The 142535-nt window shown below is 39.6% G+C and overlaps 9 protein-coding genes and 1 long non-coding RNA gene across 22 annotated transcripts; 3 read left to right on the forward strand and 7 right to left on the reverse strand.

Annotated features, from left to right (window-relative positions):
- Positions 1-11103: 11103 nt before the first annotated feature.
- On the reverse strand, positions 11104-12964 carry LOC113025876 (uncharacterized). The gene is made up of 4 exons (XR_003272840.2): positions 12765-12964; positions 12605-12670; positions 12422-12498; positions 11104-12292 (listed from the first exon to the last, which is right to left on the reverse strand). It is a non-coding gene; the product is annotated as an uncharacterized LOC113025876 (long non-coding RNA).
- Positions 12965-23039: 10075 nt separating this feature from the next.
- pnpla7a (patatin-like phospholipase domain containing 7a) lies at positions 23040-46220 on the reverse strand. Of its 5 annotated transcripts, none has more exons than XM_026174086.2 (36): positions 46066-46219; positions 45600-45651; positions 45407-45481; positions 45083-45170; positions 44845-44927; positions 44317-44417; positions 44072-44212; positions 43828-43987; positions 42502-42582; positions 41837-41965; positions 41601-41681; positions 41349-41475; positions 41189-41254; positions 41006-41082; positions 40721-40876; positions 40485-40562; positions 39804-40009; positions 39552-39683; positions 39239-39362; positions 37924-38037; positions 37640-37706; positions 37112-37261; positions 36685-36748; positions 36261-36429; positions 35283-35465; positions 34984-35102; positions 34679-34835; positions 32382-32498; positions 32235-32304; positions 31920-32036; positions 31615-31763; positions 31342-31494; positions 30803-30922; positions 27859-27943; positions 27283-27395; positions 23040-26773 (listed from the first exon to the last, which is right to left on the reverse strand). In XM_026174086.2, the coding sequence occupies exons 1-36, from the start codon at positions 46074-46076 to the stop codon at positions 26768-26770; spliced, it is 3921 nt and encodes a 1306-aa protein (XP_026029871.1). In that variant the 5' UTR covers positions 46077-46219; the 3' UTR covers positions 23040-26767. The 5 variants fall into 5 exon arrangements, 4 of the variants coding, with proteins under 4 accessions (XP_026029871.1, XP_026029870.1, XP_026029872.1 ...); XM_026174085.2 differs by having other exon boundaries at positions 27283-27398; XM_026174087.2 differs by having other exon boundaries at positions 27283-27398; positions 45036-45099; positions 46066-46121.
- A 1469-nt stretch (positions 46221-47689) lies between these two features.
- clic3 (chloride intracellular channel 3) lies at positions 47690-52112 on the reverse strand. Of its 3 annotated transcripts, none has more exons than XM_026174091.2 (7): positions 51973-52112; positions 51724-51832; positions 51173-51282; positions 49228-49353; positions 48994-49100; positions 48727-48902; positions 47690-48560 (listed from the first exon to the last, which is right to left on the reverse strand). In XM_026174091.2, exons 2-7 carry the CDS (start codon positions 51757-51759, stop codon positions 48396-48398), a joined length of 720 nt encoding a protein of 239 aa, XP_026029876.1. In that variant the 5' UTR covers positions 51760-51832; positions 51973-52112; the 3' UTR covers positions 47690-48395. The 3 variants fall into 3 exon arrangements, with proteins under 3 accessions (XP_026029876.1, XP_026029877.1, XP_080160498.1); XM_026174092.2 differs by having other exon boundaries at positions 51724-51835; positions 51973-52110; XM_080304372.1 differs by lacking the exon at positions 51973-52112 and adding an exon at positions 51912-51927 and having other exon boundaries at positions 51724-51835.
- Positions 52113-55811: 3699 nt separating this feature from the next.
- Positions 55812-61742, forward strand: fut7 (fucosyltransferase 7 (alpha (1,3) fucosyltransferase)). The gene is made up of 3 exons (XM_026174096.2): positions 55812-56139; positions 57410-57496; positions 59971-61742. The coding sequence occupies exons 2-3, from the start codon at positions 57494-57496 to the stop codon at positions 61030-61032; spliced, it is 1065 nt and encodes a 354-aa protein (XP_026029881.2). The 5' UTR covers positions 55812-56139; positions 57410-57493; the 3' UTR covers positions 61033-61742.
- A 354-nt stretch (positions 61743-62096) lies between these two features.
- pou5f3 (POU domain, class 5, transcription factor 3) lies at positions 62097-65508 on the reverse strand. Of its 4 annotated transcripts, none has more exons than XM_026174095.2 (5): positions 64460-65508; positions 64225-64336; positions 63918-64051; positions 63577-63741; positions 62097-63495 (listed from the first exon to the last, which is right to left on the reverse strand). In XM_026174095.2, the coding sequence occupies exons 1-5, from the start codon at positions 65189-65191 to the stop codon at positions 63256-63258; spliced, it is 1383 nt and encodes a 460-aa protein (XP_026029880.1). In that variant the 5' UTR covers positions 65192-65508; the 3' UTR covers positions 62097-63255. The 4 variants fall into 4 exon arrangements, with proteins under 4 accessions (XP_026029880.1, XP_080160499.1, XP_026029878.1 ...); XM_080304373.1 differs by having other exon boundaries at positions 63918-64048; positions 64460-65507; XM_026174093.2 differs by having other exon boundaries at positions 64225-64339; positions 64460-65507.
- Positions 65509-71417: 5909 nt separating this feature from the next.
- npdc1a (neural proliferation, differentiation and control, 1a) lies at positions 71418-93685 on the reverse strand. Its single transcript, XM_026174097.2, has 8 exons — positions 93307-93685; positions 74585-74701; positions 74070-74285; positions 73570-73636; positions 73061-73142; positions 72836-72915; positions 72597-72696; positions 71418-72494 (listed from the first exon to the last, which is right to left on the reverse strand). Exons 1-8 carry the CDS (start codon positions 93416-93418, stop codon positions 72423-72425), a joined length of 846 nt encoding a protein of 281 aa, XP_026029882.1. The 5' UTR covers positions 93419-93685; the 3' UTR covers positions 71418-72422.
- Positions 93686-97104: 3419 nt separating this feature from the next.
- LOC113025882 (ER degradation-enhancing alpha-mannosidase-like protein 3) lies at positions 97105-111065 on the reverse strand. Of its 3 annotated transcripts, none has more exons than XM_026174099.2 (21): positions 110926-111065; positions 109881-110332; positions 109729-109774; positions 109027-109127; positions 106310-106349; positions 106104-106216; positions 105766-105919; positions 105479-105613; positions 105262-105367; positions 105048-105145; positions 104812-104937; positions 104634-104717; positions 104451-104534; positions 104139-104263; positions 103830-103995; positions 102073-102230; positions 101864-101981; positions 100870-101043; positions 100459-100624; positions 100152-100343; positions 97105-99052 (listed from the first exon to the last, which is right to left on the reverse strand). In XM_026174099.2, exons 2-21 carry the CDS (start codon positions 110045-110047, stop codon positions 98832-98834), a joined length of 2574 nt encoding a protein of 857 aa, XP_026029884.1. In that variant the 5' UTR covers positions 110048-110332; positions 110926-111065; the 3' UTR covers positions 97105-98831. The 3 variants fall into 3 exon arrangements, with proteins under 3 accessions (XP_026029884.1, XP_026029883.1, XP_080160500.1); XM_026174098.2 differs by lacking the exon at positions 110926-111065 and adding an exon at positions 110460-110732; XM_080304374.1 differs by lacking the exons at positions 109027-109127; positions 109729-109774; positions 109881-110332; positions 110926-111065 and adding an exon at positions 107561-107872.
- A 1175-nt stretch (positions 111066-112240) lies between these two features.
- Positions 112241-120686, forward strand: anxa3b (annexin A3b). Its single transcript, XM_026174107.2, has 14 exons — positions 112241-112398; positions 112758-112797; positions 112885-112932; positions 113026-113113; positions 113911-114005; positions 114129-114242; positions 115550-115640; positions 115768-115847; positions 116177-116233; positions 116590-116683; positions 119066-119161; positions 119262-119320; positions 120097-120219; positions 120354-120686. The coding sequence occupies exons 2-14, from the start codon at positions 112786-112788 to the stop codon at positions 120411-120413; spliced, it is 1017 nt and encodes a 338-aa protein (XP_026029892.1). The 5' UTR covers positions 112241-112398; positions 112758-112785; the 3' UTR covers positions 120414-120686.
- Positions 120687-120689: 3 nt separating this feature from the next.
- rcl1 (RNA terminal phosphate cyclase-like 1) lies at positions 120690-131369 on the reverse strand. 2 transcript variants are annotated; one of them, XM_080304377.1, is made up of 9 exons: positions 131300-131369; positions 130017-130088; positions 129134-129309; positions 128377-128451; positions 128138-128262; positions 127503-127628; positions 127225-127381; positions 121808-121911; positions 120690-120858 (listed from the first exon to the last, which is right to left on the reverse strand). In XM_080304377.1, the coding sequence occupies exons 3-9, from the start codon at positions 129206-129208 to the stop codon at positions 120705-120707; spliced, it is 816 nt and encodes a 271-aa protein (XP_080160503.1). In that variant the 5' UTR covers positions 129209-129309; positions 130017-130088; positions 131300-131369; the 3' UTR covers positions 120690-120704. The 2 variants fall into 2 exon arrangements, with proteins under 2 accessions (XP_080160503.1, XP_026029890.1); XM_026174105.2 differs by lacking the exon at positions 131300-131369 and adding an exon at positions 130458-130718.
- ak3 (adenylate kinase 3) lies at positions 131358-138521 on the forward strand. The gene is made up of 5 exons (XM_026174111.2): positions 131358-131699; positions 133157-133276; positions 133502-133674; positions 136442-136560; positions 137134-138521. The coding sequence occupies exons 1-5, from the start codon at positions 131552-131554 to the stop codon at positions 137243-137245; spliced, it is 672 nt and encodes a 223-aa protein (XP_026029896.1). The 5' UTR covers positions 131358-131551; the 3' UTR covers positions 137246-138521.
- Positions 138522-142535: the final 4014 nt, after the last annotated feature.

Genomic DNA, 142535 nt, shown 5'->3' on the forward strand with positions numbered 1-142535 from the left:
ACATGAAATACATGTCATGAGCACTATACCAAACATCAATTTGCTCTCAAAAATCGCCTCAGTTCTCTGAGGGACAGATTACACAAGCGGACTGCACCATTTTAAAAACTCCTTTGACGTTACGGTCCATGATTATGTCATTGTCCAACATAATCCTTTCAGATTTATCAGCTGCACATTCATTGAACAAATCTCCTGGTCAATCACATCCCTAATGCGTTATGTCACAAAGAAAAGGCTGATGATGTTTGACTATCAGAGTCTCAGACTAGCCCATCTGCCACCATCTCTGTTTTTTTTATTCCATGTTCTTTAATATAGCAAAACGTTTAAGCAAGTATTATTATTGAGTGGCAGGAGGATCCCACAGTCACCCCCTCCCACCCCATTCTCCCGACTGATGCTTGATGTCACATTGCCTGTAAGAGCTTTCGTTTCTCTAAAAAAAAAAAAGGCTCAGCACTGCATGAATTACAGTCTATCAGTGCTTTAAAGGTTTCTTTTAAAAAGCTCATTGTTTTGAGGTTCTTCTCCACATGGACCGCTTTCCTGCATGAAGTCAAAGATGGTTCAGAAATGACTTGGAGAAAAACAGAAACCAGAAAGCTTCCAGTACCAAACTTGCCAATTTCACACAGAACTGGTTTTATTAAACTGCAGAATCTTTGTTAACTAAGTTATTTACCCTGTTTTTTTAAATTTGCTGGCAGAGGTCACAAATTATTATTTAATTTATTAATAAAAACTAATGACAGTGTGAACATGCCTTGATTTTTAAACTAACTAGATAGTACTGGTAAGTCCCTGTGAATGCAAAGCACTGGATTTAGGTTAAAAATATTTTGGGGTGTTTTTGCATCGCAGGTACAGCAGTAAAATATCAGACTAATTAACTAATGAATTATCAATAAATTAGTAATAAAATGAGGTTCATGCACTGTACATTGTGGACAAGAGATATTTTATTTTGTATTCTTATGGTCACAGTTATAATCAGAACTATCATTGATCAATCATTTAGCATTGTCGAATCAGTTGACAGAATAATCTTTGAATTATATCTATGTTAATCCGAGCAAATATTAATGTATACAGATTATCATCACTTTAATCAGTCTATTGTTGTTCTGTATCATTCTTTCTATCTGCTTAAGCTGTTGCACATCCTTGTATCCACTCGAACTTGTGGGTCCAGCAGGGCCTTGGTCCATCCACTTGCACATATTCAGGCGCATAACAACATGCACATAGTTATGTAAAACACGCACGTTCACACACACACTTATTAAGGACAGGGAGGTCGTCTCAGGACAGTCTCTCTGATAGATACACTATCACAAAACTGCACAACATAATACACACTTGTTTGTCTCTAAAGTAGCAGTTGATGTCTATATAAGGAGAACTTTTTGAGTGTGGGGAACTGTTAAAAACAAATGTTGGATTTGAAAGTGTAGCTCTAACAGCTCCTAGTAATACACCTCTCTCTTCTCCTGGGAACCAGTGAACACCTCACCTCCCCTACAGTAGGGTCCTGCTCGCCTAATCCCACAATAATGATGCAGTCAGCCTGGCGGATGCACCTCTGTGTCCACGGGGTCAGTGTGTAGTCAGTCTGGTAAAGAACTATGCGATGGATGTCTTCTTGTTGGCCCAGCCAGCTGGACAGACGGTACTCATGAACACTAAAGAGGAAAGGAGTCCATTAATGACAGGCAGCATTGCTTTGCTGGCAGCATCCAAGACATCCATTTTCCTCTTGTGCCAATAGAGCAAATTTTAGCAGAATTTAATGAGCGTGAAAGACAAAGCACAAAGAAAATAAAAACCAACAGAAAGCAGTAAGACACTGAAAAATACTCATTTTATTTGAGGTTTGAATAAGAGAAGATTGAACCAGCAAAATTGCATAAAATGTTTGAATATGGCACAAAACATACCTGAGTCATTCCTACTATTCGGTGCCATTTCAGTGTGATCACTCTTCATCAAAAAATACAAAATTTTGAATTATTTTAACATTTCATCTAAAAGAGGGATTTTCAACCTATAAGAAAAATGTATTGGTCCAGCTAAGGATATTATATTATAATATTTTTTAAAATCAAAGTCTTTACCCATGACGTGCCAAATGTCCACCCTGTTACAGGACATTCAATTTTCTATTAATAACTGTTTTGAATACACAGTTATAGTAATATTTACATTTTCTAAAAGCTACAATGTCCCTTTTTAAAATCTGCAAGGAAATTTCATGTTACAGTGCATAGCAATAACAGGGGTGACGGTAACAGGGGGGAGATTTTATGCTAAACTTAGCCATTACTACTAGTATGATGAACAACAAGCTAGTACATGGTGACCACTAAGAACCCTTTTTAACATGTTTATTAGCCATATTATAAAAATTACAAAAAAAAAATTGTTTCCACTATTAATAAGCGTAACAGGTTGGACGTGTTATGCTTTGCCACATTACAAAATCTTGCTAAAACATTGAAAAAAGGGTTGATTAAAGAGTGGTACTTACTCGTCTTCTTCTTGAAAGTTTTCCCTCCAAAATATGTTACATCCGGGAATGTCATGTGACTAAAAGAATAATCAGGTGATGTGTTCTATGGAATTCTTATCAGAGTAACAGGGGTGACAGTTGATTCAGGGACACAACATTTTTTAAAGATTTTAAGTATTAAACATGCATTAATAATAAAAAAGAACATTTGATGAGGAACATTAGAAATAAGCCAATCCAGAAATGATGAAAAATTTTGATTTTTTTTTTTTTTTTTTAAGTTATATTTGTAACTGAAGTCGAGCAAGCATGACTGGGGACATAGTACTTTAGTGACTTGTGCTAAAATAAAAGTAATTTACTTTTAATGTATTTATCCTGTGTATATATCAATGTGTTCTATGGTAGAGGGGGGTTAAACATACAAGAAAATGGTTTAGAAATAAGCATTAGACAAGTTTTACACTAAATATACCATATTATGTCATTAGGACTCAAATGGCACCGAATAGTAAGAATGACCCACCTGTCAAGTGCAGCAGCTCCAAGACGCTGTTTGATAATACCACTTGTCAGTAGAAGAGTAGGACCTTTATGTGAGAGATGATAGATTACACCCATGAATGTCTACTTCAAGGAGGTGTTACGTCCAGGTTACAGACAGCTGAAAGTGATTTGATTGTTCAGGTGCATCTCAGATCTTTTAAAGTCAAACATCCACCACATTGTGAAGCATTGGTGAAAGGATTTTATGTGATACATTATAATAAAGCAAGGAAAGGTACTACACTGAAAACACTCATTTAAACCTTCTAACTGTTTGTAATCTCTAAAGTCCTCCTCCTTATATGGTCAATCCCTAAAGCCCTTAATGCTCATTAAAGTGAAAATCTAATTCCTTAATTTGGTGTTAATTTGTCTGTACTGTCTTATTTAACCAAACTCAAATGAGCATCTGTCCTGAAGGCTCAGTTCCAGTTCAAATTAGGGTGCAAACAGGAATCCATAATACTTAAGGAGAGAGTATTTCCGTCATGGATAGGGCTGCCACAAACGATTATTTTGATAGTCGAGTAGTCACCGATTATTTATGCGATTAGTCGACTAATCAGATCATCATCCACTGGACGTAAAACTACAGCTTATTGCACCAGCAGCATCTGCTCTTATATAACTATCATTAGCTTACAGCTTTAAGCTTTTAAGGTGCTAACTAAAAATAAAGACAAGATGATAGTTTATTAAATTTTAATGAAATTTGCAGATTGTTTCGGTGAAGTTTAATAAACTCCTTGCTATCTAAAATATAACAGGACAACGGAGTATATTTTCCAGCATCTCACACTTCTGATAATCAGCTGTCTGCTTGACGTTTATTCAGCTGTGTAAAAACTATCCGGTTGTTCAGTCTGATGTCACTAGCCGTGTCTGGGTCTAAACTCCGCTGCAGGTCCATATATCAAACGATCACTATGGCATTACTGAGAGTTGAAAAACTGTCTAAAGTCTTTCATCTTTAATAAAATGATCAGCGTTCTGCTCTACCAGGTGTAACAATTGAGTTTAACATCCAGGCATCCATGAAAACGGAATTTATGACATTTAACGGAGTTAGAAGTTAGCAGGGAGTTAGCTCGCTAGCTTCTATCTAAATACAATATAGCATGTCCTGACTGCGGGGTTTTGGAAACAAATTCAAACGTACAGCTCTGCTATCACTTCCAGCATAAATGAAGACAGAAAACTAAACAGCAGTGACGTTTGTAGGGTTACTGAAGTTGGGCTAGCTGGTATATAATGATTTGCTACGTGACCGCTAGCGACATAGCTATGTTAGCATAATATAAACAAGCTAACTTTTTTTCCACTCGATAAAAGTTTATGTGAGTGTTCTCGGTGGTCAGAAACAAATGTAATCGCATGGCAGGATGCTGTAAAAGGACCAAACTTCAGCCAGGAGAACAACTGAGATAATCCATCCACAATACGAGGTTAGTCATTCATATACTGCTTCATGGGCTGGGCTGTAGTTACATCCTAAGGTTTTAAAAACTGAGCTTAAATAAATGATTAGTGGTAATAAAAGCCGAGGGAGGTCAACAGGGATCACTGACTGTTTTAGGAGCTTTTTGAGATTAAATAGAAGAAAATACATAACATTAAACATGTTAACAACACAAAAGCCATATTAAACGCAGACTACTTTAGGCCCGGAAGTAGGATTCGTCGCGTCATCACTGAACAACCGGATAACTTTAATCTCAGACAAACTGATTTACTCAGGAACAAATAAAATACAAAAAAAAAAAAGCCAAACAATAACATTTTTAATTTATCTAAGTGACTCATATATTTAACCTGAGTAGCGAAAGACGGCGGTGGGTTTGAAAACAATTTGCCGGGAGTCCGGTGTTCTCACCGCGCTAGTGACCTAGCCCCCGGCTAGCTATCGAGCTAGTGGGTAACAGACGTCTCCAAAAACATCGGAGCGCTTTTGAAAATATGTGGTGTCCTGATAAACTGATCCGATATTTGAGGTTTACACAGCTACATTCTCGCCTGAAAATATATTAAACGTTTATTTTGTGACCCAGAAAGAATAATAAGAGTAATATTAAAACTAACTAGCTGCCGCCATTGTTGGAAACTAAGCTGGGCCGCGCTATGAATTCTGGGACACAGCTGCTTCTTCTTCTTCTTCTTCTTCTTCTTCGGGGTTTAACAGCAGCTGGCATCCTTGTACATGCAGTGCTGCCATCTTCTGTTTCAGTCCGTTATTACACTCTTAAATCCTGCTACTTATTCCTGCGTCTTTTGGGATCTTACAAAGCTTCAAACGACGCGTCGACTATTAAATCAGTCGTCGACGATTTTGATAGTCGACGTAATCGTGACTAGTCGACAAATCGTGCCAGCCCTAGTCATGGAAGACAGACAGCACATCTAATCCTGTCTCCATGCCTTGATAAGAAGTTTTGGAAAATGATAACAGAGTAGAGCTCTTATGTTTAACTCTCATGCCCTCCTCTTCTTTTTAGTCAGAATTTTGAAATCCGACGTCATCCATACTCTGTTGATGCATTTTACAGCTTTTCGACACCTTCGTGGACAAAAATGCACACATATAAAATCTGCCATAAAATCCTTATACAACAATTTTTTCTGCTTTTTTTTTTTTATAAACACACACACACACACACACACGCACAGACTGCTCAGAGACACACTTTCATCCACATCCACCCCACCCTCTGAAGTGTGGATGGAGTGCCCCCCATAGCCAGCAGTCAACCTCTGCCCAGACCACCAGCCAATCCCGAGACCAGGTAGGATGTACGATGGGGGGGTGGGCGGTGCTCATCGACGCCTCCTCCCACAACACCTCCAGTGTCTAAGGTGCATGTAAGGTCAACGCACCAAAGACCAGCACCCATCATTTCTACCGAAAAGGGTAGTCCAGCTGTTCCACTCAGGCTTCTTGGTTAAAAAAAAAAGAGAATCAAAGTAATCATGTGTGTATGTGTGTGTGTGTGTGTGTAAAGGCATGGGTCTGCGTGGCATTGTTGCAGTCTCTCATCCTCATTTTTCCAACCATGTTTCATGACATCACATACAGAGGGTTTATAGTGTACAACATACATATTACAGTGGCACATCATATATGACTAAATGCATTTTACTTTAAGATTTTCAAGAAAAGCTCACTTACAAGTACGTAATTCAAGTTAATTAATTTTGAGTCTTGCTAGTCCACAGACCTACTGATGCAGTAAGTGTGTGTGTGTGTGTGTGTGTGTGTGTGTGTGTGGGGGGGGGGGGGGGGGGGGCTAAGAATAACCTCTACCCTTCTACCCTTCATCTAAAACTGACGTCAACACGGCCATACTAAATTTGTCTCACAATCTTATTGCCACTATTACAGAAGCTCCAATGACAGCTTTTCTCCTCCAGGTAACAGTAACCATAGCATCCATTAACCCAGGTATTATTAGAAGCATTGTGACAGGAACCAGTCACGCCAGCCAACAGGGAGGTGGGTGAGTGAAACCAAGTGACTTTGCTTTACACAGGTTGAAAATACCATTTTAGAGTTTAATATGAGAAAAACTTAGCTGTCCTGTTAAAATATTTAGAAGATACTTTAGAATCAGATTTGATCAATATCATCATGTTTGTATAGAAATTGGCCATAAACTCATTCTGAATATTTTCCATTTAATTGCATTTATCTCTTTATTATATTGTTTTGATTTTATACTCTTTTTAATTTTCAGACCCAACACTTTTGAGTATTACACGTTAAAATGTTTTACAACAAAGTAAACGCAGTTGAGTTATTCATGTTCTTTAGGCTTTGTTACTAAGCACAATCAATAGGAAATGCATGCTACATACACCATGTTACCATAAATATTCACTCAACCATCTGAATAATTAAGCTCAGGTGTTCCAATCACTTCCATGGACACAAATGTATAAAAATCAAACACCTATCCATGCAAACTGCTTCTACAAACATCTGTGAAAGAATGGGTATCTCTCAGGAGCTCATTGAATTCCAGCATGTTACAGTGATAGGATGCCACTTATGTTAGTTCAGTCATGAAATTTCCTCACTACCAAATATTGCACAGACAAATATTAGTGTTATTATACAAAGTGGAAGTGACTGGGAAGAACAGCAACTCGAACTGCCACGAAAACCACAAAACAGGGTCAGTGGATGTTGAGGTGTATAGTATGCAGAGGTTGCCAAATTTCTGCAAAGTCAGTTGCTACAGGCCTTCAAATTTCATGTGGCCTTCAGATTATCTCAAGAACAGTGCATAGCAAACTTCATGCAATGAGTTTCCAAGGCCGAGCAACTGCATCTAAGCATTACATCACCAAGCACGATGTAACGGATTGCCAACACTGGACTGTAGAGCAGTGGAGGGATGGAGGGAAGGGGGATTATAGCGAGGGATTGTTTTTCAGGAGTTGGACTCGGCCTTAATTCCAGTGAAAGGAACTCTTAATGCTTCAGCATGCTGAAGCATTTTGGACATTTTGCCCTCCACTGTCTGTATAGTGAAATACTTCATGCTCCCAACTTTGTGGCAATAGTTTGGGGATTGCCACTTCCTGTTCAAGCATGAAAGCTCACAAAGTAAGGTCACAAACACATGGATGAGCGAGTTTGGTGTGAAAGAACTTGAGTGGCTTACACAGAGTCCTGACCTCAACCTGACAGAACACCTAATTAGAGGAGAGACTGTGAGCCAGGTCACCTTACAAATCTGCTTCTGGAAGAATGTCCAAAAATTCCCATAAACACACTCCTAGACCTTGTGGAAAGCCTTCCCAGACAATTTGAAGCTGTTATAGATGCAAAGTGTGTACTGACATTTTAATAAACACTATGGATTCAGATTGGGATGTCACTCAACTTCCTGCATGTGAACACTATATTTTGCCAATGCAGTGTATAAACTCAACTGATAGGTTAATTTGTGTCAAAATAAAAACAAGTGTTCAAAGCGCTAAAATTGCAAGGATTAAAAATATAATTGGATAATTTCAGCAAGCTGTGTGTGTTGCATGCAAAAATTCAAACATAGCTCAAAACTGAATAAAACTTTATATATAAAAGCAAAAAACAAGAAACTCGAAGGGAGGTATTTTACTTGCAAAATTGGATCCCGTCAAATGGATCACAACACATGCAAAAACATCTAGTTATTAAGCAGGAAAACAACCCTAGACATACAAGGAATCTAGAGGGTTAGAGAATGAATGGCTTTACTGTCCATCTCAGTCACCTGATCCTATCCTAACGGAACTGCATACCACCTGCTAAAGACTAGACTGAAAACAGAGACCCCACAGCAACAAGAGCTGAAGGTGGCTGGGAGAAGATAATGGGGAAGGATAAAAAGGATCTGGTGGCATTAATGACTCAAAGACTTTAGGCACTCATTAACTGCAAATGACATTCTAAAACATCTACATAGATCTTGCTTTATTGATGTAAAACTAGACATACTGACCCTCTGGTGTGGCACATTTATGTAGCGTCAACCGCTTTAGCCATCTCCACATTATGTGTTTCAATATATTCAGGTTAATGTAAACTATCCTAATACTTAAAGGACTGGTAAATGAATTGATATACTGGATAACTCAACAGGGAATGAATATCTAATTTCCTTTTAATCAGATTAAAGGCCACTAAACAAAATGAGAAATGATTTAACTACTGTAGTGCGCACACCCACACTCCTCTGGCAGCCTGGCAAATGAATTTAGTGCATGCTTTTGACTAAATGCACTTGGAATTGTCCCAAAAAGAGCCCGAGACAAAGAGCATGAAGAAGATAAAATTATCTGGATTGTTTTTTATGCATATTCTATTTCAGCTGCCTTTTGACTACATTTTTTGTTCTTTTTCCCCCCTTTGTTTAAATATATCCCAAGATGTACTGGTCTTAGTCTGTATTTACTGAAAGTAGAAAGTAGAACATACAGGAAATTCAGTCTCGTCAGCCATATGCAGTATACTGACAGCTAATAGGCAGTTCCATTTGTGATATTAACATTGTAATTTTTTTTTATATCTAACCTTTTAACAGGTTCTTATATGAAAACAAACAGCTAGTGTTGTTTGATACAACATGGATATTAATAGTCTTCCATCAACTCTTCCCCAGTTGTCTTCCCTCTGGCTGTCACCGTGCTTACCACTCCAATCAGGTCACCACGTCCGTACTCCCCTATCAACTCTTTCTTGCCATCCTCCTTCATGATTACTGAGCGCAGTCGACCACTCAGCACTATGAAAGTGCTGTCTGATTTCTCTCCCTGCCTGCAAAAAGAAAAGAAAATACAGATAACTTCAGTCTACTGCAAATTTGCAAACAACTCAATCACATTTCCAAATTCAGCTTCCCCTCCCTCGATTAGTATTTATTAACCTGTCCCACATGAACCAAGTAATGCCTGCAGTGTTACGAGTTGATTTCACACATGAGACACAAGGTCAGCAGAGGAATGCCTGTAAACAGCCCTGCCAGCTTCGACAGCCATCCAGTCAAGAGCAAAGTCTATTTGCCTGACAAAAGATGACATCCTCTTCACCACAGCATGAGCAACATTCAGCACCACTTTGGGCTCCACTCGCATTATCCTAAGGAATAAAGAAGAATCCACAAAATGACAAAGTAGAAGTAGCCATCTTTGTTTTCCCCTCCAACTCTACAGTGCTGAACATCACAGCAGTGTGAGGATGTGTGTCCAGGTCACTCACTCATAAAAATGTGTTTTGGAAATAGAGAGGAAGCTGCAATCTCACTGAGCTCAAAGGAGTCGAGCACTTTTGTACATAAACACCGAAGCGAGAGGAATTACTCACCACGGACATCGGGAGAAGTCACAGCACACGAGCAGGGAGCGAGCACACGAAGAATGATTATTGTGACAGATGATTATTTGCATCTTTTGTCAATAAACACACTTTATTCTACACAGGAAGTCCTGCTTTCATGCTCGGACTGGAATCAAAGGCAGTGAACGGGGAGTGTTTCTTCTGTGGGAAAAAAGGACATTATGCAGACTCATGCCCAGCTCGGCCAAAATAGCAGGCCCGTCGGTAAACGTAGGGATGCAGTTACCTTTGGTTAAACACACACATCCCACAGATAGATTGGTCCAAGAGTTGTATTGCGGGTTGGAGCTTGTGGTGCCATAAGAACTGTTTGCACTCAGCCACTCCCAGTGTCTCGCCATCCACTCCATCTGAACCAATCACAGTTCCTGATTTGTCCTCTGTGTCGTTGTATTTAGCAAGGACTGAGCTCTCTCCCTTCCTCCACATGGATCCTACGATTATAGAATAGACCTGCTTTCTGGCGCGCCTCTCACCACCAGTCACCTGTATAGTCTTTCCAAGCCAGAACAGGAGGCCATTGATTGATACATAACCAGTTCACTAGCTGCCAGAATAATCCGCCCCTCCAAGTCCCCACTTGGAATCTCTCTGTCCATGGATTGACTTTTGGGGGTTAAACAAAATCACTGTTACGAACAAGTACCCCCTGCCGTTGCTTTCTTCTGCCTTTGAACTGTTACAAGGGGCCACCATTTTTACTAAGCTTGAATTAAGAAATGCTTTTCATTTGGTCAGGATCAGGGAGGGAGATGAGTGTAAGACAGCATTAAATATGCACCTGGGACATTTTGAGTACCTGGTCATGCCTTTTGGCCTCACCAATGGTCCCACAGTTTTTCAGGCCCTAGTGAATGACGTGTTGAGAGATTTCATTAATCACTGTGTTTTTGTGTACCTGGATGACATTTTGATCTTTTGAAGTCCTTGGCAGACCACGAGGGACACGTCTGCCAGGTACTACAACAGTTGTTGGAGAACTGACTTTTTCGTCAAAGGAGAGAAATGTGAGTTCCACCTACAGTCGGTCGCTTTTCTTTTTCTTATTGTCGATCAAGGATAGCTGCGGGTGAACCTGGCAAAAATCAAGGCAGTGGTGGAATGGCTAGAGCCCAGGACCCGTAAACAGCTACAGAGGTTTTGGGGATTTGCTCATTTTTACATCCGCTTCATCCATGATTTCAGTTGCGTTGCTCTCCTCTTGACATGCTTATCCTCTCCCAAGGTCTCTTTCCAGTGGTCTCCAGTGGCGCAACAAGCATTCACCCAGCTCAAGCAGAAATTTGCCTCTACGCCCATCCTGATTCAACCAGACCTCTCTGAACTGTTCATAGTTGAAGTGGACGCTTCGGATTCAGGAGTTGGAGCTCTGTTGTCACAGCATTCCAGGGGTAAGCTTCATCCATGTGCTTTTTTGTCCTGTCGTCTCTCACAGGCTGAGCGGAATTACGATGTGGAGGACCGGGAGTTGCTGGCCATAAAGCTTGCATTGGAGGAATGGAGGCATCTGGATGGACCACAAAAACCTTGAGTACTTGCAAGCAACCAAATGCCTCAACTCCCGTCAGGCAACGCGGGCTCTGTCCTTTACTCAGTTCAACCTAACCATTCCTTACAGACCCAGCTCCCAAATGTGAAGCCACATGTGCCTTCCTCATCAGGTGAGACCTTGGAGAAGACTATCCTGCACGCGGCCTGCATTTTTGGGGCTCTTACATGGGAGACAGAGACCCTGAACAGAAACACTCAGCAGGACATCGCACGATATTGCAAAGTCTGTTCTGGTGGCCATCTCTTGCTTTGGATGTCCAGGATTTTGTTTGCCCTACCTGTGCACGGAATAAGACGTCCAACTCTTTGCCTGCTGGGTTTCTCAGGCCCCTACCTATCCCGAGGAGGCTCTGGTCGCACATCGCCCTGGAATTCATAACTGGACTGTAATCATTTTCAGGTAACACCACCATACTCACCGGTTTTCCAAGGCTGCACATTTTGTTGCTCTGCCCAAATTGCCCACCACTTTAGAGACGGTGAGACTGCTTACGGATCATGTGCTGCTCCGCCTTCATGGCATACCTCAAGACACTGTGTCCGATCAGGGTCCACAGTTCAAGTCACTTAACACTTAACATGTCACAAAAAGAAATTTAAACGGATCAGAACACTGACACCAGCTGAATTTTCTCCAATTAACCCCTCACCTGCAGCTGGATGAGTCCCAGCAGGTCTTTCTTAGCAGCTTGGAGGATTGCACTGCTTGTACCAAGATAGGTAGCATCAGCGTGCCCTCCACTGTCTGTATAGTGAAATACTTCAGATGGTGTGTGTTGCATTGTCACACTCTTCTTCAGACTAGACTACAAAGACAGGCACAGGAGAGAAACTACTATGGAGGAAGTAGGTAAGATGCAGCAGATACTGTGCTATTGTGTTACATTTACACACAAGACCTGTCACCACGCTTCAATGTAAAAAGCAGACCTTACTTTGTGAGTGATAGGACTTGACGGAGCCTCCTCAATGGTAACTCGAGCTCGTTCGCAGGCCATGCTCAGGTCATTACCTGTAACTCAGAAAACAAAGGATTAGGATAACGAGTACATCTGTGCAGGAAATTAATACAGCCATGTGGCATTTGATGATCGCTTATGTCCAAGGCAGTGACCCACCTGTGCATTCAGTGGGCATAGAGGTGGATCGCAGCTTCCTGGTTGAATGGCTGTCCTTTACACCATCTGCAAAAGTCAAGTGCCAGCACTGGATCAGTTTCAGTACAAGACAAAGCTGAAATTGAACGGCATGTAGTGCATGTTTGTGTGTGTGCTTGACCCGTCTCTGCAGTGTTTTCAGTGGTTCCGGCAAGTAACTCGTCCTGGAAGTGGAGAATAATCTTTCAGTGATGAGTCAAATATGGACGGGATAGGTAATCTTCAAGGGTTTGCTGGCAATTACAACTGTGTAGCAGATATCAAGTTAAAATAATTTTAAATAATTTCTTTTAAAATATGCAACAGAGCTCTGTACAGATGAAGTATATTCCTCATCAACAGTTTACAGTCACCAATAATGTCACTACCACACATTCAACAATATTTTACTTTATGAATTAATCTGTTTAAGGCTAGTTTGAAATATAGAATAACTAAAATCTAAAGATTTTTAAAGTACATTGAAATATGGACTTTTTAAAAAATAAATTTCCTATCTCTAAATCAAAGATTAGATTTAATAATCATAAATCCAGAGGTAAGTCAGATATATATGTTACTGCTCCCTGTTTCTGTTGAAATGTTATTTTATGCATTTTCTATGATCTATGATGGACCAGGTTATATTGCTGTGCTTAATGTTGTGTGAAATTAGCCTGTGCGTGTGTGTGTGTGTGTGCGTGTGTGTGTTCTATGCCTGTTGATACACAAGCACATAACAAATCGAGTGACACAGTCATCGTGACCATGTGTATGCACATAAATACTGTAGGTGTGCACTAATTAAATCTCCTCCTACTGGATTGAAGAGCTCCGTTGTTAGGCCCAGATAGTTATGCAAAGCCAAAAAGGTGACTCTTTGGAGGTGCACCATAATTATCTGAAACAGGGGGGGGAAAACACACACACAAAAAACTCTGGCAGAATATACTAAATATCATGTTGTAGCTACATCCAAATTAGATGTTTAATTGGAGAAAAAACAAACACTACATCATGCAATCTGTTACCTGAATGACGCGTACAAGTGTCTCAGGACGACACAGTTTTATATGGAGCTGGATAACCCTGGCAAAATCGAAGATAAGAATCAGAGAAATCTCATCCACATCTTTCACAGCTATCTATTTGGAACTGTCCTCTAAGTAATAAATTGGGCTAAGGATACTTTCCCCAAGGTTTATTACGTGACCTGTACGTGTACCTGTGCTTGCAGCATTTTAATGTGGCCTAAATAACTGTCAACACTTCAAAGCTCTATAACACAAGTGTGATAGTGTTTAAACGGTTTCTATGCAATGGCAACAAAGTAACAAGATATGAAAAAGTTATTCTATTGTAATAACTGATTTTTCTATACATTACATACGTGGTTTGAGTTCATTACTGCACAATCAGTTCCAAACAACATCAACCTGAGTGTGTGAAAAGGATGACAATGATGTATTTTAAGAAGAGAAAAACAAAGTTGAAAAGATGCAGCTTTAAATAAACAAATTACAGCAAATACAAAGTACATTAATTTTGTTTCAGGGGCATGAAGGTAATGAATAAACAAATCACACTGACACAGACACTTCAGAAGGCAAATGAGGACATAACCTAGAGAGAAAAAACAGGAGCTCACAGTGATAGTGTCCAGAATACTGAGCAGGCTGTGGACGCTGTCTCCGGGGAGGACATCCTTCACCACTGATTCTGTGCCATCCTGCAATACAGAAAAGAAGAATACAGGACATGATGCCAACAAAATAATATTAATAAGGTAAAAATATTTCACACTGTCTAAACAAATCTGCAGACATCTAGTTGGATGAAAGCAGGAATTTAAGCAAGCCAACAACATATTGGGATGCCACTGACTTGTTGTGATGGCAAAAAATGAAGTAGTTACTAATTATTCTACTGCCCTCTTGTGTTCATACTTTATCATTAGACGTAAACACGGAAACTGGAAAATAGAAAAGAAGACTGAAAATGAATGTAAATTAAATTAGGTACAGTTTTCAGTTGACCTCGCATTACACTTATTAAATGACCAGTGGACACAGCTGTTGACATGGAAATACAATATAAAGCAATTAAGTTTCAAGATTAGCTTGAAGAGAGAGTCAGATGCAGATCATCATGTCATTTACATACAGTCCCGATCAAAAGTTTAAGACCACTTGAAAAATGGCAACAAAAAAATATATATATCATGTATTGCATGGTTGGATCTTAACAAGGTTCCAAGCAGAGCTTCAACATGCAACAAGAAGAAATGGGAGTGAGACAAATCATTTTTTACAGCATGTAATTTATTGAAAACAACGTTTAAACTGAAACAGGCTGTTTTACAGCTGATCAAAAGTTTAGGACCACACCTTCAAAAAAAACCCTGTAAACCCCACCAAAACAGAAATCAAAGTTCCAAACATGAACTCAGTAATGAGTAGCTCCAAGTAGTAGAGTAGCACATTATTGTTGATCTCTTCAAAATGTTGTTGCAGCATGCTTGATTCAAGCATTTCCATGAGGTGAGTGGGAACATTTCTCCAAGTGGTGAAGACGGATGCACAAAGGGCACCTACTGTCTGAAACTGTTGTCCATTTTTATAAGCTTCCCTTGCCATCCATCCCCAAAGGTTCTTAATTGGGTTTAGATCAGGGGAACACAGAGGATGATCCAAAAGAGTGATGTTATTCTCCTGGAAGAAGTCCCTTGTCTGTGGGCATTATGTACTGAAAAACCCAGTCCTTACCAGACAGACGAGGTCCCTCAGTCTTGAGGGATGCTCTCTGCAACATCTGGACATTGCAAGCAGCCATTTGATGCCCCTGCACCTCCTGAGCTCCACTGAAGGAAACAGCACCTCAGACCATTATAGCGCCCCCTGCATCTCAGGTGGGATCTGTCATGACAGTAATGCTGAAAACCATCAGGACCATCAAGGTTAAATTTTATCTCATCAGAGAATAAAACTTTCTTCCACCTTTCCATGTCCCATGTTTGGTGCTCTGTTGAAAAGTCCAAACAGTTAGTTCTGTGGTTCAAGGAGATGAGACCTTTGAAGACGGGTTTTGTTTTTGAAGCCCTTCAGTCTCAGATGCTGCTAATGGTTATGGGGCTGCAGTCAGCACCAGTCACGGCATTCATTTGGGCCAAGGATTGTCCAGTGTCTTGACGGACACCCAATTGGATCCTCCAGCTGAGTGCTGGTGAAAGTTTTGGGGGTCTTCCACTTGACTTTTTTTGTTCTATAACCCTCAGGAACATTTAAGAAATTTCAAATGACTGCCTGACTGTGTCCCACCTCAGCAGTGATGGCGTGCTGTGAGAGACTCATTTCTTCTTGCTGCATGTTAAAGCTGTACTTCGAACTTTGTTAAGATCCAACCATGCAAAATATGATTTTTTTTGCCATTTTTTCAAGTGATCTTAAACGTCTGAAAAGCCTTAGTTTTTTTTAAAGAGACTCCCTTCAGGGATCTTGCAGGCTCTGGGGTCAAAATTACTTTTGAGATTATATATTTGATATTAAACATTAGCAATAAATTAAATACTGTGCATCTTTAACACAAAAATGCCTTTAACATGTTAAGTGCACTCAATTAATTCTTTCCAAATGTTAATTCATGACATCACAGTTTATTTATGACATAATAATTTATTGCATTAAGGTGTACATAGTTTGGATAGTATTTACTCGTACTATCATTGTCTACCATTAAAATTTACTTGGTGATGTGTGACAAGCAGAGGTGGCAAAAGTAAAGACATTCTGTACTTAAGTAGAAGTACAGATACTAGTGTTAAAAAAGCAGAGGTACTGATTCAACTTCTTTACTCAACTAAGTGAAAAAGTACTTGTTACCTAAACATGAGTCTAACTACTGTTTGTGTGTGTGTGTATGTCTCGACCTCAAAATGCACTCGGCCTCACCCCGCCTGTTGACGCTTCTGACCTTTTTCCAGACAGAAGCTCTCTGTGATAGGTGTAATAGTCTTAACTAAGAACATGTGTAATCTACTGAATAAATGCTTTGATGAAATGATAATTAATGTAATGGTAATGATGATGGTTATGAATAGTAGCAGTAAAATATTTCCCTGATCTCCACATACTCAACGAAAGTAAAAAGTAGTTTTCTACCAGCTATTTGGTGCAAAGCTAACTGAAGCTTGTGCTATATTAATGTAATAATTAAATATTACTAGTACATGGGAGTACAAACTTTCATTTTTAATCGTAATTAATGTACTCAGCTTGAATCAGTTAAGCAGAACATGAGCAGAGAAAAAGAAACAATTTTTTTTAAAGTAGCTCTATTTCCTGTTGCCTACATTATAGTGGGTGAGTTTGCCTCTAAACAGAAAATGAGTACAGTCAGGGGTTAAAGCTGAATTAGCAGATCAAGTCAATTTATTTTATTAGCACACTTAAAAAGAACAGAGGTTGACCAAAGTGAATTCAACAAGATGTAAGCAGATATTTTTACCTGTTGTCCTGGCTGATTTCCAGCCAGGACAACAGGACTGGTATAAAGTTGGTATGAAGCTGGAATTCAGTGAATGAATCTAATATCATCAGCTTAACTTCATATTAATATCTGCTACACAGATGTGACTAAACTCTGACCATGAGCACCGCAAACTGTGCACCAGTCACACACAGTTTAAATCCACAGTACAGCAAACTAACCTGTTTATGCTGCACTAAACTCCATATTATTTTTATGTAACTTTTAAATTACACAGTCAACCTCAGTTTGTTTAGCAGCATGTTTCACAATATGAAAAAACATAATGCCACATGTACAGACCCAACATGTGAATTTTAAACATGAGTTCTCCAACGAGAAGACGCTATGGCACACGTTTTTGCCTCTTTCATTTATTTTTATGCCAGGTCCCCTGGTGATTGTAACACAAACAGGTTTGCCTTTCACGTGTTACTGTTTAGGCTCAAATCAGTTTGATGTTTGAAGGGCTGCACTGACCTGAAATAATAACATTCCTCAAATGTTAAGCCAAATGTAACAAGCCCGTTTTGAAAATGCAATTAGAAGGTACAGATATTTGTTCAAAATAGAGGGAGTAAAAGTAAAAACTTCTGGTGAACAGTGTGAGAAATATGCATAAAAAAAGAAAAGAAAGAAAGAAAGAAATTAGGAACCTTGCGCCTGCTGGCAATTTTCCATGAAGATGATTTGAAATTTCTAATTTTCTTTCTCTTTCTTCTCAGATATTAAGCTTCTGGATTCATTACCGATGGTTTGTCTAGCGGGCGCTCTTATGTGCAGCCACACAGTGGCACTGCTCTTCCAAATGACACATTACTCACCACTGACAGTGCCAGTTGTGGCCCCTGTGCATAGCTGCAGTGAATCTGAACAGCAATGGCACGATACAGGTCCCACACAATGGTAATTTAATTAAGGTTAAAGAACACTTTTTATGACTTTTTTCTGTCTCAGTTTCTCAGTGTGAACATACAGTATGGGTTACGCAAACACGCATCTCAATTTTAAAATCTCCGCCACTTTATTAGGTATGACTGTGTCCACTGTACAGTAAGAAGCTATTTGCAGCCATCTCAGGTACACTACACTTGTGGCCTATTAAACAACTTTTTAAGCTTATTGTATTTCAAATTTGTCATTAAAATACTTTTTAAAAATATGATTGTTCTCTACAGAAATTGTCTCATGCAGTCCAAGTGAAATCTGAAGATGGTCAGAAGCCACCAGAGCAGGGTGCAGAACAATTTTGCCGTACATGAATTTAACTACAATTTTCAGTCAATGTGTAACTGTTTAAACCGTCCATAAAATTACTACTGTTAATGGTGTCAAAAGCAAAAGGCAGACCTATCTACATCGCCTCCTCATTCACAAGACAGAGCCACAGAGGACGGAGATGGACACCAGATGCCTGAGGGGGTCAGTCATTACAAAGGTTTCCAAAGAGGTTATGACGGGTATGCCACTGTGGTACATGGATTGATTTTAGGAATAACCACTTCCTATTTCAAAAAAATGATTGAAGCAAAAACTTAATATAAATTAGCACTTTATACACGCTATTATTAAACAATACAATCTGTACAATCGGTCAGTACCTGAGTGACTTAAAGCTGTCAGATTATACTGGAGCATCAGCAGTCTTTCACATGATTATTCTAGGGATATGATTGGCTGATTCTCCAAACGTGCACACTATGCAAATCGTACTGGGAGCCACCAACACACAGAAGCTTGTTGAGCTAATGATGTGCTCAAAAAGAGATCAAGGGTGACCTCTACTGTTTAAATTCAAGATGATGCATGATGAATATGTATTTTCAGCTCAAGACGCTATCCTGTCTTCTTTCTCCAACCCCTCCCTCGCAATCAAAGCAACCATAGCGCATGCAGCAAAGTTCTTAGTCTCAGGGGCATCTTTACACAGCCTGCACCTGGGGTCCTACCTGGTGTGATAGACCCCAACCTCTATGGATCTTGTGCTTAGTGCTTGTTCCTGTGCTGCCATGATTAGTGCCTCTGTGCTGTCTTTCAGTCCAGCTTTGTCCAGCCACTGGTAGGATTTCTGGATGTCAGCCACTTCCTCTGCCGGTGGTACATACCGTGCAGGGGCCTATCGTTCCATGATGGTTCCCCCCGTTCCTCCTCATTCCTTGGTTTTTGCTGCCTGAGGTATTCGCTGAGCACGTGGTCAGTTGGGGCCATCTTATTGATGTATTCGTGGATGTTTTTTGTCTCATCGTGGACTGTGGTGCTGACACTCACCAGTCCCAGTCCTCCTTCCTTCCGTTTAGCGTACAGCCTCAGGGTGCTGGACTTGGGGTGAAACCCTCCATGCATGGTCAGGAGCTTCCTTGTCTTGATGTCAGTGGCTTCTACCGCCTCCTTTGGCCAGCTTATTAACCTTATCACCAGCAGGGCATAGGTGTTGATAACCCGGATCTTGTTCTTACCGTTCAGCTGACTCCTCAGGACTTGCCTCACACTCTGCAGGTGGTTGCAGCTTTCCTAGCAGCCTCTTCATGATTCCCATTTGCCTGTGTGACATATATATATATATATATATATGTGTGTGTATATATATATATATATATGTGTATATATATATATACACATATATATATATATATATACACACACATATATATATATATATATATGTGTGTGTATATATATATATATATATATATATATATACACACACATATATATATATATATATATGTGTGTGTATATATATATATATATATATATATATATATATATATCACATATATATATATATATATGTGTATATATATATATATGTGTATATATATATATATGTGTATATATATATATGTATATGTATATATATATATGTGTGTATATATATATATGTATATATACACACATATATATATATATATATATATGTGTGTGTATATATATATATATATATGTGTATATATATATATGTATATGTATATATATATATGTGTATATATATATATGTATATATATGTGTATATATATATAGGAACAGTTTAAAGACTTTTTTATCTCGGTCTTGGTCTTGGCTTGACTTTGTCTTGGTTTAGGCGGTCTTGACTACAAGTCTACTCTAGTGTTGCAAAGTTATTGGTGCAAACCATCAGTCTGGGCATTCAGCCCAGCTTCCCAGTGATGTGATTTCATTGCAGAACTTTAGTATGAAATGTTAAGCTTCCTGAGCAACAAGGCACAACCTTTGGTGAGTGTGTGCCCTTGAAATAGAGAGTGGCTATTGCACCGTGTAAACTTGCTACTGGCTCAGAATGCGAGAGTACTGGACATCTTTGTGGAGTAAGCATCACAACTGTGTGTCTGTGTGTGCAAGAGTTTTGTGCTGCAACTGAGACGTTGTTGGCACCAGAGCAAATCTGTTTTCCTGATGAGGGGAGGTTCAGGGAAATGCCTGCCTACATCGAGAACAGGTGGGGGCGCCCGTACTGTTTGAGCGCTATTGATGGCTCCCACCTATCCATCATAGCACCACAACACTATCATACTATTTCAACCGTAAAGGCTGGCTCGCACTACATAATCATTTAGGGTATTGTTGATGGAAAAGGTCGGTACTGGAACATGTTTGCTGGATTGCCACAGAGCTTGCATGACGCTCAGGTTCAGAGACTGTCCACACTGTGGGAGTTAGCCAGCTGGGAAAACCGCCTACCAGCTCACATGAGAAGCTTCAGTGAATACTGCTTATTACATCCTTGAAGACTCAGTTTATCCCTTGAAGGGCTGGCTCGTAAAACCTTTTCAAACACCTGACAGCAGAACAACAGCTTTTCAACCAATAAGTTTTTTAATTGTTTTGTAATCGGTCGAGCAGCCAATTCCAGTTTCCAACAATGGAAACTGAAATTGGCTGGGCCGCGCTATGAATTCTGGGATAGGTTGAGCCACAAAGGATACACCCGACCCATCCTTCAAATCTGGGGAAAAAGAGGACGCATTTGTCGGCCGCATTTAGAGGAGTCTTCAAATTTGGGCTGCCTTCGTTGCATCGCTGTGACGTAATCGCCTACTAATGCGGCTTCAGGAAGATGCAGCCTCTGAATTTGGACACAGCTAATGAGTTATTAGAAATGTCCTTGCTTGTTCAAAGTTAAGTCGCTCCCAGTGAAATACGTACCATTTCCAGACTTTTCGGTTGGACCCACTCTGGTCGTTCCAGTCTTTGATGACCTGATAATTACTCTTTATTTTTTACGTTTTTGTCTGCATTGTTTTAACGTCCGGAGTCTATATTCTTCTCCCAGGTATGTTAGCTGGTGTACATTGTATGTAAATGTAATGCCTACCACAGACCCTACATCCAACATAAAATATATGTTGTATGTGTTGTACAATGTATGCATCAATTTCTGCAGCTTTCTTCAACTCAACTGGCGTGTAAGGTCCCAGTCCTTTCAATTTTACTAAAAGTTACCTTACGGTCAGATTGGACGGCTAGTTGCAAGTACTTTGCCCTTCATCCATGTGTTTATGAGTTTTCTTATGACTCCAAGACAACATAAATGCATATAATCTAAGGGAAACAATGTAACCCTTTTCACTATACCACCCAAAGGAGACGATATTTGATTCAAGTGGTGGTCTTCATCAGTCATTAAGTGACAATTAGCATCGGTTCTTAACTTTGCATTAACTTTTCATCCTTCCACTCACCACCTTGAACACATTTATTACAACCAGAATAACCATTATGAGCCTTTGTGTTTTTAATGAAAGCTTTTGCAGGTGCATCACACACAAATGGACATACTTTGAGTGTCAGCCATTGCAAATAAGTGTCATTCTTCAAAATGTGAATAAATGGGCCTTAAAACTGATCAAAACTTTTTGGCTTTCTAAGACAATGCTGAAGTCTACCGCTTTTGAAAAGGGGGAGTCCATCTATATTAAACTGCAGTGTTATTTAATTAAGCAGTCAAGAATAAAGATAGCCATGACACCAAACCTATCGCCAAGCCAAAATGATGGTAATCCCCACCATCCACTATCATATCTCTGTGGGGTTCGAGCGTCAGGAGCAGCGCTCGTCACAGTTCTCTCCCTCATGCACAAGATCACACAAAGAGTTCTGCCTGGTGTCTAATGCTTTTTGCCGTTGTAGTAGAATTGTCTCTGATTGTTCCAGCGAGTTTTGTGCTAGACAGACCCATCAAGTGTTAGTTCTCTCCACAAGAATGCATTGCCAATGTCAGAGGAGAATGGCCAGACTGATTCCAGCTGATAGGAAAGCAAGACTGAAAATAACCACTCATTACAAACGAGGTATGTGCAAGAGCATCTCTGAAGGCACAACACATTGATCTCCCCCAGTGTAACTTTTGTTACATAAGAACAGGTCACTGAGGCTACAACTCACAAGGGTTTACCAAAACTGGAAAAGTGTAATCTTGTTTGATTAGTTTCAAGGATGATTCGTCCTGCTCTCCATCAGCAGGTGAGTGGTGATTAAAATAATCCTATTCATGCCAAGGGGAAATTGAGAGACAATGCTTAGACTGTTAAATAATTGAAAGTATGATCTCTCATATTAATTATAACAGTTATTAATGTTCTGGTTACTTATAGGATATTATAGCCATTTCTGAAACACATTTGTGGTGTTCCTAATATTTTGCCTCACCTGGAAGGCATGGAGAAATCCTTTTCACCAAGAACCAAGTGCCTTAAAACATTATTCATAAGATATGCCCTTTTAGTAACAAAGCCCTTGATGGTTTCATTTTTAGTTACTTTCTCTGCAGCCCAAAAAAAATTCAATTTCTTTTACAATAAACTGTAATAGAGACAATTGGAGAGAAGGAAAACCAAACAAAAAAAAAAAAAAAAAAAAAAAAAACCACAAACACACATAATACAGTGTTTAATTAGTAAAACAGCTTATCAGAACACACATTTGGGCAGTAATTGTACATTACAGGCTTAACAGTAGGCTTCTTCAGTCTACATCATTAGTATGGGAATGGGTGTCAAATAAGGGCACAAGTGGTCATTCCCACCCCCCCCAACATGGGTCATCGAAGGTTGCATTAAATTCATGGCACAGTACCACACATTACATCAGCACTTCATCAATGAGACGTTCACTCTGCCAAACAAGATTGATTCCCTGTGCAGAGGGTTAGGTACAAAGAATATCAGAGCGAACTCCATCACCTCATTGGTAAACAGCAAACGTTTTCTTGTCTCGAGCTGTTGTACAGACCACATTTAACCAAACATCATATGAGAGCCCATAGTGTTTATCACAAGGTTTCTCTCACCGTGTACACATAATGTAAGGCTGCAGGCAGTGTAGCATCAGAGTTTATAAGGAAATGAAAGACGAAGAAAGCAAAGCTGCATTGGTAAAGTTCTGATTAGATTTACGCCCAAGGGGGCCGCCGTTAGATATTGTTATATTGATGTAGGGTGCAGCTAATAAACAATGGGTCAATTTTAAGTAAAGAGATTCTTAAGATGGGTTTGTGGTAGTGTAGAAAGTCTTTTACGTTCAGAAAAGGTATCACTGAAAGGGCTTGTTTTCACCCCAACTTTAAACCATCACACAATCTATGTTTGTATCTGCTGCAAACAAAAGCAAGAAGAGAAAACAGCCTTGGTCGAGTTCTGGTAATACTGAAAATGCTCCCGAAACAATTAGAAGTTCAACAACAGCAATTTGATAATCATTCACCTCGTATAATGTCTTAATAAAAATAAAATTTAGCAAAAAAAAAAAAAAAAAAAGTTAATGTAAGAATCTTTGGATTGTTGAGTGTTAGCCACAAAAAAGGAAATTTAGTTTCAAGTAATACATGAATAAATACAGGATATAATCGTCAGCACTAGTTACCTCCACCACAGACATAACGCTTTTGTTGTAGTTTCTTATATTAGCAGGATTACACAAAAAGAAAAAACATGAAGTCAGATTTTTCTGAGACTTTGAGAAGTAGAAAACGAGCAAAGGAAGAATTTATTACATTTTGTTGGACATCAGGATTGAGCGGTGGAGCTTCCCCTTTAAAACAGCCAATTGAAAATTAGCTTAGTCACCTGTTAGTCATTTGTTAAACTAAGCTGAGCTGTCTACACTGGCAGTCTATCACATGTTGTTTCACAGCTGTATTATATTTATTGTGCTAATAAATATACTTTGTACAGCATATGATGTGTACATGAAGTTATATTTTTGTAAAGCTGCATGTTAAGGCTATGGTGCAGCTACAGCACAGACTTAACACAGGACTTCAAATCAAACTTTAGGATTCCATGTAAAGAACACCATCTTTTTGTCATTTCATCTTTTACATAGCCGTATTTTCCGCACTATAAGGCGCACCTAAAATCCTTTAATTTTCTCAAAAACCGACAGTGCGCCTTATAATCCGATGCGCCGTATGTATGAATTCTGGTTGTGCTTACTGACCTCGAACCAATTTTATGTGGAACACGGCGCTCAAAAATCTTTCCAAAAATGTTTTAGTACGACTTTAGTAAGCTATGAAGCCACACCACTTGATGGTAGTATTACGGCTACCGTAGTCAGGAGCCAAAACTCTGTTCGCTTCAGGTCCCAAAATCAAACGAACACTGCGGCATCATTGAGAGTTCAAAACTGTCTAAATTCTTTCATCTTTTAAAAAAAAAAATAATAATAATAATAATAATAATCAGCGTTGCTACTTTACCAGGTATAACGATTAATTTTAGCATCCAGGCATCCATGAAAACAGAATTTATTAAATTTAACTGAGTTAGAAGTTAGCAGGAAGTTAGCTCGCTAGTTTCCACCTAAACATGATGTAGGCTACCATGTTCTGACTGAGAGATTTCTGAAAAAACTAAAACGTACAGCTCTGCCATCACTTCCAACATAAATGAAGACAGAAAACTAAAAAGCAGTGACGTTTGTAGGGTTACTGAATCGGCCTACTTGGTATAATGATTTGCTACATGATTGCTAGCGACACAGCTATGTTAGCATAACATAAACACAGTGAAGCTGGAGGATGAACGCTAACTTTTTTCCCCACTCGAGTAACATGTAAGGTTAACGTGAGGGTTCCCGATGGTTAGCGACAAATGAAATCGCATGGCAGGATGCTGTAAATGGACCAAACTTCAGTCAGGAGAACAACTGAGATAATCCATCCACAATACGAGGTTAGTCTGCAACAACATGGGAATAGAGCAGCTGCAAGTGAAGTCGGTATGCCTTATGTATGAAAACAGACCCATTCATCGACAGTGTGCCTTATAATCCAGTGCGCCTTATGGTCTGAAAAATACAGTACTCCTTTACTATTAAATAACATGAATTTGAGCATGGTGGTTTTTGAAAAATGTTTTATTGGAGTATTAGTCTTGGCGAAGATCCTTCCTCTGAGTCATCTTTTTGTTACTATGTAGATTAAATTAGCAGTGTATTAATTTAATTGTGTCATACAAGTACGCATGTTAATCAAAGCTATGTACTTAACCGATTGTGCATTGAATTGCATTTTTGGAATGACTGAACAACTCTTAATAGAGAAGGCCAACATAATTGGCACATATATAAAATATGTATATATTCTTTAAATATATATTTTGACTACATTGAAAAAATCTGTATGCACAGATAACTTGTTTTTAATTAAAAAAAATAATAATTTACCCTAGCTCTAAGAACAAAACAAAAACACAAACAAGCAAAACAAAAACAACCTACACTTGGTCAAGCACATATTTCAGTGGATAAACTATGTAGAGACAAGTTGAGCTACAGATTTCATCAGTCTCCATCAGACTCAAAGCAGATTTTTTTTTTTTTTTTGGGGGGGGGGGGGGGCTCTCACCAGAAAAGGGGGAAAACTAGTTTTTTGAAGTGGATTGCAACCACTGAAAATATTTTAAGCTCCAATCCAACATGGCCAGAACAAAGTTTCAAACTCAAAGGCTGGACATGTTGGCATTTCACTGTCTAACAGTCCAGATAACTGCTACTTAAAATACCTTTTGATATAATTCAGCTTGTTAAAAAAAAAAAAAAAACAAAAAAAAAAAACAAAAAAAACAAAAAAAAACACACAAGTCAAACAATGCAGGTATGTTAAACAGTGTAGTGGAAATGAAAGTGAGATGACTGCATGAAGGGTGACTAAAGAGGTTAGAAGTTTGTGCTTCGCTTATTCTGCAGTGTTTGAGAAATTGCTTGTCAACCCTATGTTGCTAGCTCATTTTTTTCCCTGTATCGATAACGAGAGGCGTTGGCAGAAATGAAAGACACACACACACACACACACACAGACAAAATGACAAGTTTTGCAGGTAGAGTCTGGTCTTTCACACTGGAGGGTAAAATGTAGCAAAGACAGAATGCTTCCATTGTGCTAACCTGTTTAAGCAACTTTTATTACTCCACCATTCACAAAAATAGACTACTTGGAATTTACTTGCTGGTTTGACATCGCTTCCAGTGAACTGTTAGGGATATCCGGAAACTGATGGTGGCAGCTGATGGGCGGGGTAATGGAGCATGTCGATCTCCCATCCAGTTCTACATCCTGAGAATCAGGTTGAGGCGTGCATAGTCATCCCCATTTTTCTTTGTTAAATCTAAAAATGAATGTTTAAATTGTCAGACAGCCATAAAATAAATAAATACAAAACACAACCTGAATTGTATTGTTGCAGGTATACAATGTTCTCAAGCCCCAACTTCTAAATGATATCAATTTAGTTGGACTAGGTGCCCCTGCAATGGCTTCCAATTAATTTCAAAATTTTAATGATATTAATCACTTTTAAAGCATGAACTGGCCAGACTCCAGTATGAACCTCAATCTGACTTTGAATAGTAGCCAGCAGGATGGTCTGATTTCCCAAGAAGTGATTTATGAAAATCCTTTTACCGAGAGGACTGATCAAGTGTGTTGTCATTGTAAGCCAGACAAACCTTTGCAATAATGGAAATTTGTGTTGCAAAACAATACAATTAATTATAATGGAACCTGAAAAGCCTGTTTTAGACATGAGTAAAAAACAAATTCCTCACTGTGGTTGCTTGCTCTTCTTCTCTTTAAAGAGAGCCCACAGTTTCTAATCTTACTACCACAAGTTCGCACCGTGTCAGCCGTCTCCTCCCCTTCGGTGTGCTCTCCATAGCGACTATACGTCTCCATGTCAGAGAGAGCACTCTCCAGTGCATCCTCTTCATAGTCAGTGTGGTAGTCGGATTCTTCTGATGCAAGGAAAGAGTGGGGGACAGGAAGCACACTGTGGGTGAATAAACTGGAATATTTGGAGTGTAGAATGGTGACAAATACACGTGGGTGTGCAGGTGCATAAGTCAGAACATTAGAAATGTCATACAGGGTGGACTTTGATGAGTGATGGATGACAAATTCATTATAAATAGAGAGAACAGGAATAAGAACAAGTTTGTAAATGCTTAGTTACTAAATTGCACAATAAAAACACGTTCCTTTTCCGTCAGCAGGTTTTACACTGAGGCTAACAAGTCAGTCTCCTGACTTGTTAGAATTCTGACCTAATAAAATATGACCTTTTGTTTGTGGGGTTGATTTGTTTTTCATTAGGTCAAGAATGACAAACACAAACATGGAGACATGAGCGTACTTAAAAAGTACTTTGAGTGTGGCTGAAAGCTGCAGTGTTGGAGTGTGTGTCAGTAGTTTTACCATCCACAAGAGGAGGTTTGACGGGCTCAATGCGGGACACAATTTCTGCCAGGTCAGTGAAGGAAGCATTGGGACATGTCACCACCTTTTAAAAAAAAAAAAAAAAAAAAAAACAAAAGAGCCACAGTCAGTTACAGGGACTACTGAGGAGGCATTATGGAATTTTGTCTTTGAATACGCTTCCAAACTGTGTGCCAAGAAACACTATAATGGAGTTGTCCTCCTCTAGATTGCTGTAATTTCCAACACACAGCAAAGTATAATGGAAACTAACTGCATGAAAAAAAAATCTGCTGCAGACTTTTGTGCAATTTCAGCTTTTCAGTGAAGCACATCTGGTTTTGCCTTTTTTAAAAGCTCGGCTAGTCCCAAAACCTTGGTTATGTTTTTAAGTCTTGATCTGCATTTTGTGCATCCATACAAATAAATAGTATCAAATGTATCACAGAAGGAGAAGCATTGCATCCCCTGGTTGTTGTACTCTCCAGTAGCATCTGAAAATAGAAATGCATTCATTAACTGTGTGGGACGCCTATTGTTTAAAAGAATGAGAACAGAAGTCATTTAGTCTTAAACATTACGGCCTCAGATCTGCAATCATAAAAGTGGCTCCATCCTGTTTTCAGCAATTGTTCTGTTGCCTGTTATCAGGGAGGGGGAGGTTGCCAGTGTGAGTCCTGCTGTTTTACCCTTCATCCTTGTGTTGTTGTTCAAACTGGGAGTAAATAACTTCTTCATCATTCTCGTCATCTTTTGGTTAGGAGCTTTGTCTTTCTGTGACATTGCTTGGAACAAATCTGGTGCACAAAAATCTATTTTTGTGTACATTAAAAGCAAATTCATAGTTTTGTTATTACTTTATCAGAAAAAAAAAAAAAAGAGCTTAAGGTCTAAAGTGGTGCACTGTTAACAGCAAGTCATATAGCACAACCAATAAAATGTGAGAAAATGATCCCAAAATAATTAACCAACCAACTGGTCAATTCAATGTGAAAGGACTGCAAGTGGGGTGTTAAGCTCACTTTAAGATACCATTTATTTATTAAACTCTGGATGCAAGGAACATGGATTTTGAAGATAATTAGTCAGACTCGTAAGATTACTCAAGACCATAAACTACAGCAGAGAAGTGTTCTCCTCCTCGAGCTTCCCTTTTGTAGGAAATAGCTTTTATACCCTCTCATCATTTCCTGACACATTTTGTTAACAGCTGTATTCTTATAAAGGGATTTGTAATAGGACTGCTTACAAGTCCATTTGTTGCATTTACATTGGATTCAGAGGAGTGAGATTTGAATATGGCTACTTACTAGTATTTCATTTTTAATTTGCATCTCAAAATCTGGCTGCTAAAAGCTAGAGAACAAAAGTTTTCAATGTCATTACAACCCTAAAGCAAATCATTTTAAAACAACTTGATTAAGTTTAATATACTATATTGTATTGCATCACCATATTTTTGTGGTTTTACATCAAAGAAAAGTCTATACTCTGCTGTTGATTTTTATTGAACTCTTTCATGTTCTAGTCCTTTTAAAAAGTTTTTAATGACATATTTTTAGCGACTGATGCTGGGGACTGTGTTGTTCTTGTGCTTTTAGATTTGACAGCTGCGTTTGATACCGTGGATCATGCCATTTTATTCTCTTGTTTGGAGCACTGGGTGGGCATTAGGGGCACAGCACTGAAGTGGTTCAGGTCCTACTTGACGGGGCGAACTTTTTGTGTCAGCCTTGGTGACTATGTGTCGTCCTCCGCTCCCCTCTTGTGTGGTGTCCCACAGGGCTCAGTTCTAGGCCCCCTCCTCTTCTCTTTATATCTGCTTCCTCTTGGTTCTGTACTGAGAAAGCACGGCATTCCTTTCCACTTTTATGCTGATGACTGTCAGATCTATGTCCCTCTAAAGAAAAAAGGCAGATACCTTACACAGCCATTACTTCAGTGTCTCGATGACATTAAGGCTTGGATGTCTGTTAACTTTTTAAAATTCAATGATAAAAAGACAGAGGTGATGGTTTTTGGTAGCTCCACTGAGACCCCCAATGTGTATGTAGATTCCCTGGCACAGTATGTTAAGCCAACTGTCACAAACCTGGGGGTCAAAGTGGACTGTAATCTGAAGTTTGATAATCAAATTAAGGCAGTAGTAAAATCTAGCTTCTTTCACCTCAGGCAGCTGGCAAAAATAAAGCCAATTCTTTCACGGCAGCACTTTGAGACAGTGATCCACGCCTTTGTTAGCACTCGGCTGGATTACCGTAATGCACTTTATATTGGGGTCAGTGCATTATATATTAGTCATCTACAGAGGGTGCAAAATGCCGCAGCTCGTCTTTTAACAGGCACTCGAAAGTTTGAGCACATTTCCCCCGTTTTAGCTTCACTTCACTGGCTGCCCATTTCTTTTAGGATTAATTTTAAAAATTCTTTTATTTACTTTTAAAGCTCTCCATGGCCTAGCTCCATCTTATCTCTCCGAGCTGCTACAGCCTTATACACCCACCCGCTCTCTCAGGTCAGCTGATCAGCTGCTCCTGAAGATACCCAGGACTGGGCGTAAACTTAGAGGAGATCGTGCTTTTGCTGTAGCAGCTCCCAAACTGTGGAACGAGCTTCTTTAAGAGATTAGACAGGCCAGTTCTTTATCTTTTTTTAAGTCACTCTTGAAAACCCACCTCTTTACCCTGGCCTTTGACACCACGTGAGATGTTGGTTTTTTATTTTAGTTGTTTTTAGGTGATTCGATGCAGTTTTAACATAGGGCTGTCTTAATTTTATGTTTTATGTGTTTTATTTATTTATTTTGCTGTTTTTTGTTATTCTATTGTTTTATATATTTTCTGTACAGCACTTTCTTCCTGTGCTGGGTATTTTAAACTGCTTTATAAATAAAATTGGATTGGATAGTGTATGTCCATGTGTTGTTCACTGCCAACATCCTTACATTGCTTCTGCTTTGCGTGTTGTGGAACTCTTCTTGATGTCTGTCTTTCAGCATTTTTTCCACCACACCACTGCGACGCCACACATCAAACACAGTCTTGCCATGCTGGTACCCCACCTCCTAAAAATCACACAAACATATTCACATATCAGTACCATTTTCTATTTGCCAAAAAAGTTATTTTTAAAAGTTGGTCTAGTGCAGGGGTAGGCAACTCCAGGCCTCGAGTGCCGGTGTCCTGGAGGTTTTTGATGTGTCCATGACCCATCACAGCTGATTTAAAGGGCTAAATGACTCCTCAGCATTTCTTGAAGTTCTCCAGAGGCCTGGTAATGAACTAATCACTTGATTCAGGTGTGTTAACCCAGGGTGCAAACTAAAACCTGCAGGACACCGGCACTCGAGGCCTGGAGTTGCCTACCCCTGGTCTAGTGTTTCAGATAATGAAAAACTTTTGTCTTACAACATCTGAAAGTTTCAATACTTGTTCATGATCAGGGGTAAAAGAGTTCAGGTGAAAACAAATTTCTGAAACTTACAGCAATTTCATCAAACTTGCCAAACTCTAGTGTACGGTATCTGTCGATTGGAGGTCTGATATACTCGCAGTAATCGCTGCTCTTCACAGACTCCAACTGTCTCACACAGCACACATAGGCCAGCCGAGTCTGAATCTCTGCCATGTTTAGCACCTGTGGAAATTAACTTATAAATCACTGAAATGATTTCCAAAAATATCCTTATTTTTATTGATAGAATTAAAAACATTGCTGCACAGCATGGTGTGTCTTTACTCTTAATCAATCCATCACCTTAACTTTCTCAGCAAGGGGGTTAAGGCGTTTCCATAGCAGCCACCAGCCTGAGAGTGAGTCGCCGTAATTAGTGAGATTTGTTTCATCCCGGCTGCCCACATCAATAGCTATTACCACTTTGGCCCCCATGGAGCGCGCAACATCAGCTGGGAGAATCAGGGGAAGAAGACATCAAGACAAACAGCATACAGTACTGGTAAAATTAAAAATATATTGCTATAAGCAAACAGCTGAGCAACTACATCAAAGTACGGCTACTTTTGATACTTAATAAGGGAAGGTACAAACTGAATGTAACAAACCAGGCAGGTTGTTGATATAGCCTCCATCCATCAGCAGGTGTCCATCTTTCGGGTCACACAGAGGAGGGAGATATCCCGATAGAGACATGCTAGCACGGACATACCGCCATAGAGAACCTCAAATAACAAACAAGCAACTTAAACTTACTTAAAAGGCATAAAGCCTAACTGCAAGCAACCAATATGAATCAACCGAAAATTAATCAGACTATTAAAAAGAGTCAGTTCATCTATGACCACAAAAAAACAATTCAGAAAACTCAATGAAGACCAGAATGATTCTTTCAAAATAAATAAACTGAACACTGTATTTACCATCAGTGTGTACTCTCATGGCAGAGGCAGTGATGTCAGTTGTGATATTGAAATATGGGATCCAAAGGTCCTACATGACACAGAATTTACACTGGCCTCAGATCAGTATTCCAACAGCTGGGTCACACCTACTGTCATTTAGCTCACCTCAATCTGTTTGCTTTTGAAGACGTTGTTTATGCCAGAGTTGAAGGAAGCACCAGAAAACATGGATGTGATTGGATATGTCAAATCCAAGACCTTCCTAAATACTGAAGTCATTTCCTACAGGAAAAGCCAAAAGAGTCAAATTAAAACGAGGTTCAAATAAATGTTTCCCACCTCTAAGCCACTCAAGATCTTTTTGCTTAAGTGCAAAGCAGAATTAATCCCTAAAAGTTGAACTTCATTTTAATACAATTCTCACCTTATACCCAGGACTGCGCAAAAAACAAAAAAAAAAAAACAAAACAACACACACTTTGTCATATTTTGTCTGACAAGTGTACATTTCTCAATCATTTGAACAATATTGACTATACAGTTTTGCCATATCATAGCATCCAAAATACCGGTATCAATACCGGTAACAAGCCCTGCTAGTTGTCAATACTGTGTCACGAGTATTACACTATAAAGCTACTTCTGGCATTTTGCCTCAATGCCTTCAAAATACTGCAAAACTAATTTTGACGCCACACCCCACACCCTTGGCCAATTTGTTCACTCCAGCTTGTAAGCTAAAATGCTCATCTGTAACATTACCTGCATGTTTAACTTTCATGTGTTCTAGCTAAGATTTAAGATATAACACATCAACACTGTCAACTTGTGAGGTGGGGCTAACTTTTAGAGCAGAAAACCCAGGACAGTGATGTCAAATTCACTTTGATCTTAGCAGGTTGGACCAGTGAAACATGATAAATGTGTTAAGTTAAAGAAAAAGTTACGATAGTTCATTACACAGGCAGTCCAGGACACAGGCAATAGTTGAAAAATTTACTTTCCTGTCATTTAACTGTTTACCTGTTAGTTAATTACTTTGATGGATGGGTAGTCTTTACCAATAGGAAAACTTATGAAATTATAGTGGACTGATTCTGGCCCCCGGGACTTATGTTTAGACATCCCCATCTAGGGTTAAAGGGTTACCTAACATGGCACAGTTTCAGAGTACTCCCTTTCCTTGTTGATCACTGTGATAACTTTTTACATTATTGTGTCTTTTCCACATGCAGTAAGTGAACATAAGAATGACCGGAGCTTGCAAACACAGATCGATGCATACTAAATAGGGATACAGCTGAAGTGTTACATCTAAGGCTACGTCCACACTAGCCCGAATAGATTCAGAAAACGCTCCGCGTCCACATTAGCGTTTTCAGTCGTTTTCACAGAGTTCTGCGTCCACATTGAAACGGCCGAAAACGCAAGAAGACGCAAGAAGATTCAGCCTGCCTCATTTCTGTCTGCCATTTATTTACTTTCCGGCTCTTTGAAACGTCATGGCAAAATGTCGAGGAAAAGCACAGTTTTTTTGTTTGTTTGTTTTTTTTAAATGGACTAACAATGAGGTGGAGTTGTTGCTGCGAGTAACACAAAAGTACAAAGTTGCAAAAGCAAGTGAGAATTAAAGAATTTGAAGAAAAGCGATCTGAAGCAAACAAACTGATATTAATCTTTAATAGGGCTGTCAAAATTAAGCGCAAACAAAACAATTGCTGTATAATGCCCTCCGCTATCTTTGTTTAATTGGTCACATGACTAACATGCATTATCGTTTTTGAAAGTCTCCATTTTCGCTGTCCACACTGCGACGCATAAGAACAGTCTTCAAATGTATGAGTTTTCGAGAGCGTTTTGAAAACGCTGCATTTACTTTCGGTGCCGTCTCAGTGTGGACGGGAGGCCAAAACGGAGGGAAAACGATGCGTGGATGTAGGCCAAGTCATTCTAAGGCAGAGAGCTACTCAATGGCAGGAACAGGACTTGTACGTGATATGAAATGGTGGTTAATGTGCTCAGCATGGTTTATCAAATTAAAAGCAGAACTGAGATCTAAACTGGATTAGACTTAAATCATTTCAGGAAGAAAGTCTCACATCCATGTATAACTAACCCAGTTTAAAGCAAGTTTAAAACATACTCTAGATTGCTATCATTAAAAGTTTGACACTGATCAAATTCAAGACTTCTCTGCTCAATGTCATTCCAGGAAACCACACCTCCATTTTATTATTTATTTTTTAAGCAACATTAGAAGGGGGAAAGAAAAAAAAACGAAAACCCAAAACAATTATACTGTGGTTGAACTTGGAGTTCTGGTAACTGCCTCAGAAGTGACTTTTAAAGAAAGAATGGGACAATGTCTGAATAGTTTATGGAAAACAAAGCAAAGCAGATGTCAGTGCATTCAGAAAGATTTAGATCTGAAATACTACAGCAATTGCCACTTTGACGCTTACCATAGCCCATTCTCTAGCTCTTATCCTCAAGCGACTGTGGCTACGGTCCTCTGCATATAGAGCGCCCATCAGGGAGCCAATTGATGTTCCGCCAATTAGGTCTACGGGGATGCCAGCTTCGCATAGTGCACGCATTATACCCACTTGAGAACAACCCCTGGTTAGAAGGGTGGGGGAACAAACATGGAAAGTGAAAAATTTTACAAAGAAAAGACTGACATAAATAACCAGCATCATTAGGAGCTGATGTTGTATAATGTCGTCTTTAAAATTATGATGAGAAACAAGCATGTGACAAACATTACCTGGCCCCTCCTCCTCCCAGGACAAGAGCAATAGCATTGCCTGTAAGAACACGAGCCAGGCGGGAAAAGTCAGAATGGCGATCTGCTGGTTTCTCAAACACACGCTGATACAGCTCCAACTGCAAAAAAAGCAAAGTACTGCTAAAAGAAGATGATGAAACAAGTGGGATAAGAATGAATGTACTGATGTTGAAAGACAGGAAATAAGGAAAACTACAAAATGCGAAGCTGAGGGTGGATCTGAAGGGGGGGGGGCTTTTAGACACACAGCACATTCTGGCCATGTCTTCCATTCTCACCAGTTTGGGCTGGCTTCGTTTGGAGAAGACCCTTCGGGGACAGGCAAGATGGAGGTGTCTGGAAATCCAGCTTCGCATGTTGAGCCAGTCTACGGTTCCTTTGGGTGCAGGACCATCTTCTCTGTGCAACAGCACAAGCTGCTTCTGCGCACGCACTGCACTTCCTTCCAACATACGCTCCAACTACAGAGAAAGCAGCACAGATATTTTAGAACATTTTATGAACTATAGGAATTGAGTCCCTGGGGGAGAGAAGAGAAGAGAAAAAAAAAAATAATAATTACTTTTCTTAATCATATCTGAAAAAAATACAATGTTCTGTTATCTTTAAAAACTGGAGTGAAAAATAAGCAGAAAAAAAAAGTTCCACTAAATATGTATTTTAAATAAATAATGTTCTGGTTCAGGCATTCTTGTGTGACCAACAGGCCCTGCATCTTTTTAAGGTATAGCGTGTCTGTAACATATACACCACCTTTCATGTGTGCCCTGAAAGATAAAATAAAAGATGGAGATACAATTATACAGGGACAGATTACACAAGCAGACTACACAATTTATTTAAAAAAAAAAAAAAAAAAAAAAAAAAAAAAGGGCAGCTCATTGCTTTTGAGATTATTCTCAACATGAACTGTTTACCTGCATGAAGTCAAAGATTTGTCCAAGTCATTTCTGAACAAAACAGAAACCAGAAAGCTTCCAGTATCAAACTTGCCAATTTCATACAAAACTGTTTTTAATGAACTGCAGAATCTTTGTTAACTCAGTTATTTACCCTGCAGGTGCATCTCACCACACTGCCGCTTTCAGGTATTTTTCTGATTTGCTGGCAGAGGTGACAAGAAGCCACATTCACAATAATTTGTGAATGTGGCTTCACAGTAATTTGGGAGTGTCTTTGCATGATTTGAAAGTGTAGCTCTAACAGCTCCTAGTAATACACCTCTCTCTTCTCCTGGGAACCAGTGAACACCTCACCTCCCCTACAGTAGGGTCCTGCTCGCCTAATCCCACAATAATGATGCAGTCAGCCTGACGGATGCACCTCTGTGTCCACGGGGTCAGTGTGTAGTCAGTCTGGTAAAGAACTATGCGATGGATGTCTTCTTGTTGGCCCAGCCAGCTGGACAGACGGTACTCATGGACACTAAAGAGGAAAGGAGTCCATTAATGACAGGCAGCATTGCTTTGCTGGCAGCATCCAAGACATGCATTTTCCTCTTGTGCCAATAGAGCAAATTTTAGCAGAATTTAATGAGCGTGAAAGACAAAGCACAAAGAAAATAAAAACCAACAGAAAGCAGTAAGACACTGAAAAATACTCATTTTATTTGAGGTTTGAATAAGAGAAGATTGGACCTGCAAAATTGCATAAAATGTTTGAATATGGCCTAAAACATACCTGTCAAGTGCAGCAGCTCCAAGACGCTGTTTGATAATACCACTTGTCAGTAGAAGAGTAGGACCTTTATGTGAGAGATGATAGATTACACCCATGAATGTCTACTTCAAGGAGGTGTTACGTCCAGGTTAAAGACAGCTGAAAGTGATTTGATTTTGGTTCAATTACAGTTCAAATTAGGATGCAAATAGGAATCCAGAATTCTTAAAGGGAGAGCATTTCCATCATGGCAGCCCCTCTAATCATGCCTCCATGTCCTCGATAAGAAGTTTTGGAAAATGACAACAGACTGGGTGAAGAGCAGCAGTAGGCTGGTCATATGTTTAAAATAAACAATCATCCATGACCTGAAGCGTTTTCTGTGTCGAAAACAGCAGTGAATGATTATAAGCCAAATTTGAGCTTCCATATCTCTTTCCATTCTTACCTATTGCAAGGAGTGCATGCTGCAGCTCTAGAGTAAAGGCAGTAAGAGGCACCTCTTCTGATACTGGCAGGACTGCCACAGTGGAGAGGTTGGAGGCTTGGTTTCCTGCATCCCACTTACTTCCTGGTGTGTGCAGGGCCAAACTGCGAGCTGGAGATGTGTTACAGATTTGCAAATGGTGAAAAACAGATTTAATACCAGAAATGATGGGAGAACCTAACCAATTAAAACATGTGTAGACCATGCATATGTTCAATCCAAAGTTTGTTTGTTTCCCAGCCCCTACATAAAGGACTTTCTGAGAAGTTTTTAGCAAGAGCCAAAGAAAAATTACAAACCTTATTAATTACAAACAGTATCAAAACATTTTCAGTTTATTATAATTAAACACAAGATATTTGTTTATCCATTAACAAACAGATGTGCCACACAATCACTCCCTTTATGGTACGTCAACAAAAACTGCCAGTATGTCTGAGCCAGGAAAGAGCCTGCAAAATAGGCAGCATAGCACACAGATGTACACACCTGTCAGAGGACCATTGACCTGCTGCAGTATCTTCTGTCCGAGTAAGTGGATCAGCCTGGTGACAACCTGAGATGCACATTTTATAATCAGCAACATGTTAATTTTTATTAGTTTGATTAAATGTATTAATTATCTGTATTATTTTCATGATTACTTCAAGTCTTTTTTTGTTTAAAGGAAAGGGACGGGTGAGGCAATAGCACTTGTTCTCTCCAGTAAAAAGGATTACTTTAACAGAATTGTTTTCAAATGAGATGAATTTAACACATTAGATTAGGCCTACCTGAGGAAATTTCCTCTTGATAGAGCAAAGTGCACCTTCTGGTAGCTTGGCCAGCTCAGAGTCTCGTACAGCGTGTACTGTGGTCGCTCTGTTCTGACGGGTCAAGGTCTCTACCTGCGCACAGACAAGTCATTAATTACACAAAATCCAAACAAAGCCTATCCAGGAATGCAAGTAAATAACTAATTGGACATCTTAATAAATAATTATATCAACATTTTTGTTATAATTTTATAAATAATAGTACAGAATTTATACCTGGAATTTGCCATTTCTGTATCAATTATTTCATTTAGGGCAGGCACTGTATATTCTGAACAGACATTGATTGTCTCCTTCGATTAAAAATAAATAAACAAATAAATAAGAATACATCCGAAGCTAAAAGGCTAAAATTAACCTCTACCCCTCATCTAAAACTGACATCTGAGCCATGCTAAATTTGTCTCACAATCACTATCACAGAAGCTCCAATGACAGCGTCTCTCCTCCAGGTAACAGTAACCATAGGATCCATTAACCCAGGTATTATTAGAAGTATTGAACCAGTCACACCAGCTGACAGAGAGGTGGATGAGTTAAACCAAGTGACTTTGCTTTACACAGGCTGAAAATACCATATAGAGTTTAATTTGAGAAAAACTTGGCAGAACTATTAAAATATTTAGAAGATATCTTAGAATCAGATTTGATCATTGTCATCAAATCATGTTTGTATAAAAATGTATCCCAAAGTCATGCTGCCCCCCCCCATTTTCCCTTTGATTGTAATATGAAGTGCAGTAATTTCACACAATCCATTTATTACGACCCAAATCTTTTGACCAGTATTGAAGGTTAACAACACCCACACTCCTCTGGTAGTCTGGCAAATGAATTTGGTGCATGCTTTTGTCTAAATGCACTTTAGCTGTCCCAAAAAGAGCCCGAGACAAAGAGCATGAAAAAGATATAATTATCTGGATTTTTTTTTTTTATGCATATTCTATTTCAGCTGCCTTTTGGCTACATTTTTTGTTCTTTTTTCCCCCCTTTGTTTAAATATATCCCAAGATGTACTGGTCTTAGTCTGTATTTACTGAAAGTAGAACATACAGGAAATCCAGTCTCATCAGCCATATGCAGTATACTGACAGCTAATAGGCAGTTCCATTTGTGATATTAACATTGTTAACTTTTTTTTTTTTATATCTAACCTTTTAACAGGTTCTTATATGAAAACAAACAGCTAGTGTTGTTTGATACAACATGGATATTAATAGTCTTCCATCAACTCTTCCCCAGCTGTCTTCCCTCTGGCTGTCACCGTGCTTACCACTCCAATCAGGTCACCACGTCCGTACTCCCCTATCAACTCTTTCTTGCCATCCTCCTTCATGATTACTGAGCGCAGTCGACCACTCAGCACTATGAAAGTGCTGTCTGATTTCTCTCCCTGCCTGCAAAAAGAAAAGAAAATACAGATAACTTCAGTCTACTGCAAATTTGCAAACAACTCAATCACATTTCCAAATTCAGCTTCCCCTCCCTCGATTAGTATTTATTAACTTGTCCCACATGAACCAAGTAATGCCTGCAGTGTTACGAGTTGATTTCACACATGAGACACAAGGTCAGCAGAGGAATACCTGTAAACAGCCCTGCCAGCTTCGACAGCCATCCAGTCAAGAGCAAAGTCTATTTGCCTGACAAAAGATGACATCCTCTTCACCACAGCATGAGCAACATTCAGCACCACTTTGGGCTCCACTCGCATTATCCTAAAGAATAAAGAAGAATCCACAAAATGACAAAGTAGAAGTAGCCATCTTTGTTTTCCCCTCCAACTCTACAGTGCTGAACATCACAACAGTGTGAGGATGTGTGTCCAGGTCACTCACTCATAAAAATGTGTTTTGGAAATAGAGAGGAAGCTGCAATCTCGCTGAGCTCGAACTGTAAATATGAGGGGCTCTCCGGTCAGAACAGCAAGGTGACCAACAAGCTCTCCGGGATGCGTTACAAACAGGCGCAATTCTTCTTCACGGTCAATCATCCGCTGGTAAACATGGAGGAGGCCAGAAATCACGAAGTGGATGCTCACCTCCTAAAACACCAAGAGGGAACGATTGAGAGAAAATGCTCAGATTTAACAGTCCGACTCTGAATGCTGTTAACAATCAGGTGGTGAAATACTGAATTCATGATTTTTAAGATGAGTAATACCTGTGTTGAAATTCAAATTCTACTGTTGAAAGCATTACAGGCAAGTCATTCCCAGTCATCCCTTAGATTTTTAAATGACTGATTAGTTTGTTTACTTTATAAGCTTAACCTGTTTCCCCTCTTGCGTATGACTCAGGATAGCCTTTAACCATATGATAGTATAAGGGGGCCGCATTCTAATTCTTCCCACAAGCAAGTTCACATGGACACAACTTTACATGCACACTAGTTTCCCAAGTCGACCCTCTGCAATGCATGGACACTGTCCAGTGGAGACATAAATTAATCAAGAGCTGAAATGAAGTAAAATATTAAACAGAATGAAAAGTAGCTAGGTTCTAAGTTGTTGTTCCAACCTGATCTCCCTGACGAGCTACCACAGAGCCAGCTTTGACATGGTGGACGGTTACTCTGCCTTCAAGCAGACTAGGGTCCTGCAATAGAAAAAGACACTCTAAATATCCACTTATGATGACAAGACTGTGGATTTAACATTTTCCCACTTAACATGCCACAAAAATAAATTTAAAAGGGTGCATTGAAAGGATCAGAACACTGACACCAGCTGAATTTTCTCCAATTAACCCCTCACCTGCAGCTGGATGAGTCCCAGCAGGTCTTTCTTAGCAGCTTGGAGGATTGCACTGCTTTTACCAAGATAGGTAGCATCAGCGTGCCCTCCACTGTCTGTATAGTGAAATACTTCAGATGGTGTGTGTTGCATTGTCACACTCTTCTTCAGACTAGACTACAAAGACAGGCACAGGAGAGAAACTACTATAGAGGAAGTAGGTAAGATGCAGCAGATACTGTGCTATTGTGTTACATTTACACACAAGACCTGTCACCACGCTTCAATGTAAAAAGCAGACCTTACTTTGTGAGTGATAGGACTTGACGGAGCCTCCTCAATGGTAACTCGAGCTCGTTCGCAGGCCATGCTCAGGTCATTACCTGTAACTCAGAAAACAAAGGATTAGGATAACGAGTACATCTGTGCAGGAAATTAATACAGCCATGTGGCATTTGATGATCGCTTACGTCCAAGGCAGTGACCCACCTGTGCATTCAGTGGGCATAGAGGTGGATCGCAGCTTCCTGGTTGAATGGCTGTCCTTTACACCATCTGCAAAAGTCAAGTGCCAGCACTGGATCAGTTTCAGTACAAGACAAAGCTGAAATTGAACGGCATGTAGTGCATGTTTGTGTGTGTGCTTGACCCGTCTCTGCAGTGTTTTCAGTGGTTCCGGCAGGTAATTCGTCCTGGAAGTGGAGACGTCGAGTCTTTCCAGTATTTGCTTCTGCCATCACATTGTTTATATTGGTCAAGGGCACTGCTTGACTCTCCTGTCAGTCAAGGAAAAAAGTAAATAAATAATAATAATTGCATCATAACTTGTGTGACACAGTCATCGTGACCATGTGTATGCACATAAATACTATAGGTGTCCTATAACAAATTCTGCTCCTACCAGATTGAAGAGCTCAGTTGTTAGGCCCAGATAGTTATGCAAAGCCAAAAAGGTGACTCTTTGGAGGCGCACCATAATTATCTGAAGAAGAAAAAAAAAGAAAAAAAAAAAGAAAGAAAGAAAAACCCTAGCTACAACATGATATGTAGTATATTCTGCTAATTGTTGCATGTTGTAGCTCCAAATTAGCTGTTTAATTGGAGAAAAAACAAACACTACATAATGCAATCTGTTACCTGAATGACGCGTACAAGTGTCTCAGGGTACTTCTTAAACACTGACTCAAAGGCTGAAGCAGGTAAGCGTAAGATGGTGGAGCGAGTTGCAGCTCGTGCCGACACAGTTTTATATGGAGCTGGATAACCCTGGCAAAATCGAAGATAAGAATCAGAAATCTCATCCACATCTTTCACAGCTAAGTAATAAATTGGGTTAAGGATACTTTCCCCAAGGTTTATTACGTGACCTGTACGTGTACCTGTGCTTGCAGCATTTTAATGTGGCCTAAATAACTGTCAACACTTCAAAGCTCTATAACACAAGTGTGATAGTGTTTAAACGGTTTCTATGCAATGGCAACAAAGTAACAAGATATGAAAAAGTTATTCTATTGTAATAACTGATTTTTCTATACATTACATACGTGGTTTGAGTTCATTACTGCACAATCAGTTCCAAACAACATCAATCTGAGTGTGTGAAAAGGATGACAATGATGTATTTTAAGAAGAGAAAAACAAAGTTGAAAAGATGCAGCTTTAAATAAACAAATTACAGCAAATACAAAGTACATTAATTTTGTTTCAGGGGCATGAAGGTAATGAATAAACAAATCACACTGACACAGACACTTCAGAAGGCAAATGAGGACATAACCTAGAGAGAAAAAACAGGAGCTCACAGTGATAGTGTCCAGAATACTGAGCAGGCTGTGGACGCTGTCTCCGGGGAGGACATCCTTCACCACTGATTCTGTGCCATCCTGCAATACAAAAAAGAAGAATACAGGACATGATGCCAACAAAATAATATTAATAAGGTAAAAATATTTCACACTGTCTAAACAAATCTGCAGACATCTAGTTGGATGAAAGTAGGACTTCAGCTAAGTGGACATGATTAAAATTTAAGCAAGCCAACAACATATTGGGATGCCACTGACTTGTTGTGATGGCAAAAATAAAGTAGTTACTATTTATTCTACTGTCCTCTGGTGTTCATGCTTTATCATTAGACGTAAAACTGGAAAACAGAAAAGGCGCTGAAAATGAATGTAAATTAAATTAGGTACAGTTTGGAGCCAACCTTGCATCACACTTTTTAAAATGAACTTTAATAATGACCAGTGGGCACAGTTGTTAAAATTGCAATACAACTTTTGAATTTACCATTTTCTATATAAATTGATGTAATGTCACAGGTCAGTAGGGTTGGGCCATATCATACTATTCACGGTAATACCAGTATAATGTTAGGCAATGATAAGAAAATGAAATATCGGGTTGGAATATGGGTAAACACGCATGTGCAGTGCCTTTGTTTTCATACGCACATGGCGGCGACGGAAAATGAGAACGGCAAAAGCAGATTGTTGAATGAAACAGATGAACCAGAATTGTTTTGTAAAACTGGTACAACCTCAATGATGTGGAACTGGTTTGGGCTTTCATCTGTCAGATACACACCAAAGCACATTTTTTGGTAGAGCATGCAAGCAGGCCATCGTTATTACCAAACCGATTTTAGGTGGTACACCGCACTCAAAAAGCTGTCAAAAGTGCTTTAGTTCGACTTTGCTAAGCTACGAAGCCGCACCACTTGATGGATTGTCGGAGCATTATGTCTACCGTAGTCGGGAGCCTCGCGGAGTAATACGTACTGTGCTTCAACATAATATTACCGCATTGTGTGTGTGTGTGTATATATAAAACCTTTTTTAGTTTTGTGGATATTATACATGGTTATGCTGAGGATATGTCAGCCAATTTGTACTGGAAATGCCTTTTGGTTAAACTGTCAGCAAGGAATTTGCACTTTTAAATGTTTATTTAAAACATGCCATATACAGGCCATATTGCCCTGCCCTACAGGTCAGTAAGAATTAAAAAAAACAAAACACAATATTACTTGCATAAAAAGAAAGAGGCAATAGAATTTCAAAGGTAATTAAGTTTCAAAATTAGCCTAAAGAGAGAGTCAAATGGAAGACAACAAATCATTCACATACATTCTCTTGTATGCACAACTCAAGTCTTCCATCCTGGACCACGTAGATGCTGTCATCATCATCTCCTGGTTTGAACAGGCTTTCACCCTCCTGTAGCTCAATAAACACCATATGTCGACACAGCTCCAGAAACAGAGGCTTCTCAAAATGGCCCAAGACCCTACAAGTTGAAGAACAAAAGCAATTTAAAAAAAAAAAGAAAAAAAAAAGAAAACCCACACACAGACAAAATTGACTTGCCTACCTGACATTTTTCAGCATATACAGGACCTCAGAAGGCAGATTCGAGCTCTGCACTTCAAACTCTGTTAGATCAGCTTCCAGCAGGGAGGGAGGGGGTTCCTTGGGCTGCAGGGTGGGAGGGTCTCTCCGGATCCTCAGAATTCTGTCAGGAGGAAAAACAAACAAACATGTACTTTAAAAATAAAACACTAATTTCACAAAAAGCCTTGAGTACATAGTATTTAAAAATGTGTTCTTTCGTCATACTTGCGGGCTATGTTTAGAACTTTGGTTCTTTTTCGTATGCGCTGTGGTTGCTTTGATGGCGAGGGATGGGATGGAGAAGGAAGCGAGGAGAGTGTCTTAACCTACAAAACAATATTCAAATATATTTTGTTTATTGCGCGCAGAAAAAGAATTTTATCCAAAGTTGTACTTCTACTTAAGAAATATTAAAACTGATTTTTTTTTTTTTTAAACTGCTGTATTAAACATAGAAAGGCTGTTTGTCATTTATCATCAAGCCAAACTACTGAAGGCATTTTCAGTCATTGTGTATTAGGGTGAAACTATAGTCTTAGTAGTGTTGCCTATGAAATTAATAGGAAACTACAACTAGATGTTAACATCAAGTATTTCTGGACATCAACTGTTGGCATAAAAGCATTAAAAGCAAAATTAACTAGTTTTTATAGAGCAGATAACAATCTACTAGACTATACTAGTAGACTATACCAAGAGAGTGTGTATGAGCCATCAACAGAACTGAGAAGGGAAAAAAAAGAAAAAGACAACCTTTCGCATGATCTTCCTTCCATAGAAAAGCACTTTATCTCGTTTCCTGAATCGATAGTGAGGTACACCCGGTTGTTGATTACCTTGTCGGAAAATCAAAAAATATAATTCAGATAAACAACAAATGTCATTCTGCAGCAAGACTAAAAAAAAATATATATATATAGATATATATCTATATCGCTATCTACCTATCATAGAATAAATATGAAGTTCAGCAAGAGGTCAGATGACTCACGGGCATGTTTGAATCTCCTGTAAAGGAAGAGCACCACAATTCCAATCAGCACAACTGCAACCATAGCTCCAATCAATACACCTGTAAGCTAGAAGACAAACAAGACTGATGAGGCAATAATATGATCACATGACAGCACAGTTACATAGAGTACAGCACGTTTGTAAAATTGTTTTTAGTCCAACTTTGCATCACAATTAAATTACCCGTATAACTCTAAGCAAAACGAGCTCTATTGAGTGGAAAACCGCCCGATTTGATAACACTGTATCCAGGGCCCTCATTTCTTGTACAAAACACAGGCACTCAATTTCCATTTCATACCATGCTGGTCTGCATCCTCTCCTCCAAAAACTGTGGCAGCCGTGCACGGAAATCAGTTCTGCTCATCGTTACCACCTAAATATAACACAACAGATTCAAGTAATACATGTTCAACACTGGTAGCTCCCAACTAACTCACTTTTCTCCTTTCAAACCAAGTTAGGAATAATTTTAAATGGAATTATGCGCTTACTGAACTGGCCATTTTGCACAGGTCTCCATCATCCTTTCCATGACACTCTAACCTATAAGACAAAAATCTCTATTAACGCTGAGTCTGCAGCCCAAAAATCACATGCCATCGAGGGGAACCAAAAGTTGCTGAGGAAAAGGCAACAATTAAGAAGGGGAACACGGATTTGTATGTTAGCAGCCACTCTCGCCATGTAGCGTCGTGTCGCCTTCTTAATTCATCTTAATAAAATTACCAGAACACGAATAGGTGTTATAATTAGACAGCAACAAAGTAACTTTCGATAGACGTCAAGCTTTAGACGATTTACTGAATACGTCTGAATGGAGTAGCTAACGTTAGCTAAAATAACATTCGCTAGCAGCTGTCCAGCTGACTGAGAGTAGCTGCTTCACAAGTTATCTTGAAGAACTAAGATAGTCAAACTCTGTGAAGTTGACAGGGTGTAAAAAACCACGAGGCTTACTTTTCGAGCATCCTGGGGTGCCGTTTTCAAGCTGATAACATAGCTAAACAGAAGCTAGAATAAAGTTAGCGAGAAGCTAACAAAGTTTTATGCTGTCAGTTGCTTAGCTCCGCCCTTATCCGCTGTTACCTTGGTAGCGCTCAGATCATTTATCCAATCAGAAACGGACTAGGCACATCCTCGTCTTCCTGTTTTTAACAAAGCATCTTTGAAGGCTACAAACATCCGAGAGGAAGTGGAGTTTGTTTATTTCTCGACCAGTCTCTTGTAGTGCTTAATATTTCTATAGCATTTTCGAGTTACCTTTGCCTATTTCAGACGTTTAATATTTATATTTGTCACACTTACTTCACATGATCAAATACATTTTAATATTGGACAATGATAACATGTGTAAATACAAAATATGAAAGCTGAATGAGCTTTAACTAGCCACACCCAGTCCTGATTTAACCTAGAACCTCTTTGTGAACTAGCCTAAAAGATCTCAAAATACAACATATCACGAGCTAAAGAAACTTAAGAAAAGATGAGAAACAATGTCATTGATATCTGTCCGTTTGGAAAGGGTTACGACGCCATTTCTCTAAGCTCAAAGACTTAGAAATGGCAGGTGAACCATGGTGAACCATTATCCACAAATAGAGAAAACCTGGAACAGTAGGGTTTATGCAACCATACCAAAAAACCTCCAAGAGCACATTGACGAATCATTCAGAAGGTCACAGAAGGACCCAGAACAAGTTCTAAAGAACTGTAGGCCTCACTTGCCTCAAGTAAAGTGAGAGTTCATTATTATTCAACAATTTAAAAAAGAGAGAGTGGGCAAAAATGGCATCCATGGGAAAAATCCAATGGCAAAAACCAATGCTAACCAAAAGGAACACAGAGGCTCATCTAAAATTTGTCAATAAAACATCCCTGAAAGTTTGGGGAAAGTACTCTGTGGACTGACAAGACAAAAGTCAATCTTTGTGGAAGACTTGGGGCCTGTTAAATCCCACATAAAACAAACACAGCATTTGATAAAAGGAACATCATACCAACATTCAAACATGGTGGTAGTGTGATGGTCTGGGGCTACTTTGCTGCTTCAAGACCTGCATGACTGCATGACTTGCCATTAATTCCTCTCTCTAACAGAAAACCCTGAAGGAAAATCTCCACCCATCAGTTTATTCCCTGAATCTCAAGAGCAGTTGGGCAATACAGAGGGACAATGATCAGAAACACACCAGAAGTCCACCTCTGTATTGTTCAAAAAACAAAACAAAAAGAAGGTTTTGGAGTTACTTATAGCCAAAGCCCGGACTTAAACCAGGTTGAGATGCTTTGGCATGACCGTAATCAGGCTGTTCAAGTTCAAAAACTCTCATTATGGCTGAAGTAAAACAATTCTGCCAAGCAGAGATGATCATTCCTCCACAGTGATGTTAAAGACGCATTGCCAGTTATTGTAAACACTTCACTGCAGTTCTTGCTGTCAAGGCTGGCACGAACAGGCATTAAGTTTAGGGGGCAATTACTTTTGTATATAGGGTCAGGTAGATTTGGAAAGTGAATTTTACTGCTATATTGCATGAAATACTGCTTCCATAGAAATAAATACATCAAGAGTCATATAGACATGTAATCAATAATTTTATTACCATAATTCATTTGCTATTAACAAAACTGATTAAGTTTCATCCAATGTTTTGGATTCCATGATGATGAAAAATCTGCATTCACCATACAACTTTAATATAAAAACGATTACTCATGACAACTTTAAAGCAAAAATTTAGTAGCTAATAAATTCATATACAAACATTCATGTACCAACATTAGCCACTTTTTCATATTTAACCTTTAATGTATGTCCATAATGTCCATATAAATAGATATACTCTTTCCTTCACCCTCCATTTATGCATTTAAATTAAACCATTCTCATACGGTCACTGCTAATATGCAGTCACTATATAAAAATATGTAAAGAGGAGTTATGTACAGTCATTCATCTTTTTATGTGTATGCTAAAATAATGTGTAGTTTAAAATCTGATTTGAATTAAGTGCACTTAACATTACGTTCAGACACAAAACACGCACGTACACGGCATTTACAAAAACACTCGAGAAACACTAGAGGGAGCCAAAGTCATGGTAACAACTATACTTTTTATAGAAAGTAAATGATTAAACTGCCATTTTTTTATTGTCCACACAGATGTAATTTAAACAGATATAGAACTTAATTTTCAACATGGTATATCTGAGTCATCTGCATTTTATCTCTTTCTGTTTTTACTTTCTTTAATTTCATGAATGCTGTTTAGGTTCACTCCTCTATTTGCTTAGGTACTGGGCGACAGAATGGTAGGCGAGGAGAATCTCTGAGTCATTTGGGCAGGTGTGGCGAAACTCGTCCCGTTTGTAGGCATTCTCTAGGTAACGTGTCAGACCTTTGAGCTCTGCAGGGATGGCAAAGTCACGGTACTCCTTGATCACCACCTGAGGGAAGAGCAATTTTTACAAATAAGTCCAGGAATGACTCATTACATTTCTCAAATCATCTCTACTATTCAGATAACAGTGAATATTTCTCTCTTCTTCAGGATTAAAAAACAAAACAAAACGAAAGGTTTGTATACACATAGGATTGCTGAATTCTGTTCACCTTGACAATGTTGAGTTTGGGAAGCAAGTTGCAATCTGCCAAGGTAAGGCTGTCACCATCCAGGAAGAGACGTGAAGACACAGTAAGATCTGGGTTTTTGGCCAGCTCGTGAGGGAGAGGAGTTTCTAGATACATGTTCAGCTTCACCAGAGTGGAAAGAAATTTCTTCTCGAGCACTGAAAGAAGTTGCAGGCTTTCTGTTAACCCATGGTGGCTCTTTCCATCATATATATAGCATAAGTGACTTGAAAGTTTCAAAATTCTTACTGTCATTTAAACCAGGATTGGGATTCTTGATATAGCCTGAGAATTTTCGGAAGATGTCTTCTCCAACACTGTTGGACTCTTTGTAACGACAGCACAATTTTGGGTGCCTGTTGTTAATCAAATAAAACATTTTGTTAATGTTTGGTGTTGCAGTGATGGGTTAGATATGCAATGTGTTTCAAGGACTGAAAAGACTGTGGTTCATATGTTTGAAGCAAGATGCACTTTGCTCACTGTGGAGGGGCTAAGGTCTCCTCCAGGAACTCCTCAATCTTATTAGTGTCCGTTTTGACTTCATCATTGTAGATGAGAAAGGGAGGCTGAGAGCCTGGAGCCAAATCCTTCAGTACATCCGGAGCCCTGCAACAGATCAGTGAAGGCTTATTTTGGCACACTTGATCAGAAAGTTAAAATGTTTAACTTCCCAGCCTAAACCAAGAAAATGCTATGGAAAAGCATGCTAGGATCACTTTCTAATGATGTGTTTTGACACTTCAGTATATATAAATAAAGCCATGCTATGATGACCATTGATGATTAGAGTAATTTCTGGCTTTTTTTTTTTTCAAAGTAGCTGCATAGGTAGAGACCACCCTCGCTGACTTCTGATGCATGCCCAGTGGTTTTTGTTCTATAAGTAGGCCTGAAATATGACAAAAATTGTTCTATTCAGAAAAGAGCTTCAAGGATTACTCCTAATTAAATTTTAAAGGGGTAAAGACTTAATATCCGCTGCGGTTTGTTCTCACTACCAAATGTGTTTTATGGCTATGAATTAGTTTACGAGTGCAAGTGTTCTTCTAGAATCAGGCACATTTACCAGTCTAAATTTGGTTTGTAGTGATTCCTACTGAGTGAAAAATAGACTGACATGATAAGTTTAACAAAAAAAATACAAACACGGGTTTGAAACCATTGAGCTGCTTTTGTTTTGTGCTATAGATTAACAGGGCTTCATTATTTCCCCCTTTTGCAAAACATGAAGAAGCAATGACTGCTGGAGTACAAGCAACCATCTTAACACCTTCTTACAGAATTTTTGAGACACCGGAATGAAAGCTTCCTATTTTTATATGATCTAAATAGTGTATTTTATATACTTAACTTTCATGTTGTTTATGTTAAGTGCAGCATATTTTGCTCCTTGCCCCCTCCCTTTCCGCTGCCTGTTCATCAGAAGGACAGCTTTAAATTTGATGTCAAACCTTTGTGTGGGGGGTTTATTCTTTTATTGTTGGTTTTGGTGTTTCTTACGCCTGATTCTCACTCATACATTGTAAATATCATTCAGCTTCCCGTGTGTGTGTTTGTTTTCTTAAACCTGCAATATCTGATTTTACTGACACTTGGGGGCAGTGTCAACAAGTGAACACAACATTTGTGTTTTTGCCTTTTTAAAAATGGAATGGAAACTGATTTGTTTTAGATATAAACCTGATTATTTTGAGCTTGTTTGCTTTAATTTTGTGTCACTTTTGAGTCAGTTACAACTGTTTGCTGACCATTTGTTTTTCTCACTAGTGTTTCTCAAACCTTTTCTTTTTTTCTTTTTTTTTTTGTTATTGTTTTGAATCTCGTGGAGGTTTTGTGTTTCTTTGCAGGTGTGTAAAATATTTGTTTGCGTCATCTTGTTATCTGTCTTCACAAATATCTCTTTGTACTCGTTTTCAGCATCTTATCATTCGTAACCTATTGCGGTCATTTGTGTGACTGCTTCAGAATCTCAGCCCTTTGGCCTACACCAGGCAGCAGTCTTTTCTGTTCAGTAATCTACCATTTCACATAATAAATTTTTTACCAGTTTTTACCAATTTTTTACCAAAAACTGAATCCTGTATGAATGTAAATAATTTGCCTGCCTATATGTTTTATTGCTGTGGCTGTTTCTTGCATAGCATTTAGTGTCCCTGTAACCTTTCCTGAACTCAGTGGGGTTGGTGGAGGGTGAGGTGTTGGCAGGTTTTCATTGTTGGGTGGCTTTTATAATGTAAATCAGACTTTCCTCCCATTTCTTTTACAAATGCAACTCTCTGTCCTTGAATGCAACTTGTGAAAAACAATGTAAATAGTAGTTTTGTTGAGACTACATCAAAAAAGCAGTATGAAGCCAGTCTCCTTTGTGCCCAGCTCTTAAAGATTCTACAAGACTTTTTGAAAAACGAATAAAATGTGCTCTCACCTCTTCATGTCTACAGTGGTCAGGGTAAAGTTGGCCCCTTTTAACCAAAGAATCATGAAGAGTCTCTGACAGAAAGGGCAGTTCCCCACACTCTCAGCATCATAACTGGCCTGACAGACAGAAACAAAGACACTTTGCAGTCACAGCAGATGAGTATAAAACAAGCTTTTATGATCATAAAATTGCACAATTGTACGTGGGTTCTAGTATCAGGATCTAACAAAACCATGAGCACCTACACAGGTATTCTCGTTAAGCCTGCTCTGCTCTGGCAGTTTAAGCTAACTGCAAAGGAATTTCACACCCAGATTAAAAAGCCTATTATTGTAATACTGGTTTGTATCTCTGCCATATCCTGCATTGTATGCTTTACTACAGTTTAAATACACTGAAATACTGTAGTTTGCTAAAGTTAAAAGCTTTTTTTTGACACATTTCTGTCACTTTAGATGTAAACAAACAGGAAAATGTCACCTTGTGTTACCAAGTAGCTGGGAATGGGAAGGGTTTTTGCTTAGACTGTAACACGTCAAGATTGTTGTATGTCTTACCTTTACAAAGAGTTCAATCTTTGGCTCCTCGGCCATCTTACTTTCTCTCCGTCTTTCCACTGATGTCCACGTACCTCTGCTGGTTCCACAAACTGATTTCTTTCTGTCACTGCTGATGAAAGGACAAGGCAGAGCTGTGATAGTGACTGAAGTAAAGACATTTGCAATTTTCTGACACACCTCCTTACCTATTTCTTTCTCTCTGTTTTTAAATAAAGCACACATATATATATATATATATATACTCACACTGGTGATCACAGCTAGCACTGGATGCAAGACCAGTACTTTATCTTTCCTCCACCTGTATTATTTAATTGCTCTACTCTTCACCTGTTTCTGGGGTTTGTTGTTCTGCCACCACACCTCTCCGGCATTGAGTGGCAGCCTACACCTCCTCTGGAGTTACCAGTCAGACCAGCAAATCTGGATCTGGCTTCACTTCCAGCATATTCTGTCGATGAAATCTTTCTGTCTGTCCAATATGACTCTTTCAGCCCTGGCTTGCTCTTTGTAAATTGCTATCTAGCAGAAAAGATCAGTTAGACAAAAAGGAGTCATCAAAAAAGTGGACTATTTCTATAGTTTCAAGCTTGCTTACTTTCAGTTCAGTTAATTTAAACTTTATTCATCACAAATCACAACAACAGGTGCCTCATAACGCTTTATATTGTAAAGTAAAAACCCTACATTAATAGACCAAAAACAGAGAAAACCCTTGCAAATCATATGACACCAAGATGTCTGTCTCCTGAATCCAAACTGGAAGCCCAGAGAAGAGGGGCCTGAAGGCTCTGCTTCCAGTCTATTGCTAGGAACCACGAGTAAACCAGCAGTCTGAGAGCTAAATGCTCTAATGGCATTACACAATACTATGAGGTCTTTAAGATAACACGGGCCTGATTATTCAAGACAATGTATTTGATGACAAGGATTTTAAATTTGATTCTGGATTTAACAGGGAGTCAATGAAGAGAATCCAGTATAGGAGAAATCTGCTCTGTATTTCTAGTCCCTTTCAGTCCTTTAATTAACTGCAGCATTTTGGATCAACTGCAGGCTTCCAGGGAGTTTTTAGAACAGCCTGATAATAACGAATTCAATTGTCCAGCCAAGAAGTAATAAATGCACAAACTAGTTTATCAGATAGGACGTTTCTAATTTTAGAGATATTGCACAAATAGAAGAAAGCACTTCTACATATCAGTTTAATATGCACAAGGACATATCCTGGTTAAACATGACTCCAATATTCCTGACAGTGTTACTGGAGGCCAAGGTAAAGTCATCCAGAGTAAGAATCTGGTCTGATACCACCTTTCTAAGTTTTTTAGGGCCAAGTGCAATAACCTCAGGTTTAACTGAATTTAGAAGAAGAAAAGTTGAGGTCATCGAGGTCTTTATGTCTTTAAGATATTCGTGCAGTTTAACTAATTGGTGTGTTGTATCTGGCTTCATTAATAGATAAAGTTGGGTGTCATCTGCATAGCACTGAAAATGAAGGCTATTCCTTCTGATGATACTGCCTAAAGGAAGCACATATAATGTAAACAGAATTGGTCCTAGCACTGAACCCTGTGGAACTCTATAATTAACCTCAGTGGGTGAAGAGAGGATTCTCCATTTACGTGAACAAATATGTATATAGATATGATTCAAACCACTGCTGTGCAGTATCTTTAATACCTACAGCATGCTCTAATCACTGTAAAAATATATTATGGATTACAGTGTCAAACACTGTACTGAGGTCTCAGAGGACACTCACAAAGATGGGTCCACTTTCAGGCCATAAGAAGATCATTTATAACCTTCACTAAAGCTGTTTCTGTACTGTCATGGGCTCTGAAACCTGACTGAATCTCTTGAATTAAACCATTGCTCTGCAGATGATCAGTTAGCTCTGTAACAACTACTCTTTCATGAATTTTTGAGATAAAAAGGAAAGTTGGAGATTGGCCTATAATTAGCTAAACCATCTAGGTCAAGTGATAGGTTTTTAAGTAACAGTTTAACTACTGCCAGCTTGAAGCCCTGTGGTATCTTTCCAATTAATAGAGACAGGTTGATCATACTTAAGACTGAAACATTAATTAATGGTAGAACGTCTTTGAGGAATCGACTCTAAAGGACATATTGATGTTTTGGAGGAAGGAATTACAGTTATCTCACGGAGCAAAGTTTGAAGTATATCACATGCTGCTGGAACATCAATAGCATGGTGCAGTAGTTTTCCAAAGGATGTTTTGACTGCTTGTGGCTGCTTCCCCATGCTATAAAGAAAAATTCTCCACTAGCTGATGAGTCACATTTTGCACACTGTGGTACCCTCACAGTGGAACTGGAAAGAGGGCTATCCAAAATACTGCCACAAAGGTGATATTGTATCTTAAATATCATTGTTGAATTTATTATTCAACTCTTTTTTTCTTTGCTTTTTGGCCACATTATTTTCTGCATGCTTTCCATTTCAGATATAAATTAAGCAGTTGCACTGAAGACATTTTTAGACCCAGTGTTTCCCATTCAGTTTGATATGTTTATATTGGACATTTTCCACAGCTGTTTCTAGTTGTCGATCTGCATTCATGACTGAATAAAAATGCTCTTGTGTAACAAGCATTCACCACCGAGACTTGTGTTCCGGTTGGCAAGAAGAGAAAGAAACACCCTCAAGGATGTAAAGAGAAAAAAATGGTGAAAGCTGAATGAGTGAGATAACATCACTAGAAAGAAGCAGACTGCTGTAGCTGTGACACAACCCCTACAACATTGTATTATTCCACAGGCGAGGAAGACTGAGGAAGGAAATCATAGGGGTGTGACCTGTCTTTATCAGTCATCTGTGACTTTTTGTGCTGTGAATTCCATAAGCTGATTTCACACACTCAAATACATGTTGATGAAAGCAGTTTAGTGTATTATTTTGTCCAGGATCGAACAGGATGTTGTTCTGCTTTTGAAACACTCGAATATTCTTTGAATAAATTCTTCAACAATTGAAACTAAATTGTCATATGTGCAACAAATATGGTGTAAAAACAGTTTTAACATAAGCACAACATAAACCAAATATGTTATATAAAACATGGTTTTACTAAAGGGATGGCATATTAAACATACATGCGATTACCATTATTTACAGGGTATGACTATGACTATGATGTTCCTTTCTCACATTGCTTCATCTGAATTGGTTGCACAAGCACAAAGATGGACTTTATTTAGTATTTGATAATCTATGAGATTTAAATATACTTTTAACCATTTTAAAATCCTATTTTTTGTACCCTTTGACAATTTAAAGGTGAGACAAACAGGTCAAGAGGCTACTGGGAGAGGAAAACAGGTAAAAGCAGTAAAGGTGGTGCACTGAGGTGGCGACTGGGAAATGCAGGACAAGCTTATACACAGATAAGAGTCGGGTGATTGGGACTATTGTAAAGGAAAATTTGTAGTTAAAAGAGGCAGATAATTTCTTCTCCATGGGGTCCAGAAATCCCACTGGGAGCCACCAACATGCACAAGCTTGTTGAGCTAGTGATCTGCTCACAAGAAGACTAAGGATGACCTCTACTGCTCAAATTTAAGATTACACAAGATGGAAAAATTTTTGCAGCAACACAGGAGATCCAGCACACCAGTGCACATAATTACATATTCACAGATACACTGTTACAGATTTTAAACTACGACTACACTATCTGCAATTCATTCTGGATCAAATACAGATTTGTTCACCACTTCTTGCCACTGCTTTTTCATTCCTTAGCACTAACAAACCACAAGTGATAATCAGTGACAACCAGGCATGTATATGTAAATAATACTCTAAATATATCTAACATCTTGCTGCATGTTGTCTTTTGACCACTCACTGATGCAAACAGAAACATGATGTTTCTGATACAGGCCCTTTCTCTTTTGTTTTGTTTGCAAAATATTTCTGCACAGTAGTGCCGGTGTTGGTGTTCTTCCCCCTACAGCAGCTTCCCTGATTGTAACTCAGTCTTGTGTGAGCACCCTTGTGTAACCCCCATCTTCATATGTCATGCCTGATACTTCCTCTTTTTTATAGCCGTGCACACATGCAACGAACTCGTCTTGGATATGCTCCATTTTTTCTCATAGAGTGAGGGTTGCCACAGACATAAAAGAGAAAGAATGTTCCGCACTTACCAGAAGGCAGGAATTTAAATGCAATGCGGAGTTAGAAAGAGGGTGGGACAATGTGGACCTTTTTATGTAAACACATATTCAGCAAGATTTCAGAAAAGCCACACCTACGATTCTTTAAAAGGCTTTGTGTTTTTGGTTTTCTAACACAAGTTTACCATCGTGTTTCTGCTGGCAACAAGCAGAAACAATATTCATGGTGATTGAAGAAAGAGAATAAACCACTCATCTCATCATCAGGTTAGTGGAGGAGGTTTGGGGTTTTGCCTTTCATATGTCTTTCTGGTCAGTGTGGTTCATCTAAAGAAATTTCTTGCTAAGCAAAATCTTGCTAAATCTTTATTTGTTTGCTTGCTTATTTAATCTGCCAGCTTGCATTTCATTGACTGCTAGAAATAAATAGAAACATGCAGGTTTAAAAGTATAGGGTCACCAGCCAGTGACAGAACAACAAAATCTTTTACAACATCCTGTAAAGTTATTTATTTCATATTCTGTATAGTTTTTCATATTTATATCCTGTTCATATCCTGTACATAGCTTGTACTCACTACAGCCTGTACATACTTATAGTTATAGAATATTCACAACATACTTCATACCGTGTACATTATAACATACCATAATAGACCCATTTCTGTAATATACTCACATATCTATATTATTGCTAATATATATTGCAATATATCTATATCACTAAAGCACTTCTGGATGGATGCAAACTGCATTTCGTTGCCCTGTACCTGTGCATGTGCAATGACAATAAAGTTGAATTCTATTCTATTCTATTCTATTCTATTCTGTAGTTGATCTTTAGGTCTGAACTATAGACATGGCCTGTTTCTTAAGAATATTGCTATTTAATACACTTGTTGACATAGATTTTGAATAAAAATATATATAATGTATTAAGGATATATACAAATGTTTTTATGAAGGAGGCTCATTTGTTCTATTTGTTTTTCCAAACATGTGCTTTCTTCCTCTGCCATGCAAATGTAAGGAATAAATTTGTGAAAATATTTCTTCAGGAGTTAGTGTGGGAAGTCATTTTAAATGTTGCTCTTCTTCATTTTCAACAAACTGAAACCTTGTAGTTTCAGGTCTTACATATTGCAAAATCCCATTTCCTTAAGTCTGCATCACATTGTACTTTCTAAAGACAAAGACAGGTTCCACAGAAAGACCACACCATTTAAGAAAGGTAGAGCTTTTAAATGATATAGGCCTTTAGTTTAGAATTTAATATGCAATGTCATGCAATGCAAAAACAGGGTTAACTAAAATATTTGAATTGCATTCGTTCGAGCTTTACACCAGGTGATTTGTAACTCACTTTGTGTCATTTGTGCAACTGCTTGATTCTGTCTTTTGAACATGAGAGGAGCGATTAACCAAATAACAGCTGGAAGATAATAACAATGTGTTTTATACACATGCAAATACTGACTGAAAGAGATTTTCCCCTTCTTATAAAGTAATATTTAATTTTTGTTTTGTTCATTTAAAGCAAAGGGCAGGCAAGGTGCTGATCTGTGTAGGAGGTGGTGAATCGTGTTCATACTGGAAGCCACATGTGAAGTTAAAGTCCCTAATGGTGAGTCCTGAACACAGTCACTACTCTACCCAAAACTGAATACAACACACTTTTATTTACTTTAAGAGAGACTTCTGATTTTCCATATAAATTTACAAAGTTACCTTGTGAAGAAAGTGCTTCTTTTTTCAGTTTCTCCATAGTTTGATGAGGTGTTGGTCACTTAATGAAAGACCTAGGCTCTATTCTGAGAAGCAAGTTTAGCTCTGACATTGTTAAGCCAGATAAGAAGAAAACCCCAACATTCTGCTCCAGAAAAAGTCAGTTACTAGGTTAAAAGAATCTGTGGACTAAATCTGTTCACTGGCAGGTTTTCAGCAACAAACTCTGAATTTCTGTCTGACTGCCACGCCACCACCACAGCTGAATCAGTGACTGCTTGTTTCATTTCTTCAGTCATAAAGTCCCTGGCGAACCTCAGAGCAATGTGAATTCGTTTCCAGAAGCTTACAGGTTGACAAAGACCGAAATCTCAGTTAGACGTTTGCTATTTTTTGCACTTAACACTTTTGCAATGATTTAGTCAGCAATAACAATGGTATGAAGTCTTGTTTTCACCACTGAAAAAATCAAAACATATTTTCTGCCAGTTAAAATTTTGAGATAATAAATCATAATGTAGTGTAACACATAATGGAGATAATAACAGAAGTTTCTGATGCATGTCTGGGTTTTGATAGTTTTTTCTTTTTGTTTTTGTTTTTTTTAATTATTCATTCATTCATTCATTAGCTGAAACAAACTTCCATAGGATGGAGACAGCGATTATGTCACTAATTTATTATTTGAATATCTTTAAATATTGTTTATATTAATTCTATTTAAAGCTTTAGCTTTAACACGTTGATCACTAATCAGTCATTTGTCAGTGAGAAGGAGAAAAAAAATGCCTGTCACAGTTGGATCTCGATGTGAATATTTGAATGAAGATGAGGCTGAAATGACTTTAAGACTGTAACATCATTAAATGTTGCAGGCAGTCTGACTGTGTTGTGAACATTTCAGGTTGGACTTTGTTCATAGATGTACTGAGGCATCTACCCAGAATGGGCTCTGTTAGAAGGTATCATTGGCAAACCAGGTGGAAAACCACTTGCACAGCAGGATTTAAAACAGATAAGCATCACTGATATTTTATGGTATGCTCCTGAATTTCTGAGTTTCCAGACAGAATTAGAAACTAGAATGCCTCCTCAAATTTGATTTCCCCAAAAGGACGCCAGTGACCGTAAACAGATGTAAACTGTGAAACTTTTCATTGGAACTGCCATTGTTCTCCATTTGTGACTCGCTAAAAAGAGCACTGACCAAGCTGTGGCTGTAAGAGAACCATCATCTGTCACTGAAGGTTGAGATTAGATCAGATTAGAAATATTTACACAGAGAAACATTAAAGCAAAATTTTGTTTTTCTCTTTGTTTTTTCTTTAAATCTCACTAAGCATTTAAGTAAGTTGGTAACATCCCATCGTTTTACTATTACTTTAAATTAAAACGAACATGGTGATAAACTGTAGCAAAAAACTTTTTTTAAATTTATTTACTTGTTTTTTGTTTTTCATTTGAGATGGCAACAAATAGTGTATCCACCGTAGTTTTAAGATAAACATCATTGTCCACACTGATGCATATTCACATCCTTCGGTCTGCTGGGTTTTAATCGGAGACTCTGCTCTTTATTTACCCATTACAATGGTGAATCTGTGGTCTGGGACCTCCGCTGTAATGCTGTGCTATACTGCAATTAAACAGACGTGAAAGTCAAAAGAACATGGTTCAGAAATTATTCACAGTGCAGGTTTGAGGTATATTTTTTCTTTTTTTAGTGGGCTACATACTGAACCCTAGAAGATAGAAACAAAGTATTGATCACGCTACCATCAATTTGATACCAATACCAGCATGGCTATTGGTAATACTGAAATTCAGATTTTCCCACCTCGACTCCGCTGATGATGTCTTTCTTCCTCTGGTCAGGCACGCCTTAACACAGAATTGAATATACACAGAGATGATTGACTTAGCACTGATAAGCCTCTCTGGAACCAAAAGATAAAAAGACTTTATCAGAATTAATCATCTTAGATTGACTTTTTAAATATAGAGTTTTGTGAACATGTTTCCTGGAAGAAGCCTCTGGTGTCTTAACAGATGACATAAAGGGATAAGCGCTAACATGTCTCGTTCCAGGAAGTTTATAATGACGTCCGTGCAACACCTTTTTTTAACCTGTGAACTGTGCAGAGTGCAAAAGGAAGAATTTAAATATGCTCAGTTTAAGTGGACCTTTAGAAGGATGCATTTACTGAAAATGTGAGGGATTATATTTAGGTAAAACAAAACAGATCATCCTTGAAGTCTATGCAGCATTCAAGAAAAAAAAACATGCAAGTAATGTCTTTTCTTTATATATCTGCTCAAGGCAAACAGTGAAGCAGGAAAAAAACTGATGTGTTCATTCTTTTCTTATGACAGGGGTTTCACACCAAAAAAATACGCAAGTTGGTGAAGAGGCTAGTCATCCTCTGTTTTTTACCACTGTGTCTCTTCAGTGGGTGGCTGAGTAGCTCTGTAAAACCTTTACATCATGACAGCAGAAGTAGAAATGTGACCGTCCTGCTGTGGTATTGGCCCTTCAGCAGATCATTCAGCCTGAAGGGTGACGTTTGCTGGGATCTCTACCGTATCCCTCACTGTATTCTGGTGGACGAGCGCTCCTACTTCCCCTCTGCGGATGTAGTGGTGTTCCACAACAGGGAGCTGCAAGTGGGCCTCCACAAGTTGCCTACTAACATCTCACGGCCATCAAGCCAGAAGTGGGCCTGGATGTCCCTGGAGGCTCCTTCTCACAATGGAAACTTACATAAGTATGCAGATATCTTTAACATGACCATAACTTACAGGAGGGATGCTGACGTCAGCATACCCTATGGCATGCTGCTACGGAGGGAGGCTGAAGAACATGTGAATGAAGACAACTCTGTAAACAAGAGCTCTCTGGTTTGTTGGGTGATCAGCAACTATAAGAGCCACCACAAAAGAAGCCAAGTGTACAACAACCTCAGAGCTTCAGTTCCTGTGGTAGTTTATGGGCGCTGGACTAAAAACCGCCTCCCTTCCTCAGAACTTTTACCTACAATATCTCGCTGCTATTTTTATTTGGCTTTTGAGAACTCACTTGCTAAAGATTATATCACGGAGAAGCTGTGGAGGAATGCTTACGAGGGAGGGGCTTTGCCCATTGTCCTGGGGCCACCTTTAGGCAATTACAAAGCTGTGGCTCCACCTCATTCTTTCATCCATGTTGATGAGTTTGCATCACTGAATGAAATGGGAAAGTATCTACAACAGCTTGCAGAGGATAAGAAACGCTACAATGAGTATTTTACCTGGAAGAAACAGTGGAAAGTGAAACGGTACACAGACTGGAGGGAAAGACTGTGTAATATCTGTTCAAAGTACAACAGTTTACCTAAGCACAAAGTTTACTCAGACCTAGATGCGTGGGTCAATGCTAACACAAGCTTAAACATTTGATCAAATTTTACTGTATTTTTTTTGCAACATTTGTAGACATCATTTCATCATTCTCTGAATTTCTTTGAAAACAGTTCAGAGTGAATGTGAAACGTAAAAATCTGAAAAATTGTATCTAAAAAAATATTTTAGAAATGTGATTGTATGCACACAACTTAAACTGCACTGTAACTACTATGCATTAACAACAATGACTGAGTGATCTGCTACACTGAAATCCCTAGCACTTTACTCCAGTACACTAAGGTTAAAAACTACCTAGTATGTGGAGATATTTAGAAAAGGGATGTAGTGGATATCTGGATAAAGTGTAACCTGCCTCTTGCATTATGGAAATGTCTGTAAACACACACTGTACTGTAAGTGCTACTTTGTACAAACTATGACAGAAAGCATCCTTTTCCTGTGTTGCAAGAAAGGGATGTTTTATTAAAATTATGCAACCACTTTTACACCTTGAGTTACTAAAGAAGCTGCTGTTGCAATATTCTGTCTGCATATATAAAATACTGTGAGCTAGTCAACTGCTCCAGCTTAGAAAGACAGTTTCATACTTTTAGAGAGAACCAGGCTAGCTGCTTGTCTCGATCAGGTTTGTAAATAATTCAACATTTAAAATGAGTTTTGTTCACAGCGCCTCTGGTAGAAACTCCAGTTCTCAAACTGCCTCAATGTTTACAATAAAGCAAAACCTGGAAAACTTTTTAAAATTGTCATTTTTCATTGCTGAAGTGTTGAAAGACTCAGAGACCATGTTTGCACTTTATATCCAGGCCAAAACACACACACACACACACACACCACTTCCTTGAATAATATATAACATACATGCACTTACTACACTAATGCCAAAGCTTAGCAGCATGAGGTAAAATTCCCCTGTTTAAATTCAGCTACAAACTACTGCTTACCCTATGATGAGGGTTTATCATGAAAAGATACAAACACTGTCTTTTGATAACATTTATTGGGGGATAATAGGCAATTCTGTAATTATGCATACATATGATTACAAACTTTTTTTTTTTTTTTTTTTTTTAAGTGAAAAATGTCACTATCCCAGATTTTCAATATATTAATCAATTTAGTTTTGCTAAAAACTAACAGCTAATGCCTAACAGTTGTGATTGCACTCTCAGTAAATAACTTCAAGTTGATAATTTCAGCTTGTAATCAACACTGAGGTATCCTGGGCCAGAAATAAATTACAGCAGTACATATTGTTTGACAACTTTAAGCTGATCCTGCTAATAATTTTATTGTCACCTAGGGACTTCTTGATGTATTTTGAAGTTGGAATGACATTTAACATTGTTTTCAAAGTTTTAAAAACACTGAGTAAATAGTAACATAGGAAATAAAAAAGAGAAAGTTGACAGGGTAGTCAGTCAACATTAAAATCTAAATAAAGAGAAAAAGAATCCTACAAGAGTTTCTAAAAGCAGATGGCAACAAGTCACATTTACTGTCGCTCATCTGAGAAAGAAAGCGTGTACAAATAGAACAAGTAAAGGGTTGTAGTATTTGCCAGATTACGTCAAAGGGATTACACTAACACCTACTGAAGCGCTTTTTTTCCCCCTTTTGCTTAATACTAATAACCACAAGGGAGGGGAAAAAAGCAAGTTTGGTATACAAATAAAAATGGAATAAAAGCCTTGTAAAAAAATTTGGACAAATCAATCTTATAAGAGCGCTCTCTGTTGCAGTGCTAGTTTAGACAAATACTACAGATGCTCTCTACAGACATGACACAAGAAGTATTGCACAAGTATTGGCCAAACTGTCAAAAATGAATACTGTTTAAGGAGGTGTCCCTCCCTTGCTTTTCCCTTGTTGGCACCACAGAAAGCCTACCCAGAATTATGCACAACTAATACACCCCAGCTCTTGAGCATTTACAGACCAAGCCTCATTCCACATCTGGTCCATAAAGTCACAGCACAAACTCAAAAACTGGACTCATTGGCCAATACATAGTCATGCAATAAATGCGCAACTCCACATCCCCTTTTGCTATATGAAGTCAAAGTAGTTCATGGTCACAGAACAGTGACATAAGACATTTCACAATCACCATAGCTGAAACCGGAAACCACTTTGATTTCACCCTCACACAACTCAGATACGATCAGATGGTTTGATTGCTGCATTTGTAGAGCTTACGAGGCAAGTTGGGCACATTTTTGAAAGGCAATCTGTGGTTCTGGTTGGACTATGGCTTTATCTAGTTGGGTGCCCAACCACTCCAGGATTCAGGGCTTGTTTCATGACATCAGGCCTGGGAAGTTGAGGCATGTAGAGCGTGGGAGGAGGGCCTCCAGTGAAACTGGGCCCTGGGTAGGCCTGACTGGGAATGGGGGAAGGACTCTGCTCATACAGCTGGCCTTCCAATTCCTCATCCAGCGGCAGAGCCAAGCGCTTCCCCTTCTGTCTCCGGTTGCAAAACCAAACACGTACCACCTGCCAAGAGCAAAATAAAGTGTTAGTCAACAAAATGTGAACCACAAGAGACTTGTGGTGAGAGAAATAAGATATGCTTACATCTCTCTCCAGGCCCAGATCATCCGAAATGTGCTTGATTGCTTGAGTGTTCGGTTTGGGACACTTGATGAAGTAGGACTCTAGAGCAGCACGCACTGCCCCCTCCAGACTGGTCCTCCGCTTTCTTTTTCTGGTGTCAACAAAAACTCGCTCAATCTTGTACATCTGTGGAAGCAGAAACGTGTAAGAGGGATGGAGAGTTACTGATTGTGCTCTTCAAGCACCTAAATTTGTATCACTAGAGGATTTGACATATCTGCTTCAGTTTGGGCTTAGTCTAAAATTAAAAGGAGCCCCAGTTTGGCAATCACCTGGTCTTAAACTGGTTGTTTGAAACTTACATCCTGAGGATTTTCAGAGTTCTCCGCCTCATCCAGCCATTTCTGCAGAAGGGGCTTCAGCTTGCACATGTTCTTAAAGCTCAGTTGCAGAGCCTCAAAACGACAAATGGTAGTTTGGCTGAACATTTTTCCTGCTCCAGAAAATAAAAGACATAAGACTTGACGGACACACAGCCAGCTCCCCAAACTGCAGAAGACACTTCATGAGCATATAATATTCATAACCATTTTTAATTGCCAACATTTACCAAATCTGCCAATCCAATCTACTAAAGTCAGATGCAACATAAGATAAGAATAAATTTACCATAAAGGCTTCCCAGTGAAAGGCCAACATCTGACTGGGTAAAACCCAGAGTAATGCGCTTGTGTTTGAGCTCCCTGGCAAACTGCTCCAGCTCTTCAGTGGAAACAGTTTCCTGCTAAAAGGAGAAAATTAAAAAAATAAAAAAAAAATCCAAAATTCAAGCGAAAAATCTTTGGCTGATAGGCAGCGCACATTTGCAGTGCTCTTGCAAAAGGTCTACGAGATGAGGACTCACCTCTTCCTTGCATCCTTGATTGGAGGACGCGGCATTTCGTCGGGAGGTGGCCGGCCTCTGCTGCTGGGCCTCAGGGACAACCTGAGGTGTGTTCACGCTGAAATACCCGTTCCCCGGAAGTCCGTTGCTCGGGGGTGAGGGGGACAGCGATGGGGAAGATGTCGAAGACGTGGAGGGAGTTTGACTACCGCTGCCAGGTGACGAGAAGGACCAAAAGGACGGGTTCCAGGTCCCAGTCCTAGCGTAGAATAATCCGTGGGCCATATCGTTGGAGGCTTGTGGAGTCAGGTACTGCTGAATTTTCATCTCGGATGAGTAGTCCTCGCGGGCGACCTTCTCCATCTTTATTTCAGGTAGTTTGATTTGCTCCGCCGTCTCGGCTTCAGGGGTGGTAAGGTTTATAGGCTGGATTGCTGCAGATACGCCAGGTAATTGGCCTGTGTAGTCTGCAAAGGGATACCAATGCTTGGGTTGCCCAAAGTCTCCAGCCTGTAGCTCAGAGGGCCTGTAGTCGGTGGAGACGGATGGGAAGGGGAAAAAGGCTTGAGCGGATGTCGATGCGATACCACTGTAACAGCTTTTGTTGTAAATGCGGCTCGGGTCTGGCAAGACACCATGGGGTACCTGGAAGGAGGCACTACTACCAAAACCCTCCTGACCCAAAAGCTGCGCGCAAGCGCTGGCGCGGCTGAAGTCATAAGGCCGGCTGTGGCCCTCGGGACTTTCAGACATCTTCCAAAAGATGAGAAAACCTGGCCGAGCAACAAACGCGCTTCCAGAAAGTGGGGAAAAAGTTGATCTAGAGGTGACTGATTTTAAAATGTCTTATCCGTTTCGGGATCCAAAGGAGAAAAAAATAAATAAACCAGTTCAAACGTGAAGGCCTACGTCTGAATGCAGCATAACTACCAATATCCCAACGGCCTAGTCCATAAAGCTTTGTCCTCCCAAACGCTTATCTACCATCAGGCTCAAATGCGTGTCTGCTCCACAGATTTTTCTTATCAGCGCCACAAGTGTTAGTATCGTTTTACAGCCAATCATCGCCCATTGGTCGGCTAGTTGATTGGGCACAGCTGAAGGTGCATTTGTAAATGACCTTGACTCCTCCCAAAGAGGTGGGCGTGTTTTTTTCACCTGAACTTAAAAAAGTTATTTTTAGCACGGTATTGATACTTTATGTATGTGAAGTACATATATTTTAAAGTTAAGCTAATGCTTAGAATAAACTGATCTACTTGGAAGACCATAAAAACACTGCTCAAAAACCACAGGTCACTGCTCCTGTGAAAAAAACAATTTAACATCCTAACTCGCTCATTTCATACATAAATTATAATGCAGCGTTTCTTTACATTATTCCTCGTTAATGGCATGGCTTTGACATTAAAATTTCTCACACACAAGCTTCAGTGTGGCCTGAATCAATGTATTTAAACAAATACCAATGTCATCCCGAGTAGCTGATGAAACAAATTAACCTAATGAACCAGGCCGAATGTAATCGTAAACACATTGGGGTCGGGTACTTTTTAACTCTAACAAACATAAATTGCTCATAAATTAGGCAACACTTGCATAATGGAATGAAAAATGGTTTATGGCTACTCGAAATAAAAATTTTCCCACCCATTGCAGATAAAGACATGTTCTATCTTGTTGTAGTGAGAAATTATTCATGTCCGTGGCACCTTTTTTTACAAAGTGTATGTTTTCAATTGTGGATTTTTTGTTTGTTTGTTTGTTTGTTTGTTTTTTGTCTTCTTCTTCTTAAAACAACTGAATATAACTTTATTCAGAACTATCAGTTAAAAATCTGTATTTGAATTAGAGGATTGTGTTACCGAAATAAAAGACAGTCTACAATTTTTATGATTGTTTAAAAAAACCCAGATAAAAATGCGATTATCCATAAGAGTTTACATACTGGGATAAAAGGATAAAGGAAAAGGCTACAGTTGCCAAGGTTATGGCTACTTTTTTATATTAAGCTTATTAAAACATTCGGAATGGAAAAAAACAAGCTTAACCATAAAACAATCCACAGCACTCGATTGAACTTCTCCCATTCACCCCCTATCAATGGCTATTCAAAAGCCCAGTACAGATGCGATCCCCCAGCGCGAATAGTTGGCCGCAGATTGCGGCAGGAAGACGCACTGCGGGAAGGGAGTGGGGGGTGCAATTGTACGACGAGGCCCCGGGGGCACCCCGGGGATTTCAGATCCCGAGATGCGATGGTCGGCCATTAGCTCCTTTTCACGTTGAAACAAAAAGTCCTCAACCCTTTGATTCCAATCCCCACACCCATCAACCCCCTCCCCAACACCCCCATCATCTGAGACACTATCCTGAAGTTTCGATGGAAGTTTCCCCCTAGTCTGCATGTCCCACTGCAGGGATTAACTGCAATATGACCAAAAGGTGTAAAACTGGTCAAGCTGTCTGCAGGCTGTATAATCAAGTTCTGCTGGAATATAGGTTGCATGTGTAGCGCCATGTGTAACATTTTTTCTCCTTGTGGCTTGAGGCCTTACCCCCCCCCCCCCCCCCCCCAAAAAAAAAAAAAAGAAAAAAGAAAAAACAGTAAAACACCTCAAACTCATGTCATTATATTCTTGGTGGTTCATGTGCTCTAGTTTAAGACGTTCTTGCAAACAAACAGAATTTCTTCTTTTGGAACTTCTGAAATTAGCTCATCACACTACATTATAACCAGCAGATGAGCACTTAACACACTTTCGGAGAGAAGTCAGTGGAGTAAAGGACATCAAATACCAGCTATACAAGCATTGTTCTGGGTACATGGACTTGGGGGAATAATTGTTATGCAAAAGACAAACACAGCAAGAGAGATAGGCTGGGCTAGAAAGAGAGAGAAAGGCACAAGAGAGCGCAGAGCTCTCAGGGTGCCCAAAGAAAAGGAGTGTTGGTGGTGTTGGGGGCAAGAGGGGGTGGAGGGTTTAGTGTTGAATGGCTCAGTACAGTGAGGAGGAGATGTGTGAGAAGAGTATCCAAGGATTTAGCTGAACCCCACCCACCCCCACCTCCCAAATGTCTCAGATCTTGCCTTTAGTTCTCTTCAAGACTCATCAGAGCCCTTCAGCACAATCAGAGGAGGGGAGAAAGTAAGAGATAAAAGAAAGCCTGCTGATAGGGTGGCAACGTGAATGTGTTGCACATCTCAACTGATCAGATCTGTGAAAGAAACACCTCCAACTTGAGTTTCATGACCCTTACTTGTGAAAGTAAATGTACTTGCTTTTTTTCTGGTCATGTCTTCCTTTTCTATTTGCAGATGCATGATGTGTAAAATGACTCACTTAACAGTAAACATGCACTTCTGGGAAGATCTTTGTGTAATTCCTGCAAGTAAGAAAGAACTTAAAAAATGTAATGAGTGTACCTACAATCTTATATTCAATCTGAGGGACTGCTTTCAGATTGTTGCTGATTTAATTGGTAGGATTCCTAAAATCCACCCTTCCTGTTGAGCAGCACTATCACTATCATCTCACAAACAAGTTTGATGGCATTTTGATTTCCCCCCTAACAGCCCTGCCGTTAACACCCATGTTCACACACCTCCACCCACTCAAGGTTTCATCCGAGGGCTGATGGCAGCCTTCTTCTCGCTGTCCACCAGCGAGCACAAAGAGGTTTACTGGCATTTGCATACATCTCAATGGAGGCAGAAGACTTGACACATCCCCTCCCGAGCACACACGGAAATTCAACCACATACACAAAACCCACAAACCTTTCTCTCCTACCACACACTCACTCACTCACACACATACACACTTTATGGGCGTAGTCAAGGTAAAACAAGGTCAGACAGGATCACTCAGGACTGAGGCAGAGTGGCAGCACTACATGCGTCATACTGCCAGGTTAAAGGAGAATGTATCTGTGATTGTTTAAACTGAGTCCTTCTCTATTCAGTCTGTTATTTTATTGTTATTTCTCCATATTTATGTCGACTATGGGTTAGTTGTTGTATTAGCAGGGAATATTTAGATGTCTTGTGGCATTTCATGAATATTTAGGATGAAAAATAAAGTTGGCTTTCAGTATTGTTTGATTGCACAGATTTTCATTTTTAAAATCTTTGAGTGTCCCAGAAGGTTGTAACATAGATCAACGTCCATTTTTATATACATTTTATCTAAGAGCGCAGTCAAAATGCCAATTTCTGTTATACTAAGTCATCACAGAAGAAAAAATGTGTTGTTGTATTTTCTATGATTTGATGTTTTGTTGACTTGCTCCAGTCAAACTCAAAAACAAATCCTTAGTCTTAAGAAATGGACAAAAGAAGAAGACCCATATTTGATCAACATCTGGATAACTTTCTTTAAAACTGCAAAATAATGCACTGGCTTTGGTAGAACATATAACTATGAAGCTTTAACTTAGTACGCCTACTATGATTCTGACAAGGGGCCACTGTTGCATCTTTGTCCTAAATTTCCTGTAATTTCTTTACTAAAAACACCCAAAAGAAGCTTTATCTGTGAAAATACATAATACTGTAGAAAAGTCTTGAGCCACACCTCATTTATTTTGCTTGAAAATTAGAAATCTGTCGATTGATTAATTGAAACTTGCAAGGATAATCGGGAAAATAAGAAAGTGTACTTTATTGATCCCCGTTGGGAAATTCCTCTCTGCATTTAACCCATTCACTCAGTGAAGCAGTGGGCAGCCATTGGGCGCCCGGGGAGCAGTGTGTGGGGAGGGTACCTTGCTGAGGGGTACCTCAGGGTAGCTGTTCAGGGGAATCGAACCCCCGACCTTCCGATCGTGGGGCCACCACTCTACCTACTGAGCTATCCCTGTGTTCTAGTTGAACAAGTTTGAAAGGTAATATTTAAGATAAGATAAGACTTTATTGATCCCACAACGGAGAAATTTTTGCATCACCTCAGCTCAGGTACAGATATCAGAAGGAAATACAAAAATACAAATAAGTACAATCAGTGAAAAAAGTAAGATAATACACTATATACAATGGTAGCATACACAGTATGTGATTATGGATATGGTTGGAAATATGGAAGACATAAACTATACAGCTTGACATAACTATTGTACCACTACTATTCCTATGTATAGACATGTACACACACACATGTACACACTAAATATACATATGTATACATATACATACATATATACCTGCACATGTCCATACACATGGAAGGTCCATTATGCATGAAGTGGTGACCATGGATGTTCACAGTGTCCAGTGACTTATGACATCGTGATTGAGGAGTTAGAGTCTAACTGCTGTTGGGATGAATGATCTGCGAAAGCGCTCCTTCCTGCAGTGAGGGTGTTTCAGTCTCTGACTAAAGGAACTTCTCAGCCCACTCACATACTCATGCAGTGGGTGATGTGGGTTGTTCATGATGGATGTCAGCTTTACTAACATCCTCCTCTCGCCAACCACCTCCACAGACTCCAGGGGACATCCCAGCACGGAGCTAGACCTCCGCACCAGTTTGTCAATCCTGCTCTTGTCCCTGTCTGTGCATCCACTCCCCCAGCAGGCCACTGCATAGAAAAGGGCAGATGCTACCCCAGTGTCATAGAATGTCCTTAACAGAGTCCTGCAGACTCCGAAGGACCTCAGTCTCCTCAGCAGGTGGAGTCGACTCTGGCCCTTCTTATACAGAAGTACCTGAAGTCTATGATCATCTCCTTTGTCTTGCCGGCGTTGAATAGGAGTACGTTGGTCTCACACCAGCCAACAAAGTCACTGATGACCCCCCTGTATTCCTGATCATTCCCGTCTGATATGCATCCAATGATGGCTGTATCATCTGAGAACTTCTTTAGATGGCAGTCGTCCGAATTATAACAGAAGTCTGAAGTGTAAAGGCTGAACAGGAAAGGTGGGAGAACCGTGCCCTGTGGTGCCCCCGTGCTGCAGATTACCACCTCGGACACACATTTGGTATGAACACCTTCATTGTTCAACACAGCCTGAACTCTTTTAGGGAAATGTTCTTATAATTTCTTTAAAGAGACTTCAGGAATAGTTCTCCAGGCTTCCTGAAGGACATTCACAACTCAAGTGGTGTGTTTGGGATCACTGTTGTGCTGAAAAATGAGAGTATTCCTAATCAGATGCTTTCTAGATTGATCCATGCACCATGTAATTCTAAGTCTGATCAGCCCCGCAGACCCAAACCATGATAGAGTCTCCACGTTTCACAGATGGATGTAGACACTCACCGTCTCCTGATATCATCAGGAGAGGCACCTCTCAGATCCTGTGTCAGGATTTTTTCCTCTTTAAGGATTTTTAAATTCTGTTCATCTGCTGTACATAGCTTTTTTTTTAGACCTGACACAAGTTCTCACAGCCCTCATTAGTACCTGGGCCTCTTCCTGGCCCAGGAACTGCTGGCAGTCCTCACCGAAGCTTTCCCCAGCTTGCAGTCTCCCATTACATCTGCCATTTTCTTTCAATGAAAACTGTCAAAACTAATTGAGAATGTCATCTATTCCTTCATTTGTCCAATTTCTTCAAATTATTTAAGGAAACACTGCACACCATGCACATATGTGCCAAGTACGTGCTAAAAACTCTTTCGGAATCACCTAATTGGGGCTAAAATGCTATTTTATGCCTGTCACACTGCATTGCTGTTGATCATTTTCTGGAAATTTAAGTAAAGAAATGGTAAAAAAAAAGTGTTTTAGGGGCAGGGGTCTAATAATAAAGTCTCTAAATAGACTATTTAAAATGTTTTGTTTTCCTAAGTTCTCTGTTATGTGTAGACTGATGCTTCAATTATTCATCATTCCTCTGAAAATGGTCAGAAATGTCTTCAGAAAGAATGCAATAAAGTCCAGGTCTATGGAAGCAAATTACTGAGGGGTGGCACAAATTTCTGCACATTACCAAATGTTATCCACAGAAATAAAAGGCTAAACAACGTCCATGTTGCATGTGGTAAAAAGTTTTAATTCCAGTAGTTAGTCTGCATGTACAAATATCTATAAAAAGTGAACACTATCACTCTTTGTATGTACAATTTGCAGCATGAGGTTAACTTGGGACTGCTAAGAGGCAAGAAAGACGATACAAGACAGAGATTATTACCACCTACACGTCTATCACAACAGCCTGTCTCCAAAATTTCATTCAAGTGCTTGGAAGTCACTTTTACTGTACATTTGTCCTGCAGCAATAGGATGCATACATACATACAGGAGGCAGAAAATTCATTGCAGCATTGCCATGTTTCAAACACTATACAATCAAACCATGCAAAATACATCACTGAGTACTTCATTTTCATTTCTATTCAATATATCTATAGTCTTAAAAATCTTCATGTGCAGCTTATGTGGATAAAAAACAAAAACAAAAACAAAAAAAAAAACAAACTCAACAACACTAATATTTTTAATTTTAAACCTTGTGTTTTGTTAGGGAGTTTTTCCTGGGTATCTGTTCAGGCTGTCGACTGTTAGAACGTTTTCAGCTTATTTATTTGTATCTGCATGGTACACTTTTTAGCTATAGTATCATATTCTTTGGAAACAGCTGCAGAATTTTAGGAAAATAACAAAGGTTGAGGAAGAAATCTTAACTTAGAGTTTGACATTTAGGTAGGACAAACACCTAGCGGGGTATGCAAACTTACATTAAAAGACAAAGTGGCTTCGAAACAGACACAGAAATAAATTAACAAGGAAACCACCACACATTTGTAGTATTAAAAGCCGTGCTGGGGGAGATAGAGTAAAGGGTGAACAGGAAAAAGTCAGTTTTATCACATCATCTTCTACCAGAATCCTTCATTTCGATGCATGCAGTGTGAAATTGCGAGGCATCTTCCAGAAAAATGGCTTGTATGCCTGTGTGTGTGTGTGTGTGTGTGTGTGTGTGTGTGTGTGTGTGTGTGTGTGTGTGTGTGTGTGCACACTGTAAAGTGCTCAGCATTCATTTTGCATTCCCCTGATAAGGTACAGCTGAATCATCAAACAGAGGGTTCTTCACCTCCATCTCTCCAGTCTGTTGAGAGAGCGCAGAAAATGAGCAGCCAGTCATAAAACATTAGGAATGATCAGTGCTGTAAATATGTGTATGCGCGACTTTATGCGTGCGTTTACTCACTGGTGCAAGTCCGGGACACTCGTATACTGTGAAGTCACCTCCCACCTCTTCCTCATCTGATGTGCCCTCAGTTTCACTGACTTTCTGTTCTGGCTTGTGACTAAAAAAACGAATCGACACTTGAGTTAATGTGGAGGTGATGGGGTCAAAGGGCACAGGGAAAGGATGTGGTTTAAAGTCTATAAAAAGGCACAAAGGTGTTGCAAAAAGAGAGAAAGACAAAATAGCAAATAATTTACTTTCCCATTGAGAGCATCTGCTGTTTTTGATGTTGATAGTGAAACATTTGAGCACTTTGGGCCAGAGTCTTATCTCCCATCTGTGGAGCAAACAAAAGCAGGAAGTGTGGATCACACATTTGAAGACAGAAGCCTCAGCTCACAAACCTTGTGGTTAAAGCAGAAGAAGAAGTGAGAAACAGAACTAATAATACCCGTTAGGCAAAGCTAGAGATGGGCGCTTACCGAAGTACCACTGGCAGATACACCCGCCCCTCCAAAAGCAGGGTAGTCTACCTTCTCGGCAAGATGTGATTCTTTTTGAAACCTGTGGGCATCATCAGCTTCTTTTAATACTTGAGGGGGTTTTCCACTTAAAAACAATCTTAAACACAACCTCAGAGCTTATGGTAGGTTATGGTGACAGCAGATTTAAGCAGGTTCTGATCTCACGGCCACGTCAAAGAGTTTCTGAATGTTCTTGCACAGCATGTGTCTTTATAACTTTAAGTTATTAAATGCATAAAACCAAACAGGACTAAACATTTCATAGATTATACTGCATGTAACTGTGTAAACTATTAGTTCTTTTTGACTTCAAAATGTAAAATAAATGACTGCTGTATTGTTGCAAACACACTAGATTTGGCTTTGTGTTGCACTCACTTCATTTCAAATGAGAATTTCATATTCTGGTAAACTTTATTCAGCAGCTTTCTCTTGCATTACTTCAGATTTTCGGTATTCACACTTACTTGATGTAGCAGACAGTAGCCAGGATCACTGCCACCGTTCCCACCACCACACACACAGAGATGATAACTGCAAATTGATACAAAGAAAGAGGTAAACAGAGGGGAACAGAGCCTGTTAGGGGCAAATAACAAGTAAGTGAGTGAGAAACTGATAACCACTGTGCTAGGCATTTATGATGGCTAATTTAATTACCTGTTAGCTAATTCGCTCAGTATAATTGGACATCAAAATGATACGCAACATTGACGACAGTGATAAGATCTTCTAAGGCAAACTTAGAGCTAGGAGGCAACAAAACGGCTTGATAAGAAATAAGACAAGGCCCAATTTTTTATCTGGTTACACCCTAATGTTGCACCAGAAACCTGAATTTCCTGCTAACAGAGAAAAGGTGTTTTTTTCCCTTTGTGGGTACACAGAGAAGCCTCTTGAAGCCTCTCGCTGCAAACATCAGGCCCCTTGGCACTGTTGTGTACTGAGTACATGAATTTATACTCACTAATAATTACGGTGTCTGCCATGGGTGCTGGCACAGGTATAGGCCCAGCGCGGCCCTCCACATCAGCGGTCCAAGGTTGTGGTGTTGCTGCATTAGAAGATGGAGCTGCAGTGGAGATATTCAGGCTTTCACTTAACATTATTCCCTGTATCTTCTTTTTGTGTTTGGAGGCATCCGTCTTGCTGTTTTTTCTATCTGTTCCGGAAATAATGGCGACTGGAAAGAGAGAGTAGGAAGCAAAAACAGCAACAGAGTCACAATCACAGGTTACAAGTAAAAGGAAGGAAAAGCATTATCTGATCAGTCAAAGTGCTTCACAGATGACTGTTATGCAATAATCAGACAGCTGAAATGTAACATGTAGCATAACATAATAAAAGAAACACTTCAATGGGACACAAAACACTCTATGAGCTTTAAAAAAACCAAAAAAACAATAATACTCAAGCCTCTGTCTCAAATGGAGAATAATGTGTGATTACCACTTCTATACGATTCTGCTGCATTTTTCTTACCTGGATGTTTGGATTGCTTTCTTGTTGTTTGTTGCTTCATCTCCAACACTTCCTGTCTCTCAATGATGGAGTGAAGGAAGTCAATTTCTTCATCCAGGTCATAGGCTTTAATCTTATCTAAAGATGAGAAAAGATTCAGACGTTTTACTGAGAGAATTAATGAATTAAACCACCGATTATAAAAAGCAGTAACAATCGCAGTGAAAGCCAAAGCCTTTAACAATGAACTCATTCATATAGCATACAAATTGGATAGTAACCACAGACTAATTTTACAGTGGCTTGCAAAAGTATTCGGCCCCCTTGAATTTTCCCACATTTTGTCACATTACAGCCACAAACATGAATCAATTTTATTGGAATTCCACGTGAAAGACCAACACAAAGTGGTGTACATGTGAGAAGTGGAACGAAAATCATACATGATTCCAAACATTTTTTACGAATAAATAACTGAAGAGTGGGGTGTGCGTAATTATTCAGCCCCTTGAGTCAATACTTTGTTGAGTCTGGGGCTGAATAATTTATTGGCAAAGTATATGCGCAAACACATACAAGGATTTGGTTCTGATCAATGGTGTCTCTCAAGCACAACAATGTTAGCAACACAATATATGAGCAACAAAGAGTGTACATAAAGAGCAGTTGCAGTCTGGCAGTGTGAAGCAATGTGACAGTTCAACTATATACTATATAATGAAATGAAAAACAGCAGCTAGAAGCTCATACGACACAATTAGGACAACATTACTCTCTTTGTCCAGCTGGTCTTCTCAGTTCCCAGATGTTTACACACTGTTGTGTCAGAGAGTTTGCTAGACAGTGGTCCTTTCCCATCTTATTGTAGAGACGTGTTAATGTACATTTTACACGTCTTCTATGTTCTATTGTGAATAAAATCTGGGTGTATGAGACTTGCACATCATTGCGTTTTCAAGTTTTGCAGAACGTTACTTGCATCAAGGCTTCCTCTCCTCCAACCGACTGACTATTTGGATTTCTTCTCTCTTTGTTTTTGTCATCTCTTTTCCGAAAGGTCTCAGAAACACAACTTTAAAGTTAATCCAGTTTAGTGACTGAAGGTGACAGGTGACTATTGTTGTAACCAGGGGAGGGACAAGCACGGAGCGTTTGCATATGGTTGAGGAATGTATGCATAGATTTGCATGTGTTTTGACTCTCAAGTGACAAACAGTGAGCATGCTCGTGCCTTCTTTTCTCCGGGGGACTGATTAAAAAGGACACAATGCTAAACTGTTGTTAACAGCCCTTTAGGCCAGACAATGAGTCACATTCTTGCAGGACAGCCAAAGGCTCCAGGGCGACCGGGGCCGAGAGCGTGTGTGTGGCCACAGGAGGAAGCACCGCAGGGGGGCAGGAGCAATCAGCCAAACCCTGGCTTCACTGGGATCCAGTTGCTGCCTTCACAATAGACCCCACAGCTCACTGCTAATGGTGATAATCAAAGAGTTGTTTCCCCCTGTAACACTTATCTGCTATATATCAAATGCTATAATTTGATATTATTGCTGTTTGCATATAATCCTAGTGAGACAAGAAGCCTCGAGTAAAATAAAGAATCAAAAGAATTAAATCTAACTACATGAACGATAATACATTATATCACCATTCAGCATTATTCCCATGAGATTCTTGTTATAAATAAAATTTATTTGATAGAGATGATGCTCTTTAAATTACAGCCAATTTCAATTTACAACTTTTTTCCTAGTTGAGTGTTTAAATACACAAAAATGTTTTACAGTATTCAATTACATAAAACTACAACATTATAGAGATAAATGACTACAATCAATACATATTTCTCAGGATCAGAACAGAAATATAATGAAATACAAATAAAAAGACACATTAAGTAGAATACTCTTTCCTAAAATCTTTACTGTGAAAGATTTAATACTTAATAGTATTTTAAGAGAAAATTAATGAATCACTCAAAGCGTTTGAGAGATTCTGATTTTTAAAGGTTGTGTCAATGATGACAATGAAGAGCCTTTTTTATCCATTCATCCTGTCTGATCCTTGAAGAATACCCATTCTATTTTTCAGCACAGGTTACTTTTCTCAGTCAACCCCTCACACAATCAACATCCTGAACAAATATTTAGCACAGCATGCATTTTAAAAACTCCCAAGGAGAAAAAAAAAGGCACGGAGAGCACCACTCAATCCAACTAAACGAATGCGTTACTACGCCAGCACTACATTAATGATTACAGTGTCACTTTCCCTCCAGAAGGCTGGCCATCTGGCCAAGCTAATGCGTGTGATATGACATGCCAGCACTTTCACTGAGTGCTTTGTTACTGTGTCACCCCCCCTCGCCCCTCCAATCACACACACCACCACAAAAACACTACCACACACACACAAACACACACATACACCATTGGCTATTTAGTGCACTCCATAGCAGGTGTCTGTGGAGGCGGGACGTACCATCTGTACCCTGCAGGTGGATAAGAGCACCAACTGTGCCTCTGTGGTCGGCAGGAGCGTGTGGAGATGTGGGTTTAAATTCTAGTGAAACACACAAGAGTAAGTAGAGCCTGGCTGGTGGTGTCACAAATGTGTGGTGTTACTAAAAAATCTGCAGCTGATATGTAAAAAAAAAAAGTAAATAAATAAATAAAAGTATTATATTTAGAAAAATCCCTCAGCATCCCACCGAGGCTAAGGTTGATCATTCACCCAACAAAAGTGGTGACTGTAAAATGTGGGTGGATTGTCACTCACCAAGTATGGACACCTCTCCTTCTGAAAGAGAGTTTCGCCACCGGCCTGATAATGACCCATAACCTCTTGCGAACACCCAGGGGGCAGTTGGGTACAACAAACAAACATTAAACATCTCAAAGGGCAATATGGGTCACACACACATGTGCTCTTTTCTTTTCCCACTTAAAAACCATTCACATTTCTTCCTCCCACCCAAGAAAATCACACATGTACACACAGACATGCACACTTACTTCCTCCTTTCCGTAAATGACTGACTTATCGGATTAGTCGCCTCGTTTGCAGGTTCTTGATTAATTCTACAGAAATGTCAAAAATACTATGACACAATTACATGTTTTCAGACCAAAAACGGAACAAAACAAAACGAGGAAGAAGCTCTCAAAAAAGTAAATATTTATATTGACTATATCACTGCTCCTTTATAAATTACAAGCTATAAAGCGATTAAACCTAGTTTTATGTCAGCATGCTTAGAAGCAGCAGGACAAGAAGTAACTGAGCTCTGGCCTGTTAATGTATAATCGGTGTGTCCTGCTGCCACCTAGTGTGTAGTTGAATTAATGGCGGTAGACAAGATGGAGACTAAGCGTCAATTCAGGGTTTTTGCAGCACAGTACTTTTTTTTTTTTTTTTGGCGCGACCTCAAGAAATTTAAGCCAAAAAACAAGGAGAAACCTGCCAGCATTGTAATATTATTTTTAACCTGACCTTTTTTTTTTTTTTTTTTTTTAAACTGGTCTTCATAATCATCAATCATAATAGACACACTTACTGCCTTTACTATCTGGAGGTGGCTCACACTTACATTCACTCCCAAATGTTTAATTCTGAGCCAGGAGTAAAACTAACAGTTGAAAATATTCTCAGATTTTCTAAAAATCTGTGACTAAACAGTGCTGGTCATGGCTCTGAGATCAGTACATGCTCTTTTCTGTGGGTTTGGAAAAAAGGTCAAGAAGACAATTAAGCCAGAGGAAAGAAACCAAAAAAAGGTCACAGTTTAATCAGAATCTTGTATTTACTTTATAAGGTGGTGAGTGGAGGGACTGGTGCGTAGTTAAAATGCCATTCTGCCACTTCATCTCTCAAGTTGGTTCCTGTGTACTTTATAATTGTAGCACCGAGCCATTATCCACCTGCTATAAAAGTTAGTCGCAGCTGAGTGCACGCTTTTAGGTCAGTGCGAAACCTAACCAGCAGAATTTCTATCACAAATAAAGAGCCGCACCTGTTTTTCCATGCATACTTACACAAAATGACGACGCCTACTAATATAAAGAGAAAATAAAAGTCGAAGAAGCTGGCAATAAATCACGCAGAATGCGCTGATCTTTTCTCTGATCAAGTCTTAGAAAGGCGATTTTTAGAGGTCAGTCAGTTATTAAAATCTGCAAATATTCATACTGATACTGTTATGTAAAATAACTACACAAAGCAGCAAACCCAGCATAGCAACAGTAGCTGTAAAAATGAAAATTTAATTTCAGGTATATAATAGACAACAGAGCCAAATTTATTTGATTTCTATCAACTTCTGTTTCCTGATTTTCAAATGTCAAAAAAAAACAACAAAAATAACAAAAAACAACAGCTGTAATATTTGCTGAGGGCAAATGTTCTGATGGTAAAACTGATAAAAATGAATCACGTAAACTGATAAAATGAGTCATGCTTCTTTCTCTGGTACATTCACTACATGTACAAAGTACTGGGCCACAGTCCCACCTAGCCATGCAGTCTGCCTTTACAAACATCTGCAAAAGAATGGGTCATTCAACAGAGCTCAGTGATTCAAGTGTGGTACTGTATTAGTATGCTACTGCTACTGCAAGAAGTCAATTTTGTGGAATACCTTCCTAGGTATTCCACAATCCGCTGTAAGTCGGATTAATGCAAAGTGGAAGCATTCAGGAATCAGAGTAGAAGTAATGCCAAGGTGACCCAGTACTTTTTGACCACTTAGTGTTGAGCATCATACACATCATTGATGATTTACAGGCTGTAAAACATGTTACATGGGAGTTATTTTACTTTAAGTTTTACAAAAGTAGAACAGCAGGAGTGGTATAAATGGCGGGATTGATTAACTATGATAAATCTGTATACGAATAACATTGACAAAAAAAGAGCATCAAACTAGCTCACTATGTTTTTACACACCACGCTGCATTTAATCATTAGCTCTTATGAATCTATGCTCTCCTCCACAATGTCTCTTTTGTCCCGTCTTCCTCCCCTCACCTCAAGCCAGTCGCGGCTGATTGCTGTCCCTCCCTGAGCCTGGGTCTGCCAGAGGTTTCTTCCTGTTAAAAGGAACCTTTTCCTTCTCCTTATAGCAAAATGCATGCTCAAAGGGATTTCTCTGTATTATTGTAGGGTCTTACCTTAGAATTTAAAGCACCTTAAGGTGAGCTGTTGCTTTAATTTGGCGCTTTATACATAAACAAAACGGAATTAAACTGAATTTCAGATGGTGATCATATTTTTTCTTATTTTTAATACAGTGTGCCTTGTTAACATTTCATCGAGTCACAGAAAAGAAAAACAACAACAACAACAAAAAACGAGCTCATTTGTAAACAAACTGAAATAATGGAAATTCGGGTTACAATTTTTCTCGCCTCATCTTACAAAAGTATATGGCTGCAGGATATTTTCAACTGTCAGCATGTCATGGCCTTTTTGTTATTGATGGCTTGGTTTTATGTTGCATTATACAAGTCAGTATGAGCATGTGTACCTAACGCGGGGGGGGGCAGTCTCACATAGCTCCATGTAGATATAAAAGGCCTGAAGAAAGCGATTGCTGTGCCTTTAGCATATACGGTTTCACAGCAAGCATGCAATCAGGTGACACAGCTTTCAGTCATACTGTGTGTTGACAAATGGCAGTGCACACCTCTATGTCAAACACAGGCTGGCCCAACAATAAACAATAAAAAAGTGCTGCTTGCCTCGCTTGCTCCACTTCCAGTGCTTGCTTACAAATAACTTTGAACAGTAGAAACTCGACAGTCGACTGTCACCATAGAGGCGAACAGTCACACAACAGAATTTTGATCTAAAAATGTAGGTAATCACTCCTTTAGTTGGAACAATAGGAATGACCTCAGAAGTGCAATATGCAGGACGTAATATAGCAGAGGTAGCCACAGCCCCGTGCAAAGAAAATATACCAAAAACCTACAGACTGTATGAATGAATCTGTTACAGTTCCTTTTGTGTGTGTTTGAGGACATGTGCATTTGAATGTGAAAATGAGAGAGAGACTCATGTGGATCAGTGTATTCTGCAGTGTATTCCTAAAGTGGTTTATGTAACCACTTTAGGAAGCTTAGAGACCTATGATGTACTAGATTCACAGCACCACATACGTAAACATCACAGAGACACAAAAGCAGAAATGCCACCCAACATTAAAGTAACTATACTAACCGATTGCATCTTATCATCCCAGCGGACAGTTAATAATCCTCTCTCCTTCTGCATGATGTGACCTTTTATCCGCTGACACTTATCTCCCCCTCTTGTTTACCTCGCTCTCTGATGCTGCTGAGAATAATTTGAGCCAAGTTCGCACTGGATCCTCTCCTGCTGCAAATCTATATAAATTATTAATCCTTAAAAAGCCACATGTGGCCCACCAGCTGACATAAACACACACACGGTTCAAACACGCAAACGTTCACGCTCCTGAACACAAGATGCTGCCTTTTCTCTGTCCAACGTCTGTTGTGAAACGTGGAGTGCGTGTCAGCAGTGTAATGCCACGTCATGAAAATCTGAAAAATAGCATTTATTTCTGCAGCTTGGCTCTTTCACTGAGAGATATTGGATTCAGTGATGGAGATGAAGGTTAACAGAGACAGAGAGAGAGAAAGGCATGTCATCTGAGTGATTAAGGCCGCCAGTGCGGGGGCACTGCACGTGTGTGTGCGTGTTAGATGTAGCAGGGGCAGGGACGGATTACAATACAGAGAGAATCAGCCTACGCCATAGTTGCCAGAGGCATTGGAGGAAGAAGAGGGGGGTGAGCGAGGACCACAATAAGATGCCCTGGCAAAGAATCACACCATTAGGATAAGACATTAGCATGTTTGCCTGTTTATTATCAGAGAGAAGCAATTTGAACCTCACACAGGTAACCAAACTTCAGAGTGTTATTACAATATGCACAAAGAACTAGTCCAAAATTCTCAGTTTATTCTTGTCAAGCTGATATATATATTTTTTTATCTCAGTTTTAACTCTGCGAATCCAAAGACTGGAGAGTGACGTGCATGGCAAACAGTCACAGAATTCAAATGTTCCTAATTATTAGCTGCCCTTTCACGTCAATGATTAATGATTTTGTCAGTAAAAATTATATACGTTTTTAAACTAGCTGATCATTTCCATCCCGTGCACTGGTTTTATCCTGGTGCTCCAGTTTTTCCCACAGTTGAAAAACATGCTGACAGGCTTAATGAATTAAAGACGCTCACACAGTTTATTTCAACAGTTTTACTTCCTAGTGCTTAAAAAAAAAAAGGTTGGAAATGTTTGAAGATAACCAAACAAAATTACAGTTGTTCAGTAGAAGAAAAAGACTCGTGAGATTATCGTGTGGTGGATAATATCTAACAACACCACATTACTTCTGTCTTAGTTAAGTCTTTAAAATCAAGTGCTAGTTTGAGCTGTAATGTCCTCACAGGAACTGAGGAGTTTGTGAGCATAGTAAGTGCAGAGCCGTGTGAGAGCACGCTTATCTTTTTTCCCCCCCCACATACCATAACGCACGCAGCGTCCTTCCTCACTCTCCTGCAGAGGAGATCGGCAGGGACCACAATCTGAAGAACCACGCTTGCAGGAGTCGCGCCCCTGTTTAGCACAGACTGAGCGACACCCGTGGGCTGCATGAGAGGAGTGAAAATAAGTCTCATCAGCACCGCAGTCACACTGATGTGATGCAGAAACGATGCTTTTAACGTGGCGGTGAAATAGCGCTCTTCACGTTGAACGAATAAGAAATGCTTCACCATTACTGTCAGTCCTTTTATTAGTGTCTCTGTTTAGAAATAAAAGACCTGCTGTGGAACACAGTGTCTGTTGATGTCAGAGTTACATCACAGCTTCACAGAGATTTGGAAAATTGTTTTAAGAGTTCAATGTAACCTCTTAGGTTTAATATTGTCAGTAAGAGAGCCACACTTTTTATAGCTATCTGGATTTTATAACGCGGTGAGCCCCACCTGTTTGGCCGTCGATATCTGGTTAATCACTTGACCTGATTACTGCCGGTTTCACAGAGCTGCATCTGGATATATACACAAACAGCATGACAGACACACAAAAGAGGGAGTGGGTCACAGAACCACAGCAGGTGTGTTGGTGGCAGAGGGCAAGTGGAGCTCTGGTATGTTATCAGAGTGGATAATGAGCCCAGCAGTGCTGCACAGCTAAAGGTGAACAGCACAGCGGGCAGTGGTGCCGGCTTAATGAACACGAGGAGACTCCAGTATTTCCAAAGAATAACAGGTCAGGGCTGGTCAAGTATACAGTGTAATATACGACTACTGTAAAAACTTGGCTCAAGCTAGTGAGGCTGCCACAGCAGGGACTGAGTTTAGGCTCCTAGGAAAAGGGTGAAGGTGCAGCATTGTAGAGCAGGGGTGTCAAACATTAGGCTCAGGGGCCTTTCATTTACTGCAGGAGCATTTCTTCATCATGTGGAAAAACTGGCACATACTGTTGAAAGTGCGCTGACAAAATAGGGAGTTTGAGTGGCCCACTTAAGATCAAAGTGAGCTACATGCGGCCCATTACGTAAAATCAGTTTGAAATCCCTGCTGTAGAGGAAGGGATATGCTGTACTCATAATGTACGGAAGAAAGGAAAAGAGTGCACTTAAAGAAAATTTCATCTTGATTATCTTGTTTTCTTAACAGCTGTAACCCAAATTTGTATCTGAAAATAAAATTTGATTACCAAAAACATCACAAAACATCAAATATTTAAGAAGTTAAATATGACATATAAAGTTAAACTTGTTTACCACCATAAAAACACTCAGAAAACCATTGGCGTAAAAGCGAGATCACAAACTTGCAATTTTTTGTTTGCCGCTCATTTCCAAACTGGTACTGCTGATCTGTTCAATTCATTTCTTCTCGTCATGTGGATATAACCCAAACGTTTTTTTGGTCCATCTTTGTTAAATTCATCACATTTTCAAGGCAAAATTTATGAAGTGATTTAAAAGATTGTAGGTGAATTAGATGATTCATTCTTTGAATAATAAACTTTTTTTTTTTTTTTTTTTTTAAACAGACTTACAGTGAAAGTCTTTACTCAATGAAAATCTGACACTCTCAACAGCAGCACATACACATAACACATTTGACAAGGTTACACACTGCCACGACTTTGCAATCGGCAGATGGGCACACATCCACATCTTCTTATGTCACTGACTGGCCTGGCCTGCGAGTGAAGGGCGAATGTGTAATCTGAGAACACTGTTTGACAGACAATATCTGGAGATAATGGAAACCATGGGCTTATTTTTGTGAACCATTGGTGGCTGACAAAAAGAAAATGGTTTATTAATCATCTATTAGCGGGAAAAGCAAATATTTAATTATGATTTGCTTTAGAGTAGCACGCAGGTAGAAATCTCCCTGAGCATCCTCGATTCAAAGTCACACTCTGTTCTCTCCAGTTTGCACTGAAAAGCAGCAGCGCTGTCACCTCCATCTTTCACCACCTGCTTAGTTATTCCACAGCACTGTGAGTGTAGCATGCTCATGCACCAAATTCCCCTCATTTCTAATTACAAGATTAGAAGTTCTCTCTGTTGCTTCTTTCCACTTCCTTCAATCTATAACCTTACAGGGAAAAAAGCATCACTAGAAAGAGCTTACTCTGTCCTTGTCCTTTTATGCAACTGCAAAAACTTACTTAACTGACTGAGTACAGCTCATTGCTGGGTATGTGTTTGCTGTAAGACCATGCAAATGCACTTAATTCAGAATTCGCCAAAATTTAGATCGACTTTCTTTTTTTTTCTCCATGTGAAAACAACACTGGTAGCTCCTATTCTTACTCCCAAAGACAAGCACAGAGCCAGTTTCGGTTTAAGAATGCATTCCTCTTCTAAACAGCCTTTCAAGCTTATCTGTCCTCTCTCATTCTCTCTCCCAACAATCATCAGTCAGTTTTCTTTTTTCCTTCCACCAATTGTTTATTTATTTAACACCTCTTTGATCACAAGCCATTTAGGCCCAGATTAGGTGTTGATGAATGCACTCATGTCACAGATCAAATAAGCTGTTCTCATCTGTAAATGTGAGTTAATCAGTCCACTACTTTGGTCCCGAGGTGCTTTGGTTGCCAGTGGATGAAGCCTAATGCTGTGGTTCTCAATGTAACAGCACAGGACAGCAGTGCTCTAAAATTCTGCCATATGCTCAGAAATGTTATAGCTGCTTGCGGCAATAAAATAAATAAAAGCAAACCACAGTCATCACCATGTGGCACAAATCATTATCAGGCAACTTAAGAAATGATGATGATGATGATTTTATACCTTTAGACTTAAAGAAAAATGTAATTTTTGCCTCCATCGTGCAGTAAATACTGATGATGAAGTGAAAGAGGTTACGATTTCTACTGAGTCACTCCAGAGTCTCTGGGGTTTTTTAAGGAGTCAAGTTTTAAGCTTCAAATTTGTTTCTTGGACTCTAGTAGAGTAGCTTTGCATGATTTACTTTCAAAATTATCCTTATTTATCTTACACTGGCTCCTTGACAAGTCATTTTAGCTCCTTGTCCTTTTTCTCTTTATGTCAGATTTCTTCCACTTTTAGTCCAAACGCCAGTTAGCAGGGGCTTGTGTGGACCAGAGTTGACCATATAAGGATATGTGCTCTCATGACATCATACAGAGCCATGGGTACAAAAAACCCATAGTGTAAACTAAACATTTGTAACAGAAACATTGAGTAACAGAAATTACTTATACTGGCCTTAGCATATGAAACACTGTAACCATTAAAAAAAGCTCACATCCCTGTAATGTTCAAACAAAATTACACAAGACAATTCTTCATTTGTTTGTCATATAAATTTTACAAATGTCAACAAAAGATAAGAACAATTTCATTCCTGTCAAAGTTAGGGATCGGGATTTTTTTTCTTTATTTTTAGCATCCTGATTATAATAAGACTGCTAGAATTTCAGCACTTCATCTGTTATTCATCATGTGGGAAGTTAATGTGCTGAAACCTACTGCAGTCACATGAGCGAGGAAAATTATTCACCTCACGCACAAGCAGCCATACATACACAAACCCACTCTCCGTGCTCATGAATGTGTGAGGCTGACAACGGAGCGAAAATGATGGTGAGAGGTGCAGCAGTCAAACAGAAACTGCATGCATTACCATTTTCTAGCATAAAAAGGTTTATACAATAATTAATCTGCAGTAGTAGGCCTTTGGTTCTCCAGAAAGCCAAACCGCAAATACATATGATGATACTTTTCTAAACACACCTGAACAACATGGCCCTGAGTGCTTAATCCACTGCATTATGAGAAATAGCTAAGTAAATACATGCAGTGGGCATTAGTTGAAGTGTACCGTATTTGCCTAATGCTGAACATATGTTATTAAATCAGCAGAGATGTGTCCCAATTTGCTTCTGTTCAGTCTACAGGCATCGGTTTTCCTCGCGTATGTTCTGAGCTGTCAAGGCCACCATAAATGAACAAACAAAGATGCTCAACAACATGACAATCGTATGACCAAGCTGCTCAAATCTGTTTGCGGCTGTGACAAAAGGAGTCATCGAAGTGAACGTCAAACAGGCAAAGAGGTGGCCTTGCGTCCACACAGTGTTGATGCTAATTAGGAAGCTCAGTTAAGATGACAAAGGAAGAGGAATATAAAACAAGACAGAACAAGAGATGGAGAATGGATACACATTAATAATATAGATACACATTTGAAAAAGCAGATTTTCTGCACTAGATAAGGACGTTTAGTCTCAGCTAAGACAGAGGAGGTGTGAAAAAAAAAAACATTATGCAACTCAGGGACTCAGAAGTCCTTGGAACAAGTGAAAAATGACTTTACTAACCATCTGCTGCTGCTGTTGCCAGGCTGTGTGCTAAGCAGCAGCTTTGCCAGCAAGAAATGAGAGGCAAGCAGAGGCATTCTCACACAGCCTGGTACACACCTACACTCCCAGACCAACACTAAGACACATGCACACAAAAAATCTTTGATTTTTTTTTTCTCTAACTTTTGTCACATTACTGTGTACACATTTAAGCTGTTCTACAAATACAGTAAAATAAACCACACAGCCATGTGTGTGAATGTAAGCGAGTTAGAGGAAGCAGGAAATGGGTATGCCAGGAGGACCATACACTCCCATTGTGTTCATTTCCTGACCCTTTGATAGCAGACAGGAAGCAGCCCAACAGTCCAAATCAAGTGAAAACATTAAAGAGGTCTGTGCACAGCTCCTCACTTGATATAGTCCCCATGGATAGTAAATTTGACTCGATTTGAGTGTTTTTATGCTTGCATATGCGGCTTTTTGGAATTCTGTTTATCCACTATGCTCTAACAAATGCCAACAACATGTTTGTAGTGGTTTGTTTTCCCTGGCATCTGCTGGAAAAAGACCTGCTAATGTACGCTACCATGGAAGTGGATTACAGCAGAATAATGTAACACGAGCCAATATGCTGGTCAAGTCATTATAAAGAGCCTCAGAACAAGGATGGCTGTCAAAACCTCATTCTGAAGGAAGTGAAATGGGAAAATCATGCTAAGAGAGAACAGAACAAAAGCCAGCCAACATCCAAGGAAGAACTTTGGATGATAAAGTTGGGCATTTCAAATATTGACTTTCTAGCTTGTCAGAATTCTGCAAATTTGGTCTTTGCCTTATCTACTGCATTTCCATTTATGCATGCACATCTCAACAAATCCAAACACCTACTTTCCATTTTCTTCGCAAAATATAAAGAAATTAGCTAGAAAAAAACCCCAAACACATTAGGACATTTTATACAGCTGGGATAATTTCCCTTTTCTGCAGTTAAATGATTATAAGGTCGAAGAAAAACAGACTCAACAGAAGTTTTTACCCACAGGCCGTCAAACATGCCCTACCTCCACCCTGATTGGAGGATAACTGTACTGCCAACACTCATGGACATTACACCTCATATATAAACCAGATTTCTATTTATACTTCAAAGCAACCAACATCCCTACCTCTTTAAACTGTATTTATTATAACCTTATTTAGTATAGTTGCAACAGCACCCCCCTACTCAATGTGCAATATCACTGATCACACTGCACCTGCTCCTCAGATGGCATGTATGTATATATATATATGTAAGCGTGTATGTGGAAATATGTGTGTGTATGTATGTACGCATGCATACATGTATATATACACACATATATGTATGTTTGTATAGGTGTATCCGTATGTTTGCAGGTGTATGTATAACTGTAAATGTAAATTTGTCTGTGATTGTGTAAATACTTATGCTATTGTGTACTTCACACACATGGAGAAATGCCAAACAGCCTTTCATTGTTCTTGTAACAGTGACAATAAAAGCTATTCTATTCTATTCTATTATTTAAAACCACTTCTGATTGGACATAGAGGCAGTTTGTCAAGTGGCAGCAACGTATAGGTTTCAGAGTCAGCTTTATTTATCGCAGAGACAGAAAAAGTGGACATATTAACTGTTCTGTAATCCCCAACCCACTTGCCTCATTTCTCAGAAAACCATGCCAAAAACCCTGAAGCCAAAATATAGAGCTGTACGTGGCTATAAATGGCTGAGGTTGTGAAAACTGTCTACATTATCATTTTCAGTAGCGTAGGTGTTAGTTTCCCTCGGTGATCTGGTACGATGACTCACCTAAAATTAGGGTGGAAAATGGGGCATGATTTACACCTGCTAGTCATGCGAGCAAAAGCTCAAACAGACATGCAGAAACACAGGCAGTCGTGCTCAAAAGACAGAGGCAGGAAATACACTGGTAGCTTAAGGCAAATTACATTTTTTTATTTATTTTTTTTACATGATGGAAAAATGAGGTCGAACAAGGTTTTGTTTTATACTACTGCCAATCAGGCCCATACCTCATCTGGCTTATCACAGTCTGCCATTTATATTTCTGTTCCAGTAACTTCTGTCATTTTAGACAATGATGAGTCTAACCCATTACACGGGAGACAATTACTATGTCATTATCATTAGAGTGAAGCAAAGCAGCACATCCCACAGCGAACAGAACAGAGGTTAAAGTGATTAAAACAATGGCGGTGTGCAGGCAGCAAATGAAAGCTCCTTTATTTTGTCATTTTTCCCCCATTTTATTTTTCATGGTCATCTTGTTTGTTTGCTCCTGGCACGATCAGTTGTTGCAGTACAATATTTCAAATATCCATCCTACGATATTCATTTAGTGAGTCTTATAAAATATTATATATTAGATTGACTAGTGTAAATAATATCGATCAATAGAGGCAGGCATTCCTTCTAACTATATGCACAACGGAAAGAGTGCAGTGAAACCCATGCATGAGGTATTGCTAGTAGTTGTATTTAAAATCAGGCTAAACCGATGCAGACATTCTTGTTAAGGATGTGGCTACACGCAAATGCAAACCTGCTGACAGAGAAAATTTGGTGCTCTGAATTTTCACCTTTTACTACACAGCAGTAATCAAAAGAAAGAAGTGCAGAGAAACTAATTGAAGGTAAAATTCTGCTGACTCGGGTTTGATCAAACGTGTGTGTGTTTGAAATTAGCTAATTGTGGCTTACAGCGCGAGTGAAATGAGTCAGCAAAATACACAGCCGACTTGGGGGATGTCACACAGAGATATCACTGAAAATGATCATCTGGTTAGGGGGAAAGCACTGAGGTCACTGCAGCTCCCACATATTAAGACGATGCTTTCGAGTAAAAATTGTCAACGTAACATCTGGGGCTCCGTGCAGCTGTGTCTTGGTTGTTCAAAAGTTCATCTGACTGTAGTAAAAGGCTTTTAGCTTATATGTTAGGACCAAACTGGACTGCACTGGAGTGAACTGGAGCAGAGTTGTTGGGGGAAAACTCTGTAAAAAACCCAGGAGAAATAAAGACACAATGAGACAAGGTTACTTTTTATGCTTTAACGTGCGCACGGGTGAGCTGCAAAGAACAACTCACGTCGTGAACAGAGGCTTGGCACTTTTTATAGAAAAGACAATGAGAACAGGATAAGAAAATAATAAACAGATAAAATAAACAACTCCATATGTGGCGCTAGTCTCGTCAGCAGAGAGCTGGGAGAAAGCTGTGAGAGATAAAACAATCTAAAACAATATGTCCTCGCTGGGAAAGTCTAAGAGGATAATTCTAAACTAATCTAACCATAGACAAAGGGCAGAGAAAAGGCATCTTTGTACATTTAAAAGAAGGTAAAGAAACATAGAATCATTTTCCACTAACAAGAGTGAATGAATGGATGTTGAGAAAAAGAAAGAAACAAGCACACAGAGTCCTTCATTTCTTGAAAAGATAGCTCTAGATGCTCTGTAAGTTAATTTTGGCCCTTTAATTTCCCAGAGAGGTCTGCTAGTCCACAGAATGCTCTCAAATACGAGGGGGAGTGGGAGCTTTAACGAAGCCACTGCAGCAAAACCTTGGCTGGTCACTTATTTTTCCAGACAAAGACCTCAGTGAGATACATCAATATTATTGGTAAGTGTTTCCTGGCCACTGTGTAATTTCAATAATTTTCCCTTTCTCTACCGAGTGACATCTAATCCCACCAATGACTGCACAAACCACATAACAGGTTCATATGAAACCAGAACGAGCACTTTCTTATCTCTGATCTGCATTTTGTCTTAGAAACAGAGTTCATAAAGACTCCAATTAAAATAAATAAATAAATAAATCACGGTATCTGTGCAAATCGGTGTATGAATTTGGTCATTTTGCTCAGCAGATGCTGAGTAGCCTAAAATAACTACTATTTCCTTACTGTTTTGAACAGAAATCCCCTTGCAAGCCCTAGTTAATCCACTTGTCTTGTTCCTCATTCCAGACAGATTTTTTGAGCTCATGTTTCCTGAAGTCTGCTCAGCAGTGTCACTGACTGTACAGGTGATAGACCGCTTCAGTTATGTCATTTCTAAAAGAGCAGTTTTGTTTTTAAACCCAAAGGAAAACACAAATGTCTTTACACACATAGCAGGTCTTTAACCGTATCCACATGTGAACATACTGTATGTAAGCTTTACCTCGTAAGAATATACAGTGATACCAGACAGTGTATATTAACCCAGTGAGAGTTGTTTAATGTCCTGTGTTTTGTTTTGTTTTTTTAAATCAAAAGACAATACTTTATTGATCCCCCAGGGATCAATAAAGTATTCTGATTCTGATTCTGATGAGTATTGTTGCTGTGCGTGTTTAAAGGAGAGCGCGTGTGACAGCGAAGATATAGATCCTAATCCTAGTGGCAGAAACAGCCGGAGGCAGAGGCTTTCTGAATACTAATCACTCCAACTCTATGTGGGTTTAATGAATGACAAACTTGGCATTTAAGTGTGGCAGCACAATAATGACCAGACTCATTCTGAATATTGAGAAGTGGAGATGATGCTTCTAATATGAAATGCTAAAATTAGACAAACAAAGCTTTTTTTTTTCCCGAGTGAAAAAAGGTGACTCTCCTGGCGTTGCTAATATAGTACACACCCCTGAGCCTGAATTACACAACAACCTCTGCGTGCTAAATTTATTCTGTATCTTGGCCACCAGGATAGACATACTTTATGTTATCAGTTGGTTAAATTGAGGTTTTGGATTACTTCCATCCCAAAAAACCCCAGTGTTCAGTGAAAGCTCTATGGCTTACTTAAGCACGATGATGATGTGTCAGTGCCTCCTGAATAAACCACCTGATTACATTGGCCCATTCCCAGTCTCTACGTCTACAGTCTTTTAAGGGCATTTCTCCGCAACAACAGCGACGGCTTTGGCCTTTCCCGTCATCAAAATGTTAAGTCCGCTTTCCATAAGTCTTCTCTTCATGCACAAGAAAGATCATTTTGCTTCACAGTTTTAGCTTTCTGATGTCAAACACATGTCTTTCAAGGGAAGCTAGTAAGCGTATAAACTATCACTGAAAGAGCAACCAAACCTAATCTTATAGCTCAATAGAAACCTGAGAATTTAAAAAAATATTCCATCCTAAAGAAAGTAAAGAACTGGTCTCAACATATTCAGCGACCACTTCTTTAAATTTTTGACATTCAAGCAGCAGTTTCTCAAATGGCCTTGGCTACCAAGAAAGCATAAGACAGAGCAAATTCACACCATTTGGAGCCCAGGGGATGTCAGTGAAGTCTGCAAGGGTTTACTGCTTATTTACATAATTTACATCTATTCCAGGAATATAAAGAATTGGATATATTCACATTACTATGGGGCATGTTATCGGCAAGAATCTGTTGACACGTATAATGATACAGGGTTGTGAATCAGTATATTGCAATGTGTATTCCATTAATTCAGTGGCATTAAAAAAGTAAACTTTTCAAAGAAATGAGACCTAACAGGACACGGGGCAACACAAATGAACCACTGGCTGCTACAAATCTGTTAAGTAAACTATGATTTACACGTAGATGAATCAACACAGTGTTCTAAAGCTTACTATTGTACTCAGCTGCATTTTCTTATACCCAAAATCCTGTCTTGACTTGTAACAATATTAGTCTTTTGCTAGAAATTACTCAGAAGTAGCCACAGAGTGGCAGAAACAACCTGGCTACTGTTATTGGTCCTTTTTTGTGGCAGTCATCATTAAGGTGCAATTCCATCTTTCTTGGGATGTCAATCAAATAGCCATTGGCACTGGATTATTGACAGTAATTCCAGAAATTCCATGAATATCACGATTACTGTTAGTACCGATGTATCACAGCATCCCTTTCTGCTGTGACTGAAAACCAAGAATTTGTACTGCATTTCGTTTAAAGCTTTCATTTCTCCAAGCCGTCGTACATCAGTCAAAGTCCATTCACACTGCACATGCAATACTTCAAATGTAAACACTACGCACATTTCATTTGTCACAAAGCACATCAGAGCACACGCCTTGAACAACCACTTTAAATTGAAAACAGGCTTCTTCTTTTTACACATTCATTCTTATAGAAATCTAAAAAATATACATTAACATCAACAAATTCATACTGGTTTGGGTCAATAGAGGCAGTCAATGTTGAGTATAGTGTGTGTGTGCATGTGTGTGTGTTGATGGGTGCATGCCTTTAATAAAAGATAAAGATTACATGAATCCAGCTGTTGGTTCTCCCACGGGTTTTCTGCATTAATGGCTGAGAAGCAGATTATCGCCCCTGCACATATTAACAGCAACCATCTCTGTGTGGTAAAACATTAGACACACACACTCACATATAAACCTGCAGCCTGGTAGTTCCCACATACTTAAAAATTGCCCACTTGGTTTACACATCACTTCATTTGTCTTACATTTTATAGGGTTATTGTGACATTAACAAAGGTGCAATTGTCAGCACAGAACAGCCTGAGTAACCTGACAAGGAAGGAAATTTGAATTTTTGGCCTTTGTCTTTCCATTGTGCTCTTGTCACTCATTCAGATTCACACGCACTTGCTTAACCTGCCCTCAGCAGCAAGACACATACACAACCAAACGAACACCATAACCAACAATTAAAGTGTGAACAAATCACACTTGTATAGTTGCACATCTCTTCCCCGCGTTAATAACAAAAGCTCTTTGGTGACACGTCCTAGTAGCGTTAATTGGAGCGACAGACAGTCGCGCTACAGCTGAAAACAAGCTCAGGCCACGGATGTTAAGGTGTCCCGTTGGGGATTTACCTGGCAGTCTAGCGCTGACGGGGATGACACAGAGGAGGACCGCGGAGAGCAGCGGCAGCAGCAGCGAGGCCCGGCGCCTGCGCCCGCACCTCGGGCTGGAGAACAGCAGCATCCTTGGGTCTTTTCGGGGACGTTGAACCGCAGACGGGGACGGGGTTTGTTGTCATTCCCCCATCACTTCTTCTTCTTCTTCTTCTTTTTTAAGGTTTTTGTTCTCTGATGCAGGAGAGCTTCAGCGCAATGAGCCCACAGCGATAAGCCGAGCACGTCGCACCGAAGTGCAGTCACACACACACTGCGCACCGTAATCCTTACAGTGCTAAAGATAGCGGAGCTTCAGGCAGGGGAGGGGAGGGTATGTGTTTGACGTGCTGCCTTCAGGGCCTTCTCGGAAACTTACAGATAAAAATACCGACTCCCCTTGACACGTTTACAGTTTGAACATATTTGTTTTCTTTTTTTCATCACAGCTATAATTATGCAGACAGTGAGAGGCTGATAATTCACTTCAAATACATTTTAATTGTTTGTTATTGAAAGTCATTTGAAATCAATTTAGTTTCTCTTATTTTAGCCAAAATGAGGTCCACCTAAGCAAAAGTAAGTTGACATTTTAACTTAAAAGCTTTTCTATGGACAGATGTTGGTCAGGTTTTCATTAGTTAAGCTGAAAAGGTCTACAGTATAATATTTCGCTTTCTGTATTGTCATAAGGACGAAACAATATGATTTTTTTATGACTTTACAAAAATATTGGGACCTAATTTCACAAGTTTCTTGAAAAGGAAAAGCTGCCTTCACTGGTGCTCAAATTCTTCTAGTTTCAAATGCTCCAGTCAAACAGGAGAAATGAAAACGTGTAAGGGTATCATGTTAAATGTATAGGTTAAATACGTGTGACAGATAAAGCCTTTTATAAATGATGGAAAATTCCTAACCTAACCTCAATCATCATGATGTCTTAAATCTTAAATCACAGATTTCCCACATGCACCTGTGATATTATCTTAACTAACTTCATTGCCGTGATAGCCAGGACATTAATTTAAAAAGAAAATGCGTGTACTGAATCATCCGAAGTTATACAGAGATATTTCTACCACCAGATCGAGATCGTGTCTGATCAGATTCCCACTTGCACTTGAATGCAACAGTTTACCGAGCGATTACAATCAGGATACCACGTAAACGCGTACGTGAGGTTTGACGTCGTGGAAGAACCGGTTTAATAATGTGATCTTCTTGGTTTGATGGTTTTCATGCAGCTGGATAAAGTCGTGTATTCATGAAAAAGTCCTAGTCTTATTTTAATGCGGATAACTGTTCACAGTCATAGTCTACGCATTGCTATTCTTTTTTATTATTATTATTATTCTTGTTTATCAATTTTTTCCTCTTCCTAGCAGTACAGATATGATCCAAATGCAGATAGCTGCAAAGGGAGACAGCTGAGGAGCAACAGGTAGCAGCAGGTGGAGGTAAAATGATCTCCAGCTGTATTTTTAAGATGTATAGATAGACATCGAATAGACAAACTCTTTTTTCCATTGTTGTCCCTCCTGTCTGCCAAAGCCATTATTGTTATTTCCCAAACACAGACCAAATGGCGAATAGCAGCTGGAGGCTGTTTGCTTGCTTAGTGCTGAAAGACCATTGCCAAACAAAGAGCGGAATTTAGGTCAGCAAGGATCTTTAGCTGTCCGGTTCAAAGTAAGTCCTCAAACCGGACTACTAGTAGCTCACAGTCTTCCTGTACAAAAAGAAAGAGAGCGTATCGCCTACACCCTCTGTCAGTTCAAATGTTTTACATATCAGGACATAATAAAAAAAATTATCTAGTCTTTAGCAGCTCTTAAAGTTAAGTAAGTGCAACCTGAAATGAACAGGCGAACATGGCATTACACACATAGTACCCATGACATATGAAGCAATGGTTTTCTCTGTGGAGAAGTTCTCACCCACTCTTTCATATAAAATTTGCTTCACGGTTTCATTTATGTAGAGCTCGATTCCCGCCACAGTGTTTCAGTCAGGCTGAGGCCTGGGCTTTGACTGGGCCACAGCAACACCTTGATTCTTTTCTTTTTCAGCCATTCTGTTGTAGATTTGCTGTGTGATCAATACTGACCAAGCTTCAGCTGCTGGTCAGAAGGGCTCACAATCGACTCTAGAATCTAGAGCAGTGACTGCGCGGTGTCTGGGTCCTGTGGCTGTAAGACAAGCCCAGATCATTACCTTTCTGCCAGCGTATTTCACAGTTGGTGCAAGTTGTTTGTGCTGATATGCATTATGGTCAGGCTGCTCCTTACCCTCATAATTCCTATAAAAGCAGTTTGGGTCGACTTAATTTTTCACACTGCTTCTGCATTATGGCTTAACTGTCATAAAATAAATAATGACAAAGTGTCTTATATCAGGGCAGCATGTTCTCCTTGGGTCTGCGTGGGTTCCCTCCAGGTACTCTGCTTCCTCCCACAGTACAAGAACATGCAGTTAGTGGAGTGAGGTTAATTGGGGAAGCTAAATTGCCCAAAGTGTGAATGCGAGTGTGAATGGTTATCTCTGCGTTAGCCGTGTGACAGACTGGTGACCGGTCCAGGATGTACTCCACCTCTCACCCCAGAGGGGATAGGCTCCAGCCCCCTACAACCCTTAATTGGATAAGCAAAGTGGAAAGATGGATGGATGCTATAATATGTCATGTTTGCCACTTCATATGAGGTTGTATTTATCTAACTGTAAGGTCTGATAAAGACCAGATTCCTGTCCTGATATGTAAAACCCTTGTACTTTCTTTTTACTATGACTATACACGCACTTAAAAAAAAGCTGTGTAATCAAATGGATTTGTGGTATACTGTATTTTGTGACACACACACACACACAAAACCCCCCAACATGTCATTTGTCTTGCAGTAAATTAGATTGCTCTAGGACTACCACTCAACAATTACAACCTCTTTATTCTAAAAGCTGTCCAGAGTCCTTACATGGCGGGGCTTTTTGTGGGTGAAACAGCATCAGCAGCACTATTATAACTGATGTCATCGCAGGCATCATCGTTCTTGCCACGTAGTCCTCTGGAACAAAAACGTGTCAAGGTCTGTCTCATTTTTCCCAGACAAAGGTAGTCAGACAGCATTCTTTTTTTTGAAAAGCTCACAACCCGCTGCAGTGCTGTGGCACGGATGTGATGCATGTGGGTTTTGGAGGCAACTGATGTTACGTGTCTTTTCTGTTGAGCTCAAACTGTACATAAAATATATACATAAAGAAGTTATTTTGCTCTTGCACAATATTTCTAATAAATTTTTAAAAAATTCATAAAATTACAAAGATGTGTGTACTTAATATGAAATGTGTTACAATCAAATTGCATTTCCAACCTGTGTACACAGCTGCACACATTACTTTAAACTACTTTTAAAGGGAAAACTAATCACAAAAGGTCTTTAACCAGATAAATACGTCAGTATGAAGTGAGAAATAAAGTATCAGAAAGACTACGCTGGATGATTAATCACAAAAGCCTACTACAGGCAAATGGCAACCACATCCTTTAACCTATGACCTCATAGGAAACCATAACTGCCACTGATGATAAAAATGCAGAGTAATGGAAAAAAGAAAAAAAAAAAAAAAAACATAGGTTGGTTGATTGGGTTAGGAATTATGATTTTTAATTTACTGACAAATGTGTCTAAGTTTATGTCCTGGAAAGTGATTTCAGATAATCTCTCTTTTGGCACTTTATGAGCTGCAGGACACAATCCAACAAAAACCTCAGAGTTGCAGAAGAAGCATGAAAATCATTTAAAAGAAGAACAATCCATTTTTTGGTGCATGGTCCTTTTATCTGCATGAACATTTACATACACAGTCCTGAGGTAAACAGGTTGGCACAGCCTTATAAAAGACCAAACAAATATCTGACTTCAAATCAGCTCAGCAGCATCAGGAAAGGGTGCACTTTACAGTTAGGTAAGGAACAAATGACAGCTCACATTTCCATGTTACACAAAAGTTAAGAATCAAGCAAACTACTATTAGTGTGGATGAAATAGTTATGCAGTGTTTTGAGTTTTAATCCAAAGTTATAACAAGTAAACCTAATGCTGTAAAACAGGTGAGTATGCAAGGAGTGTGTGAGAGTCAGAACCCCAGCTTGTAAATTTATGCAAAATGCATCCACTATAGATTTCAGTCACACGCTGGCATAAATGTGTAGGATTCAGTTGGTCTTTTCTTCTCTGGTAAATGTTAGATGATCCAAAAACCTCACCAAAATTTCACCCAATCCACTTATTCATAAACGTGACAATTTGCAGTGTTTTGAAAGGAGCATTGCAAAAAAAAAAAAAAATTGGCATTTAAAGGAAGATACAAACAATCAATTGTTACACAGTGAAAATGCAATGAAAAATAACCATAATGAGTTATTACATTTGACCATAAACAAACGTAATAATAGGATGATTCTTTTTTTCCCAATTTTCCACAAGTCTCAAAGTGCAAAGCAGCCTCAACAATCCTTGACGCTGCACCTGAAACCAGGGGTGTCTGCTTGCAAGAAAACCGCCTCTGATCACAGTTTCAGTGTTTCTAAGAAAACGTGAGTTACAACTTAACCGTGTGGCTATTTTTGGGTTAGAAAGCTGAACTTTAAAAGATTCATGACGGTAAATCGTACCGATTTTCTGAATTTGTAAAGATGGATACGTTTTTGCCTTGTGACGTTTTAACCGAGATGCCTTCAAGGGTTTTTTTTAGTCATTACACATACACACACATACACAGTCACAGACACTGCTCACATAGTAGCAAAAAAGCAGAGCACGCACAGGCGCACACGCACGCACACAAACACACACGCACTCTTCATCAATGCAAACTGTATTCACTCTTAAAATTCCCTGAAGTGATTTCCAGTAAGAAAGAAAATAGTTTTTAAAATTAACCCAACTTCCTGTTCTTCAACAGCCAGCATTACATTACCGAGAAGCTCTGGTAGCTAACACCACCTACTGGCCATGTAATATTCTACTCTCTATCAATGAATGCCTAAACAGTACTTGTTAAAGTGAAAAGGTGCAATATATACTAAAAATGCACTGCATTGCATAACAACCGTAGCTGAGGACATTTTTGGACCCTTAACTACAGTTTCCTCTGGATGTACTTCATATGGGCCCACAGGAGCAAAAACTACAGGTTAGGTTTAGGTTTACACATTAACAGCCTATCCTTTTAGATTTATATTACTAAGTTTAGTCTCATGAGATCAGAAGCCACACCTCAACCACCATTTCCTGTACCACATGGAGCAGAATCTGCAAATCTTTGACTGAAAGGTAAATATAGACCCTTCAAGACAGGCGTAAACATGCCAGTTGTGTCACTGAGGGCTCCCTGTGCTGTAGGGCAGTGAGGGGCTCTGAGGCACACTCCATCCAGAACCTGACAAGATACCAGTGGCAGCAAAGTTCGGGATCAGCACAGCTCATGGATTTGTGTTTGGTCTGACATTAAGAGTCTGGGATTTGAGAGGGTTGAGTCCTGTCACTGTCCTCTGTGCATGACTGCTGCTGTTTTTCTCTCAGTTCTTCTACTCCCTCGTCCTTAAGAAGCACCTCGTCATTCTCCAAGACAAACTCCAGGGTGCGCCCGCTAGCTGCTCCCCCCTCCATCTCCCCCTCCTCTGCCAGGCGGAGTTTTAGGTTCATGCTGACGTGTTTCTCCATTTTATCTGTAGTACAAGGACAGACAACGACACACGTAAACAGGAGAAGAGCTCACATCTGCAGCACAAACTACGTTTTTCCATATCATTTCATTTTGTCCTCAACTTCAATTCCATTTTTATATTACCCTGAATTAAAAACAACTGAAATAGTGAATCTGCACTTTGCTACCAAGTAAAACAATAATAAAATGATGATAGCTATATGTTCTGGGTCAATTTGGGACCAACAGCTATGTCAAATCCACAAGAAAATACATTGTTGTATGCTGCATAAAGTTTGATTTCTGTATTATGTCAGAGGAACCATGACGCACAACATATCCTGTGTAGTTAAAACATCTATTAAAGGACAGAAGCACAAAGGCCTTCCTAACCTTCACAGTGTCTTTTAGACACTATTTGATCAAGTATATATCTGGTGATATTCTATATTTTTCACCTTTCAACAAACATTAAATATATAAAATCAATAAAAATGGTAAGTGACAGATGATAGTAAGTATTTTCTGTGAGGCAGACACTTTTTCACGTCTATTGTTAACACATTGGTGAGTCACATCACAGAGATTATACACCCAGCATTATCTTTACTACTCTTCACTGCATGAATTCTGAAAACAACGCTATCTAATTTTCTTCCTAACCTTTACAGTGACTTTTATAAAACATATGATTAAGTATAAATCTGATGAGTCTACATCCTTTTTGTTTCCAACAAGCATTAAAAATCTGAATAATATTTTCCTTTGATTCTGTAGACCCTATTAGGGGGTCACAAGCTAGTGTATACCTGGTGTTAGATAAACGGGAGGGCAGCGGGTGTAAAATCTGTGCCAAAATCTATCCACTGTGGGTCCCCCACAGGATATTAGAGACCTATCACCGGTACCACATGAATTCTAAAAATAGTCACCGGCTCCCAGCCAGCTTTAAACAGGGTTCGTGCCAAATTATCCAAGAGACTCAAAAAGTTGGACAGCATTAAAAAAAAAAAAAAAAAAAGACCAACCAAACTATAATGTCATTTTTTAACTGTTCATGGGACTTGCTGACAATACCATAAACATATTATATCTAATCTAATCTTCCTCCTGATGCTCACCACGTCCGAGCTGCCTCTCTTTGGGCAGCAGCAGCACATCCACATTGTGATGTTTCTCCAGGGCAGCTGTGAGCACGGCACCCTCACGGCTGAACAGGAAGACTAAAGGCAGGGTGATGTCTTCAGTGGAGTCGCCATCTCCAACCATCTGGAAGAGAGGGGTTTCCTCGCTGTTGCTTCCTTCACGGTGGTCTGAGGAACAAAGGCGTATGCTGAGCTCATGAACATCTTTGAAGTCCACTCATTCTAAACTTTGAGAAATACTATAAGAGCAAATGATTTCAGCTCAACTGGTAATGACTCTCACCTATGAAAATAGCTCCTATGGCTCCTGCCTTCTGTAGCCAACGAGCCTTTGCAGCAAACATGCAGTCACCTCTTAGTGCCAGAGCGATGTGGCCTTTTAGGCCCGCTGCATTGTCTATGGGTCCACACGCAGTGTAGGGGGAAGCTTTCACTATGCTTCCCTTCACCTGCAGCACAAGAGTTTGTTTTAATGTGATTTTGTCTTTGCACGTTAGAGAAAAGAACTAAACAAGACCAAGAGAACAAAAATGCATACATAAATTATTAATTTTAATTAGTAGTTCATATTATATCAATTATCTCAGATTGTAATCTATTCAAACACATTGTTGCAATGAAACACATGTTTCTGTCTTTGTTCCTGAAAGCTACACTAGCTTTGACACCGATACTATGTGGTGTGTTATCTCACCCCATGCTCCTGCTTGGTGAGGTCCATCCCAAATTTGGCAGGTCCTGCAGTGAGGACCGTCCTTCCCAGAAATGGTGGGGATATGAGCTGAACGACATGAGGCACCACAACCTCCTCCTCTGGTGCCTGGCTCAATTCTGCTACAAGTTTTACCCGGTAAACTCCTTTATGCTCCTGCAGACATCATTAGTTAGAGACCCAATTGAAAACAAGAGCTGGTCAGGTCAGCCATTCCCAAAGTCAAGAGTGCTGCAGCACACTTAAAAACCAGAAATACCCATGTGGCACCAGCCAATCTTCACTCTAATCAAAATACAAGACAAACTGATGGATTTCCCTGAACATTTAATTAAGAAAAAAAAAGAAAAAACACACGCACACACAAACAACACAGACTGTTGGCTATAAATTGCTAATGCTACCCAGTCATATGCAAAATGTTAAGGAGTGTGACTCCACTACCACTGGTACACAAACATCAACACAAGAGCAGTAAATTTAGGTTAGTGTAATGAGTAATAACACAACCTAACCACCTCCTATTAACATTTTTAATTAGGTTGTAGTACCTATACAACTGGCACATACTTTGGGAATCAGTGGGTTGGACCATTAAAATACATAACTTCACATTTAAACTAAATCTCAGGCAGATTTTGCTTTAAAAGAGTGGACCGTTATAAGACAAGTATAACAAACTAGATAACTATAATGGAAGAAAATATACTCGTTGATCCGCAGAGTTTGGACAGTGCTTCCTGGTGGAGTATGAAAATACTGCAGCTGGAGCACAAATTCATTTACAATAATAAACTAAATCAATTTGAATTTAATTTGTTTTACCAATGGCATTAAATATTGAAAAGAAGTATTGTATAAAAAATGGCTGTGGAATTAAAAAAAATTACATGTAATTGTATATTTTCGGACGTATTTTTGACCCTGAACTCATCATTTCAGTTCATATTTAGAGTACAAAGTAAACAGTGTATACCTTAAGCCTTCCAGTGTCTCCCATATTGGCTTCGTTCAGTGGAGTGAGAGAAATGCCCATGCTTTTAAAGAACTCCACTGGCTCCATGCCATTATCGTGGAGTGGAAGTTCAATTTCCCTGCAAAGTATGAAGGCAGTCAGGTAAACAACTTCACAAATCCACCAGAGAATTTACTCTGGAATCAAAAGTCTCTTGCAGCTGGACACACCTGATGGGTAAAGGGTGGAAAGCTCGTCCCACCCCAGTGAGGTACTTGTATCCGTCCCTGATGGTTTTGGCAAATGACGGGTTGTTTGGGAATAACGTCTCAGTGCTGGGACAGGAGTGTGTAAACAGATCTTCTTCTTGAGAAATACGAACAGTCTCCTGAAGAACAACACACACCTTTAAATAAGTATGTACCTACTATACAACTATGCCAGTGAGTTTTGCTGTTAACTTCTAAATATACAGCACTGTCATATAAGTGAGACTTACAATAATTACAATATTCACTAAATTAAGATCACCTTCCTTCTCTGTTACAAACCCAAACCTTTGTACTAAAAAACAAAACAAAGTTTGAGATAAATTAGACTGGTGGCATGCTGCCATCCTCATTTTCTTCAAATTTCTGTTATCACAATATCAGTATTAGCACTGTCAGATTTAGTAAAAATTTGACAGTGCTAATGTGAGACATACAAACAAACCAGGTAGCACTGTTTTTGACCTCCTTTTTGCCTCAATTCTTCATGGCACTCATTCAATTAGGTGCTGGAAACTTTTCTCAGAGATCTGGGGCCAAATTGACATGATAGTATCACACAATTACAACAGATCCGTTGTCTGCACATTGTGAGATTATTATATTATCTTATGCCACGTTAGACCCCTAATTAAAGATTGTGAAATTATTATGTAGTTTTAGTTTGCATTATTCTCCTGACTTAGAAGAAGGTGATAACTATTACAGTTATTAAACTGATTTGTATTACATTAAGCTGCTGATCTATTGTGAATGAATGATATTGTTTTATGATGCATTATACTGCTGAGGTATAAGAAATACTGTTTTCAGAGAGTCATGGCCTTATTCGTCTGATTAGAAAAGAACAGAACACACTGCACAGGAAGCCAAGGTCATAACTTAGACTCACTGAGAGAGAGAAAGAATGTGGATGTTTAGCTTTTATGACTAGGTGGAGGGGGGCTGAAGCTATAAGAATCTGAGGAACGCTCAGACACTTCGAGATCAGGCGGACACCCTCCCGCGCTCATCTCCCCTCCGGATGGTTTATGCTCATAAAGTGTTGAATTGTATGGAATAAAAGATTGTTGATTGAGCATTTATACACCGAGTATTGTCCTTCCTTCAGCCCAAAGATCAAAAGAATTGGGAGGATTTAACAACATCAATGATGCAAATCTCTGGTTCCACCACATCCCAGAGGTGCTTTTGATTGAGATCTGGTGACTTCGGAGGAGTTTTGAAAACCGAGAACTCATTCCAGTTTCAGGTGATCTGAGCTTTGTGACATGGTGTGTTATCCTGCTGAAGGCAGCCATCAGAAGGTGGGTACAACCTTGCTCCATTTGAGTTCAAGAAGACAGTCGAGAACAGGTCTACGTGACTAAATCTGCATACAACCCTGGAAGTGATTCTCAGCAGTATGTGTTGACTATAGACAAGAGTATGAGTACCCGGTGGTGAAGATATTAAGAAGGTCACGTAGGCAACTGCAACCTGGAATATCCACAAGCAACCAGCTGTCAGCTTCAAAAGCATTTCCAATGGGCACTTCACTTTGTGGACGCAGCTTTAATGAATTGAGTTGTTGACATGTGATTGCCTGATTAGATATCCATGTTAAAAAGCAATTTGACAGGTGGACCTAACAGAGTGGTTGGTATACACAAGCTTGTATAGAAAATAGAGGAAGATAACATTTGCACTGGTGTTTGTGACAAAGTGAGCGCTCTCACCGTATCGTTTCCTGGACAAGGTGGCTGAGTGGTGGAAAGAGATATAGGCAGGAGGTGAGCCTCTGTAGTGAAAATGTAGCCGTCCATATCAATTGGCAGGTGACTCTTCTCAGAAAACATTAGGTACAGGTATTTAAACATCTCAGCCAGAAAGAACGAGTCCATCCTAAACACAGAAAAGCCCACATATATAGAAGAAAGAAAAAAAAATCAGAAGGAGAAAAAAAAATGGTCACATCTGTTTCTGATACTTAAGGTTACACTTTTCAGTTTTTAAATGTTCAGAACAGAGTTCGCCTCACACAGTACCTGTCTTCATGTGTCCCTGTGCGGACATCTTGCACAGCAGCAAACCCGCAAGGCACTCTGGCATAGGCATTGAGCTTTTCCACTATGGATTGTCCCACTCTGAGGTAGTAGGGGTCACCAGTGGCCTGCACACATCAAAATATAATCTTACCTACATGTCCTACAGGATAAGCTCTTCATATCCTTAAGAGGAATAAAATACTTGTATAAATTTGCCAACTTTTAACAAAGTTGAACTTTTACAACCAAAGGAAATGCAATATATTTAATCAGCGACACTGGTAGTGACAGAGATTAAACATACAGGGTTACCTTATAGAGGTAGTAGGTGCTTTCTGCAAACTCTGGTCTCAGTAGGTGTTGACCCCAATGAACTCTGAACTCTGTAGTGAAAGCCTTCAGTGAGATGAACAAAAAACAAAAGAGGTTAGTACCACTTTTCTTGACTGCTGAAATGTTCTGGGATACAGAGGAATACAAATACTGAGTCATTACCTCTGGAAGAAACTTGTGCTGTTTGGTTACTTGGTAAAGCATTTCATGAGTTTCAATGGCTGGTTTCAGATCCCCTCGCAAAACCTATATAAGCAAAAGCAGGACTTTAGAAACTATAAACAACAAACTCTTTCACTATTAAAAGAGTCAATATGATTAACTGAGCACATCTTAAGACCTGCAGGCCAGGGAAGAATGCCAGGAGAGAGTCCATCCAGCTTCGCACACTCACTGTGGGGTTGTGCATGTGTACATTGAGCAGCAGGGGAGGCTGACTGATGTACTTCATAATGGCACTGTAGTGCTGTAGAAGAAAAACCAAGAAACACAAATAATTACTGTAGTGTTTTCAGCTCAAACACTATAATATGACAGACTGTGTGAGACAATGATGTTACAGCAAGGAATGCTTACAACGTTGAACCTGTCCAGAAAGACATTGTCTCCCAGAAGAATGTACGCCTTCATCAGGTATTCATAGTATGAATCGATGCCAGCACCAACTCCACTGTCTGCAAACACAGAAGCGACAAGACTCAGTAAGGCTCGATTTCCACTGCTTGTGTGAGAACCTGCATGATTCCAGTGCTGTCGATGTTTGTGTATCTTTGTGTTTAAACTGCCTCACCCCTCCGGACCCATTCTCCATTGTGGATATTGATGACAGTCCCCACCAAGTCACTTCCCCTCTGTCGCCTCTCCCAGAGGACATCCAGAGCTTTCCTTGCATGTTCCTGTAAAAGTATTACATGCTTAAACTCTTTGAGGTGAAAACTACACTCAGCTATAATTCCTAACATGAAAAAGTAAAAAAAAGAAAAAAAGAAGGAAGAATAAGGTAATACCTCAAACACAGAGTTTCCTGACAGCCTGCTGAGGGCAGCGAATTCCAGGATCATTGTTCCTGCACATGCTGTGCAGGTGTCGGACTCGGTGCCTGTCCGGGAAAGTGGGTTTAGGACACCGTAGCGCAGATTTACCTGGTGAGCCAAATACAGCAAAAATTATATCAGTTACTGTGCAAAATGAGGAACACGTTTGTTGTTTATTAGTGCCTAATTTTGAAGAACTAGATAGCATATAATGAATCTGCAATAAGGTTTGTGATATTTAACAATAAAATAAGCACTACCTTAGGATAGGGAAGGCCACTTGTGGTGTTAAAGGCAGGCAGTAATCGATGGCCCAGCTCTTTGGCCATATGTAGGAGCTCGTCACGATACCATTGCATCCTCTCCCCACGTTGCCGTAGGAGGTCAGCCATCACATGGCCCCCTAAAAGCCCACTGGGAAGAAGAAATACTCAGGATATTTCTTTCCAGTGACAATAAAACGATGTACTGATGTCAAAAAATACTACAATTGGAATAATGAGCCAAGAAAAAAAGCACTTCAAATAAAGCCGTTAATACAAATCTAAGGAAAATAACAAAGGCTGTATAATATATTATGTATACATAAGATTCATACCCTAAAACTCTGATATTGGTCTCAAACACTGACACCACCACATCGTTGTCGAGGCGTACATCACTCACAGCCTTCTTCACTGCCTCCTCAAACTCATCAAGCTTGTTTAAAACCTGTTTAAAATTCATGCGAGCGAAAGAAATAATTGTTCAAAAACACAAGCAAAGCAATATTGTTTTTTTATGAGAGGAAAATCAAATACTTACCACCAGGGTGTCAAGGGTGTCAATCAGAGTGAGAGAAAACCTAAAAAGATGGTGGAAACAAATATTATGACATGTCGATAGCTAGCAGAGTGCAGCATAGCTGGTGTCCTACTTTCCACTGATTCAGTTAAATTTGTAATGACTCATGCTGAGTCTGAAGCTAAATGTTACATTATAAAACACGTGTTGTACATAGATCTGTGTATGGCACTCCAAGATGCCGATTTAATGCCTTCCTGTTGGTTTTATTGCTTAAACTGGCAGCTCATTCAGCATCTCTTTTTTTTTTTTTTTTTTTCCTTTTGGCCTGTCCCGTTTGGCTCTTTTGCCATCAGAATTGTTGTCTAAAGGCAAAGAAAGATGCCCAACGGATTTACTTTACCAAATTGACCATCCCAGCCTTGCCGTAATGGTCCATTTGATTCACCTTTTATTGTTTCTTTTATTTTCACTTACTGAATACGGGACAGACTTGACTGGGGGAAAGAAGGGGAGAAAGAAAGAGGGAAAGAGAAACAGCTGAGAAGAAGGACGGGGGAGAAGGGCAAAAGACAAAAACCAACAGAACGGGCAGAAAAAAAAAAGAAAAAATATGCATATATCAATCACCTGGGTCACCTGCTGAGAAAGAAAAAAGAAAGCAAGCAGAAGAGAACAAGAGCAACAGAACAAACAACACCACAATGATACATGGGAATACGACAGCAAATACCAAACACTAAACACCACTGTGCAGCACACAAGACCAACAGAACACAGTGTGCCCTGAGGTAGGAGCCAAAAAGGGTGCAGTTTGTGGGTGTGATCACCCGTGTGTACACCTGTGAGCATGGACGCGCTTGTTTTTTGTTTTTTAAAAGGTTCCTTAATGTAATAATCTGCTAGAGGGTGTGGGGGGGGCCACAGCCCCGTCCTCCAGGGCATGAAGCAGGTATGGAGGAGATCAGAACTCCAGACATCCAGAGGCCCCCAGAACACAAGAGACCAAGGAAGACCAACAGAGGGGCAGCTGCGCCACTGTCCCAGAAAGAGCTGAGGAGAGTCCCAGATGAGGGCTCACTCAGCAGCCGCGGAGCAGAAGCCAGGGGGAGTTGCAGTGACGCGCCCGTGAGCTCCGCCGGCAGCCAGCCGCGCCTGAGTGACCGAGCCCCAGGCCGAGAGGCCAGGGGCACCCCACCTCCGAAGTGGCCCGAGCAAGCCCCAGGCTCCAGGCCCCGATAAGCGGCCGCCAAGGAGTGAGCCGGTGTGTACCTGGACGCCCATCCCCGGACACAGAGAACCACCAACGCACCGATGTCTGAGGGGGTCCGCCACTGGCAGGGGAAGTGGTGGTAGGGGGAGATAGGCCTCCAAACCTTGGAGGGCCTGAGATGTCCCCAGAGAGGTGGCGTCTGACACCCAACCTGACATATAGACACAGACATACAGGCACACACAGATACAAACATCCATTCCCACCCTCATGCTCTCATATGCAATTACTCCACACTGAACCAACGTGGAGACAGACATAAAGAGACGCTGTACATAAGATCACACTCCCCAAGCGTACTGTACAAACCGGGTCTAGGTACCCTTGCCCCTGGAGGGGGGAACTGCACCCAGACCCAGGTGGTGTTACCCTTTTCCCTGCGGTGGGGGGAGGCAGACCGCCCCGACTCCGCAGCAGCAGGAAGGCCCCACACTCCAGACCGCAGTCGGACGGCCAACTCCTCCTCCTAGCCCCCCCGCTCCAGCAGGTCATTCAGCATCTCTGAATACTAGGGTATTTTTGAAGAGAATAGCAGGGCAAGACTATAGTTCCTGTCTTCTTTAAGGATGCAAAATCATTCTCAGAAGCATTAGACCAGGTGTGTTGACCCAGGGTGATATGTAAAACCTGCAGGACCAGGCCCTTGAGGCCTGGAGTTGGACACCCCTGCATTAGACAAATTAGACTTGGCATGCAAAACATTTTGCACCCTTGTCAAAAATTCCTTACTGTGACTACTTCAGCAAGCAGGAGATGAAATGATCTCTAAATGGCTTCAAATTGAAAATTAAACATACTTTTCATAGAATTTTAAGCACTGTGAGTATCACTTTTGCCCTGTCGATTTTAGGAGTGAAAGAAAGTTTACAAAAGAGATCTTAGCTGTCAGATAACTTCTAGATATCATGTAGCTTGATACAGCTACATCCTGTTCAGAGTCATTTTTAGAAAAGTATTGGTGATACACATTTTATAAATACTTTCATTTTATTTGTAAAGTGGGGGTAAAAGTGTTTCCACAAAGCTCTTTTCTCAAACAACAGGAATGGTGATGGTCAAGTTGTGGTCTGGAAAAGCAAAAGAATTACTGCAAAAAATACTCACAGGATTCCTAGAAAGCCGAATCAAAATTGTTCTATGACTGCAAAAGACCTTCAGGAAGATTTATCAGGGTTCTTATCATGCAGGGTAGACAACCCCCCCCCCCCCCCCTTCCCCTCTCTGTTATCTTGTTGTCCTTTCAGAACCTCAGCAGATAAGAGATGATGAAGTAATCTTGCTCAAAATATCAAAAATATCTCATCTCTTACTTTATGCCATTTGGAAATCAGGTCATCTTTTATCTGCTAATCTTAAACTGCTCACACTCAAACCTTTGCTGCAATACTTTGGTCTGGCTGCTGCTTGAAGGAATTTAAATGTATATGCTTTTCATGCTCCAAATGTCAATTAACGATTTACTTACTTCCCCAAGGAGTCATCTATGTCCCCTCTGTTGGGCTCCTGGCCACGCACTCTCCCTCTGCAGCTTAGAGGCATCAGCTCATCGGCTGGATAGGCATATTTCTACAACAGAAACAAACATTTGCCTCCATGCTTTCATTATCATTTCACATAAAATGTTTCATTGAGGAAGGATGGGTGGAGATCAATAGCTTATACACCTCCCACTTCACCTGGCACATACAGTGTTAGTTCTCACTCAACAATGTCCCTTAAGTTTTCCATCTAAATATTCAAACTATTAGCGGACTCAGTTGAAGAAATCTTTGACAGTTTAACTAAGGAATGTACTTGTTTAAACTCCTTTTAGTGATAATTTTGCGTCTTTATCGCCCTTTTACATGCAATAATCAGGTAAACATTAGCTGCTCTACCTATATTAAATATACACTTAGATTAATTTATGTTAGGTCACAAGGACATCTACCACACACACTTTAGGTCGTGCGTGCCTCTTTGTCCAACTCTGGTTATCCTATAAAGGCACAGGTGAGTCTGACCCTCTCCAGCATTACTAACAGCAACCTCAACCAAATCCAACATGCTTGCTTGCATTCACGTTTCCAATTGGAAGCAACTGACTCGTCTTTTCTCTGGACTGTTGCAAAAAGCAAACATAAACTTACTGGTAATTACAAATATTATGCTGTAACGAACACCTTACCATGTAACTGCCATAAGCGTGATCAAACATTTCAACAATCTGGTCCCTGCACAGAAGAAAAACAAAACGGGTAAAGACGCAAAAGTTGAATGCTTTCAATAATTTTACAAAAGCGCACTCACTGTTTATATGTCTATGTGAACATTCATCACCTGATTGCGCCCTTTTCCTCGGGTGTCATATTCTGGCTCTCTTGACACTTTCCCCAGCAGAAAAGACTAACGACCAGGAGAGTTTTCCACATCATCCCTGTGGTAGAAGCAGAGGCCGATTCCCAGCACTGTTTGTTTCCAGTTGTCCTCATGTAGCTTTGCATCATGATAAACTTTTAACAGGGACAAACAAAGCTCCTGCTCTCCGTCCAGCACCCACACAAAGTCAAACAGTGGAGCTGGCACAGCTGTCCTCCTTTAGAGTCCAGGTCATCTTCTCAGAGAAATGGCTCTGAGATGCCGACGTTAGCTACCTCCAAGTTCCATGTCCGTATTTACAACCCGGTTTCTCTGTAGTTCATCCTGTGTTGTTACAACCATCACATGCCCTCAGAGCACCCCAGATGACCGGTGTTCATGTAAACAAGGGACAGCAAGTGACGTTAGCTTCCCTGTAAAGGAAAAACGAGAGTAAGCACGAAGCCCTGGTTAAGCGCAGAAAGACCGAACAGGTTTAGTAGTGCACTTGTTTTTAAAGGCGGTAGTCTGGAAAAAATAAAATAAATATTAAGACGTTACCAAAGTGATGTCACAGTGAAATGGAGTGGCTAATTCTCGCTAGCCATGATACTACTGGGAGGTTCCCTGTTGCTAGTCGGCTATCCAGCCGCTAGTTCGGCAAAGCTATTTAGTGAGCTAATGAGGTCGCTCGTTAAAAAATAAAAGTGAAACAGGCCAAAACATACTCTGGGATTAAGAACGAATGCTCCAGTCGCCGTATTAAATGAAAACGAGTGCTAAACAGCTTTTCTTAAGGGCCGCTGACACGTCTCCAAATGTCACTATAGTACTGAGCTGTCAGAGAGCTGACAGGCTTTGTCGCTACCCGGCTATGGTGGGTAAATTTCTCCCCGAGTTTAGCTCTCAGGATAAGTTGGTGCCACGTAGAGCATCTGTTTTCCTTTCGCCCACCTCTATTTCCTCTAGTTCATCGGGTTATAGTTAAGATTTCAGAAGGATAAAAATAAGATTATGTTTCACTCACCATGTAACAGAGGTCAGATTGCTATAACAGCAATCTTCCTTAAAGGCTTTAATTAGGGCGAAACAGAAACCTCACAAGGTAGGCGGTGTCAGCGAGGAGGCCTTTTGTAACGTCCCAAAGACTTTGATGTATTTACGTTTATATAAATTCACACTTATCAGAAAAATAGATCGATGCACCATGCAAAAGGAAGGAAGTAAAAATCATGAGATTTTACATTTCCACGGGAATTACTTAGAGCTCATGGTGGAAAATATAATCTAGATTATATTTTTAAAAAACAAAGCACCCAAGATCCATCCAGGAAATGCAGCCTAATGCCTGCTTTTTTCATGGTCCCTTTCCTAATAAGGTCTGTAGTGTCTCCAGTTTACCGAAAGATGTCGCAGCTGTCTCCTTTCCTTTTCTTATCAGCCTACTTCCACACATCACCTGGAATTTACGCATTTTTTATTCATATAGACATCTGACCACAGGATGTTTCCATGCATTAGCTGTTGCTGCTATATAATCTCACTTAAATCAGCAGTCCCGTTTTCATAGTGGCACACTCTCCTGACAATTGTGGATGCATAAACCCGCCTGGTGCGCCTCAGGAGGCAGGGCATCTTTGAATTTGGGCTAGGCTGAACTAAGCCCACGTGCTCCTCTCTGTTTTGCTTAATAATAAAACATATGGTTTCGCGTGCCTCATATTTACTAGGTAAATACATTTGCGTGCATAATTTAATTTTAGCTGTGCTGAAAGAATATTGAATATTAAGGATGTAGGCTAGATAAACATCTGTAATCTCATTAGGCTGCTTAGGAAATTATGCGATAAGGCCAAAGCACATATTCATCCTGTCACATTTCCTTCCTCCTTCTCTCTGACTCATGTTTTTACCCTGCCATGGACTTTAGACCTGCTAAAAAGTTTGTTAGATTGGATTAAAAAATGTAACTAAATATATTTACTCATATGGACATTACTTTAGAAGTCGTACTTCATATTTTCTCACTGTTTTAACTCTACTATCCCCCCTATTTGATCCGTTTATTTGCTTTGGGCTTAACGAGTACACAGATCTAATCAACACATACTTGTTAGAAAACGTAACGACATATATTTTAATCATACTTATGGGAAATTTACATAGATATAAAATCAAAGAGAGGATCTGCAAATTACTGCCTATAGATAATAGGTGTTTAAATAGGGTACTAAATGGAATCCAAAATATGTCAGAAATGCAGTTAGTTCGGCTGTTGCGCAAAGTCGTCAGCCTGTCGTAATCTCTCTTGCTTTATTTCTGTGGTAACCTGCTGTACTCTTACTCTGCAGGAGTGAGGAGTTCATGAGAGACGTACTCTGTGATTCACTGTACTCCAGCCCACAGTGGGCGTTGCTTATCAACCCCTTTGAAAGGTGTGGCGACTTTTTACGCGTTTGTGAAATTCGTTCTCAGACTTCAATCTTCTCCTTGTTTCTTGGTAAGACGAAAAAGAACACATTTTTAAAACTTTTATCAGCTTCCTGGATGTGCGTGTTGTTGTTGTTTTTTAAAGGAAATTTGCTCTTTAGATATGCCTCGTCTACATTCGGATCTTACTTGTTTGCTTTTCTGTAGTTCCTTTTGCGCACGTTCTCTCGACTTTAGTTAGTTTTGTATTATTGTACCCTACAGATTTGTTTGTGATGCCACATCAATGCCCTTAAAAGCGCTGCCCTGATTAGATGGAATGGCGATCTGCAGCTAGAAAAAAATCCATTAAAGCATGAGTCAGCTCTTAAGATGCTACATTACAACACAATTAAGGTGCTAATAGTGTATTTTCTTTCTTCTCTGTAGTGTAAAACGCCTCCCTTAAACCACCAGAATGTCTGTTTGGGTAAGTACTTCTACATAGATGTCTGTTTGTATCCGTGTAGGCTCAAAATATGAGAAAATGAAGGCGGTCACCCTCTCTGTGTTTCAGGATGACTTGGACCTGCTCTTAGACAACCCCTCTTCACTGACTGTGACAGTAAGTACAACCTGCTCTTCTTTTATAGCATGATACATGGTACAGTTATTACCTGTGGATTAGTTTTCACTGGCATGCATCTGTGTCTATCAGTCCAGTGCAAGAGGAACTGTGAAGGACAAGGCAAATTTCAAAGTGGATGAAGATGTGTCTGCTCTCAGGAAGGCCATAGAGGGCCTTGGTAAGCTAATGGTTTACCATCATTGATATATTTTTATAGATATATATCTGACTGATATGTAAAGCACTTCGGCAAATGTGCTCATGTGCCTTTTTATTGCAGTATAAAGGTATAAAGCAAGGTGAACTCATTCACATATACACTCAGGTACTTTATTAATCTAAAAGAAAAGTAGCCATACATTCAAGTTCAAAATGGAGTGGATGAACCATTAGGGAAATCTTTATCTGTTATCCAGTTCAAATAGCAGCAAGAGTGCTAAGGGAGGTTTACAGGATGGTAGTGAGACCTGCTATGTTGTATGGTTTGGAGACAGAGGCACTGTCCAAAAGACAGGAGGCTGAGCTGGAAGTGTCAGAGCTGAAAATGCTCAGATTTTCTTGGGAGTGACCAGGATGGACTCTCTTAAGAAAATAGAAATGATTACAACAGACGGACAGCTCAGTTTGAGATGTTTGGAGACAAAAGAGGCAAGGCTGAGATGGTTTGGACATGTGCAGAGGATGCTGAAGATGGAGCTCCCAGCAAGGAGGCAAAGAGGAAGGTTCATAGATGAATTGAAGGAGGACATACAGAGAGTTGGTGTGAGAGAGGAGGATGCTAGCGACATGGTGAGATGGAAGCAGATGATCTGCTTTGAGCAGCTGAAAGAAGGAGATCCAGTTCAGTTCACTCTCACCATACAATAGGAGGTTGATAATAGACATGAAGTAAAATGACAATTTGATGAAAGTTCTACACTTTTTTTTAAAAAATTGAAAGAATTAAAAGTTCGCTTGGTGTTGTTTTCTTCAAAGGTACAACAGAAAAGACTCTGATTGATGTGTTGACCCAAAGAAGCAGTGCTCAGCGTCAGCTCATCGCCAAGGCTTATGAGAAAGCCACAGGAAGGGTATATAAATACACTTGCCTGTTTAATTTTCAAGCTTTTTCTTTCTTTGATGTTGACACAGACAAAGGCCAAATTGAGTTTGTCATTATTGGTGCAGGACTTGATTTTATTCCTCCCAATTAGACATTAATAGATGACCTGAAGGGTGACACTCGTGGAGACTTTGAAGATGTGTTAGTAGCCTTGGTAACGCCTCCTGCTCTCTATGACTGCCAGGAAGTCATCAAAGCTATGAAGGTAAGACTTTGTTAAACTAAGATAATTTGAATCATGTTTTTAAAACAATTTTCTAAAAGGTGACTTACTCAGTGATTGAAGAAATAAGTTACAAAAAGAATTTCTAAATTTGACGTGCACTATAATTTGTTCACTAAAGATTTGTTTGGATTGAGTATAATGTTAAACTTAATGCTAAATGTAAAGAATATTAAAGAAAGAAGATCTATTGGAGATTACAGCCCGGTTTTAATTAAATGGTAAATGGCCTGCATTTGTATAGCGCTTTTCTAGTCCATAGGACCCCAAAGCACTTTAGTCATTAGTCATTCACACACACATTGGCGATGGCAAGCTACATTGTAGCCACAGCTGCCCTGGGGCGCACTGACAGAGGCGAGGCTGCCAGACACAGGCGCCACCGGGCCCTCTGACCACCACCAGTAGGCAAACATGGGGTTAGTATCTTGCCCAAGGATATTTGGCATGCAGCCAGGATGCAGCCTGGGATTGAACCACCGACCTTCTGATTAGTGGCTGACCTGCTCTGCCACCTGAGCTACAGCCACCCCAGTGGAGAAAAGGCTGAACAAGTGATGACTTTTAAGGGGTTCACTTTGATTGCCAGTTACAGCGGCTTCATCATGTGGAGCATGTGTGTGCACAAATTAGTCAGTGCTTTAAGAAGGCTTAGTGTCCATGGAGTGGATAAATATTGTGTCGCTCTTCCATAGGGCAACTATTGACTCTAATATCCGTTATGGTATTACTGGTTTGGCAATCTTTCAGTCAAGCTCAGATCCCAAATTCAACATTTGATTTAAAGGGCTGATAACTGGGATGCTCTCTTCATCTACCCTCCTGAAGATATTTGAAGAGTCTGTGTAAAACAGGGTCTAAAAATTACATCCTTTATAATGAGGATGACTAGATGCCCTCAGGAAAAAGGTTCAGGGTACCAATCCGTGAGTTTAAAAGGTTTACGTTTTCTCTAGTGCCATTATCAGTCAAATTATTGTTTGGTAGTAGGTGAAATTGTAAATGAGTGTTTGGCGTTTATTTGTGTGGGTGTGTGTGTGTTATCTTACATGATATGTTCCACTCACTTGTCCAAGGAAATTTCTTCTAAGTAGACAATAAATGCTAATCTAATCTAATTTTGCTATACTTATGGTTTGGACTTTAAACAACAGTTCACTATGATATTTTTTTATTTATACAGCACATGTCAACATCGGGTTCATAAGAGCCTGATCTTCAGATTTATTAAACTGTATTGTTTTGACATTATCATTTATTTATTCATTTGTATATCCTTGTGCATACAGGGTGCAGGGACCACAGAAAGCACTCTGACAGAAATATTTGCTTCGAGATCCAACAAGCAGATCCGAGAACTGTCTGAAGCATACCTAGCAAGTAGGACATTTTAACACACAGTATTTCAACTATATCTGATGAAACTGAAATCATAAATGAGTTGGCAGCTGTTTGTGATGTACTACGGTATTGTGAAATTGTCATGTATTCCGCTGTCTCACTGGAGAAACGGGAAGAGCGATGATTCACGACCTGCAGTCGGAGGTATCTGGAGATTATGGAAAAGCACTGCTGATCTTGGCCGAGGTATAGCACATGAAATTACAGCAGATGACATAACATTCCCAACAAATAAGAACCACAACCACATTGAAATTTACTGCAGTCAGCAGGTGTGTAGTGAGTGTTTATGTTTTAGAAATATACTCTTAAAGCACCTTGATTTCTTCATATCCAAATACTGATTGTAGGAAGAAATGCAGGAAATACAAATAATGTCCTGTGTGAGCTAAATGAGTTGCGCCATTTTTAAGTTACATTGTTTATTTAGAATATTGAATTGTGAGGATATCATTATAGCCTATTTCAAAGTTTCTTTTTTTTCTCTTCGCCTCACAAACCCGTCCTCCCTACAGGGGAAGAGAGATGAGACCACCAGCGTGGATGCTGCCAAAGCAAAAGCTGATGCTAAGGTACACTTTTTTTTACGTTTGGTTCATTTGTGTATAAACACTTGCTTTTCAAACTGAGGTAACTTTTGTGTTACTGCAGTACAAACATTTTAAATAGCAGCTTTCTCTTTCACATTTTTAGGTTAATTCATTCAGAGTTTGGTGGCATCGCTCATCTCAGCTAACGCACCTTGCTGGGTGATGCAAGTTTCAACCTGCACCTATGTTGAAAGCATGTTGAAATTTTCTCATGTTGGATTCAGTTAATCTAGTGTGCTTGCGTTGAACTTTGACTCTGTGTGTTTTTCTTTTTTACTTTTTCTTTTTTTAGTGTAGTCCAACAATATTATACTCATACCTTTTCTGAATCCATGCAGGCCTTGTATGAAGCAGGAGAGAAGAAGTGGGGAACCGACGAGGGGAAGTTTATTGACATCCTGTGCCACAGAAGTGTTCCCCAGCTCAGGCAAAGTGGGTTGATCCCTGACCTATCATTCATCCTGTGGATAAATAGCATCTTAGAAATAGTACTAAGAGTTTACAGCCGTGCTTGCAACTCTCTGAGGCTGTTTATCAAGAGCAACATGCTAACATGCTCACCTTGACAGTGCAAGTATGCCATTTAAAACTAAGAAAGCTAAGGCTGATGGAAGCGTATTTGGTTAGTAGATTTTTAGTCAAATGCCATGGTGACACTAAAAGGCATTTAATCAGGATTTATTCTCACTGACACCTGATCAAAAACATTATACATAGACTCCATTAGTTGAGGCAGTATCTATGTGATCAAGTTCAAGACACAAAAACCCAAAGATGCAATCTCATGATGGTGCAATAAGCAAAGTCATTCATCTTCTGTGGGCTCTTGAAGTGAACTTATGCTTCTTTTTTTTTTTTTTTTTTTTTTTCTGCTTTGGGACGCTCTAATTGGTTTGTTTCAGACACTTTTTTCTAATTCTTGGCTTTGTATTATGCTAGTGAGAGGGGATATTCTTATTCATTCAGGGCCATCTAAGGTACTTGCTGTCACCACAGCAGATCCAGACAGTTTAAACTTTGTACAGGGAGTGCAGAATTATTAGGCAAGTTGTATTTTTGAGGAATAATTTTATTATTGAACAACAACCATGTTCTCAATGAACCCAAAAAACTCATTAATATCAAAGCTGAATGTTTTTGGAAGTAGTTTTTAGTTTTAGCTATTTTAGGGGGATATCTGTGTGTGCAGGTGACTATTACTGTGCATAATTATTAGGCAACTTAACAAAAAACAAATATATACCCATTTCAATTATTTATTTTTACCAGTGAAACCAATATAACATCTCCACATTCACAAATATACATTTCTGACATTCAAAAACAAAACAAAAACAAATCAGTGACCAATATAGCCACCTTTCTTTGCAAGGACACTCAAAAGCCTGCCATCCATGGATTCTGTCAGTGTTTTGATCTGTTCACCATCAACATTGCGTGCAGCAGCAACCACAGCCTCCCAGACACTGTTCAGAGAGGTGTACTGTTTTCCCTCCTTGTAAATCTCACATTTGATGATGGACCACAGGTTCTCAATGGGGTTCAGATCAGGTGAACAAGGTGGCCATGTCATTAGTTTTTCTTCTTTTATACCCTTTCTTGCCAGCCACGCTGTGGAGTACTTGGACGCGTGTGATGGAGCATTGTCCTGCATGAAAATCATGTTTTTCTTGAAGGATGCAGACTTCTTCCTGTACCACTGCTTGAAGAAGGTGTCTTCCAGAAACTGGCAGTAGGACTGGGAGTTGAGCTTGACTCCATCCTCAACCCGAAAAGGCCCCACAAGCTCATCTTTGATGATACCAGCCCAAACCAGTACTCCACCTCCACCTTGCTGGCGTCTGAGTCGGACTGGAGCTCTCTGCCCTTTACCAATCCAGCCAGGGGCACATCCATCTGGCCCATCAAGACTCACTCTCATTTCATCAGTCCATAAAACCTTAGAAAAATCAGTCTTGAGATATTTCTTGGCCCAGTCTTGACGTTTCAGCTTGTGTGTCTTGTTCAGTGGTGGTCGTCTTTCAGCCTTTCTTACCATGGCCATGTCTCTGAGTATTGCACACCTTGTGCTTTTGGGCACTCCAGTGATGTTGCAGCTCTGAAATATGGCCAAACTGGTGGCAAGTGGCATCTTGGCAGCTGCACGCTTGACTTTTCTCAGTTCATGGGCAGTTATTTTGCGCCTTGGTTTTTCCACACGCTTCTTGCGACCCTGTTGACTATTTTGAATGAAACGCTTGATTGTTCGATGATCACGCTTCAGAAGCTTTGCAATTTTGAGACTGCTGCATCCCTCTGCAAGATATCTCACTATTTTTGACTTTTCTGAGCCTGTCAAGTCCTTCTTTTGACCCATTTTGCCAAAGGAAAGGGCGTTGCCTAATAATTATGCACACCTGATATAGGGTGTTGATGTCATTAGACCACACCCCTTCTCATTACAGAGATGCACATCACCTAATATGCTTAATTGGTAGTAGGCTTTCGAGCCTATACAGCTTGGAGTAAGACAACATGCATGAAGAGGATGATGTGGACAAAATACTCATTTGCCTAATAATTCTGCACTCCCTGTATTAACATGGCACTGTTGGTCAGAAGAAAGCTGGCTTAAAGAAATTGCTTGTTTCAGACAGGCAATGAACCGAGGAGCTCCACAAAAGCTCATTTTAAACTGAATCACGAAAATGGGCTGTGATGAACCTACCAGCAGATACGCATCCCACTGTGAACCGCTACCAAATTGGCAAAAAATAAAAGTATATTACAAGTTCAATGTGAGAAAAATAATCTCAGCTCAATGTATTTTGGCAGCTCTGATTGAGTACAAGAATATTAGCAAGAAGACTCTGCAGGAGAGCATTAAGAGCGAGATGTCTGGAAACCTGGAGAAACTACTTGTGGCTGTTGGTGAGCAAAATATTACATCACTGCCTTGTTGTTATCGATGTCTTCCTTGTCTGAGCATTTAAGTTAATTTAAAAATAATATATGAACTCATTTCTTTTAGTTAAGTGTGTGCAGAACGTCCCAGCATACCTCGCTGAGAGGCTTTTCAAGAGCATGAAGGTGAGTTGTGCAACTGGTCAGTTTGTCCATCTGTGTCATGATGGCCTTTCTAAACCTCTATGCACATCAGAAATGTCTGCCCAGCAAAATTCACATTCTGTATGGTTGCATCATACCCTTTCAGTCACAGCAGACTGTATTGGTCACCAGTGATGTGGAAAGGAATGCTGACCACATTTTACTGTTAGTGATTTGACCAGCACAGCCAACACTGGCTGAAATGTGTCAACAGTCTGAATAAGGAAGCGTAGCCTAACTTTTGACAGTAGTATTGCAAAAAAAAAATAACCCCCCCCCCCCTGCATCTTCACATGTGTAAAAGGCCTGCGAGCCAAATGTGGCCCTTTGTAGATTTCAATCGGGCCTGCATATAAATGTCTATAAATTATGGGAAATCTGGTCATAACTATCTGCATAGCATGTCTGTCTGTGCACATGCCAAACCAAACGCACTAGTGCAGCATCACTGCAATGTAAAACCAGAAGTCTGCATAGTAACAAGCTACATCATTGAGTTCATGCCCATGTCAGACAGAAATATGAACAAATTTTAACTTTCATTTTGATTATAATTTATTTTAATTAAATATACCATCCTGTCAGAAGTTGTAAAACAGGTTCTTACCTGTAAGGTAGCCTGCATTGTATCTTGTTGAGACCATTTTTCTATGTGGAACAATACGAAATTAACGCATGCCATACCATGTCTAGCCAGAGTTTGAAGCCCCTGGCTTAAAGGACGAATGTCTTTGTTTTCCAAATTATACTTGGTCCAGGGTGCAGGGACCACAGAGTGCACTCTGACCAGGATATTCGTCAGTCGCTCAGAGATCGATTTGATAGACATCAAAGTAGAGTACAAGAAGCTGTTTGGATGTTCCCTCTACAGTCAGCTAGAGGTCAGTATTAACAGGAGTTATGTTATGAATTTATAACATTAACATAAACATGTTTAAATGTTAACTTTTGTTTATTGTGGTGTGTGTCACAAACACCCAATTCCTTTCGTTTATCTCTCCCCATCCGTGTGTAGTCTGAAGTGTCCGGTGATTATGGAAAAACACTCAAGTGTCTGTGTGGCCAAGACGAATAACTCGTACCAGCTCCTTTGTTGGGTCGTTCAGCTTTACATCACAGCAGCTATGATGACCTGTTCCTGACGTAGCGACCAGCTACTTATCTCAAGAATAACTTCATACTGATATGATTGATTGAACTAGTTAGGAAATGTAACTAATTTTCATGAAGTTATTAAACCCAATAATAGCGCTTAAATGTCTGACTGATATCTGTTAACTTCACTTTTCTTTTATACACACAAATATCTGTCATAACTTTTGCATTTAATAAAAACAAAAGATGAGAACACTTGTGAAAAAATAATTTATTTCAAGGTTTTGCTAATGTTGCTGTATCCAACGCCTACACAGGTCATCAGGACCTTGTCGCCCCCTTTCCGTTCGTCTTCTAAAGGCTTCTGGACCTCAATCTTGAACATAATCTGGAAGAAATCTCTGATGTGTCGGAGGAATTCGATCCTGTATAGACAGAGAAAGGAGAGTTTCATGTTAATAAAGATCATCAGCCACCACATTTCTCATACATACCAAGTTTTTAAAAGCTAAAAACTTAAAACAGGTCTTTTGTTTTTAAAACCGTAAGACTTGACAGAAATGATCCAAAACTGATTTAGTGTTACCTGAATAACAGGAAGAGTGTATTGTGATGGCACTGCCAATCTTCAGTTATCATAGTACTGTACTTGAGAGGGACACAGCACCGGTACCATGATAACTGAAAATGGACAGTTCATAGTTCGCTCCTCATTCAAGAAGACTGACATCTGGAACAAGGTTAGTGCTCAGCTGTTTTTATACTGCTGTACTTTTATTTTATTTGGGTTGTTTGCAAATAAACACACAAATTATGCATTTAAAATGCAGCACACACAAATGGGTTAGAAGTAGAAGCAGGGTAACAGAAACAAGACTCATTAGACTTTATAATAATTTAATCAATACTGTGAAATATTTTATAAACTACAAAAATGTAGTTTATCAAAACATTATCTTAGGTGCCACCCATTATGAGCCTAATAAAAAAATCCCTCCAAAGCCATGTGAACCTGAACAGTTGAATCTGATTGCACATGTTACTCAAAGCAATCAAATTAAAATTGGGCTCTGAGTAAAGAAACCCTTGTGGTTGCATGCCACCATCAGAGTGCTCTTAGCAGAAACCCTGAATCTTTAGTGGAGTGGGTTAAAGTTCAGTGGAAATAGATTAATTTTGTGTTCATTTAAGAAATGCAGACTTTTTTCCTTCCTCTCTGATGATCCAGCTGTACAGAGTATTATTCAGCTTCTTATTGTGAACTTTGGGATATTGTCATCTGCCAAAAGAGGACTAGTAGAAGAATAATTAAACGTGGGATTGAGTGGGTTCCTCATTTGCCGTCTGTACATTTAACTTTTGAATGGGTCTTACGTGTATGGGGAGAGGGGTCCCAGGAGAACCTTCGACACGTCCTGTTGGCCAAGGGTCATCAAGAGCAGCGCCAAGCTCTGATTGGATGAATCCACGCAGCCACCCTAAAACAGAGAGAGAAAGGAGGGCGGGGGTCGTGTGTCAGCAACTAAAAACTACACTGAAATGCGTCAAGGAGGTGGAAATGTTTAGAGAAATCAACTTCTTGACAGTGGGATTGTACAGTGAAAGCTGTGTAGATTTGTTTGTCTGACTTTTCATTAAAAAAAACTAAACTTTTTTCCTATTAAATATAATTAAGCAGTCTTGAAATAGTTTGGCAAGTTGTCACTAAAGTGTTTCTTCTTCTTTCGTGCTCACATAATGTATTAGTCGACTTTCCAGTCATCTTCCTACCATTTTCCCAAATGACACTAACACTCCCAATTCCATCTACATGTTAAATATTTAGACAGATGATGCACTCTCAATATCCAAGAGAGCACATGCCATTGCTCTAACAGAGCTCAGTGTGCGATTTCCCACTGTGTGCAATGCACAACTGGACACACCCAAGAACATTTTATAGTCTGACCTTTAAAATAGTTGTCCGCTGGTAGTTTGAGTTATTTCTTGACATGCGATATGCAGCATTAACCTGATCCGTTCTAACAACGTACTTGTGTAGCTCAGTCATGCTCAATTATGGCATCATGACAGCTCGTCAGCAGAATTTTGATTCAATTACATAATCATATCATGGAAACCATGGTGACGGTTTCATCATTTATTAGGTGAAACACATTACACTGACTTGTTGTTAGAGGTTTACCGTTGTTAGTCTATGTAACATTTATCCCTGTGCTGTCCGCTCTGATACTGCATCTCATCTTATCCACTCTGCTATTTTACACTTTACTCTTCTCAGAGCTGCTCTGGAACAAACAGGAAAAGAAACCTAAAACTGTTTCTGAACGAACTAAGAAACATGACACAACAGCGCCATTTCTAACCACCAGTTTCAGGCCCTGCCTTCCAGAGACCGTCTCCAGAGGCCATCAGCCAACCACAAGGCCTAATGGAAAAGTCCCTTAATTCCTTTGAATGAAAGTTAATCCCTTTCCCAGCCGCTCAAAAACAGACAGTAAAGCAAATAGTTGAGGGTTAAGCATCACAGATATATTTGACCTGAACCTGTAGATCTATATAACACATATTGATTTAAATTCACTAGAAATGATAGATTAGGTAATACAGAAATATTCTTTTTTTTCACAAGTTGCCCAACAGGTGAGGAACATAGTGTTTCCTAAGCAAGCTTATGAATTCATTAGCATTAAATGAAAATTAATGGACGCTTTCTCCACAAACCTGTTCCATGATCACCAATACAGTTAATCAGTTGGAAAACAATGCAAAAAGCAAAGACAAGTGTGGTGCATCCTGCAAAGTATACAAAAATTAATTCCATGATGAAAAAAAAAAAAGTAAAAATTGAAAGAGTGCACCACTTACGTCAGCTCCTGTGTTGATGCTGCTTCCAAAAACAAAATGTCCATGGAGTAACTGGTTTACAACTAGAAGACCGTACTGATTAACCATAAAACAAACAGAGCCAAACATACAGGGCACCTGCGCCCTTTGATGTGAACTGGGCAAATTTCCTCAGATTTCAAAAACAAAGTATTCCTGCCCCGCAAAATAAAATTAAATCCTTTTAACTCCAGAGTTTTCTTTTTGCTTCTCAGCTCTAGCAATCACTCTGTCCTCCTGCTACAGTTCGGTATAACACATAGCAGTAATTCAAATGATCTACCTGTTCTTCCAGCAGCGGCTAAAGCTTTTAAAAAGCCAAGCAACTTAAAGTAGAAGGCCCCTGTTAACCCACCACCCTCCAAGGAAGCTAACGAGAGATATTAGCTCTGCACTCTGTTGCCTGGAATTAAGAGGATGTAGCCAACAATATTCCCCTTTCAGAGATAATCAGCACTACCCTGATCAGCTAACTTGACTCACATGGCTCCTATGAGAGGCTGGGAGAGGCAGAACCATGTGGAGGCAAACATGATTCACAGACTCTCATTGTACGTATTCTGATGAAATGGCTTTTTCCTGTGTGGCTATGCGACGTGACTGTTTACACACAGCAAACCTTTCACCACCTTTCAACACACAGATAACTAAATGAATAAAACTAATTTTTTAGTTTTATGTGGTCACAACCATCAGGCATTTCTAATCGATTAAATCTGTTCAAACACAGCGTATTCAGCTGACACGTTACCCAATCGGTTCGTGTATTCGAAGAATTAAACAATTTATGAGCGCAGATCCTGTCATTGGACATGAGCTGTAAGTTTGAAAGAAACTGGGGCAATATGTAAATGTACAATTATAAAAAATGCTGATACCTTCCCCAAAGAATCTGCCTCTCTTCCCAGGAAGGTTGTTGCTTGTTTGTCAAATGTGTGACCCACTGCACTCTGGAGCCACAAATACTTATATACTCCGTTGTGATAATGGCCTATTGGACCCCATACTTCACCATTTTTTTTTCTTGTTAATACAGTTTAAAATTGAAGAAATGACTGATTATACAGCATTAAATTATACTTTTTACATATTGAGGGAGCTAATTACTTGATATTAAGGCAGAACCCTTTGAGGCTATTATAGATCTGAATGTACAAACTTAATTTTACCATTTTCTTGGTCTTCGGTCTAGTTTAACTTAAAAATCTAATTTGATTTCATGTCAGATGTCTCTCAAATGGTTTTCCTCAGTTGACACAGGCTGACTTCTCCTCCACAAAAAACACACCATGAAAGTTTTCATGATTACTTTTTTTTTCTTTAAAAACATGATGCCCTAATTAAAAGTAGAAAATGCAGTCAAGTCAAGTGCTCTAAAATCTACCTAAACAAAAGCTGCTCTCTACATTGCGGTCTGTCCACAAACAAGTTTCTTTCAGTTGAAATGCAGGCGAGGTTTATTACCAGGGAATGCGGGTAAACAAGTGCAATGTCATTGTTGCCTAATGTGTGCTGACAGTGTATCTCAGGTATTCCCCAAGAATTCAGGAGTTTTATTTCAGCAGCAGCAGCTTTTCCAACATTGTTTCAAGCCCAAATTTACTTTAAATGATAAGAGAGTCCCCAGCACAGTTATAAAAAAAAAAAAAAAACTAACAAAAAGTGGAATTATGAATGAGTTCAACTTTGTAAATATAATGCTGTAGTCTTCGCAATAGAAAATCTACATCGATAAAACTAGGTGGCATGTGCTCTAAGACTGGCTTATATCTAAAAAGAATAGTGTTGGATTCACAACTGCAACAAATCTATAAATATTCTACAACATTCACTATTCACGATGTCAAGCTTTATTATGTGTACACAAAGACAAACTGGGATATGCACAAGAACACGGTGCACACAGTGCGCGTGTGTGCTGCAACTTTCCCTCTGAGAGGAGTTTTTACAGACTTTACACTGCCTGGTGGGCTGTTTGATGCAAAATTGTCCAAATCCAAATTACTCACACTCTTTCTTCCATTTCATGTTGTCAACATCTGATGTTTCACTGTTAAAGCTCACATATGAGTGTCTCATAAAACTGTGATAGCTCACCACAAACGATGTTAAGAGCTGCTTGTGAGGGAGCAAATGGAAGCACATTTAAATACAGCCGAGCCCTTATGGTAATGTTTCAGTCGACAACTAGCAGACTTGATGAAAACGGGCAGAAATCAGCTTTTCCTGCTTGTGATATGCAAATAAAACAGGATAGGCTTGTTATTTTGAATGGCAGTTGCCTTTAGATCAACTAGTTAATTAAAGCACTTTCAGTTACCTGCATTATTTAGCCTTTTCAGACATTGCCAGATTTAACAGTCTGTTATGCTGACTGTCTGTGTATTTTGCTTTGGCTTCCTGCAAACATGTCCACAGCGTTCATGCAACACATGTCGTAACACAACATTATTTGTGCAATATTGTGAATTGTGTGCGAGTTCCCTACCTTCACACATGTGCCGAAGTCAGAGAAGACTTGCCATTACAGCTTAAGAAGCTTAACAAGCTCTAGTTAAGTATTCAACTGTAGCTTGTAACTGTGGAAGCTTTAAAGTCTGAGCTGAAGTTCAAAATGTAATCTGCTGTGACATCCTGATACAGATCATCTATACGACTGTGAACTATTTATCATCACTAAGCAGTAAACTAGCAGCTGTTTTTTCAAGCACTTAAATGTGCATATCTCTCACTTAAAAATGTGCAAGAAATAAATTGTTGTCTAACGCTGCAGGTAATACATCTAGAATTACCTGGAAGCAGCAAACCTACATCAGCTCCCCTCGAAGTCAAAAACTGCAATATTTACTTAAATCCAGTAAATATTTGTATTTGTTAAATGCTCAAAAAAATATGTTTTTTTATACTTAAGATTAGGGCTGTGCGATATGACCAAAATCTCATATCCCGATATAAGATATTTATCATCCTGACAACGATATAAATCACAATAATGGAATATTTTCTGTAAATTCTGTGAATCTCAGGCAGCTCGACTTACGTGAAGTGTTTCCAGCGGGGTGTCCTTTACCTGGAGTCGAGTGTTTTAACCGATGCATGAAACTATTCATTTTCAGACATAAGTTGTAATGGCCGCCATTTTCTTTCAAAGTTTGAGTCTAACGTTTAGTTTTTTAGCACCTGGCGGCTCTTTTTTGCTTCTCATCCGTAAACTCTCTGCATACTCTTTCACGTGATTCACTTTATTTTGAAAAGTCTCAACAGGATCTTGAGCTTTATTGTGAAAGTGTTACATTAAAAAGAAACAAGCAGACAGCGGGGCCACGCAATGGTTTTACCATCATTGTTGCTAACGACAAGACGTAAAAACAGGCGCTTGTCCCTCCGTAGTGTTGTTATATTAAATATAAGTGAAAGAGAGAACTTTTGGAAATTAATATAGCCACTACAGTGCCCATCAAAAAAATGAAAAAAATATTGCTGTAAACGGTTTATTTTACGTTACCGTGAAACAAACGATAGCGTAATAGGAAACGATAGACGTTTCTATATCGTCATCCGATATATCGTCGTTATATCGAACAGCCCTACTTTAGATGCACCCCCAGGATTGAAGCAGTGATGTTCAAGCTCTGTCCTGTTTGCACAAAGAAATCCTGTTAGCATATCTAACCATTTTTTCAGCCGCAGCTCAGATCAGTCCTTGTTTAATAATATCTTTTTTATTATTATTATTATTATTATTATTATTATTATTATTATTATTATTATTATTATTATTATTCACAGGTTTTACTTTATACACACACACACACACACAATCTGGTGCATGCCTGTTATACTTTTATGTACAGCCAGGCATCAAGAGCCTCTACACAGTATTAAATGTCCATGTGTGCATTTACCCGATATATCTCCTCCAAAAGCAGTTTTGCGCAATTTCTGCCAAGGTCTTCTGGCAGTATGGGGTCTCCCTGCCCCTGTGGCGTGGATAACATCTCTGCACTAAGGAAGTAGCCGTTGAGCGTCTCTGCTACCAGTGTCAGACCAAAGCCTGGAGACCTGGGGGGTTGACCAAGTACAATGATTTAGTCCGTTTCCACAAATAAGGGTTGAGAATTAAAAACACATAGAAAACCCATGTAAAGCTTAGCAGCTTATAAATGTAGGCAAAGATACCCACTTGCCAGAGTTGGCTCCTTTCATGTGGTCAGTATAGATATAGATATCTGGAAGAAACTGGTTGAGGATGCCTCTGGCTGACTCCACAATCCTATTGCCCATCTGAGGAGAAACTCGCACTGAATATCTGTGTTTGAAATGTCAAGGACATGCCATTCAAAAGTGTGTGTTTGTGTTCCCACTTTGTGATGCAGAAATTATATCAAAATCAAGAGGCAACAAGCTAGTATTTAGTAACAAGTTCAAAATCATGATGGCTTCCTGCAACTCATATTACCAGTTATGTGTAAACGTCATCAGCAACATTGTGCTCATTTATAAATAGAAACTGAGCTAAAGTTTAAGCAAATGATTCATGAATTGATTCAACATGAGCTACTCTGGCCTTCTGTTCTGGGTTGTTTTTTTTTTTTATATTAATAACACATCAGTTGTGCCATGTTGATGTAATTGTAACTAGATCGGACTTATAATTGTACAGAACTGATCTCTTTATTATTACAAAAAAAATATGACTCATCAAACTAAAATGAGCACATAAAAATTACCAGGGCTAAAATGTAAAGAGGCGTTTCTGTATTTCGATCACTTTCATTTTGCTTAAGGTGAAATAAAGTGCAAGTCTAAAAAGGATACGCCACTCCCCTGATCCTCTTGATCTTGCCAGGGTCAGTCAGTTGGACGGGTCTGACGGTTTTGCGGACAGGACATGTAAACACTACTTCTCCACCCCCACCAGGCGCCATTCCTCTCTTCACCACCTGAGGGTGTAACACAAGAGACAGATTAAGATATAAGATGACATGCATGGCTACCTTATCCATCCCTGGGTTTGACTGCATCTCTACAAAAACAGAATACCATGAGGTCCTCACCTTGATGTCAAAGCCCTCTCCGTCGATCCCAAACTTCTTCATCACTGGGAGGGCTGTGGACTTCAGCAGATCGACCTGGCAAGGAACAGTGAGATTAAATCCTGACGCACACCCTTGTGCCTGCAGAGAGTTAAAAACTACCTTCCAAAACCCTAGAATAAACCCAGTCTCATCACAACAACAGGCAGACGCTGTTCAGTTTCCATGACAACACCTCTCTCCAATGTCCTCAATTCATACTTCGCAAGGCTTCCTTTTTTGTATGATATGTTGACAATATCTAATTTGAAACAATGCACCTTGAAGAAAAGGGCTGAAGAGAACAATACAGAGACTGGCTTGTGTGCAAAGGATGTGGCAAAAAAAAGGGTGTAAAAGGGGAAACCAGAGAGCAGATGCATGTTACACAACTGCCTCAAGTCAACACATGAGTGTCTAAATTATTACAAAAACATGAACCCCAGTGACATCAACTTCTGAAAATATGTGTACACAAACTGTGCGCACACCAATTCTTAAGTGAAACACTGTTGATCTTAACTGAGGTATAACGTGCTCATCATCAAGTGTGCACTAGAGGGCAGTGTCCATATGGAAATGGGAGGTGTGTACTCCACCACAAAACACGCAGTTCATTTCTTTGCAGATGCACGGCTCAGCTCCACCCAGTGCGATCATGAGGTGGATGAGTTGCAACTAAATCAGCAGAGAAAAATGCAGAACAAAAGTTGGATGGTGAACATATTTATGAGCTTACCGTTGGGTCAGTGAGGTCATTGGTAACTCCCCTCAGAGTGGCCTTCAGAGGGGACTTCATGAAAGGACCCAGCATGAGGAGGGCCTCCAGATAGTACCCAATTGAGCGCTGCGGGTTACAGTCATGTTCTACAGTGCCTCCATACAACAACCCAGGCTGGTAAACTAAAACGGTACCTAAGAAAGACAGTGAATGGCAATATTTGCTAAAGTACAAATTTATACAGCACATTTTATTGCACATAAAGCTAATATACCTAACATATAAACCTCCAGGTTTAAGTCTACAAAGCCTAAAGGAGGCAAAAGTAACAAAGGAAAAAATACAGCTTAACCTACACAGTGAAGCACACACAAATTATTAAGTGTAATCCATTTTACATCCAGATATATGCTGTATTAAAATAACATACAACATACTGTACATATAAAACAAAAGCAATAAATACTTTATTTGGAAAAATACGGAACTACGACGAAATATGCATAAGATTATGCATAAGACTTTTATTAGTTACAAATCAATAATTATGAGTCAATTTAAGACATTATTTAAACCTTGCTACAGGCCCACAACTTCACTATTGGAGCATCCTTACTGCTTAAAGCTTTAAATAATTTCTACCTTTGGATTGCGAGCTTAAAGAGAGGCATAAATGACAAATATTATGGGAGAAGACTGTGTATATTAAATGCAAAAGTTCATCATGGAGTAAAACATAATAAAACAAAAAAATCTTAATTTTGATCATGCGTCAAAGTTGTCGATGAGTTGGTGAAATCTCCCCTCCGTTGCACCTTCACAGTAAACAGTCATTACTGTGCATAAAATACAGTCTGTGACAAAGGCAACACCGAAATCACACCCTCGCTGTAACACTCACCCGTTTGGTTAATCTCTATCGTGGAGCCATTGGTCAACTTGTCCAACAGTCTGATAAAATTGGCCTCAAAATCTGGAGAAGACAGAATTTATATGTAGAGACTGGAAAAAAATGTCACATGGTAATTTATTTTTTAATTTGTCTGGCACTCAAAAACAATCCACCCACAGTGTGAACTTTATTCTGACACACCAAGACACCTCAAACAACTCAAAAAACTGCCAAATCACTGCTTCGACGCCCCTTGACACGCTTATCGAAGACACAACTTCATAAGGCAAATGTACGACCACACTCGTGTCACTATCAAACTACTGTCCCATCATTTTCCCTCCTCTGACGCCCAGCGACTGAACACACTCCCAACTGCGTAACAGCTAGCCAGTTAGCCAGGGAGCTAACTGCGACGCCACATGCGGAGCGAATCTGTTAAAAACTCACCCCTGAGTCCCGGCTCGTCATCTTTAGACCTGATGTTTTTTATCTTAACGCGCTTCCCGCTGAGTGCGGACAAAACCAGACGCTGTCGGAGAAAATTGCAGCCTTCGTAGGTGAGTCCGTGGCTTGCCATGTTATTGTTGTTTGTGCTTGGCGTCAGTAAAATCCACGTGTGTTTGTCCAGGAAGACGTTACTGGGAGGGGGAGATTACGGCAAGACAGTAGGGTCAAAATAATGGTTTCTACGGCTGCGTTGCCACACTACTGTTACTAGATGGCACACTGTAACCACTGACGAACGCTAGGTGGGCGTGGCTAAATGACGCACAAATTAAAGGCACAAATCTCATAAAAAGTGTAAACAAACAGCAAAAATACGAATTTCTGGTTTGGCCTACAGTCTTTCTTTAATAAACAGAAATTAAACAAAATTAAATTACGATAGCATTTTCGAAATTATTTTTCGTTAACAGACAACAAAGTAAGGAAAACAACCAGTCGTACCATTTCTGCTAATATAATTTAATTATTTGAAAAGTCCCACGTTATTTTTTTTAAAGATTAGTGTGAGGAAGCAAACGAGTCGTCGTCCAACCTAGCGTGCCTGGGCTGCCAGCTAGCCAATCCCCTACACAAGGGATCGGCTCATACAGGATTAAACACCGCCACCTTGCCAGCAAGCTATTTATTCGACCAGTAGACAAATTATATAACGTGTTATACAATAAATACATGTCCGGTAAAGCGCAGTGTTTAAATGGGGGGTGGGGGTAAGTTTCTCAGCACGCAGGAGAAAGGAGCTCATTTTGCTCGGTGTCCGTCGTCTGAGGGGTGCATCATCTAACCTCCTCTCTCTGGCTGGCCCTGAGCCCGCTGATTGTAGTTCTCATCATCCTTCTCCTCCTCTTCCTCCTCTTTGTGCAAGCGCTGCGCAACATAAAAAGTCCACCGAGTTCAAACTAGCTGCTTAAGACGCGCCCACTCTTTCTTGCGTTGTGCAGTTTTGCAAGGAGAAGGGAGAGTGGATCTGCTCTGCGTTTCATGAGAAGGGAACACTTGTTGTTACTCGATAAAAGTCAGTTCAAACTCGCTTGGACATGGTGCTGCCAAGAGTTATCCGTGCTGTCATCATGGGACCCCCGGGGTCGGGGAAAGGAACGGTGTCTGGGCGCATTACCAAAACTTTTGGACTGAAGCACATTTCCAGTGGGGACATTTTGAGAGCCAACATAAACGCGCAGACCGGTAAGATAGTTTTAGCTCGAGAGGGAGGACACGCTAAGGCATTGCAAAAGCTTTCAGGAGTTTACGTGTCAAACTGAAAGATTTAACTTAGTATTTATCAAGCTTATTTCGCTTAAAGCCCCAGCTGGTCGTTACGCACAAAGTGCGAACTTAAAAACGAAACAAGGCAGCTTTTCTGCAATATTCTGATAAGAGTCCACGCCTACAACAGTGTGATTTTTATCTGTCTGTGAAATACTAAACATAGGATACAATTTAAACATGTTGTGTCTTCTCTAATCAAGGTCAGCGTTGTCAGGTTTATACTGCAAACATTTGCGCCAGAGTTACCTGGACCTTGGAGGAAGGCCCGCTACTGCTCAATATCACCTTGGATGTGGCTGAGAGCTGTAAAGATAAGATAGCCGTGAACTTTTGCTTCATGAAAGGAGGAGTTACACATTTGAAGGGAAAGAAAAGGTCTGTTTTTACAGCTGCATGAAGAGAATCCCATGTTGGTTGATTTGGAGTGTGCGATGTGTAATCGTGCTTTAACCGTTAGTTATACTGGGAAAGCCTAAAACATACAGAGTGCAGACGTGCAGGCTTAACTTAATTCACTTGAGCATCTGCCAATCAAAGCAGTTTTTATGCAGTGTGACTGCTCGCATTTTTAAAAGTCAGACTTTTTATTTGATCAAGCGATCCCCCAACGCATTCTGCTTCTTCATTAAATCCGCTTAGAATAAAGCACTTTTGGATTTTGGTCATGAGTACTCCATATAAGTGCCGGCTGTAAAATGCATTTCCCAGCTGGCATCGTCTTTTGGCTGTTGCTTGGCAATGCTTTCGTCTGCTGTCCGAACAAGGTTCACTGTGCAGTCCAAAGAAGAAGAAGTACGAGACATTGAGTAGTCGCTGTGCCACAGTGACTTTTGCACTGTTTCTGATTAGCACAGCAGGTCATTTCTGCGAGGCTTGTCAGGAAATTCCTTTCCTCTGATGGACTCTGGCCAATTAAAGTGGAAGTAATAGAAAAAAGGCTTTCGCTTTAACCTCTTCAATTTGTATTATACACTATACCACTTTTTGCATATTAAGTGTAAATATGCTATGGTATTTGCATCATTTTATGTTTTTTACCTTGTAATTCAGCATAGCTTGTCTTTGTACATCTAACATCTGTGTGTCACTGAGTAGCTACACACACTGTTTATAATGATGGAGACACTGCAAACACTGGAAGTGTTAGAATAGCTGAAACATAAAACAGGTTTTCTGGTGTAGATGCATGTTATTAGGCTTCTTTGTCAGGCACATGCAGCCAAATGTTGATGTGGTATCCGTGTTGGCTTTATGAAGTATGGATTAAAAATTGAGGCACGAAGGGAAAATTGTACATTTTCTAACACAAACATTCTTCCTTTCTCTGTCTCATGTGTTGTTTGTTTTTTGTTTTCCTCTCCTGTTTGTTTCAGAGCTGGGGCTGCTAATGAAGTCCTGTATTGATCAGGGTCAGCTGGTACCTGATGACGTCATGTCTCGTCTCATCCTGAATGACCTGAGGGCAATAGATGGCGGCAGCTGGCTGCTCGATGGTAAGTTTTCACAACTTTGCATCAGCACTCGGTTCATCTGGTAAAATGAGTGGTAGGCGATCATATTATCAGCATTTCTAGTTAGGAATTGTTGAATTTGTTCTATAAAAAAATAGATGTAACACTGAAGGAAAGACTTAGACTTTAATTAAATTACTGGCATTGATCGCACCAACCTTGATTCCTTTTTTGCTTTGCCTAGATTTCCTCTGTCTCTTTCACCAGGTTTTCCTCGTACAGTGTCCCAAGCAGAAGCTCTGGATGTTGTCTACACCTTGGACACAGTTATTAACCTCAATGTACCTTTCCAGACCATCAAGCAAAGGTTGACTTCACGTTGGACTCACCTTCCGAGTGGCAGAGTATACAACACAGATTTCAACCCGCCTAAAGTCCCTGTAAATATCCCTTTCCTATCACTCCCTGATTTAGTTTCTATTAGATGTTTTATACCGTATTTAGCCCAGCTTTGCACACATAATTGCAAAAATCTTAAGTTTCAGATAGTCGGACCAATTTAAGTTTTATTATGGTAAATGACCTGTATTTATATAGCGCTTTACTAGTCCCTAAGGACCCCAAAGCGCTTTACATATCCAGTCATCCACCCATTCACACACACATTCACACACTGGTGATGGCAAGCTACATTGTAGCCACAGCCACCCTGGGGCGCACTGACAGAGGCGAGGCTGCCGGACACAGGTGCCACCAGGCCTTCTGACCACCACCAGTAGGCAACGGGTGAAGCGTCTTGCCCAAGGACACAACGACCAAGACTGTCCAAGCCGGGGCTCGAACCGGCAACCTTCCGATTACAAGGCGAACTCCCAACTCTTGAGCCACGATCGCCCCATTATTACTACCGTAATGCAGCATTTCATAAAAATAAACAGACATGGTGTTAGTGATGTCTGGGGCTGTAACTGATAGAACCATGAATTGAACGTCTGCCCATCAGTTTGTGAAACTCAAGCGCACTTGGGTTATGCAGCATGACAATGATTCAAAACGCACCAGCAACTCCACCTGTGAATGTCTATCACTGTACCAAAAAATAAAAGGTTTTGGAGCAGCCCAGTCAAAGTCTAGATTTGAATCCGATTGAGATGTCTTGGCATGACCTTAAACAGGCCATTCATGCCCAAACCCTCCAATGTGACTGAATTAAAGCAATTCTGCTAAGAACAGTGAGCCACAGTGATGTGAAAGACTTGTTACCGGCCATTGTGAAAGCTTGATTGCTGCCAAGTTATTGGGTTTTTGGGGAAGCTTTCACTTTTTCGCACAGGGCCAGGTACGTTTGGATAGCTTTTTTCTTTTCCTTAATGACAGAAGTAATCATTTAAAAACTGCATTTTGTATTTACTCACATTATCTTTGTTTAATATTAAAATTTAGTTGACGATCTGGACCACATAGTGATGCGAACAGGACATGAGGCCATTCAGGTTTCTCAAATTTTCATGAATGTATATATTTGCTCAATAAAGATGTGGAAATTCAGAGTAAAGGATACCAGATTACAGGAAAAACTCCAGTATAAATCTTAGTAAGGTATTTGGCCACCACATGCTACCAGAATGACTTCAGCATGTCTTTGGAAATATGCTGGAAGGATGAATACCAATCTTCCAAGAGATATTCCCTCACTTTGCATATTTGGTAACTCTCCTAAGAGTAATGGTAAACACACTGAGAGCCTTTAATATAATACTTACTCTCTCATGTCAGATTTCCGAGTTTAACTTACTGCCTCAATCAACTGGAATTGCTTGAGGCAGCTAATTCTTTCACCATGTAAATCATTAATTTCTTGCAGAATTGTGGACAGCATGTTTACAGTGCTCCCTCTTGACCTCAGACGTACCCTTCTGGGACTGTGTCTGCTGTCTGAGTAAACTAAAGACACTGTCATATTCCTGGAACTGTCCGAGCCCTTTTTATTACAGTCTACCCTCCTGAAATGTATAACAGGGTGACTGATCCTATAATGGACGCAGCTGGTAAAAGTTGATGTTTAGATGGTGTCATGGAGCAGAGGTGTTGAATATATCTAGAGTCCTCTCAATCCTCCGACGGTCATAAAATATTGTAAAGAGTTTGGAAGTGTAACCGATCAAAAAAAAAGTGTGCTGTTAAAATAAAAACTAATTGCATTAATACACTTTAATCAAAAAAATCATGTTGAAGGTCAAATTGTACAGGTTCATTAGCAACAAATGTCTGTCTGAAATGAGAATGAAATTCAGAAATTCAAGTTCCTAATAGAACATCAACTACTTCTTAACAAATAAACAACATTTATCCAGATAAATGTCAACCTTTCAGTTCCAGAGAAATGTGAGATGAATAGTTTTAGTTCAGTTGAGGATATTTTATATATGTGAAGGGTTGTTTTTGTTTCCTTTTTAGTTCACAGGTAGAAGATGAAGGGTAACTAAACATTAACCTAAGGCAGGAGATTATAAAAAGCCTTGAGAGTTGCAAGAAAAGAGTGTGAGAGAAACGTAACCTTTGTAAGCCCCACAGAAACGGACAGGTTGCATATCTGAGCACGTCAAATGGGTAGATTTGGGGCGCTGGTCAAGTTCACTGGGTAGAGCTGAGACACAGCGTCTGCCTTTCACACTATTATCATTCCTGACTAATAGCTTGTGGTTCACGTTTTTGTAAATCTGTGTTTGTAGTAGAAGTCGCTGTAGCTCAAAGCCTCGCAGTGCTTTCAGCACAGATGCAGACTTGTTTACACTAGCCACCTTCTAGTAATGCTCCCAGATCACTGCAAGGGGGGAAAAAGCATCCTGTGAGGTTTTGGAAAGTAAAGAAGCCAGCCTGCAGCAATCTTTGTAGCTTTCAAATTCTTAAAGTCAGAAATGTGCTTGGCAACATGGGAAATGAACTGAAGGCAGCCCCTTGACACTGATGTCTCTGTCACGTTTCATTCAACACTGATCAAACCCTACAAACGGTTGTGGATTAGTAAGATGATTTCTACTCTGTTCCAACATGTCTCATATTTTTTATGTTCCAACATTTATTGCCTAATATATCTCATTATTAAAGAGCCAGTATGTAAAAGAAGTAACTAAAACCCTCCTTTGCAGCACATAGTAAACATGCACAAAAGATCAGCATTAAGACAGATTTCTTTTATCTCTGCAGGGCTTTGATGATGACACAGGGGAGCCTCTTTTCCAGAGGGACGATGACAAACCAGAGACGGTGACACGGCGATTGAAGTCTTACGAAACCCAGACGGAGCCCGTCTTAGAATACTACAGGTAGAGCACCGCAGATACCTTAAAACTTAGTGCCAGCAGTATATGCAAAAATCTCTCTAATACTCACCAAGGGTCCAGCTAAAAGTCAAAAATATTGAACCATGACCTTTTCATCCCTGCGTATTCTTCAAAGCTGTTTGCATGACTGAAGAAAATGCATAAGAACCACATTCCAGCAGCCCTAGCCAACACTGCATCGCATTTTCTCTTTATTAAATCAGGTGACAGATGTATAAATATTTATCTTGAAAGCTTAAAACACAGGCAGGAAAATTCATGGATCTTATGTTCTGTTTCTGGGCCAGGAAAATGTATGACTGTTTCCTTAAACCACAGAGATGCTTTTATCCAGTGTCCCACTTTCCACTATAACCACATTGCCTAAAAGTCTGTCATTTGCAGGAAGTACAGATAATAACAGACTGAGAATAGAAGAAGATGCAGATTTAATGTTTAAAATAACTTGTTCTGAAGTTTAGGAGCATTGCCAGCTGATTAATAGATGTACATGGATTTCTAAGTTCAAATGCTGTTATTGAAATCTGATTTGTTTTGTTTGTTTTTACCCTCCAGGAGTAAAGGTGTGCTAGAGACCTTCTCTGGGACAGAAACCAATAAGATATGGCCACACGTTGAAGTTTTCCTTCAGAGAAAATTGTCTTCAATCAATCAAAAAGTTGAATAGAAAGCCTGAGAAGAGTTTATCGACAGAAACCACTGTGTGCATTGTCCAGTCAAAATGCCACTTTTGCATTAAACAAAGGGAGTAAAATATTCTGAATGTTTTAAAACAGGGATAACACTCATCTTACGTGTACAGGAGTACACGGCAGTAAAATGGCACTTAATACAAAACATAAGCTTATAGTAGTAATTTTTCCACAATGTTGACATTGGTTTTTGAACGTCTCAGGTTGTGTGCAAAATCTTTTAAACAGTAGTTGTTAGACTTTGCACAGATTGCCTCTTCACTCCATAGTGTGCCTTTTTATGAAGCAAGCAGAAAACTGAGTGACTCCAATATTAAGGTTATTAACAGTAAGTGAAGGCTGCGTTTGCAGAGTATAACAGCTTGACGTGTGCCGGTGAATGCAGCCAGTTTTTAAGGAAAGTGTAAAGTCTTTTCTAATTATAATCATTACTTCCTTTCTTGTTTGATTCTGATGAATAAGAATGGGCACACACTACAAGACTGACTTGTTGTTTTGTTTTTTTTTGGGGGGGGGGGTTAAACATGAGAAATCCCCTAAAAACAATATGGTGGGCTCTTTATGTTTTTGCTTTAGCATTGCTTTTCCAGAACTGCCTTGCTGGGTGTGTTTTCCATGCACTAGGCAGCTACCCCAAAGGGAAATGTGCCACATTCTACAAATTACTGTAAATTCACTTTTGCACTCAAGTGCCTTTTGCTGCTTTTGACAATAAACGAGGTAGTTAAATGAATGTAAATGATTTTGATCGTAGTGGACCAGATTAAATGACCAGATCACATTTCTTATGTTATTTCTTTTTAATTAATCAGAAAAAAGCATTATTGTGGAACAGCCTCTTTAGCTAGTCTTAAGTGATGCTCTTAAATTCTGCCAGCTATTCCTTGTTGTCATTGACTGATATTAGCCATTTAATGTGAATGTGACAACTAAAAATATATAATTATACAGTTTGTACAAGGCTTCTGTGCTGCTTCTGTCTTGTTTGGGAGATGTTGCAGTACTTAAGTATCATCTGCTGTGTTGTTGTTTCTTTTCCCTCTTGTTTTTGCACTCTTTTCTTAAAGTTTCTCCGATATTGTTAAAAGCCACAGAAATGCAAACCTACCTTGAACTGTACTGTACAGATCGATGCAGCAAATGTTTCCTGTGCGTATTCCGAAACACTTGAAGATAATGTTTGAAGGCGTATCTCCTTTCATAGGTGACTCACAACTATGTTTATAAATCATAATAAATGTCTTACCTAGATTCCTGGTCATTTTGGGTTTTTTTTATACATACGTCTATAAGACAACACAAAACACGCCATCAAGCACTGTATGCAGACTTTTTCCAAAAACAGTCCTAAATTCATTGATTAGAACACAAGACTAGTCACTTTTCTCCCTCCTTTCTCAATGATTTCAATGCAAACACAAGTTTATAAATTCCACTGTTTTCATCTCAAAGACATTATTTGTCACTTCCACTTAAGCCTAGTCTGGTGTAAGTGGGATAATATCTAGAATTTGTAAATTATTTTTAATCAAGCTTGCATCAGACTGTAGTCAGAGCTCCGATATGCAACGCTGTCACTAAGTGTTCAGTTTTGGAGCAGCCTATATCTAACTGAGATGCTTTGGCAAGGGTAGTTTTCCCTTTCACGCGTTTTATGATTTCTCCCATTCTTCTACAAGTCTGCCTTTATCGTGTCATTGATCTGTGATGTGCCAGGTGTTCACTTCTGCAGACTAGTTGAATCGCTTGTAAGGTTCTCAGTTTTTCTATTTTCTTGTTTTCGTGTTGATAGGAAGACATTCAATATATAAATGTAAACTTTTCCCAACTCTTCCTGTGACTTCATTTATCTTGTGTCTCATTTTGTAATATTTAAGAAATATTCTCCAAGCTGCAAGTTCATTTTAAAGCTTCAAAGGTATGTATAAAACAAAAGGATGTAAGGTTGTTACCAGCTCATATCTTAGTACTTGTCCCTTCCCTCCAACTCTTTAAAAAAAAAAGTTTCTGACAAATTCTGAAGACCAACTTTGTCCAAAGGCTTTCATTTGCAGAATTGTCAACTAGTTTTATGTCTGCTATCATGGCTTGTACATGGGGTCCTACAGTTTTCCTGTCCTCTCTGTAAATTGTAGACTGCGTATACAAAAAAAGAGGCCTTCATTATGTTGCACAGTAGGAGACCTTTAAATTAGGTCAAGCCAAGCCTCCTACCAGTTATTGTTCTCAATGATTTTGCTCCTAAATAACTAAAAAGAACAATGAATGTGGAAAGTCAAACCCCGGCATCGACAGTACTCACTGTGCAACTTGTCTGTCGGGTTGGCAAGAAATTTGGCTGTGCTATGCTAACAGCAGTCAGTATTATGATGAGCTTCTCGCCTGCAGCAAGACGAGCAAGGCACAGACGTCTGGCAAGCACACGTCTTTCCACTCAAACCTCCTCTTTCTTTCCGTCGTCCTTGTAAATGGTAAATGGCCTGTATTTGTATAGCCTTGTCTTCAACCACAACTCCAGAACTGACTGTCTAAATATTTACTGGACTTCACAAAGCTCCCTCTTATAAAATTTGATTTTACATATATATTAGTACTCCTCAAGACCTGACAACAAACTATGATGTGCAAACTTAGTGGAGCTTCCCTGTAAGGACTTAACCACTGTTTTCGACTGTAGGTCCCAAAAGACATTAAGTACTGTGTTTATATATTTGAAGTTGTTTTTTTTCCTCTGTAGGACAAGTCAGTGTAAATGTGATGGCAGCTAGTGACTAAACTCACAGCTCACTGTAACCTGGGAAGTCGACACACCAGTGGCCACAGGCTGAGTTCAGCAAGCCTTAGCCAATTATTTTTCGTAGTTAAATATTTTATTTTGCTCCACAAAGACTACTTATGTCCACATCTAACCTCACTGCTGAGAACATATATATTTATCAACAGCACTGAGTGTGTGTATGTTACTTAATATACTTAAAAAAAGACTACTTTTTAGGGTGGGGGTGGGAGCGATCATTAATAAATGACAACGATAGCTGTGAAGCAGAATCATCAATGCATCATGAAGCAGCTCCAAGTCTGAACTGTATTTAATACACTTGATATTTCTACATCCACACACTGCAGCAAATGTCTTACTGAGCAAATGTCTACAATGTTTATGTTTTGTTAAATAATGAAAAGCATTGTGAAAGAAAGTTGAAACTTAAACAAACAAAAAAACGAATACAAAAGCAAAAACAAAATGTCACGCAATTCATAAAAACGCATTCATAATTTCTAATCTGTTTCTTGCTGACCAAGAACAGAAAGGTGACATACATTTAGAACGCAGGATGAGACAAAATTACAAAGCAAAAGCTTTCAACACCCCACCCCTTTGTATTCGTCCGTTTTACAAAAGAAACATAAAGTGCAGGACACATTCAGATGCAGAGAGCTCCTTTCTGCAAACACACATACAGTGAAAAGTCTTTTTTTGAGAGCTCAGCCCTTTTTCGCACATCCTCAACACAGGCATCTTTCCTTCAGCTCTGGTGTCGATCATCCCAGAGCGAAGAACTTCAACCAACTCAGCACAGACAAAAGTCTGTACAAAGCACTTATGAAAGGAAACAGTTGGTTGCAACTTGGTTTCAGGAAACGAGTACAGATGCCAGGCTGGTGAAGAAAGCATAGTTATTCTCTGGCGCATCACCGAAGCAGACACAAATAAAATGCACAAAACAAATGTAAAAAGATTTTGGTAGGATTTGAAGTGTTTGGGTTGAAATTCAGTCTCTGATTACATGAGAGCAAGACAAAGGAGCGAAACTCAGCTGACGATTAGTTACCGAGTAATGTAGTGTCCTCTTTACGTCTCACGTCACGATCCGCACAATAACCGGTTGTGGTTAATTGACAATTACACTCAACACCAAAACCGGGCTGATTATGCCTTTCTAAAAAAGACAGCATTGTAATATTATATTATTTGCATCAAAAGCTGAGTGCTTTATTATCACAGAATTATTATACTGACTCACATACTATAAAGCATGCTATTTTACTCAAAATTCAACTTAAATTAATCACCACCTGTCGTCCTGAGACTCTTATTTTTGTCACAGGAAGTCCCAAAGCTGTTAAGTGCACAACAAATACTTTTTTGTGAATACACAGTATATAGTCAGTTGTAATTTAACATCTGGTGAGCTTGTATTACGGCTCAGCGTAGGCATTATGTTGTATTTGACTGATTTTTAATCACTTATCTGCAGTTAATTTATCCACATAACACCTGACTAGCATGGATGTCTCTTAACGGACGAAAGGCTTCCTTTTTTATTTTTACAAACTGTGCTGTGTTTAAGCTTCTCCAGACAACACTAAGGAATACTTCTAGGAAAACAGAACAATTAAACCATCCTCTTTCTCCCATCACATATACTGTTCCGAAGCTATAATGTGCTTTAGTCCTCCGAACCTGTCGCACCACACAGTGTTCAAAGCAAAAGATTTAAGGCCACAATGATTTCCACAGGTATAGTGTAATCGGAGTGTTGTCAGATCACCTGAACCCATGATGTTTTTCATGATTTTCTGTTGTACATGATGTTAGAAATTTGGATGAGCATATTAACCATACCCAAAAGAGGCTCAACTACTCTGAATACTCACATTAGCAAGTTTTCCCCCACTCTTGTCTCTGTTTGATATCAATAAAAGCATTTTTTTCCCTTAACAAGGTTTAGGCATAAGGCTCTAGTTGTGAACACAGAGGCCCCACCCATCTACTATTCAAATTAGGAGCAGCCAATAAGGGCCTTTGTAAGGAGCAGAGCCGAAACCTCCTGCTTCACAAAGGGGACGAAATTAACGGGCTGCATCAAGGCCCAGTTTAACAGTTCAAACAGAGCTGGAAATGAGCTTAACACATCCTCTTGGCCTATTTAAAGCAACGAGACAGACCACTCATGATGGCCTTTCTGGCTCAAAAAGAAGCAATCAGGCAACAAAAGAGCAACTGTATGATAGAAATGAAAACAATTACACCTTAAGCCATCATCCTGAATCATCCATTCTGACTGCTGATTTGGACTGAGTCAGACAACTACCCTGCCACCCACACATACTGCATTGTTCATCCTCTCCCATAATCAGCCTTACAGAACTGAAATTCATGTGCAGTCTCTTTATATGAAGATCAATCTGAAAGGGTCCTACAAGAAGAAACTGACTACAAAAAATAGGAACTTTCAGAGCTTTAACTTGGCTTAGACTTTG

Source organism: Astatotilapia calliptera, chromosome 7, assembly GCF_964374335.1.
Source record: "Astatotilapia calliptera chromosome 7, fAstCal68.1, whole genome shotgun sequence".
NCBI classification, from domain to species: Eukaryota; Metazoa; Chordata; class Actinopteri; order Cichliformes; family Cichlidae; genus Astatotilapia; species Astatotilapia calliptera.

Excerpts from the sequence above, each read along its gene's own strand:
- pnpla7a (XM_026174085.2), bottom strand. Across the intron at positions 44,928-45,082 it reads CAGGAGATTCAAACATGCCC|GTAATCAACAACCGGGTGTA; the intron begins GTGAGTCATCTG and ends TTTTCCGACAAG. Across the intron at positions 31,764-31,919 it reads CTATATCAACAACCTGCCTG|CTGATGTTGCGCGCTCCATG; the intron begins GTTTGTTACATT and ends TGATTCTCCCAG.
- clic3 (XM_026174091.2), bottom strand. The coding sequence starts at position 51,759 with ATGGCCGAGGAGCCAAAGATTGAACTCTTTGTAAAG. Across the intron at positions 51,283-51,723 it reads AGATTGAACTCTTTGTAAAG|GCCAGTTATGATGCTGAGAG; the intron begins GTAAGACATACA and ends TCTGTCTGTCAG. Across the intron at positions 48,561-48,726 it reads CCAAACTCAACATTGTCAAG|GTGGTGATCAAGGAGTACCG; the intron begins GTGAACAGAATT and ends CTCTTCCCTCAG.
- pou5f3 (XM_026174093.2), bottom strand. The coding sequence starts at position 65,191 with ATGTCTGAAAGTCCCGAGGGCCACAGCCGGCCTTATGACTTCAGCCGC. Across the intron at positions 64,052-64,224 it reads TTCACTGGGAAGCCTTTATG|CAGGAAAAATGTTCAGCCAA; the intron begins GTAAATTTATTC and ends TATTTTCTGGAG. Across the intron at positions 63,742-63,917 it reads ACTCTGAAAATCCTCAGGAT|ATGTACAAGATTGAGCGAGT; the intron begins GTAAGTTTCAAA and ends CTGCTTCCACAG.
- npdc1a (XM_026174097.2), bottom strand. The coding sequence starts at position 93,418 with ATGCTGCTGTTCTCCAGCCCGAGGTGCGGGCGCAGGCGCCGGGCCTCG. Across the intron at positions 74,702-93,306 it reads CGTCAGCGCTAGACTGCCAG|ATAAGATTAAAGCCTATGAC; the intron begins GTAAATCCCCAA and ends TCTCATCTTTAG. Across the intron at positions 72,697-72,835 it reads CAGATGCTCTCAATGGGAAA|TCACAAGCCAGAACAGAAAG; the intron begins GTAAATTATTTG and ends TCGTTTTTTTAG.
- LOC113025882 (XM_026174099.2), bottom strand. The coding sequence starts at position 110,047 with ATGATGCAAAGCTACATGAGGACAACTGGAAACAAACAGTGCTGGGAA. Across the intron at positions 106,217-106,309 it reads ACACCCTTGACACCCTGGTG|GTTTTAAACAAGCTTGATGA; the intron begins GTAAGTATTTGA and ends AATTTTAAACAG. Across the intron at positions 105,146-105,261 it reads TGGAGAATGGGTCCGGAGGG|ACAGTGGAGTTGGTGCTGGC; the intron begins GTGAGGCAGTTT and ends CTGTGTTTGCAG.
- anxa3b (XM_026174107.2), top strand. Across the intron at positions 113,114-113,910 it reads GAAGGCCATAGAGGGCCTTG|GTACAACAGAAAAGACTCTG; the intron begins GTAAGCTAATGG and ends TTTTCTTCAAAG. Across the intron at positions 115,641-115,767 it reads GTCTGAAGCATACCTAGCAA|AAACGGGAAGAGCGATGATT; the intron begins GTAGGACATTTT and ends GTCTCACTGGAG.
- rcl1 (XM_026174105.2), bottom strand. The coding sequence starts at position 130,587 with ATGGCAAGCCACGGACTCACCTACGAAGGCTGCAATTTTCTCCGACAG. Across the intron at positions 128,263-128,376 it reads GAGAGGGCTTTGACATCAAG|GTGGTGAAGAGAGGAATGGC; the intron begins GTGAGGACCTCA and ends TTACACCCTCAG. Across the intron at positions 121,912-127,224 it reads TTTTGGAGGAGATATATCGG|GGTGGCTGCGTGGATTCATC; the intron begins GTAAATGCACAC and ends TCTCTGTTTTAG.
- ak3 (XM_026174111.2), top strand. The coding sequence starts at position 131,552 with ATGGTGCTGCCAAGAGTTATCCGTGCTGTCATCATGGGACCCCCGGGG. Across the intron at positions 131,700-133,156 it reads CAACATAAACGCGCAGACCG|AGCTGGGGCTGCTAATGAAG; the intron begins GTAAGATAGTTT and ends TGTTTGTTTCAG. Across the intron at positions 136,561-137,133 it reads CCCGTCTTAGAATACTACAG|GAGTAAAGGTGTGCTAGAGA; the intron begins GTAGAGCACCGC and ends TTTACCCTCCAG.